The sequence below is a fragment of the Cydia amplana genome, chromosome 20 (genome assembly GCF_948474715.1).
Source record: "Cydia amplana chromosome 20, ilCydAmpl1.1, whole genome shotgun sequence".
In the NCBI taxonomy this organism is placed as follows: Eukaryota; Metazoa; Arthropoda; class Insecta; order Lepidoptera; family Tortricidae; genus Cydia; species Cydia amplana.
Genome location: NC_086088.1, coordinates 5,386,663 through 5,530,841, shown reverse-complemented (window position 1 = coordinate 5,530,841; position 144,179 = coordinate 5,386,663). Strand labels below are relative to the sequence as shown.

At 37.8% G+C, this 144,179-nt stretch overlaps 2 protein-coding genes, 1 long non-coding RNA gene and 1 other non-coding gene across 4 annotated transcripts; 2 read left to right on the top strand and 2 right to left on the bottom strand.

The window, feature by feature from the left end:
* Positions 1 to 9,204: 9,204 nt before the first annotated feature.
* On the bottom strand, positions 9,205 to 9,935 carry LOC134657719 (uncharacterized). The gene is made up of 2 exons (XM_063513282.1): positions 9,444 to 9,935; positions 9,205 to 9,246 (listed from the first exon to the last, which is right to left on the bottom strand). The coding sequence occupies exons 1-2, from the start codon at positions 9,933 to 9,935 to the stop codon at positions 9,205 to 9,207; spliced, it is 534 nt and encodes a 177-aa protein (XP_063369352.1).
* A 22,756-nt stretch (positions 9,936 to 32,691) lies between these two features.
* LOC134657591 (uncharacterized) lies at positions 32,692 to 133,047 on the top strand. The gene is made up of 3 exons (XR_010097622.1): positions 32,692 to 32,814; positions 129,009 to 129,262; positions 132,848 to 133,047. It is a non-coding gene; the product is annotated as an uncharacterized LOC134657591 (long non-coding RNA).
* Positions 75,677 to 81,064, bottom strand: LOC134657633 (uncharacterized protein K02A2.6-like). The gene is made up of 2 exons (XM_063513198.1): positions 80,950 to 81,064; positions 75,677 to 79,743 (listed from the first exon to the last, which is right to left on the bottom strand). The coding sequence occupies exon 2, from the start codon at positions 79,730 to 79,732 to the stop codon at positions 75,884 to 75,886; it is 3,849 nt and encodes a 1,282-aa protein (XP_063369268.1). The 5' UTR covers positions 79,733 to 79,743; positions 80,950 to 81,064; the 3' UTR covers positions 75,677 to 75,883.
* Positions 120,913 to 120,989, top strand: Trnat-ggu (transfer RNA threonine (anticodon GGU)). The gene has a single exon. It is a non-coding gene; the product is annotated as a tRNA-Thr (tRNA).
* Positions 133,048 to 144,179: the final 11,132 nt, after the last annotated feature.

Sequence of the window (144,179 nt, the reverse complement as noted above, 5' to 3'; positions counted from 1 at the left end):
ATAATTTATAAAGACAAGTGATTTACAAATGCCTGAACTAGGATTCCCTGTGTTTCAGGCAGCGAAGGATAATATTAATTATTAATTAATTATTCATTTAATATTAATTTGATATTAAGGTAAACGTACTGCTCGACGCGGTCCCAGTACATGTCATCTTGAAACTTGAGTCATTGTCAATAGAAGTGACAGCAGGGTATCATCTATTGGGCATTAGCATGTCGAGCACTAGTACGTTTACCTTATACTAAGCTAAATTATTCGCCTGTGTGTATTGAGGAGGAGAGCAAGGCAAAGAGGTTGAAGAAACTCTGACAAAATAATAACTTTCAATAAAACCCTTCAAGTACTGACTGTACTGTACAAAACATGATTCTAATTACTTAGGATACCTATACAAACTTTACCTTTGTAACTTTCAGTAGGTACAGTCGGCGTCAAGGAGATTAAATACACATTATTTGGGCACAATTTTACACAGATCAACGTTTCCCCAAACTAAACAAAGCGTGTATTATGGATACTAGGCAACGATATAAGATAGATACATAGGAAACATCCTTAACTCGGGGACAAATATTCGTGATAAACACACAAATAAAATGCTCTTTTCAAGATTCGAACCCAGGACCTCCATCTTCGTAGGCAGAGTCTTTAACGACTAGTCTAGGAGGCCGCCAATATTTAAATTTTTCAACTTATTACAATACAAATAAATAAAACGTGGAAACATATCTTTGACGTTGACTGTACGTGTACATTGTTGAAAAGCTGAACGTTACTAATTATCAACTCATCAAAATGTAATTAATTCCATTTCACGAGCTCCTGAACATGACGTGCCACTGGTTGGAAAATATCATTTTTAAATAAGTGGATATTGGATAACTCGGGCGATGTTACTTGTTCTGAGTAATTTTAAATCCGTACCTAGGTAATTTAATTAAGAGATGTGGCAAATTTCAGTGAGTAACCCATATCATCATCATATCAGCCTTTTATCGCCCACTGCTGAGCATAGGCCAGCTCTCTTCGAGTACGTCACTTATCCCGGTCCTGAGCCAATCCAGAAGTCGTCCACCCAACGAGCGAACGGACGCCAGGCACTCCTTTCGTCTGGAAGCGGCCACCATTCCGTTAACATAGGCCCATCTGCCATCACTCTGCCTGGCAACCCATATAACATATATTATACCTATATATAAACTGTTATGTGTGGTTACTTATATCTAGATAGACGCATAATTTTGCGATGGTCAGTTAAAATAAATCTTTCAACCAGACGGGCGTTTCCTTTAGACAACAATCCCAAATTGGCTCGCTATATTCATATTTGGTTGCATAACAACATCAGCCCACTCTCTTCACTGTTGTAACATTACTGCTGCAGTGCAGCGTTGACGCGGCCGATAATCTCAATTTCCTTGACGGTTACCATCGAATGAAACTTGCAGTAACTATGGGTAACATTACATTTCTGACCGCAGGCACCGCAGCTTCACTACTGGCGGTCTAGCATGAGTTGCGTTCTCGCGCGCGACTCCATACATCTTGCGCGACTTCAAGTATGGAGTCGCGCGCGAGAACGCAACTCATGCTGGACCACCTGGTACTGAACGCGTCGCTGTTACTGTCAATTTCCATAGTAAAATGAACAGTAGTGCAACTGCGGTTGGAAATGGACTGTCACCTTAAATAAGAAGGAATTCAGATGTTAACTGCAGCTGCATGACTGTTACGGCGTCGTTGTTGTCGCCACTGTATCTGTCAAATTTATTGATAAAATGATTGACCTTCGCCGCCGCCGCGATTACTGCCACGATTGACGTTTATTAAGCCGCTTAGCGGTTGAGTTTAATACTTAGTGTCTCTTACAAGATCCTTTCAACAAATTACTGCATACTTTAATATAAAGATAACCAAAATTTAATATTTTAATAACCCCCCGACTATAAGATTATAAGAGCTGATGATCTTCAAATGGCTGAACAGATTTTCATGAAACATGGCTAAGAACACTCGGGATAAAATTATCTATGACACAAAAAAATACTAAACGAAAATCGGTTCATCCGTTTGGGAGCTACGATACCACAGACACATACACAGACAGACACGTTAAACTTATAACACCCATCTCTTTTTGCGTCGGGGGTTAAAAATCACTCTAAAACCCAAAATAGGTATACTGCCATCTCGCCGAAATATTTTTCGCCTAATTTCACTTCCCAACCAACTTATTGCAGTACTTTTAGTTGGCAAACCAATGCTTAGCGTATTATTATTTAGCATAATTTTTATTTGATCACAATTTTATTTAGCTGATGTTCATTTTACCACGATTTATTTAGAAAAATAGTCACTAAGCAAATGTTTTATTATACCTAACTATTTATTGTTAAATAACGTTGGCCCAAATTGAAACTTCGCATACTTTTTATTTGAACACAATTATATTTAGCAGATGTTCATTTTACCAAAATTCATTAAGACAAAAAGTAATTCGGTATTCAGAAATTCGATCTTTTGTAAACTCGGAATAATGAAATTCGTCATTTTCAAAATAAGACTTAAACGCACTTTTTTAAGTCTAACTAACCAAAATCCGAATCGGAGCACCCCACTATCCACGTGGTCTTGTCTGTCCTACCCCTAGAGTATATATAAAAAGCCGGAGGCGCGGAAGGGAAGCAGCCCTCGCCCGCCGTAACAAAGCGCAGAGCACAACGTGAGCCGAAGCTGCTGAGGCTGGTCGCCGAAGGCGACCAGCAAGCCGAAGCTGCGGAGGCGAGCATTTGTGCCTGCGCTTTGTTACGCAAGGGCGAAGGGGCTGCTTTTCCCGTAGCGCCGGAGCAGATGCGGAGCACAGAAGGCTTAATTTCGTTGCGTATCACATTAACACACATCAACTGACTGATTGAAATGGTTATGGAATGTAGTAAACAAAATTACTACCTCCATCATTGAACTGCACATCTCTTACTACCTCCATCATTGAACTGCACATCTCGAAAAACTACCTACATAACGAAATAAAATGCTACTGTAATTTGTAGCATGAGTACTACATTATTAGGATATTTTAGTAGTACCTATGCGTCACAATATTAGGCGAAAAATAATTTATGCCTATCAATACATTCGACATAACAATAAAAGACATTTTGAAACATGACCAAATAAATATTTTGCCACACAATAATATTGTAAATAATCATTTGCGACATGTTATATATGCGAAACATTGGTTTGCCATCTGATAGTTTTGCCAAATGATACTATGGGAAAAATAGTTTGGGAAGTGATAATTTGCCATACAATTTTCGGCCACATATTAGTAAACCCCCAAAATAACTCTTCATGTGTGTACCAATTACTTTTCGATACAGCTTTCAAAGACCTAACCTAATCCTATTCCAGTCCCGGTATTTACTTGGACCTTTTAAGGGATCTCGACATTAGTTCGCATTACTAAATACTTTTACTTTTAGTCCCTTCGGACTTCGGACCCACTAATGCACCTTTGTTTTATTCTGCTGGTTAAAAGAGTGAATTAGTATAGGTACCTAGGTTATATCAGATCTTAACTTGATATTTTAATAGCACGCGGAATCCCAATGGTCTTAATATTGTTTTCATCCTAAACTTCAGAAATGTATTAACATTTATTGACCGAGCGAAAGCAAAGGTCTCCGTTTCAGCTTGGCCAAAAATGCATTCTTAAGTTCGGATGTTCTCCTCTGCAGGATTTTAAACCGGTTCTCGTGAAATTTTGTGAGCAGGTTCCTTGATTAAATAAATAAAATAAAATATCATTTATTTCAGGCTTTTAGTCCATAGAACACTGAGACAAATCACACAATACATACAGTAGTTACTACTACTAGTAGTAGTAGTACTTAAACGACACAATAACAATTAAATAGTTTTATTTTTATTTTCAGTTCATTCGTTTTTTTTTTTTCAAAATTGTGTAGCCATACACTTATTCAGTTTTAAGTTACAGGTCCACAGCTCACAGAGCCACTATTAATTATTTTGTTGCGTAAAATTGATGCCTTCAGTGGCCAGTAGTTTCCTTGTGGATCACAGCGTAAAGTAAGCGACATTTAGCGCCGGTCCCGTGGCTGAACACTTGTCGCCGACCGTACGGCAATATTGAAAAGTAATTAAACCGTTCGCAGCGACGTTCGCTATAATTTCCTGTCTCGAATCGCTTTCAGATAAGTCTCGAAACGATGATGTTCAACACCGGTGGCTCATACAAATGGCAATCTCTCTCTCTCTTCTCCCTCTGAAACACACACACACACACACACTCATGCACGCAAGCACGCACACGCGCACGCACGGTGCATGTAGTTACGCATGCACGCACATACAGAAACTATGGTTTTTGAGAGCCTGTAAGAATTATGAAACGAAAAATTGCAATGAGAGCGTTTTAATAATTTAGGTACCTACTTGTGCGGTAGGGAGTATCAAACTCATCACAAAATAAGTAGGTTACGCTACGTCTTACGTAGGCGAACAACGCGCGAACGCCGCGCGGCCGCCGCCCCGCTTCGCGTCTAAATCGCTCACGTACGAGTAGGACATACCTATACGTATCAACGGTTTGTTTCATCCTCGCCGCGCCGCGCCGCCACCGCGCCGCGCCGCGCCGCGCCGCCGCCGCGCCGCCGCCTCGCCGCGCCGCGCCGCGCCGCGCCGCGTTCGCGCGTTGTCCGCCTACGTAAGCCGTAGCGTAACAGTTATTCATACAGAATGGACACACTCCACTCTGCACCTCGCCCGAACAGAATTACCACCCGCTTGGAATTATGATGACGATGTTCATACCAAATTACGTCTAAATCGGTTCAGTTTTAAGCTTGAAGAGGCAACAGACAGATTCAGATACTTTCTATAGGAATTAACTATCTGGGAGTATATAAATGATAATCCGGAATACTTAATTAGAACGTGTATTTCTCAGTACACAGCCGGGGAACAACTGAGGAGCAAGTCGCGCGGCGGGCATTCCGTATAGCGCGGGGAAATGCTGACCACGTAATCTGTCCCTATAGTCGTCCCTCCCCAAAAAACAAAAAAAAATTACAAATTTTTTAAGAAAACTTAATAATAAACAAATTACATAATATTGTTATGCTTCAGTAAGAACCATTTGTAATTACACATTAAACGGATCTACATATTTTGTATTTTATTGTGTCTGTTACCTTCACTATTTTAAATCAAACAAACTTTAAATCAAATCAAATGTGCTATGAAAACAATATCGCGCAGTTACTAGGTACTTGAAATCAGAGCGATAACAGGACACAATGTAACTTGAGTACAATGCTGAACTTAAGGTTGAAATTATGAATGCACAATAGGTAGTCACTTAAGTAATACATAAACACGTCACGATATCTAAATATAGATATTATCCGACCTACAATAAAAAATGAGTAGCTTATTTTACCACGTTAAACAATTTGCACTGCACTTAGACTTTCAAATAAATCTGTTGTGGCACTTGTGGCTGGCTTGGAGTCGCCTGAACTCCAGAAGACAGCTGTTGGTCCTTCGTCAGGACCTGAACTCTCTTGGTGAACCATTTATTCATCCTTTGTTTACAACGACTGTAGAAGTAGCACAGTAAAAATATCATCAAAACAATAATTATTGCCAATAACACGAAACTGAACGTGTTTATCTGGGTAGCGAGTCCGGAAACGTTAATAGATGCTTCTGCCGTAACGGTATTAAATTTATCCATATTTTCTGAGTCTTTCTTGGTACTGTAATTTCCCATGATTAGGTATTAAATGTTTCACTGTTTCGAGTGGAGTGCCAATTGTTTCTTAAAATTACATATTTATAAAACACATGTAACCTACATAAAGTGTTGTCACAATTAATACTTATTTGCAAAATTAAAATAATAGTTGCTATATATTAAGTTTACTCATCGCAAAATCTGACCGACTTCTTAACTGTCCGACCACTGCGCGTAACATAGGGCGCAACTCTATGCATAGGCGGAGCGATTCCGCTATCAGCTTGTGGCGTACTTGGTACAGTTAAGTTTTGTGATGAGTTCACTTTTTCGTTAAGTAAGTATGCAGGCTTTAGCCTGTCAATTGACATATTTACCTCACGCTCATCTAATTGAATTTTAAAAACCTTATCATTTCTTTTCAAAACTTTGAATGGCCCTTCGTAAGGCGTCTGTAATGAGGATTTTACTATTCTACGTACAAACACATAATCACAGGTTTTAAGATCAGGACTTACAAAGAATTTATCGTCTCTATTATGAGAGAATGGTCTTGGTTTTAATTTACGTATCGATTCCTTAATTTTATCTAACATAGTATATGGTTCTGTTATATTTTTATCAACATTACAATAAAATTCAGCAGGTAAACGAATGGAACAGCCATAAACTAATTGAGCTGCACTCACGCCTGTATCTAATCTAGGTACAGAACGTAAACCTAGTAAAACTGTGCTTAATTCTGTAACCCATGAAGTACTATTTATACGTGCCTTTAACGCAGATTTCAAAGTACGGTGAAATCTCTCAATAGCCGAGTTACTCATAGGATGATATGGCGTAGTTCTAATCCTCTCCGTGCCTGTATATTTCATTAGTTGTCTGAAAAGATTGCTTTCGAATTGCTTACCTTGATCACTGGTTAAAGTAACTGGACATCCGAATCGCACAATCCAGCCATCGTAAATAGTTTGTGCTACTATTTCTGCCGATATGTTTTGCAATGGAAACGCCTCCGGCCATCCTGTAGCTCTATCTATAATGGTAAGGCAATATCTGTAACCTTCCGCTGATGTTGGTAGTGGTCCTACTAGATCAGTATGTATATGCTGGAATCGGTCTACTTCTGGAAACTTACCTGGTGTCGATTTGGTGTGTCTCGTGACCTTGGCTTTTTGACATTGAACGCAGGTTTTGGCCCAAAGACCTACATCTTTGTTCATATTCGTCCAAAAATACCTATTAGAAACCATCTTGCGTGAAGTTCGTACACCGGGATGACTTAAGTTATGAATCTGATTGAAAACATCGCGACGAAACTGTTCCGGTATGTACGGTCTCACATTACCTGTAGTAACGTCACAGTAAATATCATATGTACAGTTAGGCAACATTATTTTCTTAAATTGCCAATTATTATTTTGTAATAATGTTTTCAATTCGCCATCTTTTTGTTGTGCCTTCGCAATCAAAGAAAAGTCTATTGCAATATTTTGAAAATCGACTGTCTCAACTCTAGATAAAGCGTCAGCAACTACATTGTCCTTACCCTGTATATGTCTAATGTCTGTAGTAAATTCACTTATAAAAAGTAATTGTCTTGTCCGTCTTGGTATCTCCTTGTTATTGTCGCTATTTAACTTACTAAATGCGTATGACAAAGGTTTATGATCTGTAAATATAATTAGTTCTCTGCCTTCATGCAGATACCTAAAATATTGTACTGACAAATAAATAGCAAGAAGTTCCTTATCATAAGTACTGTACTTCGTTTGTGCTGTTGTTAGCTTCCGAGAAAAATAAGCTAACGGTTGCCACTTACCTTCAACTTGTTGTTGTAACACAGCACCCGCACACGTGTTGCTAGCGTCTGCAAAAATCGCTATCGGTACTGTGGGAAGTGGGTATGCTAGCGTAGCAGCATTTTGTAAGCTATGCTTACATTGTTCGAATGCTATGTCAGCTTCCTGCGTCCACAGAATAGGTGTTTTGTCGTTTCGTTTTGCCTGATGAATATACCTATGTAATACTTCTTGGTATTGGACAGCATGAGGCATGTGCGGCCTGTAAAAGTTAATCATGCCTAAAAATGTTCGCAACTGATTAACGGTCTTGGGTTTCGGATACTCTTTGATAGCTTGAACCTTCTTTTCCAGCGGTTTAAAACCTTCCGTTGATACCTCATAACCTAGGAACTCTAATTTCTTCTCTTTAAATGTACATTTCTCCAGGTTAATAGTGATACCGAATTCGCTAAGTCTTTTAAACAATTGTTCGAGATGACCGTTGTGTTCTTCCTCTGAGAGAGAAGCAACAAGTATGTCATCTAAATAACAATACACAAAATCGAAGTCTCTTAAAACGGTATTGTTCATGAACCGCTGGAAAGTCTGGCAAGCGTTTCTCAGGCCGAAACTCATCCTAGGGAACTCATACAAACCAAATGGAGTCGTAATAGCTGTCTTCTCCACGTCATCAGGGTGTATCATGATATTATGATATGCTCTACGCATGTCTACACAAGAGAATATGGACTTACCTGCCAATAAATAGGTGAAGTCGTGTATCCTCGCTATGGGATAGCGATCTGGCTTCGTGACTGCATTGAGAGCTCTATAATCCCCACATGGACGGATCTCTCCATCTTTTTTAGGAACTATATGCAAAGGACTAGACCACGGACTCTTAGATGGCCTGCAAATACCCATCTCTTGCATTTGCTGAAACTCCTTCTTAGCCTTTTCATACCTATCAGGAGGCAGCGGTCTAGTTCTTTGGTGAATCGGAGGCCCTGTTGTCTCAATATGATGGTAAGTGTTATGTTTAGGTGCCTCAATAAATGATAATGGCCTTAATATCTCGGGATATTTTTGCAGTAAGTGAAATGCTTTGTTATCCGTACTTAATAAATTAATCGATGACTGAGTATGGTTTATGACCGTTCCAATTACATAAATCCTTGTCAAATCATCAATCAGCCTTTTACCAAACAAATCTACAAGTAATCTATAATTACGCAGAAAATCTGCCCCTATTATAGGCTGTTTGACATCGCACACAATAAAATTCCATTTAAAATTACGTCTTAAATTTAAATTTAATGTTAAACTAACATATCCATACGTTTTAATTTCAGTATTGTTCGCGGCATATAACTTGCAATTATTCACAGGTTGTAACGAGTCTTTAAAAAAATTAAAGTTCTTTGGAATTACACTCACATTTGCACCTGTATCAATTAAAAATTTAAAACCGGAAATTTTATCTGTCACACTAAGGCGATAATTAGTTACCATGGTGCAGGGTTCCGCCGCAAACGCCTGCACTTCCGCTAGTTTCCCTCCGGCGGTTGTGGTCCCTTCCAGCCGCACGGTTGAACGCACTTATACGCCTTCGCCTTGTAGCGGTAGTGATAAAAACACAACCAATCCTGGTTTTTAGAATCCTGGCTTGAAGAGCGGCTGTTGTTGCGTGAGCGACTACGTGCACGCCCTTGTCTGCGGCTATTCCTTCCAGTCCCACCTCGTCCTTGGTTATTGGCAAGTTCAAGTTGATTTATCCGATTGTTGATCTTCGCCAATTCTGCCGTTATAAAATCTGTCGGCGAACTCTGGCGTGATTGACGTGAAATACTCTGTATAGCGGCAACTTCATTCGGTTTGAAGGTCTCCATTACCTTATCAGCTATGCTTGCCAGAGTCTCAATCTTTTTTGAATCTGCGGACGCTACAACGGCCCTCACCGACGGTGGTAGATGACCTTGCCAAAAATATGTCAAGGTCTCATCAGGAATCTTATCTCTTGCGAGGTCCTTCATCTTCCTCATAAGCTGCGATGGGCGCTGGTCACCAAGCTCCATGTCCGACATTAACTGTTGCAATCGTTTTGCCTCTGTCTCCTCGTAGACACTTAATAATCTGGCTTTTAATGTTGCAAATTTATTCTCCTCCGGTGGTTTCTCCAAAATGTCGGCAACTTGCTGAATCGCCTGCTTTCCCAATTTAGCAATAACCATATTATAGTTTGATTGGTCCCCTGCTTTCTGCTGAGCTAATACCGCTTCTACCTGCAGAAACCACAGCCGCGGTTGGTCCTGCCAGAAGTCTGGTATTTTCGCTGCAAGCGATATCGCTGACAACTCGATGGTTGTCGCGGTTCCATTTTCCATTTTGCGACACAATTAAATTTGCTTCCGTTTACCCAGGTGCGCGGGGAGTTGTCCGGCCGTAATACACACACGCGTACCGAAATAATATTACGAAATAACTCAACCAGATTTTCCTTTAAAAGCCGTTTAAACAATGCACCAACACTAATTGTCACTGTTAATAGTTCACGGTTCACTAAATGTCAAATGTCGGGAAGTCACCAGTTATAGGAATTAACTATCTGGGAGTATATAAATGATAATCCGGAATACTTAATTAGAACGTGTATTTCTCAGTACACAGCCGGGGAACAACTGAGGAGCAAGTCGCGCGGCGGGCATTCCGTATAGCGCGGGGAAATGCTGACCACGTAATCTGTCCCTATACTTTCGCATTTATAATTTTAAGTAGTAGGGATTTTATGAGGTTCCACGATATTTATGTTTTTACCATTGACATAATATATCTCAGGACTGGCCTTACGTGCACTTAAAATGGTACTAGTTCAGCGGTGTCACTCACCTATTCGGGCCAATCGTGTAGTCTAACCAATCGCGCGGCCGCACGCACGAGAATTAGAATTCATCAACCAATCGCGTTGCAGCGTTTTCACACCGCTGTACTGGCCGCATTGATGCTCCATTCTTATTGCCCGTAAGGCTAGTCCTGAGATATATATGTCAATGGTTTTTACATTACAATTCGTATGACAGCCGGTATCTGAACGAGATTTGTTGAAACAGACAAGTCAAAGATATGAAGTTTCGTGATGACTCCCCGATACGAAGAGTTATGAATAAATCACAAACAGACAAATACAGGTAAAGTTAGATCACTTTAGGCAGTCTTTATGGCTTGTACACAAGGTTTAATCTAGAATGGCATATCTGAATAATTGTTTTAGCTTTTCTGTTCGTAGATAATGACACTGATAATGACATGACAGGCAGTCATTTGTTTTCTTGCTTAAACTTTAATTAGCTAGATATTACAAAAAGTCATTATAAGTTTTAAACTGTAATGAAATATTAGGTATAGGTTAGTTCTTTATGTTTAAGAAAGTAATTATGGTTTAAAAAGGAACTGAATTAGATATCATATAATAATATTACTTAAATAAAAAGTGATGAAGCCCTCCAGTGGTGAACGCAGAATCATTGTAGGTACTGTTCGTTTAACCGTCGATGGTAGATAATTTAACGGAAATAATAGTATTTTATACAATCGTGATATAATTAATGGAGAGCTTTTCAGTCGAGTACTCAGCAAACTTCGTTGCCTAAGTAAGGTACGAGATTGAAAAGCTTGATTATATCACTATTGTATACAATACTTTTTCTTCGAGTCAACAAAAAAAATACTTAAAACTAGTAGAAGAATCATATATGTAGGTAAAAAAACCAAAAGTATACAGCTAAGATGCGCGAGCAGGCACGATACCTTCATACTCGTACGCGACCCGGCCCCCGCGCCCCGCGCCCCCCGGGCCGGTTGGTCAACGACACCTTCTCGTAACTCATGAGGCCCTGGTACTTGCTCCGCGCTTTCGATTGGTCAATTTCATTATAGTTGACTAAACTGTATCGAAATGAATATTATAGTTGACTAAACTGTATCGAAATGAATATTATAGTTGAGTTGGGGTCCCATAGTGAAAAAAGTACGCGATTTCACTTTGGTATACGAAGTCTTAATTCAAGCATTGCAGTCGACGAGTAGAAAAACTGTTTATTAAGTAAGTATACTAAAGAAAAACTTCATAATACACGAGTCTTTATCGAGACAGAAATAAAACAATAGCTGTATCCTTTACTCCATAGTTTGTAAAGTGAACGCAAACAGCTACCCATTGGGAAATCAATACTCCGTTTTTACTGGAAAAGAGTGGAATCGAATATGACCGTTTATTGGTATGCTGGAAAATATTTGTGACGGTTTAAAAATGTTTCGATGAAAGAATATTTGTCAAGGGATTTTTGATATAGTGTTTATACATAAATATTTATTTGTTTTACATGGTAGCAAAACTGTTGTTTACCGCCTTGTGATAGTAAGTAGTACTATTATTTATTGTTGTAACTAGTAACTATTTATGCGTAGGTATTATGAGTTTTAATTGTGGGATATTTTTCAATGAAATAAATTATATCTTTTCTTATCTTATCTTAATGTTGACGGTAAGAAATCATAAATCGTTTATTGCGAACCATGGTACAGTCACCTGCAATAATATATTACTCTTCGAAGGCCGCAAAATATGTAACACGCTCTTATGGCTCTACAAATAAGATCATGTCAGATATTTTTGCGGCCTTCGTTGTGTAACATAGTTCCTTGGAGCTTGGGACGGATGTTAGTGTGGGATGCTACCTGCGTAGACACACTGGCACCGTCCCACCTCCAACGGACTAATGTAAAAGCGGGCGGGGCGGCGGAAAGCGCCGAAATTTTAAAACGTAACAAATATAAGAGCCTCGGTAGAGAGTACCATTTTGTACCATTTGGAGTTGAAACTCTAGGTCCATGGGGTCCCAGCGCGCATAAGTTGTTCGCAGAAATCGCGAAGCGTCTGGTTGACGTAACTGGTGACCGAAGAGCTGGCGGCTACCTCGCACAACGTATCAGCATTGCGATACAGCGAGGAAATGTCGCCAGCATCCTTGGTACAATGCCTCAAGGGCCTATTTTAGATTTAAGCTAGTTTTTAATTTCTTTTAGTAATACACTGTATACATCTTGTTTGTAAATAAATTATTATTGCAGGTGACGTACATAGTTCTTACAATAAAATCATAGAATCACATAGACACCCTATAAAAGTTATAGCAAGTTTTCTTTTAGCTAGGTAGGACTAATTTGTATAGTGCTTAATGAAATTATAATAATTATAATTATATGTAAGTTCCTTAGCAAACGAAAGATTCCAAAATTCTAAAAGTAGAATTTTGAGCGTTGCTAGGTTTCTTTTCGCCACACCAACATGAGGAAAATACTAACTGTAAAACATGACAAAAATATCACGAATAAAGTTCAAATGAATGCTCTTATATTATATTTATCATTTAAAAGTCACTTCTACAATAGGTAACAACACAAAAAATATATCTTTTACTTTGCCACTCTTGTGGATAAAAATAAACTTTCTCATCAGTTTTTGCCGAAAAAAGAGAGCGTTTACGAGCTGTTTTGAAAAAGTTAATGTACTAATGTGTCTATATGTAATATTTAGTGATATTTCTATGTAAAGCTACTTACGGAAAAATAGCAATAGGTTTCGAGGTAAGTCCCGCGAATCAATTTACAAAAAATACCGTTACATTAACAGAAAACTCTGTTCATTCTATCGAAGAAATTATAATCAAATTTGGTACAACTCGCGGAGGTCTTTTAGATTAAAATATTTTAATATTTAGATATATTTAAGTTATTTTTGTATGTGTTTATTTTTATATACCATTAACCTTTTGTATAATAAATAAATTTTGTCTGTTGAAATTATCAAATTTTATATAGCCAACTCTTACCAATTATTTTCCAACTAAACACACTAAGTTTTCAATTTAAATATTTTTCCCCAAAGAAAAATATTTTCTTTCAGGCTACACAAAGCGTTCAATTTAGAATTTAATTCCCACTATTTCCAATCTACATATTCTAACATCAGATGCAAGTCAGCTTTTACCGAGCAATTTAGAATTAGAGGGAAAATTAGCATTTTGCTAACGGGTAAAATTATTTTGCATTGCATATTTAGTTTACGAACATGCGGTCATTTGAATTTAGTTTCTAGAATGACCTATTTTATGGAAGGTTTGTTTTGTTTAATTTAACCATTTACCAAACATTCTCTCGGTTGTTAGAATTGGTAAAAAGTACGGAAAATATGAAATTTCCTACTGTTCAAGTTGATTTTTTTTTTGCTGCAGAACTTAGCTACTCTTAAACAATGTGTTTGTCAGCTTACTTAGGGGAGAGTTAAGGATGACTCGCGTTATAACGGGCCGTGTCCGGGCTGGAGCTTCGTTTTCTATGGAAAGCATAACGTGATCACCTGTCATCTGTCATAGAAAAGTAAGCGCCGGAAGCTCCGGCCCAGACACGGCCCGGTCTAACGTGAGTCATCCTTTATACCGACAACACATTTTAATGACTAGATTCATAAAACAGAGCATTTAAAAATTAAGCCGCTTTATACAATTAACGGCATCGGCATGAGTGGTCGATACTAAAGAAATCACTTTCTAAATTTAACACCACAAATGGCTCTTTAGTACCTACGTGACTGGCACGTTTTCCTCCGCCCCATCGCCTATCAAAAAAGTTCGCTTTTGGCACTTAAATTGCCTGTTTCGGTTTCGTGTTGGAATAGCTATGAGTTTGTGGCAACACGGCGTAGCAGCTTTTTAAATTATATCACAGAATAAGTATAGTACGGCTCTTCTGAGGTGAACTTTTCGCTTCGAACCTTAATCTTTCAAACAAAGGCCATTGTCTCTATTATCGCAAAACCACTTGCTCCCGACTTAGCACGTGCCAGTACAACATTCATATTGAAAAACAACCGGTATCGTCATAGTATTAAGGTTCAAATTTAATGTCACTGATATTCTAGATATTACGTTTTGGTAGTGTAGGACGATAAACCGCCCCGAAGCGATACGGCGCTCATATTATTTTGATACTTAGTGTGGTGTTAAAAATGAAACGCGGTTATTTAAATTATTATTATTATATTATTATTATTCCTTTATTTATTTATCTTCTCTAAGCTAGGGTTTTTTACAATATGAATATAAAAGTAAAATATAAAAACACTTACAAAACAATAAAAAATACATATAAACACATTATAAAAAAACCTAACCTAGGGTGCCGCCGGCAGCGGGGCAGGGCCCAAGCTACCGGTGGTCAGGGCCGCAGAGAGAGGAACCGGCGGACTATCCGCGCCGTGTCCAAGATCACCGCCTTCTGCATCTGGCCCTTGATCCAACCACCTAGCGAGAGTCTCTCAAGATGTTGGTCGAGACTCTTCGCTATTAGACCGTTCGCTGAAACAACTATCGGGACAATGATCGTCGAATCAACATCCCACATGGCGGTTATCTCGTGAGCCAAGTCTAGGTACTTACTGGACTTGTCCTTCTCGGCTTTCACGAGATTCTCATCATGAGGGATGGTGATGTCAACGAGCACGGCCCGGCGTTGCGCTCGATCTATTATCACAATGTCAGGCTTATTGGCTACAATAGTCCTGTCAGTGATGACAGATCGATCCCAATAGAGCGTGGCACGACCATTCTCGAGAACTTGCGCAGGTGAATACTTGTAGTACGGTACTTCGCGGTCCACAAGGCCGTATAGAAGAGCAAGCTGCTGGTGAATAATCCTGGCTACGAGATTATGTCTGTGCAAGTACTCGCCGTTAGCAAGATGAGAACAACCGGAAATGATATGCCTGAGTGACTCTCCGGGACGGCGGCATGCCCGACAAATGTCGACCGTACCGTCCTTCAGGATATATTTCCGATAGTTGTTCGTCATCATTACTTCGTCCGCAATTGCACAGGCAAAACCCTCGGTTTCTCCGAAGAGGTCCCCGAATCGTAACCAGTTCACCGACGCGAGCAGGTCCACATCGGGTCCCGTGAGGGCCTTGTAGAACCGCCCGTGTAGCACCTTACTCTCCCATGCCGCCTTGCGATCCGCAGTACTTAGTACCACAGGTTTGCGCCAGTTCTCGTTTGCCAAGGAGAGCGGCGTGAGGTTCCTGTCTACTGCCACCACATCACGATGCATCCCACACTCGTTGTTAAGGAAATAATTCCTGAGATTGTACACCTCGCGGTTGTGGAGATCCTTGGCGTTTAGGAAGCCTCGACCTCCACATTTCCGTGGGATGTACAATCTCATAACTGACGAGCGTGGATGTAGCATGCGATGTGCGGTGAGCAGTGATCGGACCCTCCGATCCAGGGCGTCCATTATTATTATTATTATTGGTTATTGTTTTATTTAAATTATTAGCTTGCGGTGGTAAATGTAATAATTTACAAAGGTGCAGCTGCAAGCATTGTTATTTTTTCTTATCTTTAAAATAACGATACTGTGAAATTAGCACCTCTGATAATGTGATGCCGACGCATAGTAACAATAAAAACACTGATAAGGCAAACGTGGAGCTTTGAAGCGTACAGCTTTTCTAACAAAACGTCACGTGTCAACGGTCAGAAGAAAGGTCGGTTATAATATAAGAAAGAAATTGATTATATCTGATTTTTTATGACACGATTTTATCTAGTAGTACGTATAACTGTTTATATACCTACACGGAAAATTTTTGATTATACCTATGTTAAACTTATTAATCTTAAATTTACATTGTTACCTTAGATTTTGTTATATAACAAATATACAACGCTTTATCATAAATAACCGTGTTTCATTTTTAACCCCACACTAAGTATCAAAATAATATGAGTGCCGTATCGCTTCGGGGCGGTCTATCGTAAAGTCCTACACTAGCAAAACGTAATATATAGAATATCAGTGACATTAAATTTGAACCTTAATACTATGACGATACCGGCTGTTTTTCAATATGAATGTTGTACTGGCACGTGCCAAGTCGGGAGCAAGCGGTTTTGCGATAATAGAGACAATGGCCTTTGTTTGAAAGATTACGGTTTGAAGCGAAAAGTTCACCTCAGAAGAGCCGTACTATAACAGTATTATCATACAGAACGGACACGCACCGCCCCGCCCCGACTCGGATTACCTCGCCCCGCGACTGGCCGCGACATGAATGTGTGCGTAAGTCCGTCAGATACACAATGACGCGTGTACAGACGTGCCGCGCACCTATATAAACTCAAATCATTTTTGATGTATGGCGTGTCCGCCCTGTGATTATATGCAGCATGTTAATTGGATAGTAACATATTTGATTAGATAAATAATAGATACATTCGTCGGTGCCACTTTTTTGAAAACAGCCAAAAACTACATGAAAATTGCTTCTAAAAATGCGTAATTCTTAAATCTATCTTAAGTCATAGTAATGAAAAAAAACCGGCCAAGTGAGAGTCGGACTCGCGTTCCAAGGGTTCCTTACATTAACTCCGACTAACGCTTGACTGGACATTTATGTGTGTATTTTTTTTTTTTCAAAATTTTATACCCAGTAGTTTCGGAGATAAAGGGGGGGGGGGGTTCGGATAGATAGACGCACGAGGGATCCTAAGGGTTCCGTTTTTTCCTTTTGAGGTACGAACCCTAAAAATACCAGCATTCTAATCGATACACTCCAGCAGATGGCAAATCGAGACAGCCAATTAAACTCCGCGTTAAAAATCAAGACGGAATTAATAAGCAATATCGATGCTGGGGGTACAGATTAAACGTCGAGTGGAAAAGTTAGTTTGGAGAGGCAGTGACATAGGGACAGAGGTTTCATTGGGGAAAATGGGAAATTATCATCATCCTTTCCTGGCCGGTTTCGGCCACGGCGACTGGGGTTGTACTAGTTATTGAGAGCGACGATCGTGGGCTCTTAGTTGGCTGACGTAGCCTATCTTTGCAGTGAATGTACGACCGCACTCACCGCAGGTCAGCACCCCTCCGACATAATTGTAGTTGATGACCGCAGGTGGTCGGGCCTTTAACTCGTCACGCTTTGCGTCGAGTTCCACTCGCCTCTGCTCTTCGAAGGCTTGCACTTTTGTGCTCACTGTATGCCTCCACTTCGGCCGATCTTGTGCCGAAGTCTCCCAGTGCGATGGTTCAATGTCACATACCGCATGTGGCGCTTCAGAACAACTTTGTATCGCAAAAGTTGGTCGCCCTGTTTCCGCTTTCCACTTTGCAATTTTGAGTAAAAGATGCGCTTAGCAACTCTGTTATTAGACATACGGGAGACATGACCACACCATCGCAGCTGGCGTCGCATTAGATAGGCTTCAATGCCGCTGACATTAGCACGGCGTAGCACTTCTGTGTTCCTGACACGATCCGACCATGAGATGTTCAAAATGTCACGCAGGCAACAGAAGTTCCAGTGACACCTCTTAGCTTTACGCCCCTAAAAAGATAGGCGTCGCAGAAATTATTATGTTTTTATTCTATCTTCGGATGTGTGCGTGGATATTGTGAGTGTTGCGTGTCGGACTATTGACAATAATTAGCATTATGTGTAGTGGGTGGTTTAAAAATATGATGTCTACCCCAAACTTTTTCATATACTTTTCGTCCGGTAGTTGCACAAATCTCTGCTTTGGCATTTTGCTGGGACATCAGTTAACCGCGACCACGACCAGTGTAGAAACGTAGGTAAATAAAGCTTAATAAAATAAATTCGCGATAGACGTGAGTTAATATTATTATGCGTTTTAAGTTTTAAATATTATATAGCAATGTAAAAAAAATGCTCAAGTGCATCAGGACTGGCTAGGGGTCACAAAACCGTGCGTATTTTAGAAAACCGGGTTTTCGGTTTTTGTGCAACAGAAAAACCGGGTTTCCGGTTTTTTTGGTGATTTCGATTTTACATATAATTTGTAAAATAAGCAAGTATTTTTAGGATCAACGCTTTATTATACTATCTTCCGCGACATTTCTATTTACTCTATCTTTACCAAGACCATCAAATTCCATCAATAAAGTTTTTAACCTCATGGTCAGCCATTCTGAGACGGAATGCCTGAGCAAAATATTACGTGACAACGAGGTTGACATAGTCCTCCTTCAGGAAACACACACCGCTGATAATATAAATACCCAACTCGCTAAACGAGGTAAGTTACAAGGGATTTGATTTGGTTGCGGCCACTACATCAGCTGAGGATATAAGAAATCTGATGGGGAAGGCGATCATGGACTGGACAGATAGGAACAACACTTTCTTAGCCATTTCTAACAAAAGCAAAGGAACCTAAAGGAACAAAGAAGAAGAAAACTGTACCGTAAAATGTACCGTAATATTTTGCATAGGTTGTGTAGAACAGGGTAGGTTAGGTTAGGTTTCTTTTATAATTTTTCAGAAATATTATTAGTTTCAGCACAATAACAATTATGCGAAACGAGTTTTATGCGTAACATTACATTAGGACAATCAATTATTATGCGACCCAATATGGACCCTTTTGGAAGATTGTTGGATCGATTTTTTTTATTATGAGTATTACTCCATTTTAAATTGGAATACATTATTTTTGTAGCAGTAGCCTTAAAATCCCATCTCACCCCCCTTTCATTCCTTCTCTCCCCATTCATAACCCAACTCTGCCCGCGACCCTACTCACCCCATTTTACGGTAGATAGTAAATATCGCGAGATTGACTTTTGTTATAAATACTACAATCAACATTTTTAAATAGAGAACAACGAGCGTTCCTACTAAAATGTTATTTAAACTACGTAGTACAGGAAATTAAGGGATATTTAGTGAAAATAGTAAGCAGTTTTTTATACACATAATATGTTTACGAACTTCGTATACTTAATGTATTGTGTTGTTCTAAGTTCTAAATATAATAACAAACTCTGAAGTAATTGTTGCTCATAAACTTAATTAAACTACGTTTATAAAACTGTAAAATCGAAAACCTCGAAAAAGCCGGTTTTAGCAAAGTCAAAACCCGGTTTTGGCAATTGGCTGAAAACCCGGTTTTTCCGGTTTTTTTCGATTTTGGTAAAACCGGGTTTGTGACCCCTAGGACTGGCCTATGTGCACTAAAAATGGTACTAGTTCAGCGGTGTCACTCACGAATTCCAGCCAATCGTGCAGTCAAGCGCAACTAGTTGCAACCAATCGCGCAGCCGTGCACGCGTGATGTGAACTCATCATTCATCAACTAATCGCGTTGTAGCGGTGTCACACCGCTGTACTTGTCACATTCATGACCCATTCTTATTGCCCGTAAGGCCACCTGAGATATATACGTCAATGCTCAAGTGGGGATTTAAAGCAGCAAATTCTGCTTAGATCTGCGCTTCATCATCATCATTGGCCTTTGCGTCTATTCCAGACGATTTATGGTGTAACGCCGGAGAAACACCTTTTTTGGTAGCTGAATAGACCGATGCGAGACCGACATGGTCTACCACAGGACTGACAAGAGAGATTTCCGGACAACGGCACTGAGACGCCTTGTCGTCGTTTTTGCCTCCTGTCAGCGAGCCAGGTCTCATCACAAAACTTGCGACCCTCCTCAACACGTTTGCGCCAATCCGTGCTGTTCTGCAAGCCTCTCCCAGTCTCGGTGGTCGATATGGAAGGCAATCATGTGCGCTTAAATCTCTTCCAATTCGCAGTGGAGACACTGTCAACGCATACGCTGCGTCGCGCGGCTGCCGGCGACAGTCTAATGACAACCGAGTTTAGAGTTTGGTTGTTCGCACTAGGGCCTCTCGACGTCAGCTGCAACTGTCGTTATATAACAACACCAAATATAAGGTATACTCAATTTTTAAACACTAATGGCGTTATTCATAAACGTCTGCTAAGTTAATCAGCTGATGATCGTCGTTTGCCCCTCTCTATGGCATAACGACACATAGGGACAAACGACGATCATCAACTGATTAAGTTAGCAGCCGTTTATGAATAACGCCATAAATATTTACATCTATCATCGGTTAAAAAGCGACCGTATTGATTTAACTCTTCGTTTTTAACTTTTGAGCTTTTGAGTAGCAAATTTGGGGGCAGCGATAGTTTTCATACACTTGTGGAAAATTAACAGACCAAAAATTATTATAAAATCCGAGCGAGTATTGGATAGGACTTACGAGTTGGATATTTTTTTTTTTGTACTCGTACACTCGTACTCGTACACTCGTACTCGTACGTTTTTTTTTACTTTGTACATTATAACAATTTTATGCTATTTCCTCGTTGTGCCCGCAACGTCACTCGCCACGCAAGCAAGCCCTGATAGTTTTTCTCACAAGTGAGGGAAAGTGCCACTTTATAAGCTTATGTGGATCCGTATAAAGACCACATAAAGCATTTTCTGATCAATATTTAATTGTATTTTACATAAACTGTTTAAACGACAACGGTTTCACTTACTTGAATTTATTGTCGCTATTGGCGACATGTTTCGGGCCCGTCGGGGGTCCTTCCTCAGGCTCGAGTGCTCGCGGCAGCTGCACTTCGTGCACTGAGTAAGTATATGGTGTGTATGGTGTATTTTATATGATGATAATTATCTTCATGTGACATGTACACGCGGTCGCTCGCGTCTTATGGAGTGGTTGGAATATAATAAGCTTTGTATCTTTTTTAAGACACATTAAAAATGTATTATTTTTAAAATTTGCCCCGCACTAAGCCTAGGTGTTCCCTCGCTGTCTAGTCTACTTTAATTACCAACTCGCTATAGATTAAACTGAACTTCCTCGTGACCTGAAGTCATAACTGCTTTTAAACTTACAATTTATTACAAGGGGTTTAATGCACTTGCGAGCTGAAAGTTTGCTGTCTACGAAAAGAAATTGCAAGTTTAGTTAATATTATTTCTATTGTTTGAAACCCCGAATATAAATAAAACGATATTTACTGTATAGAAAATACAAGGAGAAAATTACCAATAATTTATATATATATATATATAAATAAATAAACAAGAATTGCTCGTTTAAAGGTATTAGATAGATAGATTAGATATGTAATTACAATTAGTATACTTGTGGAAATAGTAATTAGCGTCAAACCATCAATTCGCAAGATTATTCTCCGTAGTATTTAATAACTAATATTATTATAATTAACTGGCTTTCATCTGACAAGGCGGGTGGTTACCCTACATAATTAGATGGTGAATAATTCGCAATATAGTTAGCTTGGGCTGTGAAAACAAGATGGCGATATAAGCAAGGAGTTGGTCCCGAAAAAATACTATTTTTTTTGTAAATGTATTAGAGGTGAACTTACTTTATAAAGCATAATACTCTAGATTTGTCTCCTATTTTTGATAAAGATATTTTGTCATGTCATGAACTAATCAATAAAAGGAATTCAATTTGTGTCTTTACTTACGTTGATCACCTTATTTAGTAGGTACTTAAATTTAGTTACCTATTAAATTCAAACAATTGATCTTTTGTTTAGTATGATTCGGATTCAATTAATGTTTTAGTATGTCATAACTCAGGTGTTTATAGTCGTAATAAACCGTATCTCACAATTAGATATTAATCAATTATCACTTTACGCGCAAACTTGAGTGATATTTAGTGCACGTTCAGCTCTAATCGGTGATCTATCTCGCTCTATTGCATTATGGCGTCTCAATGTAAAGAACGTTTCAGTATGTTTTCTTATAGATCATTTTGCATTAATTAATAAAGATATAATTACAACTAAGTCGTCTTACTAAAACATACATAACATAAAGTGTTTACTGTAGTTGTCGTGTTTTTTTTTTTCAACAATAAAATTTATAATTTGAATTCGATATCGTAGGTATATAGAAAAATAATTTTTAACCGATAAGCCTGGAAACTAGCCTTCGGTTTTAGAGCCTGATGCCCTATCTTATGAACTAGTTTTGGTTAAGACTCGAGTCTTTTTACACGACTGCCCAAAAAAAAAGAGTGTATTGTTTTCAGCGTTCATGTTTGTATGTATGTGAGTTTCTTTATTCCACGATAACTTCAGAATGCCTTAACCGATTTAGATATATGATATATCATTAGAATCCTCACGTCATCCCGGGTGACATAGGCTATGTGACGTCATTACAAAATCAATATGGCGGACTTAATACGCCATACTACGCAACCTTAAGAAAAAAATATCTTGCAAACCTATCGTGTAGGGTATCAAAATGTAAAGCTTTGAAAGCCGAGTAATAATATATATGCAACATGTTGGTTTAAGTCTAATTTTGAGAAAGTAAGAATTTTCAAAATATGTTAAGAAAAGCAAATCCCATGAAACCATTTATTATTATTGAATCGGAAAATAAAAGGAAGGTTTTGACCGCCATTATACTACTTAAAGTTTTTAACACATGTTTTAAAAGCAACCAAATGGGGTCGTATCTCGTCGCATAATAATTGATTGTCAAATTCTTCCCATTATTTTTCTCAAGCTGAAACAGAAAGTATTTTCGAAAATATTTTGCATAGGTTGTGTAGAAAAGAGTAGGTTAGGTTAGGTTTCTTTTATAAATTGTCAGAAATGTTAACAGTTTCAGCACAATAACAATTATGCGAAATGAGTTTTATGCGTAACATTACATTAGGACAATCAATTATTATGGCGGTAAATACTGGTGATGACTGTAAAACGTTGCAGGCGGATATCGACAGAGTCGTACAGTGGAGCAAGAAAAATCTTCTACAGTTCAATACCAAAAAATGTATGACTATCTCTTTCTCTCGGGCGCGTACTCCCATTCAAAATAGTTATAAGGTAGATGGAGATTTGATGGTTAGAGTCTCAGAAGTAAGGGATCTAGGAGTCACTTTTAACACTGAGTTAACGTTTCGAAATCACATTGTGAATATTTGTAAAAAAGCATTCAGGAATCTAGGTTTTGTACTAAGGACGGCTAATGGATTCACAAATATGAAGGCTATAACATCTTTGTATAATGCGTTGGTTAGAAGCCAGCTAGAATACAATGCTGAAATATGGGCTCCACACGAAGCAAAGTATATTTTTATGTTAGAGCGGATACAGAATAAGTTTATTAGGTATATGTATATGAGACAATACGGCGTCTATCCGTTTTATCCGCTGATGTATCCGACATTGTTTATTTTAGGCATGGTCGGATACAATCAGCTGAAAGTCAGAAGGGAGCTAGCACTCGTTACATACATCTTTAAGCTGCTTAGGGGAAAAATATACAATGCGGATATATTGGGGTCGGTGGGTATTTGTGTTCCGCGGGCTTGCGTGGCGCGCCGTCAGCCCGGGCTACTGGCCGTGCCGCGCGCGCGCACCAAGCTGCTGCGCGAGGCGCCGATGACGCGCGCCGTGCGCACCCTGAACCTAATAGCCTCGCATATAGACCTACTAGCTGTTGCCCGCGACTTCGTACGCGTGGATTTGTATATTTGTGGTTATAAATTCTACATTAGCTTAGAACATTATGCAGCAAAAGATAGCAGTAGGGACGGTTATTCATTTGTTAATTATTAAGTATACAACGCATGAGATTTGTCTTTCACAACCTGGCTACGAAGTTTCAAGCCCCTAACTGAATAAAATTGTTCTCGATAATCTCGATATAATCTCTCTCAACCCCCAGAAGATTTTCAAGTTCACTATTTAATAAAACCTACTACCTAACTACCTATTTACGAAGTTTGAAGTTCCTAGCTTTAAATAAAATTTGAACGCTCTACCAACTCTCAACCCCTGTTTAAACTTTTAGGGGATGAATTTTTAAAAACGCTGAAATTACTTTTCTTGTATTGTAATAATATGCCTTTATACAACGATTAAAGTCCCGCACTCCGATAAATATTTGGGTTCCATACAAATTTTCGACCCCCTTCACCACCTTGGGGGATGAATTATCAAAAACTCTAAAATTAGTTTTCTTTTCTCTTAATAAATTACCTTTTTACGAAGCTTCAAGTTCCTAGCTTTAAATAAAATTATAACCTATACAATCTTTCAACCCCTTTTTAACCCTGTTATGGGATGAATTTTTAAAAACGCCGAAATAAGTTTTCTTGTCTTCTAATACTATGGCTTTATACAAAGATTTAAGTCTCGCACTCTCAAAAATATTTGATCTCCATACAAACTTTCAACCCCTTTTTCACCTCCTCGGGGGATGAATTTTTAAAAACGCTGAATAGGTTATTTTGTTTTTTAATAAAATACCTTTCTACGAAGTTTCAAGTTCCTAGCGTAAAATAAAATTTGAACCCTATACAAAATTTCAACCCCTTTTGGACCCTTATAGGGTATGAATTTTTAAAAACGCTGAAATTACTTTTCTCGTATTCTAATAATATGTCATTATACAAAGATTCAAGTCCCGTACTTACAAAAAATATTGACCTCCATACAAATTTTCAACCCCTTTTTCACCACCTTAAATGTTGAATTTTGAAAAACGCTAACAATAGTTTTCTTCTCTTTTAATGAAATAACTTTTTACGAAGTTACAAATTCGTAGGTTAAAATAAAATATAAACCCTATACAATCTTTCAACCCCTTTTTTAACCCTTTTAAGGGCTGAATTTTTGAAAACGCTGAAATTACTTTTCTTGAGAATTAATAATATGGCTTTATACAAAGATTCAAGTCCCGCAATCTAAAAAATATTTGATCTCCGTACAAACTTTCAACCCCTTTTTCACCAACTCGGGGGATGAATTTTTAAAAACACTGAAATTTGTTTTGTTGTTTTTTAATTTAATACCTTTTTGCGAAGTTTCAAGGTCTTAGCTTAAAATAAAATTTGCACCCCAAGACAAAGTTTCATCCCCTTTTTTACCCCCTTAGGAGTTGAATTTCCTAAAACGTCGCAATCTCTTTTTTTTGCAATCGGATATTATGCCTTTCTAAAAAGTTTCAAAGCATTTGTAATGGATTCAAACTTTCAACCCCTTTTTAACCCTGTTAGGGGATAAATTTTTAAAAACGCTGAAATTACTTTTCCTGTCTTATAATAATATACCCATATACAAAGTTTAAAGTCACACACTCACAAAAATATTTGATCTCCATACAAAGTTTCAACCCCTTTTTCACCACCTTGGGGGATGAATTTTCGAAAACGCTGAAATTAGTTTTCTTATTTTTTAATATAATACATTTTTACAGAGTTTCAAATTCCTAGCTTAAATAAATCTTGAACCCCATACAACCTTTCATCCCCTTTTTAACCCTTTTAAGGGATGAATTTTTAAAAACGCTGAAATTACTTTTCTTGAGTTTTAATAAATATGGCTTTATACAAAGACTCAAGTCCCGCACTCTCAATAATATTTGATCTCCGTACAAACTTTCAACCCCTTTTTCACCACCTCGGGGGATGAATTTTTTAAAACGCTGAAATTAGTTTTCTTTTTTTTTAATTAAATACCTTTTAGCAAAAGTTTCAAGGTCCTAGCTTAAAATAAAATTTGCACCCCAAGACAAAGTTTCATACCCTTTTTAACCCCTAAGGGTTGAATTTTCTAAAACGTCGCAATTACTTTTTTTTTGTATTCGGCTATTATGCGTTTCTAAGAAGTTTCAAAGCATTTGTAATGGATTCAAACTTTCAACCCCTTTTTAACCCTGTTAAGGGATGAATTTTCAAAAACGCTGAAATTACTTTTCCTGTCCTATAATAATATACCCATATACAAAGTTTAAAGTCACACACTCACAAAAATATTTGATCTCAATACAAACTTTCAACCCCTTTTTCACCACCTTGGGGGATGAATTTTCAAAAACGCTGAAATTAGTTTTCTTATTTTTTAATATAATATATTTTTACGGAGTTTCAAATTCCTAGCTTAAAATAAATCTTGAACCCCATACAACCCTTCACCCCCTTTTTAACCCTTTTAAGGGATGAATTTTTAAAAAAGCTGAAATTACTTTTCTTGAGTTTTAATGATATGGCTTTATACAAAGACTCAAGTCCCGCACTCTCAATAATATTTGATCTCCGTACAAACTTTCAACCCCCTTTTCACCACCTCGGGGGATGAATTTTTAAAAACGCTGAAATTAGTTTTCTTGTTTTTTAATTTAATACCTTTTTGCAAAGTTTCAAGGTCCTAGCTTAAAATAAAATTTGCACCCCAAGACAAAGTTTCATCCCCTTTTTTACCCCTTTAGGGGTTGAATTTCCTAAAACGTCGCAATTACTTTTTTTTGTAATCGGCTATTATGCGTTTCTAAGAAGTTTCAAAGCATTTGTAATGGATTCAAACTTTCAACCCCTTTTTAACCCTGTTAAAGGATGAATTTTCAAAAACGCTGAAATTACTTTTCCTGTCTTATAATAATATACCCATATACAAAGTTTAAAGTCACACACTCACAAAAATATTTGATCTCCATACAAACTTTCAATCCCTTTTTCACCACCTTGGGGGATGAATTTTTGAAAACGCTGAAATTAGTTTTCTTATTTTTTAATATAATACATTTTTACAAAGTTTCAAATTCCTAGCTTAAAATAAATCTTGAACCCCATACAACCTTTCATCCCCTTTTTAACCCTTTTAAGGGATGAATTTTTAAAAACGCTGAAATTACTTTTCTTGAGTTTTAATAATATGGCTTTATACAAAGACTCAAGTCCCGCACTCTCAATAATATTTGATCTTCGTACAAACTTTCAACCCCTTTTTCACTACCTCGGGGGATGAATTTTTAAAAACGCTGAAATTAGTTTTCTTGTTTTTTAATTTAATACCTTTTTGCAAAGTTTCAAGGTCCTAGCTTAAAATAAAATTTGCACCCCAAGACAAAGTTTCATCCCCTTTTTTACCCCCTTAGGGGTTGAATTTCCTAAAACGTCGCAATTACTTTTTTTTGTAATCGGCTATTATGCCTTTCTAAGAAGTTTCAAAGCATTTGTAATGGATTCAAACTTTCAACCCCTTTTTAACCCTGTTAGGGGATGAATTTTCAAAAACGCTGAAATTACTTTTCCTGTCTTATAATAATATACCCATATACAAAGTTTAAAGTCACACACTCACAAAAATATTTGATCTCCATACAAACTTTCAACCCCTTTTTCACCACCTTGGGGGATGAATTTTCGAAAACGCTGAAATTAGTTTTCTTGTTTTTTAATATAATACATTTTCACAAAGTTTCAAATTTCTAGCTTAAACTAAAACTTGAACCCCATACAATCTTTCATCCCCTTTTTAACCCCCTTAGGGGTTGAATTTTTCAAAATCGCTTCTTATCTCTTGTACACTTTACAAATGCAACCTAGTGTGCAAATTTCAACTTTCTAGCTTTTGTAGTTTCGGCTCTGCGTTGATGAATCAGTCAGTCAGTCAGTCAGTCAGTCAGTCAGTCAGGACACTTGCATTTATATATATAGATTTTCATGTACTACGAGTGAATTCACTAAAGTAGCTTTAATAACTCTTTGTTATATTGAATAGGTAAAAATATGATTTGTTAGATATAGGTACTTGTGTATTTGTATGTAATATTTTGCTACATTATCGCATTGGGTGCAACCTGTAATGATAATTGTATGTGTGTAAATAAAAAAAAAAAAAAAAAAAATTATGCGACCCAATATGGACCCCAACCTATGTTCCAAATTGCGCTAATGGAATCGAAATGTGTACGTATAACTTATATTTATTAATCGATACGATTGTAGAGTCCGTCTAAGCTAACTCTGCACCGACTTTAACAGAAAAAAGTGTGAAAGTATCATTAATAACCTGTTTTTTTTTGTAAAAATCTACATTTCTTCATAGGCCAAAGGCCGAGCTGCATACCCTACACGAAGGCCCGGGGCGTAAGACAGACCCGGTGCGCGCTTTATACAACATCCCCGAGTATTCTAATTGCAAAGGCCGAAAGCCGAGCTCCTCGCAGTGCCGATTCAGTGCTCGGCGGCACTGCCGAAGGACTGGAGCGTAAGGCAGGTGCGTGCTTTTTTTATCTTCCAAAAGTTTCTTAATTGCGAAGGCCAAAGGCAGAGTTCCGCGTAGGGCCGAAGGCCCTTAGCCAGGCTCAGTGCGCGCTTCCAACTTCCCCAAGCATCTCAATTCCGAAGGCCGAGCTCCGCGTAGGGCCGTAAGGCCCGGAGCGTAAGCTAGGTGCGTGCTTTTTGTAAGATCCCCAAGTTTCTTAATTGCGAAGGCCGAAGGCCGAGCTCCGCGTAGGGCCGTAAGGCCCACAGCGTAAGCCAGGTGCATGCTTTTTGTATCTTCCCCAAGTTTCTGAATTGCGAAGGCCGAAGGCCCGGAGCCAGGCTCGGTGCGCGCTTATAATTTCCCCAAGCATCTTAATTCCGAAGGTCGAGCTCCGCGTAGGGCCATAAGGCCCGGAGCTTAAGTCAGGTGCGTGCTTTTTGTATCTTCCCCAAGTTTCTTAATTGCGAAGGCCGAAGGCCGAGCTTCGCGTAGGGCCAAAGGCCCTCAGCCGGGCTCGGTGCGTGCTTCCAACTTTCCCAAGCATCTTAATTACGAAGGCCGAGTACCGCGTAGAGCCGAAGGCCCGGAGCGTAAAGCAGGTGCGTGCTTTTTGGAACTTCCCCAAGTTTCTTAATAGCGAAGGCGAAGGCCAAAGCTCCAATTAGGGGCCAACGGCTCGAAGCGACCGAGAGAGGATCGTTTCCACGCAAGCTCGCGTCCATGCTTACTAGTTCTTCAAACACAGAAAAATATTACAAGTATATAAATGATAAAGGCCGAAGACGGAGCTCCACAAAGGGTCAAAGGAACTTTTACAGCTCGCTATAAGCCCACATATTTTATGCTGGTACTATTAACCTAAATCGCAGTAATATCTATCAGATGCCACAACTTTCGCTCAAATCCGTTGATTAACTGATGAGGAGGTAATCACGTAAATAAACCTCCACGAGTGTTACTTTAGATCCGAATAAATCAGCGTCATCTGTGTCAGAATTAGGTACATGTAATTCTGAGTAATGGCTTCCATGTATATTATCTAAATATCGGTATTGGGTCATTCTCTCATTTCGTGCAAATCGGTGAGATTCTCTCGATTTGTAATTTTTTTTTTAAATGGTAAACTTTTGAGTTTCGTCAATTTGTGGATTCATTTATTAACATTTTTCTGCTAAAGGCACCTTTGTAACGTTATTACTTTTCATTTAATAAGGCTACTGGTAATGAACTACGCGCTGGTAATGAATTCGGCCGAGATGGTAATTTTATCAGTGGACGGTAATGAAACAAACTTATGAAAACGAACATAAAAAAACTGTATTTCAAGAAAATTAACACCAATTAAAATCAACAATATTAAAAACATGTGTCTTAAGCACTGCGGAGATGATCAAACCGACTTGACATACACTTGGGGTTGACAATCTCAACTTATAATGTTCAAGCTAGATGGTACATTTACCATTTACTTATCATCATTATAAGTCGAGATTGTCAACCCCAAGTGTTTGTTAAGTCGGTTTGATCATCTGCGCACCATATCACATAAAACATAGTTTTCAAATTTTTAAAAATTAGCATAGACAAAATATATTTAAATCATTCGCGTTTTGTACCTATGTAAAATTTTTTTTATCGTTTTAACCCTATAGTGTGGGGTGTCGTTGGATAGGTCTTTAAAAATAAATAGGAGTTTGCAAACAACATTTTTTGATAAAGTGAACCATTTCGGAAATAATAATTTAGAAAGAACAAAAAACGGTTATTCCTTCTAACTTTTGAAAAATCGATCCAAAAAATATGAAAAAAATCATAAAAATAGTGCTTAATAAACTAATTCAAACAAAATTAAAGCAAACTTGATAAGTTAAGCCGTTTATGAGTTATCGCTAAAAGTCTTCCCTTTTTATTTTATTTAAAAGCCTGGCAACCCTTATTTGTGACCGGATTTTCGCAAGCAACCCTATAACCACATAATAGTGACCGGAAAAAGGTAGGCAACCTAGTTGATTTATATTGTACAAGTTGTATACTTTCCATTGGAACTTATTTCGTTTGTCAGACAAATCGGTAAAATTTGAAGAAAAAAATGTTTTTTTTTCAAAAAATAATTAAAAATAGTCTTGACAATATTTCTTTAAGCAACCCTATTTATTTATGTTCAGGAACATATTTTCTTTCATAATATGTAAGTTTCATCCGTCAGACATATCGGTGAAGGTCGACCATCTTAGACTACAAAGGCTCCCCGGTTGGGCTCCCCTATTATCATATACAGTTTTAAATGTTTATAACAACGTAATATTTATAATAACTAAGCCTCTTTCCATTAAATGCACTGCCTCGAATATATTATCATTACCTTCTTAAGTCATTCATTACCTTCCCCAGTAAAATTGGAAGGAAAAGAAGTGAATGAAACCGATATGAATGAAGTTTTGGAAGTTTTTGTCGCCTACATCAGTTGGCATCAGACCTTAATTTTGCAGAATAAACCATCTGAAAGGCGACACTAAAACACTTCATTACGTATAATTATAATAATGTACACTTGCTACTTACTGTATAAATCACGCGATGGCGATGAAGACTAACGAGAACCACACTCCTTCCCGACCCGAGAGATCGTATATATTTTCGCTAACAGCGGCACACGGGCGTCCGCTACGAGATCACGCGGCCAACTGACTGACGAACAATGTGTTGCATCGGCGGTAGGCGCTATATACCCTCGCTATATAGCAAAATATAGCTAATCTATTTCTCGCGTCGGTAATGAAGAAATTACTTGAACCATACACTTATAAGGCTGTATAATTTTTATTATTTATTTCTAGCTTCTAATATTATACGATTTAAAACATAACTAAATAAGTCATTCATTAAACAAACAACGAATTTTCTATTTGTAGTATCTTAAGGTTAAAATGTAGGTCAAAGTTATATCTTCACGCGTTACATGTAGAGATGAATGAAAAAATTGGGTGTTAATTGTACATATAAAGAAAATACATACCTTTTTAGAATTGTTCATTGGAGAGACATATACTTTAGGCCCTATGTTACAACCTTGCATTAACAGATATTTGAAAACGCCACCACATTTTTGGTAAATTTCCGAAAACACCGATTTGCACGAAATGCGAGAACGACCCTATTATAATTTTTCAATACGTCTGGTTTTTGGGTCCGACCTATTTAGGTTTTCAAGCACGTTTCATGGTAACATATCAAAAATCAGCATGATGATACTTCCTTGAAGGAACTACATTGCCTTAAATCATAAAAAATATAGTTAGTTTGTATGATCACTAAAATGTATGAAATAAAAATAATTAATTAAAAATTAAAAAACACGGCTGCAGTATAAAGCGAACTGAAAGGTTAAAAATAATTTTAGTTATGTTAATTACTCAACTTAATGAATGTAGATTAGAATATAAGTGTTCAGTCAGGGTCATAAACAGCAAATGCAAAAGTTTAGGCTCATTTAGGATCGTGACTGTACCTGTATATTTTATTTTGATTGCAGTCGGGGACCTTTTAAATGGGAAAATTTTAATACATCAAGGTCCCCGACTGCAATTGAAATAAAATATGCAGGTACAGTCACGATCCTAAATGAGCCTAAACTTTTGCATTTGCTGTTTATGACCCTGACTGAACACTTATATTCTAATTTACATTCATTAAGTTGAGTAATTAACATAACTAAAATTATTTTTAACCTTTCAGTTCGCTTTATACTGCAGTCGTGTTTTTTAATTTTTAATTAATTATTTTTATTTCATACATTTTATGTAGAGACCTTTTCAGGTAACTTAAAATTGTACTTGTCTTCATGTAAATTCGACGAGTAGCTAAAATACACAAATTAAACAATAAAGCCTGTTTTCTTTACTGTTATTAGAATAAAACATGTAAAATAGTCGACGGAGTCTATATTCGGAGGCTCGAGATTTTTTGAGCTGCACTTAAAAAAGCGGCTAATTGCGAGTCGGACTCGCCCATGAAGGGTTCCGTATTTAGGGGATTTATGACGTATTAAGAAAAACTACTTACTAGATCTCGTTCAAACCAATTTTCGGTGGAAGTTTGCATGGTAATGTACATCATATATTTTTTTAGTTTTATTATTCTCTTATTTTAGAAGTAACAGGGGGGGGGGGGGGGGGGACAACCACTTTGGAAGTCTCTCGCGCAAACTATTCAGTTTAGAAAAAAATGATATTAGAAACCTCAATAAATATCATTTTTGAAGACCTATCCATAGATACCCCACACGTATGGGTTTGATGAAAAATTTTTTTTGAGTTGCAGTTCTAAGTATGGGGAACCCCCAAGATTTATTGTTTTTTTTTCTTATTTTTGTGTAAAAATCTTAATGCGGTTCACAGAATACATCTACTTACCAAGTTTCAACAGTATAGTTCTTATAGTTTCGGAAAAAATTGGCGGTGACATACGGACGGACAGACGGACAGACAGACAAACAGACAGACAGACATGACGAATCCATAAGGGTTCCGTCTTTTGCCATTTGGCTACGGAACCCTAAAAATACTCAATAATGGATTCGGTTCGGTACTTAAAAGCTCACAAATCCCGCAACCATCCCCTGAATTTCTTTCTTTTTTAAAAGAGAATCACTTGAGGATATGACTATGCGATATTAGCTATTTATTTTCTTGGCAAAAATAGACCACCATAATTCTGATCTCCTATCAAACTCAGCTGCCATATATCTTAGGACCAAGTTATGATAGCAACAACTTTAAAATCAAATGAAAATATGATTGTGAATCGCAGTCTCAATTTCATTAAGTGGGTGTTCTCAACGGAGATTCGACTCTTGGAGATTTAAAATTTAAGTGCGTATTTACGGATCTCGGTAAACAAACATAAGACAGTCGGGAACTCATCCAGAGGTCCTCAACAATTATTTTCCCAGCGAAATTACTTCACAAATGAGAATTTTATTCGACCGTGTCTTAAAAAAAGAAAATTTGAATAATAGGCGATTAGTTGTCTCTTTTTGTCATATTTTATATTGTCTTTTTATCTCGTACTGTAATTTGAAATATTGGCATTTATCAAACAAAGCGTATTACTCCATTGACGAATATAAAAGAGACAATAATATAATTTAATTTAATGCAATAATTATTTAATGTTTAGAATAAGGTAAGATTTATACATGCAGTTCATTGTTAAACTTACCAACGCAATTAAATTTGTATACCTAATGCTGGTAAGACATAGTGATAGGTACTAAGTAATTAATTGTAACACCTATGTACCTATGTTTAACAAATAAAAAATATTGATTGATTGAGGCTTGATTTACTTTGACGAGTTTCGAATTACTTACATTGAAAGTGGTCATTACATGGCATGTAAATTCTGTGTTTGGATTGGATAGTTCGAGGTACCACCTACAGTATTGCCAATTGCTAACCAAAACTTACTGGAGACCATACTTAAGTTTTCATACTAAGTGCTAAAAGCAGTATCAAGTTTTTAGGAAGGTGTATGAATTATTACTGCTTAAGTTTGTGCAAAGTAAACTTGGTCAGGGTCTAACACAACAAATATGTCACTGCATACGAAATAATTGTTTAATTTTATGTATTAGTATCTAGTTATAGTCCATGATTATTTCCGTTAATATGATCCGTTCCGTTTTCCTTACTATCTCCTGCCACTGGCTGCTCAGGTATTTACCTGAGAGGACCACAATATTCAATAAATTTGGTTTTTCATGTGGGTATTGGTTGCCTTTTTAGGATGTTACCGTTACCTAATTACCTATACCCAAGCTAGGACACGTAGAACACATTAATGGAGCCCAAATTGTATGTAAATGTGTTTAAATAATAATACAATAAGGTTAATTGGAAGACATCCCTTAAAGGGATAAGTCCGCCTTTGTACTAATGACGAATGTTGTTTTTCCTGTTTTGTTCTGATTTTTTTACAATAAAGTGTTTTACTACTACTACTACCCTACATTGTAGTAGCCAAAGTAGCGTTTATTTTTAAAGTATTATTTATAGTTTTAACCTTAGTTTTGTTCCAATGTTTAGACTAGGTACCTACAACACAATCATAGTATGTGGCGCCCAACGTGGGGCCCCTTAGTTCCGAAATTATAAAATAAGTCATTTTACACTATAGTAGAACAATTAGCATTTTTTAACCTATAGTTTTAACTTGGTCACATGCGTTTAATTGATATTTTTGTATTGATATTTAATATTTACACTACAACACATAATAAATGGCGCCCAACGTGGAGCATCTAATTTAGTTCCGGTAACGTAAGACTAGTAAAGTATGAATTACCCTATACTAGATTGTAGTAGGAAAAGAAGCATCTTTTATTATTGTTATAATTTTGTTACCAACGTTATTCACACAAAAAATGGCGCCCAACATGGGTCTTATGTAGTCTACCTCTACATTTACTTAATCAATTGTTTCTTAATTTTTTAACAAGCAGATACGTCTGCGAGCGATATTCCAAATTTTATATTAAAGGAAAAATGGAAACGTAACTTTTTCCATTTTCTCCTTTAATATAAAATTTGCAATTGTTTCTTTTCTTTTCTATCTTTTGACTGGTGAGCCAATAATGAGTATTCTATCTATCTATCTATGTAGTAGTAGGCAGTAATATAATACAAAGATAACTTCCTCTATAGTCAAGCTAAGGTTTTATTGCCTTTCCATAGTTCCCACATTGAACCTTCAATGCATCACATCTTTCCTACCGTATAATTTCACGCTCGTTAATTTACATGTTGAATAATTCCGGCCTCATAACGCTCGGATCGGGCAAAAGTGGCTCAAACGGTAGCAATTACTTAAGTAACACCTCGTAAAATTGACGCGGCATGATAAAATCACAGGTACGACCGTCATAAATATGTATACACACACGTTTTGATCTTATTCCAATGGCATAGGGTGTAGAAGTGTTTGCGTGTAAATGTAAACCACACTGTAAGGTCAGATAGGTACACGTAATATATTTAAGTGTCTAGTCCTACCAACTCATGTGACAAAATCAAGCATTGTAATTTGCAACTTTATTGTAGGCACAGTCAAAGTATTAAATATCGATAGTGAAAAAGTGCCAATAAAATTTATTTATTTATTATTTCAAATTGCACCTTACAGCTAATGCCAAAGCGGCACAAAGTGTTTTTTCAATTTCCTTTCATTCCTTTTGCTTTGTTGTGTTTCCATTTACTTATTCAGTTCCACGACAAAGAATAGTGTATTTCCATTTCATTGGAAGTGCATCGTTTTTTTTACAATAAGATGTAAAAATGCATTGCATAAAGCTTACTACATTATTACAATTCCCTACTAATAAATTAACTCTGTCTCTGCCTATCTGTCTGCCTATCTGCCTGTTACCTCTGACGATAAAACCACTGTACCAATTGAGATGAAATTTAGTATTTTGAGTCCCAGGGCTCTCTCTTTATATTCTCTGTCTATCGTCTAAAGAGTTTATCGACATAATCATTCTAAGAGTCTGAAACACAGATTGACATTACTAAGTTGTGAACTGAAACCCAAACTGTATAAGTTCTGAACTTGCCACATAAACTAACTCTCTAGTTTTTTTTTATAATATTATAAATGGGCTTACTCATAGCCACACACTAGCCGAGGCGAAGACGTGGCCTACGATGGAGCGAGCCTGCCCAGAAGGTGCCTGTTCACCCTTGATTATAGTTTATATACTTAAAGGCAGTTAACAAAGTGACAAACAGTCAAAAAGTTGGTTCACAAACTAACGTTAAAACCAGGCTCATAACGCCACTGCAAGCCGAGCAGGTTTCAATAAACTACGGACTCTAGAACTCTGCTTACAAAACAGCTGCGGTTGGTTTCAGCCTAAGCTCAGGGCTCGATTCGACATTACAAAATAATATAAGACGTTAACTTGAACTTTAGATAAAATAAGAATGAAATATAGGTTTAAATTAATAAATAAAATTTATTGTCTTTAACACAGAACATAATACGTGCTGCCTTGCAGCGCCATGACACAAGAAGGGGGAGAGCGAGAAGCTAATATACCTATCTCACACAGTACATATCCAACCTTATTACATTGTTTACAACACCCCCTTTCAATGTAATAATGTTTAACTAACATAATACTATTATAACCCTTTGACTAACATAAAATACTTGTAGCTTCAAACACTCTCAAAATTAAGAACACAACATAAACTTAATTAACCAGGCCACACATTTTCACAAACTTTAACAACATGGTATTTTTCAGGGACTTTGTGAACATGTCTGCCACCTGGTCTTCAGTCTTGACATATTTAACAATTACCTTTTTATTTTCAATTATTTCCCTAATAAAATGGTGTTTAATATCTATGTGTTTTAATCTTTTCACACTATTTGTATGAGCCACTTTAATAGCGGACTGGTTGTCACAAAAAATCACAACTGGGGACACATTTCTGAAATTTAAATCATGACAAATATTAATCAGCCAGCAAGCCTCAGTACCTGCCATAGTCAGGGAAACATACTCACTCTCCGTAGAAGAAATACTGACTGTGCTTTGCTTTTTAGAACACCAGGAAATCAAACAATTAGCAAAACTAAAACAATACCCAGTAGTAGATTTTCTGTCCCTCAGGTCTCCACCCCAATCAGCATCACAAAACCCTATAAGCATCTCGTCATTACATTTAAACACCAATTTATAATCCAATGTGTGTTTGATGTACCGCAGTACCCTTTTTAAAGCTGCTAACAACATGTCACTAGCCGAATCTTGATATCTACTTAATATGGACATAGCAGCGCAAATGTCAGGTCTTGTACCTAAAGCCGCATACATCAAGCACCCAATGATCTGCCTACAAATATTTTCTGTGCTACCTTTACATTTATCACCTTCAAGCACTTCAGTGTTGAAATTGTAGTCCATGGGGGAATTAACAGGTTTGCAGTCATCCATATTGAACCTTTTTAAAACTTTTTCAAGATATTTCTTTTGACATAACTCAGTAACATGACTTTCTAAATTTTGTTTGACATTTATGCCTAAGAAATCTGAAATTAAGCCTAAATCTTTCATTTCAAATTCCTTTTTTAACACTGCTTTTAACCCCATGACCTGCTTTTCATCAGTACCAAAAATCAACATATCATCAACATATAAAAGGAGATACATTTGTTCCTTACCTTCACATTTTGAATACAGACAGCAATCAGACTGAGACCTCTTAAAACCTTCCTTTATCATTACTGAGTTAAACTTGTCATTCCAATATTTAGGGGACTTTTTCAAACCATACAATGCCTTGTTTAACTTTACAATATTCTTACCATCTTCAAAAGCTCCCTCTGGCAATCTAATATAAACATCCTCTACTATTTCCCCATACAAAAAAGCCCCTGTCACATCCATTTGATGAACCGGCAGACCTAGTCTTGTCGCTGCTGCCACGAACAGTCGGAAAGTTGCAAGCTTGGCAACTGGTGCATAAATTTCATTCAGATCTAATTCACCGTTCTGTTCAAAGCCGCGAGCTACAAGTCTAGCTTTATATTGATTCGATCCATTATTTGATTTAATTTTGAAAACCCATTTACTACTAATTACCTTATCACTGACTTTTTTATCACAAATTGTCCAAGTGTTATTGTCTTTTAGGGTTTGCAGTTCCCTCTGCATTGCACTTTTCCATTCCAACACATTTGGACTATTAACCGCCTCACTATAAGTTTTAGGTTCCGTTTCATCGCTCAACACATTGTTACAATTACAGAAAACAGATGGTTTCTTAATCCGCTTACCTCGACCTAGAGGTTCTTCAGGTTCTCTTACCTCAACATTGTCATCACTGTTGTCAACCTGCAGTATACTGTCCTCAGCTTCCTGATAAACAGGGTCTTGATCGGAATCTGAGAGGATCTCTGTACTTACTTGAGTAGCATCATCGGTGGGTTGTACCTGGTCTACCTGGTGGCTCGAGTCACTCACTGCACTTTCTGCACTTTCATTCTGCTCTTGAGCGTCTTCTTCATCTTGATTTGGTACTTCACATGGTGTCAGTGACCCATTTGACCCTTTCGAGTTAGGCGAAGTGATCTTATCTTCAGTCACAAACACAATGTCTCTCTTCGTTTCAACTTCATTTTTGTTAGGAAAATAAATTCTGTAACCTTTTGTAGTTTCACCATATCCCACTAACAGGCCTCTTTCTCCTTTAGCATCCCACTTGTGCCTTTTCACCTTCGGAATATGGGCATATACTGTAGTCCCAAATACTTTTAGATTATTAATATCATAACTTTTGCCTGTCCATAACTCATATGGTGACTTTGACTCAATCCGACTTTTCCCAGTTCTATTCAATACGTAGGCGGCTGTGTTTACAGCCTCTGCCTACAGACGGATTGGTAATTCTTTAGATAATAACATGGTTCTGCCAGCTTCCACCAGTATACGGTTTTCAATCTCTATTTTGCCATTTTGTTCCGCTGTGTACGGAATTGACGTCTGGTGTGTTATACCTTTCGCTAAAAGGAACTCTTTGACCTCTCTGTTTAAGAATTCCGTGCCGCAGTCTGTTCTAAATATCTTCACACTGTTACCCGTCTCTTTCTCTGCTTGGTTAATGAAGTTCTTAACGCACGCCTTAATCTCATCTTTCGTTTTGACAAAATATACCCGCCTGTACTTGGAGTAGTCATCATTGAATACTACGTAATATCTAGAGCCTCCAATTGACGGTTCCTCCATGGGTCCACAAGTGTCTGCATGAATAATCTCGCATGTTCTCGTGCTAACATTTTCACTCGCTGGATAGGGCAAGCGGTGAATTTTGCCCTTTAAACAGTCCTCACAAGTTTGGGTTTCGGACTTGTTTACTTCGATGTTATATTTCTTGAGCACATCCTTCACATACGTCATGTTTTGGTGAGCCAATTTTTCATGCCACTCGTGTAAGTCCGCGCACTTCGTACCAGCCACATTAGCTGCGCATGTATTTATGAACCGAAAATCAAAATAATACATCCTTCCGCATCTCTCAGCAATAGCCATCAATTTATTTTCCTTATAAAACTTGCTTTTATTTTCGTCGGTAACAACAACATAACCTTTTGACGTTGCGCAAAAGATAGAAAATAAGTTAGTTTTCAAATCCGGAACGTGAAGTACGTTCTCTATGGACGTGTCAATCCAATCAGTACCATTCCATACTTGCACTGCCATCTGTCCGACACCGATTACACTAATTTTCGCGTTGTTTCCTACGACCACGAATTTATTATTTACTCGTGTATACGACGAAAATAGTTCAATATCACGGCACATATGCTCGCTCGCACCTTGATCGATAAGAAATCTCGCACTTTGGAAATGTTCACCATCGTCCACACTATCGACCACAAAAGCATTCTTCCCTTTGTCCTTTTTAAAACGACACTGGCTCTTTAAATGTCCCGGTTTGTTACAAAAATAACACCTTAAAACTTGACGACTGTCCTTGTTGTGATGCGTATTCTCCGTTTTATTATATCTGCACTCACTTTGATAATGTCCGAGCCTGTTACAAGAATAACATTTCACAGTCTTCTTGTCCACCTTCTTTGCCACAAAAGCCGACGTTGATGGCAAATTCTTATCCTTCTCTTTTATTCTCTCTTCCTCTATCAGCAGTCTAGCAGTTAAGTTATCATATGTCTGCTTGTCGTCCGGAGCAGACTCCCACGCTGAGACGAAATGTTTGTAGTCTTCAGGTAAAGACATCAGTACCTTCGTTATTACAAACTTGTCTGAGATAGTTTCGCCCAACTGTTTCAAATGATTTTTCATTTCCTGTATTTTTGACAGGAACACGGACATTTCCGTACCTTCCTCATACTTAAACTGGAAGAAACGCTGCTGAACTATATGAATACTAGTTTCAGATTTCTGCTCGTACACACTCTGTAACTTGGTCCACATCTCTGCTGACGTCTCGCACGACATGATGTGCAACATGACTTCTTCTTTCATCCTAGTCACTATCAGCGCCTGTGCTTTTGCATCTTGTGACTCCCAACGAACACGTTGTTTTTCATCTTCGGGCTTTACTGTCGTCCCATCCACTATCTTGAAAAGACCTTGCCCTTTCAACGATACCGACGTCTGGAACTTCCATACGTTCCAATTCTTGGAACCTTCCAATTTAATTGCAGCCCCGACTGCCCCGATCTGTGTAGGATCCATTTTCTCTTCCATCCTGTAGGCCCTCCTTCCTTGAACGAATATTTCGACCAAGTAATTTCCTTCCCGGTGCGATAATTCAAAATGGTCGCCGCCCCGCAAACCGGTATTTTCAAAAATGTTTTTGCACTACAGTTTTTCGACCCTTTAAACCTATATTTATTAATTCATTCTAGTTAGTGGCCTGGGCCCATAACCAGATAAAATAAGAATGAAATATAGGTTTAAATTAATAAATAAAATTTATTGTCTTTAACACAGAACATAATACGTGCTGCCTTGCAGCGCCATGACACAAGAAGGGGGAGAGCGAGAAGCTAATATACCTATCTCACACAGTACATATCCAACCTTATTACATTGTTTACAACAACTTTAAATTAATCTTTTTTATTTATTTCTATGTAAAGTCAGCATCAATAGCAGCGAATGAAACAACGCGCCAAAATTATCTGCCATTTTTGAATACTTTTCCAAATATGTAGATAATTTTTACAGTTCGCGTTCATAATGGTAAATGGGCATCTTCTAAAATAAATATTGAAAACCCCAGGGGCGTATTTACCCTAGGGCCAAGGGGGCCATGGCCCGGGGCGGCAGACCACGGGGGGGCGGCGAAGCCGCCCCCTCGCGGCTTTTTCTGGGCGCCTTTTATAATCAAACTTAGCTATATATTTTATCATATTTTAATTGACATTTAAATTAATAAACAAACGAACACTTCAAACTCCACCAATTGCTTAAAATATCTACCAACAAGTACCTAAATTAAGCAACATTTTCGTTCAAGAAGTATTAGTACGGCGTAACTAAAATAAAATGTTACGCGGCAGTCTAGTCCACGTCTAGTCTAGTCAAAAATTTTTGGACTTCAATTTCATTTCAATGAATTTAACCGCAAGTTGTTACAAGTCCATATTTTGTTGGTTTCCACGTTTTGATATTTTTACACAGTACGCAAACACGTAGTAAACGCCAGTACCAAATGTATGGGATAGCATTTTCTTAAATTTTGTATGGACATCAAAAACGCAGTAATCCACCTGAATATGACAAAAGATATGCGTAACAAAGTTTCAAACGTTGCGGTTTAGAAAATTTGGGTGAACAAAATGCTGTAACAGTATTTGTTTTCTTCTTGTAAGCAATTTAGAATGCATTAAATGTATTGCCAAAAATTTTACCACACCCTTAAAAATGACTTTAATGGCATCTTGTAAATTCTTGTAAAAAAAAAAGTTAATTGCACGACATTTCAAATGTATACTATAAAATGTGAAGATATTTCCGGGATTCATAAACGAAAATAAAACATCTATTATGATGATTTGAATTATTAAAATCAATATGAGCATTCTTAAGACCAAACAAAACACATAATCTTTGTTTAATATTCAAGAACATAATTAAATCTTATAATGTTATTGTAAAACCAACTAAAAAATAAGAAGTACATTTTGGAAAAGACATAACGTAATGGGAGATCAAAAGTTAACCAAAGTATATCAAAGTAGTTTGGTTAAAAAAGTGGTTTCTACATTTTCTTATAAAATAAAAGTCCACTTTAGACAAAACAAACTTTCACCAGATACCATAATAAGACCAAATTTTATTTAAGTACCATAAAATCGATACACACACCGTAAAATATTGCAATTTCACATGCTTACAATTGAAAATAAAATACTTTTCTTAAATAAGAACAATCACTTTAACCAAAATCCCCGTAATATTTTACTTAATTATAAACATGTCGACTCACTTTTCACCCCCCGAACCGCACTGAGCGACGGCGCAAACGTTGGAGTAATATCCGCCATAGCCGCGTTAAAACGAAATAAGGCGCAGGAGTTTAAACCTTACGCCCTACAACAGTGAAGTAATTATTAAGTGGTAGTTTTACTTGATCCTTGTAAACGTAGTTAAAATCATGTCTCTCAAATTTTAATAGTATGTGAATTTGTGTTAAACCACTACTCGACTAAACATTATTTCCCGCCAAATAGCGTAACTGCAAGACATTTACATTTATGAGCGGCAAACACGTAGTTAGTAACCTACATTTGCGTCAGAACAACGGAGGTTGTAAATGACAAAACTAGAAATTGTATGGAATTCAAAGTGCTGTAAATACAATGATTTAAATTATTGAGTTTTTTTGCTATTTACTGCGTGTTTGCAGAGTAAATTTAAGAAAAACGAGAAAATTTGTGTTCCTATTTTCCCCATTTTTCATCATATTGGCACGTGGTTTTGACCTATCGACGCAGAAAAAATTGGAGATTCCAAAAATGCAATAAACATTTTTTGACCTTGTGTGGGTTACTACGTGTTTGCTTTTCGGCGTCGATATGTAGAAATTGCATTGCGCATTTTTCTTTGCACCGCAGTGACTAATTGCAGTGCAGAACGATCATTTTCTGTACTCAAAAGAATAAAAAATTATCTACGTTCCACTATCAGCGAAGAGCGCCTGAATAGTTTAACTCTTCTTAATATAGAAGCTGAGCTGACAAACGTTTTATTTAAATTACGACAGCGTCAATGATGATTTTGTCAACCAATTTGTACATAGGAAAACAATGTAAATGCCTATGTGAGTAAATGGTAAAAGTTTAGTTTTTTTTTTCACACCCCATAGGTACTTGTTGCAGGTTTATCTTCTTAAATAAAATACTTTATCGTCACTGATGAAGGGGGGCGGCAAATCAAAATGGCCCGGGGCGCCAAATTTGTAAATACGCCTCTGGAAAACCCGATTCTCACGGATCCTGGTGTTTTTGGGTTCTTTCAACTCAGAATCACTAGCATATTCAATCCTGATGATAAAAAAATGTCTCAAAAATTTGTATGAAAATTGTACATTCCACTACGTCACAAGTGAAAAATTCTCTCATAATAAAACGTGACGTAATGGAATGGACATTTTGGGACATCTTTTTTTAATGTAAGGGTGGAGAGTGCTGTCGATTCTGACTATTCTGAGTAGAATGAGCCCAAGAATGTCCAGATTTGAAATAATCTTTCGATATTTATTTTAGAAAAAGCCCAAATATTACTAAAATGGTAAAGGGAACTCACCGAATACCGTCCATCTAAACACTGAACAGAGCCAGCTGGCGAGTGACCGCCTATTGCCGTAATTGGCTTTCGGCCAAACTAGATTAGCCGGGAATTATCACTGCGCGAGCGTGGTTTATTGTAGCGATGAAAGGGTGTGGTCGTTGAATAATTATCGTAGGTGCTTACACTAAGTTCTTCTTGAAATTATCACGGAAAACTATATAACACGTAGAAAACGTAAAAAACATACATTATGTACAACAGAAACAAATAAAGTAAGATACACCAAATAGGATGCCACCCAGCATGAGCAGTGTCTGGTTTTCGGGGCAACCCAAAATTAAAAACTAAAACTTAAAACTAATACATAAACACAACAGACAGAATCAGAACAAGACAGATTAGACATAACATGTGTAAGAAAGAAAGAGAGAGAGACAGCGAGATAGAGTCGACAAATATTTCTTATTGTTCACAATTTTTTTGAATATGTCCGCTAAGTTATAAATCTTGTTGGGTTGTGAGTAAATACTTTTCTAGGTTGTACTTAAAAGAGGTAACGGATTTGATTAACGGACACAGGATATTATCCAATCATCTCTCAATCCCTAAATAATCTTTGTAGTTGAGATTCTCTGTAAACAACAAGTTTTAGCCCAGCAATATTGTTCTTAGATGTTTGTTTTAAGACGAGGCTTTAATGTTTTAATTTAAATATAGTATTTACAGTAATCAAGAAAACTGCAGAACAAAACCACCAACCACTAAACTTGCTATAAGTTGCGAAATAACTTGCTGCGAGTAATTAATTAATCAAGAATCCAATATGCTAAGTAACTTACTCACCCTGCTGTCAAGAGAATATATGATAAGAGACGGGGAAGTACAATGGAGATGGGCGTTTTTTTTTTAAAGTTGTCCCCTACACTTTTTTTTCAAATTTGGGATTTTTTATGTTATTATTTCTACTCAGAATCACGAGCTCTTTCTATCCTAATAGGAGACAAAAAGTGTCCCAAAATTTCCATACATTTTTCGATCTTCCCATTCCGCGACCGCCATACAAAGTCTATGAAAAATGGTGACATCAAAACCTTAGGACACTTTCTTTCTCCTATTAGGATAGAAAGAGCTCGTGATTCTGAGTAGAAATACCATAAAAAATCCCAAATTTAAAAAAAAAGTGTAGGGGACAACAAAAAAAAACGCCCAGATACGAAAAATTATAGGAGAATGATGGGAATATTTCTCACAAAGAGGGATTTTTGCTTTCTAAAAGAGGGTGTGACAGCAGGAAATCAGAAGGTAACAAGAGATATGGGGCCCGATTCAGATTTTGAACTACGAGCTATTAGACATCACCAAGATATGTCAGTGTCAAACAAGTGTCAAAAGTGACGTTTTTTGTTTGAAGAAACGTCACTTTTGACACTTGTTTGACACTGACATATTTTGGTGATGTCTAATAGATATCTAATATTTGACATATCTTAAATTTCGAATATGGCTGATGCGCACGCTGCGCGAAACTTGTGACGGAAGATATGGCCGTTACGGGGGTTTTTTAGGGTTCCGTAGCCAAATGGCAAAAAACGGAACCCTTATAGATTCGTCATGTCTGTCTGTCTGTCTGTCTGTCTGTCTGTCTGTCTGTCCGTCTGTCCGTCCGTATGTCACAGTCACTTTTCTCCGAAACTATACTGTTGAAACTTGGTAAGTAGATGTATTCTGTGAACCGCATTAAGATTTTCATACAAAAATAGAAAAAAAAACAATAAATTTTTGGGGTTTCCCATACTTAGAACTGAAACTCAAATTTTTTTTTTTCGTCAAACCCATACGTGTGGGGTATCTATGGATAGGTCTTCAAAAATGATATTGAGGTTTCTAATATCATTTTTTTCTAAACTGAATAGTTTGCGCGAGAGACACTTCCAAAGTGGTAAAATGTGTGTCCCCGTCCCCCCCCTGTAACTTCTAAAATAACAGAATGATAAAACTAAAAAAAAAATATGATGTACATTACCATGTAAACTTCCACCGAAAATTGGTTTGAACGAGATCTAGTAAGTAGTTTTTTTTAATACGTCATAAATCGCCTAAATACGGAACCCTTCATGGGCGAGTCCGACTCGCACTTGGCCGCTTTTTATGTTTTATCTCAATTACTCTGAAAAATACATACTTTTGTTTAAAAAAAATCTAGTTAAGTTATTATAGGTACTGCTGTAATGCAGGGTAGCGATATAAAAATAAATAAAAATTAGACATGATTTTTTTTCTATCGCGTCAACTTTTAACCTTCTAAAGTTTTGGTTGGAGTCTTTCCAAATAACTATTTTGGTTATGATAATGCTTTTACATAAAAATTTGTCGAAGGTCTGCTATAAATGGGTCGAAAAGATTTAACCTAATGTTATCTCTTATACGCGAATACCATAAAATGAAAATGCACCAAAAAGCCCAACCCATCTAGCATACTCGTATAGTCACAATCCGGTCATCCTAAGGGTCCCTTCATAACATTTACCGTATTATTTCTCATACTTGTAAGACTCGGAAGTAACCCGTAATATTGAGGACAGTGCTATCAACATCGCTTAGCGAGCATGTAATTTACAACTCGATTTAAAATATTCCATTCGTTCAGCCTAATACGTCTTTGTAATAATTGAAAACTTGATTAAATTCTAATTTTACGCTAAAGACTTTTTACTTTTTTTAAATTACCTGCCTACTATTTTTAATTTGAGTGTAAGCTGTAGATTGTGTGTTAGTTATAGTTAGTATAAACTCATCAGGCCAGCACTTGCGAATGCCCTACTTTACCTATATTGACTGTTGTTTAATCAGGTTTCGAATCGTTGAAGTATACTAGAGAAAGTCCTTGTTATTCATTTTATTGGCGATCGTAATCGTATGTTAGTTCCGTGACTAGGTTTTTTTAACTAAAACAACCATAGCAAAAATATAACTAATAGTCATTAAGAGCCCTAATTTTTTAATAAAAATCTCATTTTCCAAAAAAAGTAGCTAGCCCTTATCTTGGCAAGGCTCAAAATATCTTAAATATAAATAATTTTTTAGTTTTTGGTCACCTATTGAGCATTCTAGACTATAAAAAAATAAGGAAAAAAATCCAAGGTTTTCCAGTTTCGGAAAATCATATGTATCATATTTGATACAATGCCAATCCCTCGACAAACCAGTTACCTACTTTTTAGAAGAAAAATTTGGATTATAATAAAAATAAAACATGTAGTGCAACAGAAATCATCATTTATTGCTTATTAAATGCAATCTAAAGCATCAGATGACTATTATACCTGTAAAAATCAATTATATCCACGAATACCTGATCAAATGGAAGAAAAATTTGATCCCGTAAAGTTTAAAAAAACTCGTCAACAAAAAGCAGTCTAAAATAGGAAAAGTAAACAAATAAATAAAAGTTAAAAAAAATATATTTTTTTTACTTAGGGGGCATTTTTGGGCATACACAAAATTTTCCGCGCTACGAGCTACGGCGTAGCAATAATGCTACAGCGTACGAATATACAGTTAAAAAAACATCTATTACTTTAAAAAAATCAAAGTTCAACTACAAAGTAACTAAATAATACGACAACTAATATGACGTATTTGAAACATGTTTTTTAACCCCACAAATATAAAAAATGTTTAAAAACATGTAAACCTATTTTGATGACAACTTGGCAATGTATTAAATGTAATACAATCCTTTTGAAATGTACATTTCTGAGTTCTTGGCAATGTATCAAATATAATACATAACAGTTTCATGTAAGATTCTGTGTATTAAATGTTTAAAAATCGACCGCAATGGAAATATTTATACACTAACAGATAGTTAATGCATCACAATGTAGATTATGGGAAAATACATATTAATATAAGAAATAAGTGCAAAACTTCCAATACGAAACGAAATTTGATGTTTCCGCGGCGCCATGTTGATTATTACTAATTAATTTACAATGACACTTGTCTCAATTATTTTTTTCTATGATAAAGGAGGGTAGCTCGACATATTTATGGCAGAATTATTTTCTTAGGTAATAAAGTTAACCTGCTAGATTTTTTAAAGTTCCGTGTATCACGGGTGTTACAATGCCAAGATAAGGGCTAGACATGTTCTTTCCGTGTGCCCTTCATTTGATAGCCATGGGAATCACAGCCCTGCCCTGACGAGAAGGCCGGCCACAATATTAGAGACTGTCACAGTTTAGTGGGTCGTAGCGGTAGTTGGACATTTATGAATATGAAAAGGGTTTGTAAATAGTGGACACAGTCATTTCACGAACGGAAAAATAAAAACAATAGTTTAGGGCAAAGCACACTGCGAAATAATGGATAAATATAATTAAATATTCAGGGTAAAAAGGATGGCCATTGAGAAATCATGGCAAAATAAATATACACATCAATACATATCAATACATAGTATAAAACAAAGTCGCTTCCCGCTGTCTGTCTGTCTGTATGTATGCTTAAAAGATCTTTAAAACTACGCAATGGATTTTGATGCGGTTTTTTTTTCAAGAGGAAGGTTCATGTATAATTTGTGAACCCGTGCAAAGCCGGGACGGGTCGCTAGTAACGGATAAATTTGATTTGCTTATGTGCTAAGTCTGATAACAGAGATAAGCCTGACATGGCCGTACGAAGTAGCGTATCTATTATAATTTTAGAATACCCTTTTAGGTTTGTAATGTAACCCATTTGAATTAGGTACTCATCCAGTATCATTAGTGAAACACAATTTTGCTGCTACCATAATGGAGGAATTTTCCTACCCATTACACGCCATTAAACGCATTCGGATGAAACATTACTTATGCTCCGTCGGAAAACAAAAGCCTTAGCCGATCGGAAAACAAAACATCTTTGTTTTCATTTAGTAGTTCATTCAAGTATGAAAATGTGTAATGTCAATATGATACCAATTTATACAACAAGCGAGCTAGTATGCTTGAGTAGTTAAAGTTTTTTGGTGGAATTGATTTTAAGAAATTATTAAGCAATAGATAAATATGAATATGAATTTGAAGAAAATCAAGGATGTTGGCATAGTTGAGAGCAGGTACATTGAAAATGAAAATGAAAACGAAAATCAGTTAGATACTGTGTAAAAATAAATTAATAAATTAAAAGGTTAAAGGGTGGGCCTTCCTAATTAATATGCAATACCTGTAACAGGAAGATCCGCTCCTCCACAAACAAGCTGTTAGATTAAGAAATATTGTTTGTAGAAAAAGGTTTTTGACGATTATACAAATATTTTTCACTAGCTTTTGCCCGCGACTTCGTCTGCGAGGAATAAGTAATTTAGGTACCTTACTTTTCAAACAAATCTGTTTTTTATTCATCCTTCTTTTCATCCCCAAATTGGTCCACTCTATAAATTTACACCCCATATTTTACACCCTTATGGGATGATTTCGGGAATAAAAACTATCCTGATACCAAGTTTCATCTAAATCGGTTCAGCGGTTATTGATTTCCCATACAAATTTCCACAACCCTTTTCACCCCCTTGAGGGGTGAGTTTTGGGATAAAAAGTATCCTATGTCCTTTCACGGAATTCAAAGTGTCTGTATACCAAATTTCAACTAAATCGGTTCAGCGGTTTAAGCGTGAAGAGGTAACAGACAGACAGACAGACACACTTTCGCATTTATAATGTTAGTATGGATTTTTTTTATACATGGCATGGGGCATCCCCGGGGCAGCACTCAACAAGACCGATGACCTGGTTGGCTAATATTGCATATATTGTGCAAATTTATTTTGATTTCATCATTCATCTTACTTATTATTCATCTTAATAAATAGTTCCGGCTTCTCAATAATCGGATCATTAACTGTATTGACTTCCGTACAAACAGACTGAGCGCTAGATATTAAACAACAGGTAATATTTGGTTGACTGGTAGAGAATGCATTATAGCATTAAGTCCTCCTTTTGTACGTTTGTATTTTCGTTTGTGCAATAAAGATTAAATAAATAAATAATATTAGATTGGTGTTGAATGTTCATTTCCGAATTATCCCCCGGAAAAACACAAGAATGACTGTCAAAAGTAGTGTGAGAAAGAAAAAGCGGCCCTAAGTCAGGGTGACTGGACATTCCCAGTAATTGTACTCGGACAAAGTGCCTAATTGTGCGACGCAAGATGATAAATGTGCCGGTGAATGCACGTGGGCCGAAAATTGGACTATTTATGGAAATTCCCATTTGTGGAAGGCGTACGTATTAGGTATTTGAAATTTTGGAGCATTCCATTAGAATGAGGGCGTCTTTATTATACAGTGGTATGACAGCTTGCATTTTATTATAGCATTAACTTTATCTATCTATCTAATCTAATACCTTTAAACGAGCAATTCTTGTTTATTTATATATATATATATATCGGGGATCTCGGAAACGGCTCTAACGATTTCGATGAAATTTGCTATATGGGGGTTTTCGGGGGCGAAAAATCGATCTAGCTAGGTCTTATCTCTGGGAAAACGCGCATTTTCGAGTTTTTATATGTTTTCCGAGCGAAGCTCGGTCACCCAGATATTCAGGAGTGAAATAAGCAAAATCAAGTAAGGAACGATCTAAAGCAATAATAAACGTATTTATACAAAATCGAGTTGCCATTGTTCAAACAAAAATAATTCAAAACGTACGTCACATAATTTTTACAATATTTTGAACTAAGTAATTAAACGAATAGAGCCCTGAACGAGCAAAGGATTCAATTCCAATTTGATTTTAGTCTTAAGTGCAATTAGCCAGTTTTCTAGTGTAGGTAAGGGCTGAAGTAACGGCTCGTCCACGACCTTGCGCGACTGGCGGCGGCGACGGCGGCAACCATAGGTTGGAGCGAGACAGCGATCGGACCTTTCGTTTCCACATTTAATTGTCGCCTCCAAAGTCTCATGAATTTATACAAATAAGATAGGAATATTTTATTAAACAAATCAATGTAATATGCAGCTCCGATGCAGATGCTCAGATAGCAGAGCGCTGGAGTATCGATTCAGAGGCCGTGATTTCAAGTCTCACCCAAGACAGTAATTTTTCCACTTTTAAATTTATTCAATGTAATATAATACGATAAACAAGCCTGGCTTTAACGGTATTTGAACATCGTATTAATAGCTATTCCATGTATTCTCCAATAAATATTTTCAGTAAACAGGTATTTATGTAGGTATACATAAACCACAAACCACCAAGCCGCAACCAAATAGGTCATATTTGCAAAGCTGTTTTATTAAGGTTGGCCACCCTTTTGTCTTGTCAAAATAGAGGGTAGGCATAAAAAGATAATGGCTCCCGATCCTATGATCGTGCCGAGTATTTCTGAGGCCGAGTAGAGAAAATTTGAGAATGCACAATAGTAGATTGTACAACGGGAGCATAAAACAACCCACTGTATTCGAGGCTCACTCCGAGTCAAATGCGAGCACTAATAAAAGTCGAGAATGCTTGCTGAAGTTATATAGTCTATTTTACATTATATTGCGAGAAAAACTAACACAAATTTTATATTCTTTGGGTTATTTTACCGAAGACAAATTCGTAACGTAAGTTATGCCTTTCCGGCAGCTGTACCTATAGAGAGTAAATGATGATGATGATAATGTGGATGAGTAGGTATGTAGAGTGTATGATGATGATGAGTGAGTCAATGACCTTGTGAATACGTGTTGGAAAAGACCTCAAAAAGTGAGGATGTGTTTTAAAATCATTATAAGCGACATATTTAGTTGGAATTGTTTTTAATATTTTTTCTACTCCCGTACTTTTATTTGTCATTTAAAGGGTCGTGCACACACCTTTAAACCCCTATCTTATAGTTGTCAAGACAAGTCTTTAGTCTATTCCCCAAAGAAGTATTTGTGCATACACACAGTATCTTTTTGGCACTTTTACGATACTTCGTGTAATCACCACTTAAAAATATTGTATGAAATACATTGTTGCCAACCTAATTTTAATTGTCATCTCTGACAGATGAGTGAACCATAGACATGTTTTTTTTATTCATTATTTCCCCGCCCGTACCCACAATTTTTATTACTTCTTGAATGAAAAATATTTGTTAAATTTACAATTTTATTTCAAAGTAAGTGCTTGGTCGTAGAAAAAATATTGTACGCAACGTTGTTTAACTGAGTCAAAAAATACTCGTGACGTCTTTCTTTATTAACAATTTTTGGCTTCGCCTCAAATTGTTACTCACGCCACTCGCCTTTTTTGACCTCTCTTAAACAACGGTTGCATAATAATTTAATAACTTGCAACTATATGTTTAAAATACCTGTTTTCTCTTGGCAAACATCTCTGCAATCGGATAGTTTAACTTGACCGACGTTTTAGTTTCGTTCCGTGATTTGCATTTCGTTTTATGAGGTTCCGTTGCGGCATTCAATCTCTACAGTCAGAAGAAAATACGGCGTTCTACGTTTAATATAAATATAAGTTTTATCCTTAGTTATAATAAGAACCTACATAAGGTGCTTTCGGATAACTCCTGCGGGGTAATTATGAAAATCGCTAATATCTACTTTAGAATAACTTCATACCTCAGCAACATTCACGCAACTGCAACGCTTCCCAAAGCATTTTGCGGTTATAGTAAAGAAGATATTTGCGATTTTCAAAATAATCCAGCTTTCGAAGTTACCCAGTACATAAATAAATAAATAAGTAGGTACCTACGTTTTCAATAATAGCAAATCGTCAGTATATGATAAAACCTGCAGGAGATTCGTAAATAGGTATCACAAAAAAACATTTTATAATACTTGTATGAGACAGTCAAAAGTAATTACTCGAATAATTATTGCCGTATGTGGCGCTTGATTCGATACTTTACAATCACTAATAGAAATCTTTTATGACATTAGGTACTTAAATATATGATGACAAAGGGCAAAAATACAAATTATTATCCATTAGTCAATTCCCAAAACATATTCCTCTCATATTTATTTGTAAGCAGGGTAAAAAGACTAAGTAATGGTGTTATTTGTAAAAGCGCTACAAGCCTCCATTAGCTTTTGATCGTTTATCTTAATCTGTCATTTTGACATATGCATTTGTGAGAAAGAGATACAACATAAATTAACTAATTGAGGTACAAGCCTCAAGCAAAAACTTTTATAAATAAGGGAGAAATTACAAGTACATAGGTACAAGTAAAGAAAAAACAACATTACCGACAAATGTAAGTTTCATTTAAAATATGATTTAAAACTAACTTTGTAAAAAACTTTAAAATAATGAAAATGTTACCATATTGTGTAGAAAGAAGAAAGGTCCAATTAAGAACAAATGATACCTTAATTTTTCACCTCTACTAACTTGTATAAAGAAAGTTAACTAATTAACAAAACTCGAAAGATTATTAGATTAGATTAGATTATTTTATAAATTAACTTTTCTTCTAGAAATCCCTAAGTTTTGGGTTTTTATGCAATATTAGTTTGTAAAACATTTTGTTTAAAGTGTAATACTGTAATCCATAACGGATCGAATGCAAAATGAGTCTCAAAAACATTTGTATAATGGTCAGTCCATACATCCGTTTTGGTACCAAAAAGACTATTATTTTCATAGGCGACATCTAGCATCGAGTAGCGGAATTATCAGTACTGCTACTTGATATATGTAGCACCGACCGGAAAGTCTTATCTTGTTGTTAAGCACTCTTGTCTTACTATTATTTCTCTATGATAAAACTTATAATCCGATAAAGATATATTATCACCAATTTCTTATTGGAAATGGATGGCTAGCTTCCATTTAATAACAACATTTGAAGTTTTAAATGTATAATTTTAGTTATTCAAATAATATAAAACAATTTCTAAGAATCTGCAGTCCAGCTTAGTGTGCAGCGGATTTCAGTAAAATCTGTTAGTTTGCAGTTTCCGCGTGTCTTGCAATATAACAAGCCATAAGTTTCTAGCGATTAAGAGCCAACAGGAGCTGAGATTTAAATATTTTAGGTAAATATACCCGTCTCGCTAACGGAAGCGGCTCCTAAAACTAGTGCGATAAGGAAAAGGCGAAAAATCCTGCGTAAAAATCTCAAAAATCGAGGTTTCGTACTCGACTGTTTCCTCCTCCAAAACTTAACCAATCGTAACCAAATTTGGAAATCTAAATGATTATGACATTATCTGTGTCGGACCGTTTTGCTTTTTTGGCTAATTGATATAAATTTTGAATAGCGCGCCTCCCATTGCGGCATAGTCAATTAGGCCATTTTGGCCATTTTTGAAGGGCTCTAGCGCCTTAAGAAACAAAAATATCAAAAAAAGCAAAACGGTCCGACACAGATAATGTCATAATTATTTAGATTTCCAAATTTGGTTACGATTGGTTAAGTTTTGGAGGAGGAAACAGTCGAGTACGAAACCTCGATTTTTGATATTTTTACGCAGGATTTTTCGCCTTGTCCTTATCGCACTAGTTTTAGGAGCCGCTTCCGTTAGCGAGACGGGTATATTTACCTAAAATATTTTAATCTTAGCTCCTGTTGGCTCTTAATATTATAATGTTTGAAGTGAAAACTTCTTTAGTGGCGCTGTGCACTTTTTATGATGGGGAAAAAATGTTCGCGAGAGGTGTCACGTGACCGTAAGACGTAAGACGGACACGTGATCTGATCGAAAAACTGTTACTTCAATGTCATTGAGTTTTTCTTTATTGATTTAAATGCCATCTAGTGACTTTCGCTCTAACTGGTATTAATATAACTCTATTACTAACAGTGATGTGCTTAGGGGTTTCAAGTAATGCGACTAAATAACGCTAGATGGCGTTAACCTCAATTATACATAGTGCTGCAGACATTTTACAATAGTTATTAAATTATACAACGGGACTTAATCGCGTATCTAAGTTTTTAAGATTTACCTCCGACGTTTCGAGGACGGCGTTGTCCCCGTGGTCTCGGAGAAGACTGGCTTAAGTTGACATCAGCATCGTCTAACCGCGCGAGTTTTTCGAACTACCCGCACTTGGTCTTGTTTATCCGCTTGAACGTTTTGCGCACTAGGGATGTCACTCTGTCGACACACAACACTAACGATATTCGATTTATCGACTGTCGATATTCGTTTACGCTTACATTTACTAATGACTGGATTCCATGTGGATGAGATCTTGAAACCCTCGTCCCGATTGAAATTACTATGTTTTTTGATTTCAATGGCTTCCCGTACTTTCCTGCTGTAGAAATGACGATCCGTGGACAGGATTTTAGGGTTATGCAGCTCAATCCAGTGGTTTGGTCCTGACTCCAGTAAATGCTCAGCCACGGCAGACTTGTTCACCTGACGATTTTTGACAGCTGCAATATGTTCCTTAACTCTTTCTGCTATTGTGCGCTTTGTTTCTCCGATATAGGAACTACCACAACTGCAATCAATTTTGTAAACGCCAGGTGACTGATACGGAATAACGTCCTTCGGTGACCTTAGGCTCCCTGCTACTTTGAATAAAGGAGTGTACACCGTCTTTATAGAGTACTTTCCAAGTACCGTGCCAACTTTATCGGTTACCCCTTTTACATACGGCAAAAATGCCGGTTGTCTGGAGATATCCGGACGTTTTCCTCTTGACTTCCGTCTGGGTTGCCACTTTTACAATAGTGATTGAGTTTTCACTTCTGCCGGCACTCCCTGAGTGCAACCCGTTGTTTTTTTATTTGTTAGTCCATTTTGTCCCACTGGTGAGTAAAGGTCTATCTTATTCTTCCACGTGTCTCTATCCCTGGAAGTCTCTGTCAACACCTATTTTATTTTATTAAAAACTAAAAGTTATGGTCACTAGTCTCATCTGAAGAAATTAGAGTGTATTAAGATAAGGTTTGTCTTTGATATAAATGAAGTAGACATAGACACTAGACACGTAGAATTGAATTTAATTTAATAAGATAAGATAAAAGATAGTTTATTAAAGTAGGCATAATTACAATGCGCTTATGAACGTCAAATAAAGCTACACCGGCTCCAACCCTACACCTCTGCCCCGAGAAGATTTAAATCCCCTCTCAATTGGAGGAGGGTATCCCGATATGGGACCGGCAACAGACTCGACGGGACACATCTTTTATATAACGTTCGTTCGATATAACTATCCTGGTTCGACTCTCCTTAAAGATGGAACAAATGTCTGGACTCGGTTAGACTATCTTTTAAATTCAGAGGGTTTTCTTGTGTCTGCGATAACTCTGCGTATAAGTACACATTACGCTCGAACCGTCTGCTGTTTTGAATTTAATGTTCAACTTTGTTCAGTCTCGGAACCGTAGACTTCATAAATCTTAATTTCCTTTGTTTACGCAAGTTAAAAAAAATACTTTTAATACTTTATTAACTTCTTTGTGTCTAATAATGAACACTTTACAGACATTTATTAGGAAACTAACCATTATGCTGTATTGAAGGCTCACATTATTAAGATTCTCGAAATAAATTGAAACATAAAATTTTGGGAGAAAATCAAAATAGAATAACTATTTTATTAAATTTCTTAAATTATAGGGGAAACTGGGGAGGGTTGATCACCCCTTTTGTTTTTAGCATACATTTTCTTAACTATTTGTAGTATTGAAAAACTTTATAGACCATACGATTCAGAATTTATCTCTTCATTAATAGTTTGAATTAGAACAGATTTGTGCAATAAATTAGACCATTATTAAATGAAAACCCATACTGTTGACTTTTACCATGTGTCCCCTATGTAAGGGAGACTTGTTTACCCCTGGTCGGGAGTCTTGATCCTAGGGGGATCAAGTGACCCTGGTTCTTGGGACACATGGTAAACAGGTTTTTACCATGTCTCCCCATACCAGATTCTCATTGATTATATAACTCGGATCGCTATTAGCAATGCATCTATAATTTGTAAAATACACAGCAAACATATATATATATTGCATCTTCCATGCTTTGAAGTTGTATTTCCGGTAATCAGATGTCTAAGCCGAAGGGATCAAGTCTTCCAGATTTGGGGACACTTGGTAAAAAGATTTTAAGCGGCAATGTCATATTTCGAGGGTAGTATCTACATTAATTTATTCACTTTATCTACAGAAAATTAATATATGAAGATATCAAACACATATTAATCCATAATCTTATACTTTTAAAAAACAATGTAATCGTATTATCCATAAAACAACATAAAATAGAGAATCAATTTTTGAACAAAAAAAAAAGTTAAAAAAAAAACAAAAATCTAAGTTATTAACATAAAATTTCTTGTAACAAGCAAAATTTTGTAAAGTTATTATGAAGGTATTTTTAGCGTCAGATACCTATAGCAATTTTAAATTTTTTACCCATCTCTGGTCGTTATTGTTTACTATAATAAATAAGTTTAGAAATTTACTGCTCACGTTTCGAGGACGGTGTTTGAGCTGCATAATCCTAAAATCCTTTCTATGGACCGTCGGTTCTATAGTACATAAGGTCGGAAAGCCATTGAAATAGCATTTCATCCATAAAAACAAATATCGCCGGTTGAAAACCAAATATCGTTATAGGTGTTGTTTGTCGACCGAGTAACATCCCCTGTGTGTAAATCGTTTAACTTAATAAACAAGACCAAGTGCGGGTAGTTCGTAAAATGTTGATGTCAACTTTAGTTAGTCTTTTCAAAGGCCACGGGGATAATTCCGTTTTCGGAGTTCGGAGTCGGTTGTATAATTAAAAACTGAATTATACGCCATTAAATCCCGTTTTAATAAACAATAATGAGTCAAAAACCTTAAAAGTTTAAATCAGTGTTTCTCTGGTCGTACTTTTGCGGCATGATTTACTAAAGAAAAGAAAATATTTATGATAGCTCTATGAATCATTTTGTAAGTAAATTTATTACAATATATACTTGATCGCTTTGGGGGTGACATGATCCCGGAATCATATCTCCCCTGAAGAAAAAGACAAAGTCTCCCCATACATAGTAAGATTATAAAACGTGCCGTACTCGAAACGTGTGTTCGCGTATATCAATGTAATCCAAGTTAATCATCACTTCAATAAACAACAAATAAAATAAGCACACTCACTAACATCATTTCCATCTCATATTATAAAATAAATCCAGTTATAGCTTACCGAAAATTGAATATAGTACGCAGAAAATCTTTCACCGTCCGCCATTTTTGAACCACTGACTTTTCCGATACAGTGCCATGACAGAACGTGAAGTTAGGAACGAATGAATGAGTGTTACCAGTGCAAAAATATGTATCTCGTTTGGTTTGATTAAAAATGAAGTTTACCAAGTGTCCCCTAGGGATCGACCCTCCCCACCCTCACCTAAACTACGGCTTACGTCACTAGAGAGTGTTGTCACTTTTTCTTTGGTATTTATGACGTCTATTTCAGTTAATAGGTTGAAACATATCAAGTATTCTACTATACATCATGACATTAATACATTACGTAATTTAGGTGTAGTGTGTCAAAGGACTGTTCCATTTCAAACATACAGACTGTTCCATTTCAAATAGACAGAGAGATTCATACTATCTTTGTCTTACACTAGTACTAGCACCCAAAAGAAAAGGATGATTATAGTTTTGTTGGTTCCTATTTACCTACTGATAAGATTTGGTTGACCGTCTATATATCCTTATTTTAAGGTAACCCAAACGGGTTACGGGATACGTACCTACCCACTTAAACAAAATAAATATTATGTGCCTAAAGCCTACCTACGGTGGTGTTTTTAGGGTTCCGTACCCAAAGGGTAAAAACGGGACCCTATTACTAAGACTCCGCTGTCCGTCCGTCCGTCCGTCCGTCCGTCTGTCACCAGGCTGTATCTCACGAACCGTGATAGCTAGACAGTTGAAATTTTCACAGATGATGTATTTCTGTTGCCGCTATAACAACAAATACTAAAAACAGAATAAAATAAAGATTTAAGTAGGGCTCCCATACAACAAACATGATTTTTGACCGAAGTTAAGCAACGTCGGGCGGGGTCAGTACTTGGATGGGTGACCGTTTTTTTGCTTGTTTTGCTCTATTTTTTGTTGATGGTGCGGAACCCTCCATGCGCGAGTCCGACTCGCACTTGGCCGGTTTTTTTGACATCTACGGTGCTACCCCTAATTTTACGTAGAGTTAAAAAAAACAATTCCATGCGTCCTGAATTGTGGTTTTGTGGTCCGAGGTAAATGTATGTCCCTAAGTGATAAGCCCTGTGATCTGCGACCCTCAAACATTGTGTAATCCCACAGGCACTACGATTCATCCAAATGGGAACAAACCACAAAACTATTCGACCTACATCCCTAAATAGGGGGACTTTGATTGATCGCTGATTCAGTGACAGAATAGTGTGTTCTAACTCAATGCCTTATGGTTTGTTTTCCTATGAAACAAAGCTGTAGCAAAAATTTGTACGGACACTGTCCGGGGAATGCAATTAATGGTATGGCTATTCATTATGTTGTTAAAGCATTGAGTTCATAATTGTGTTATAATTAACCTCTGTAAGTTTCTTTATGAGGAAACAGTAATTTGAATGATGAGCATGCACTAATAATTATACCTGCTTGCTTTGAACTTTTTTTTTCTATTTGACGTGTAAATAATAGTAGTAGAGAGTGCAGTGGGCCATTGGGGTCTTTTACATGTTTCGTTTTCTTTTTCACTACTTTTTACTGGTCTGGTCATATGTTATTCGAATATTGAGCACATTGTGCACCTATTTTTGGCAATTTCCTTCTACCCGTGGGCACATTTGGCTATACCTCAAGCTATTAGACACGAAAATCCAAAATACAAGCACAAATCGTAATAGCACTCCCAACACTTATTACAATTGTAAAGAAAGCCGCGACAATTTTTTTTCTAACAAAGCAAAACAAAGCATGCCATAAGCAACGAAACAATTTTCCTTCATAAACATACGTCACATATGCTAGATGCTACACTATATATGAGAACCGCTGCCCTCACCAAACTGCACCACCGCGAGACTTAAAACTAATGAAATTGCCAAGCACCAAATGTAGCAGGATTTACTGAGACGAGTTCTGTTACAAACCAGTGTTGAGTGATCTCGAGTTTCGTAACAGCATTAAAGAAAAGATATACTGGTTCATGTAATAGATAACGTAAGGAATGGCATCCTTGAATGTAGCGAAATTTTGACGCGCGCGAAACGAAGATATTATTCCTTTAGAGATTTAATTTAATTACAGAGACGAGATGCAGGAACTGTGAATAATTTGGTTTAGTGAAATAAATATGCAAATGAGGAGAGAAATAGTCTCAGACCTGTTGCATAAAGGATGAATGCGACACTGCGCCGAACCCGAGCCGTGCCACAGCTGCTACCACAAAATGTACTTATTTGCAAAATTAAAATTATTGTTAGCTACTGATCGATCCATGGGGTAATAGACTTTTAGAAATCATTTGTACTGAAATGAGTTGTGTAGTGTCTTATTTGATCCGAGATATAATGGAACTCGAAAATCAGAATGATATATATAAAAATTTAAAATTATCAATAATAAAATCCTGGTCATGGCACCAATTGTAAACCTTCCTACATAATAATATATGTCTGCCAAATACAAAAAAAAAATGGTTCCTACTAGCATCCCTTATTTTGGAAAGATTTGATCTTGAGTTTTGGTGACGCCTTGCCATTTCTGTGATAATTAGAACTCGAAATTTATTCACACTTAATTAAGTAAATGTCTATTTTTGCGAGCTACAATTTATTTAGTGTATTTTTAATGGGGCACTGCGTTGCACGATTCAACGTGAATCCTGTTGAGTTCCCTCGGTTAAAATGTTTATTTTACAAAGTAAACACAACTCATCACAACTAACGATTTCATTAAAATTCACAAACATTAATGAATCGTGAATATTCGAAACTTAAAATGAATACAGCAGGGACACTTTTTACATTTTGTGTGCTACCTATAATGTAAATACCTGTTTAATTTAATTATGACTTGATTTTTACAAATTGGAAGGATTTTTTTATATATTTTGACTAGACCATAATTTAACTTTAAACGTCCTCGTTTATTGCACTAAACACTATACCTACACATAACTTTATGGATGAAAAATCATATCGACATGTCTATGGGTTCATGTATAATTATGTTGTGCCTACCTATTCTATTTACACGTGGCTGATATAAGTCTATCTCTCTTCCGCAAAACTCCACTACCAGTATTATCTCGAAGCACTAACTTACCCTGGTGCCTAGATTAGGATTAAATTATTACTTACTAAGTTTCCTTTGGGACGGGACCGATATTTATTAGCGGTCGACGCTTTATTTATGGTTTAATCGAAATTATTTAGGTACTTACGAAGAGAATCGGGAGCTTTTGTTCGGCAATAATGTAATTATTCAGGCATACAACGCAACTTCGCTCGTAGAAACAACTTAAGGATGACTCATGCTAGACCGGGTCAGGGCCGGGCCGGAGTTTCCAGCGCTTCGTTTCCTATGGCAAGTACCACGTGATCACCGATCAGTCGAAATAGAAAATGACATGTCGGACGCCTAGGCCCGGGCACGGGTCGGTCTAGCATGAGTCAACCTTTATAGGTAGATACAGTCAGCTATCAAATTGAAATGTTTATTGCAGACCATGGTCCACATTTTTGTAGTCATCATTTAAGTAAAATATTTTTATATAATGTGATAGGTAGGTTCATATACTTATTTTTTTTATTTTATTATTTAGAAAACCAAACAGTCACATAAACATATCAAAAATACAATACAAAAGATGTACTGCAACAAAAGGTACAATAAAAAAGACCTGGAGGTTCATAAGTTATAAATTATGTTAACTGTGTAAGTACAATTATAACTACTGCATATAGAAATATCAGATAGAAAAAACTATAACGTCCAAGTATATCCTACGGTTAAAAAGGGAAGGTACACGAAAATGTTTTGCAGCCAAGGCAGAATTTACAAAATAAGTGCCTGTTCTATAACTTAACGATTTTAAGAAAATGTTTTGAATTCTCTCCAAACGGTCAATATGGACTTGATACTGAGGTGTCCAAATTACACTCCCGAATTGGAGGATACTCCTAACAAAAGAATAAAATAATAATTTATAGGTATTTGGCCGCTTGAAGGGCTGTCCGACACGAAGGATCATTCCTAACCTTTTATATGCACGTTTACATAAGTTATCAATATGCTCATTAAAGTTTAGTTGCGAGTCCATAGTGACACCTAAGTCCTTAATGGAAGAGACTCGTGCTATGTTATTACCAGATAAATTATAATTATAGACTATCGGATTAAGTTTTCGATTAAAACTTATAACAAAATATTTTTCTGTATTTAAAAACAAATACTTATATTATGGATTATTAATTTAAAAATGATAACAATGAAATTAAACAACATAAAATTAAAATACCACCTAGGCTGGATAGGCGCTCTAAAGGGGCCCACTGAATATTGAAATATGAATCGGTCCGCCGGACGATATCGGCCTGTCAGTTGTTCGGAGCTGTCAACTTTTTGTTGTAACTGACAGGCTGATGTCGTCCGGCGGACTGATAACCAGTGGGCCCCTTAACATCAAGCTTATCCAGTGTTTTTGAAAAAGGTAGTCTAGCCTACGGAAGCCTTCACACTCACTTCACTCGCTTACGGATCCATTGGCCTTTGCGTCTATTGCAGACGATTTATGGTGCAAATCGGAGAGACAATGACCTCTCCAGACTTAACACCGCCTGGGACCGAATTAAGGAAACGCAGGAATGCCCAGCACCTACATTACCCTCTCGGCTTCACTGTCTTAACCCACAGGAAAGGCGAGCCAATACGTGTGGAGGCAGGTCGGCTGCAGGAATCTGCCGCTTATTTCAGGTTCGACCCTACTCGCGCCTTACGGTAACTCCATACCGGGATTTAATTTTGGAGTATCCAAGCCTTCTCCTAGATGGATTGCAAGCCAATGCTAAGAGGTCCATCTCCCCTGTGACGAAACAGCTTTTTGCTTCGTTTGTGGACTTAGTCGCCTCGTACGACACCCTTATCCCATGTGAGGGTTGGCGCTATTCTAAAGCCGGCCACCACACGGCATACGGATAATAGCATGAAAACCATGTATACGCGCTTCTGCAAACAACAAAAGCGCCTTGGTACCTACTTTTCTAAATACCCACAAAAAATATAATATTTTACCATATTTTAAGTACGCTTCATGTGTATGAATTTCAATTACCCAAGACAAATCGATCTCTACATTCAAATTTACGCATTCTGCGCCCTCGGCCCTTTAACAAAATGGTGTTAGTCACTCTCCATTCTGTATAATACACGCCCTTTTTATATAGCTTAATATTATTCAAAGGGCACAATGTTTGAACGGGGTTTTGAACTGAAATAAGCAATTTTGAGGCTGATTCTATTTTAATAATTTGATATGGTTTTTATCTTAATTTGATATGACCTTAAGTCAGCGTGTCATTTTTATCCCCTGTCACTATGCCCGTCACTTTTGCACTTACATACTTGTTAGAAAGTGACAAGCGATAAAAATGTGATCGTGCTACGCCGCAGGAGTCTGAACTGCAGGGATCGGATACCGGTATTTTTTGTATGGGAACGGAAACGGTATTTTTTCGTTCCTTGCTAATTACTTCATTTCTAATTGGGAAATCTAATAATACGAAGTCGTAACCTAAAAACACAACTGAGTCCTACATTTCGAGTATAAAATAATTCGAAAAATATGGTTTCTCTAAGTTTTTGCAAAAAACCGGTTCCGAACCCTGGTCTGAAGGCATCTCACACGCACTATTGGTACGTCAGATGCCTGTGACACGACCCAAGGTCGTATCAAAATGAGATCAAAACCTTACCAAGTTCTTAAAACAGAGTCAACCTCTTTATGCCTCAATGAACACTCTGTAATAAGACGAGCGTGAGCTTATTCGATAATTCATGCTTTGCCGTTCAAACGTTGTATAGAAAATCCAATTTTTCCATACCTGATATATTGAAATTAAATCTATAATCATTTTTACGATTGAATTGTTTCATTTTAATAACGCTATAAGGCGTACACTGTTTTCAAGGGGCCCACTGATTAACAGTCCGCCGGACGATATCGGCCTGTCAGATAGAAGAAAAAGTTGACAGTTCCGAACAACTGACAGGCCGATACCGCCCGGCGGACTGTTAATCAGTGGGCCCCTTAACAGTTTCGTCTTTATGGGTTAGAATCACGGTACCCTTACCTCACTTAATCAATTACTCTCTGGTTCTTACTAATTTTGTACTAAATAGACAAATCGGTTGCAGAAATTGGAGCAATCGTACTTCGTACAGAATTGCCACGCACCACTCCGCCTCGACTTCACCCCCGGCGGCAGATTGACAGCATATCAGTTCGATTAAACGTATTCTTTCAATTTCAGTGCTGGAAATTTTGCACATTTAGCTATTAAAGATCTGTATTGAAATTCCACATTTTCAATAATTAAGTCCACTGAAATATCCAGAGCTGCGTGAAAATTAATTCTGGGTAAACCCTAGAAGTTTCGTCCGTTACTCTTGTTGTAATGAATTTTCGTGGGTGTCTAAGGTTATTATAGATAGGTGTAGATGCGTCACTCTTATTCTCGTACGAACACTAACATTTTCATTATTGTTAAGGGGGCATCCATTGATTACCTCACACGAATTTCTAGGTTTTTTGACCCCTCCCCCCCTCCTTGTCACACTTGGTCACATTTGGCAAACCCCTCCCCCCTAGTGTGACGTCACATTTTTTCTACGAAATCGCCAAATCGAATTAAGTACCTAAGTATTATTAATATTTTATCAAAATATTTTTGACGATATAAATATTAGTAATTTTATAACCCAAAACTGCTTAGGAAAGAAAATTAAACGAATAAAAAAGATTATCGTTTTAAAAACTTGTTATTTACCTACTTAAATGTACAGCGAATAAAATAATTTAAATAAATTTTCGGTTACTGATGAAGTTAAAGTGACGTCACAAAGTTGGTATCTCCCCCCTCCCAGGGGGGAGGGGGGTCAAGAAAATGTCACAATATGTCACATTTTCTTGACCCCCCTCCCTCCCCCTAAACGTGTGATGTAATTAATGGACGACCCCTAATTTACAATTCGGATTGAGACCTCATCAGCGTTACTGCTGCATTCCAATACAGCATTATTGCGACAAAATAAATCCAGGCAACAACATTGATTTTGACAACAATGAAGCCGACAGCAATGCTGCATGAAATGTCAAAATTGATGACAATGCTTATTATATAATACGGAGACATACATGACAATCTACGTATGTATGTAGTAAATAATCTTTTCCCATCGTATTTTCAAGTTAACGGTGCGAACGTGTCATGCTATTTGAGCCAGTCTCAGTACAAAAAGCAGTACTTCCATTACGAATGATTCCGAGAAAACACGATGGAAAAGGCTAATTTAGTACATCTGTAATCCGTTTAACAACTGTATCTGAGAAATTATTTCATTTACCATCCTCGCTGTTCCAAATAGCTCTCTAAATTTTCATTACTATCATATTCATATTATTAACTTCAGTTCATCCAGTAGTTCATCACAGAAAAGCAAAATGAATCCTGAAGTACCATGTTGAACATAATTCTATTGACTGCGAGCGAACACGAAAATATTTCTGCCACACCAGTTAACAGACGTAACACAGCCATTTGAAAACTTACTCAAATCTCTGGACTATAAATTCCAAATTAAAACTATTTCGTTACCTGTCAGACCTGTTATGCCTGATGCAGTAGATTTGGTGAAATGATGACCACTCGGTAATAGTTTAGAGATATGTACCTAATTGTGACAGTGGCGCGTCTATTCTAGGTAGTATTTTTATAATCTGTGGAAAGAGGATAATGAAATTTCCGAAGCGTCCAGAACCGCTGTAACATCACGATTATGATAATCTCGCTAATCTGCTTTCACTGTTTATTTTCACTTAGCACACAATTGTAGAAATCGTTACAAACTTTAACAAGGGTTTTATGAAAAGTTTAGTTTTATTTAATCGAATTAAATCGTTTAATACTACAATTTATTTTTCTTTGTAAGTTCCAAGTTATGAAACAAGTTTAGCACTGAAAGACTTTTTTTCATTGTGTTAATTACAGAAAGTGACGTTTTTGACACTAAATTTAATACCTCTAATACTACCTATGTATAATATTGAAATGGTAATAATACCTAGTGGTCGGCCTTGCGACCACTGCTTTAATTTATAGGTACCTGTATGATTCATCGTCTACTTTTAAATAAAAGTTTTTTTTTTATTAATAGGTATGCCTACCTATATAGTTCGGTTTTTTTTAGCATTAGAAAAAAAGTAAACAATCTTGATGTGATTTTTTTATTAAAAAAAAAAATAAAGCGTGTTTCAATATTCATTTAAAAAATTGTTTATGTTAGGTACCTACTTATGAAAGCAAAAGAATGTTGAAGATCGTATATGATTTATAAATATAACAAATATTTGCTATGACTTATTTTTCAATGGTGATTTTTAATAAAAAGACATGTCAAGATCGCTCATTTCCTTTCTAATGCTAAAAAAAAACGAACTATAACATTATTGCATTTCACTTCTGTTACATTTTTTATATTTTTAAAAAGGTGGTTTTTATGAAAGAAAATAAATAACAACTCAGTCTATTAAAATCTAATCTCACTTTCACAGATAAAATAATATGTTATATTAACTTTATGAACATTATTTACACACATCACTTTTATTATTCTACATTTACTGCTAAATCGTTGTATCAGACACGTCTTTTCTAAAAGAATACTCTATTTTGTTCACTTACGACAATGTCTTTTAAGCAGCTTTACCAACAGGTCAATTACGACATATAGGGGTGGTAGTCACCGCTTCGTAGCATTAACTATCCCTGGAGGTTTTTCTTTTGCAGCCGTTACATTGTGGCAGCGTGGGGATCCTTTCAAAGCGAGTATCGGGCAAATAAAAATGTTATATTTATTCTTTACGAGGCTGCAGGTCATACCGATAAACTAGTAAGAGAATAAGCCCCAAAATTAAACCCTGTGGTATTCCAAGCTTTACGGAAGTAGTACTTACGACTTGTCTGAGTTCCATTTACAGTAGTGTGATAATGGTCTAGGTTCTTTGATTTAAATAAAACCTAACAAAATGTAGAACTTGACAGCCCTTCAGTAGTAATGTATCAATGTTTTCGCAATCAAATGCTTTGGGGTGATCACAAAACTTTGGGAATGTTCCCAGGTGACAGATGTTTTTATTATTATTCTTTTATTTATTTCTCTTCTTAGGTTGGTTTTTTACAATATGGATATAAAAATAAAATACAAAAACACTTACAAAAACAATACAAAATACTTATAAACATATTATAAAAAACCTAACCTAGGGTGCCGCCAGCAGCGGGGCAAGACCCAAGCTGCCGGTGGTCAGGGCTGCAGAGAGAGGAACCGGCGGACTATCCGCGCCGTGTCCAAGATCACCGCCTTCTGCATCTGACCCTTGATCCAACCACCTAGCGAGAGTCTCTCAAGATGTTGGTCGAGACTCTTCGCTATTAGACCGTTCGCTGAAACAACTATCGGGACAATGATCGTCGAATCAACATCCCACATGGCGGTTATCTCGTGAGCCAAGTCTAGGTACTTACTAGACTTGTCCTTCTCGGCTTTCACGAGATTCTCATCATGGGGGATGGTGATGTTATTATTATTATTATTATTTAAAACCAAGTTGCTAGTTTTAATGTTCATATGTTGATTGTTTTAAATTGGAATGTCTGATGTAATCAAATATTTCACTTATACTTTACTGTTTCCCCCTTATCTTTGGTTTTCCTTTATTTCTAACATAACCCAACTATTATCTGCTAAAAGTCACACCACACCATAAACACACACCGCACTCACATTGTCTCATGCTCCTGCACTAAAGCACTACGTGTAAGCAGGACAGCCGCTAAGTGATGGCCTGTAATTTTTCAGTTGCTTGATAATGGGAATAGCTAGTATAAGTTAGTCGCAGTCAGGTTAACTCGCAATGCATTCTGAAACGAGGTTAGGAAAAGAGAAATGGTTTTCGAGGAAGTGTAGTTGCAGTGAGTTTTCAGTGCACTGGAAAATATAAAGAGAAAGCAGCCTAAACGGATTTTTATGAAACTAAGTACAAATCCAAGGAGTGTTTTTCGAATGCATTTAAATACAAGAAATATTTCGTTACGTGGATTTTTAAGTTATAGAGTAGGTATCACACCAGTACTAGTAGGCACCTATTCATAATTTATGCATTTTTAAAAACATTTTATGATTTCAATGAAAATACGGCGAAGAATCGATGAATTTATTGTCAAACATCTTCCTTCCCGTACTTAACTCAAATCACTACCATTATCTTTAAAAATGTATAAACATAAAACTAAATATTTTTTATTCTCCTTTAAAAAATCATGATGTTTTTAACTCAAAACATATTTATTAGACTAAGCAATTTATTATTTTCTTTAAGCAACCGTGCGCAAGAGAGTTTTGCGTTTTTAATTAAGATAATAATATCTTTTTTATCTGTGTATAGACAAAACTCTAGGTACATCTTTGACTTTGGAAAACGGTCCGTACGACTTGGTACGACTTACACTAAATTTATCTGGCACATATCACTGACAGTATTATTATCCACTTGACCGTCCGGCCCGCGAGACTGTTTTCCTCTCAACCGTCCGGGTTATTTTAGCGTCGCACGCCCCGCGCTGCGCATCCACAACTTTCTATACCCAAAATACACAATTGCCCACTATTAAAAAAATTAGCTGAATAAAAGTTTTGATTGGCTAAAATAAAATGTATTCACATAGATGCTTCCTATATCAAATTCAAAATCATAATATATATTATTTAAGAGTAAGACTCTTGTCGGTGGAGCAATTTCCATGGTTGGAGGTCTTCTGTTGGTCTTCTGCCTTCTCTTTGACAGCCTGATACGACACGACGTTAAAGCCGAATCCAGACGAGCTGAGCAAATCGACCGATTTGATCAGGAAAATAATTGGCACCAATCTCATCTAGCGTCCATACGTACACAATTTAATCACCAATTTGCATTCCATAGATACTAACTTCGAAAATTGGCATTTTTGTGTCCGCACCTGCTGATTTGATCGGGGAATCAAATTGGCGTTTGCGTCCGCACGGCCTGATTCGATCGGACAATTTCATCAGATTGGCAAAAAATTGTCTCGTCTGGACTCCACTTATGTTTATCCTTTATTTGATTAATGTACGCTCTCCTTGGTCTTCCCTTCTTCCTCTTTGCTTCAACTTTCCCTTCTATGATGTTTTTGAGAAATTCGTCATATCAAATTCATTCATATACGCAGTAGCGAAGTTCAGCGGGAGTAAGCCTGGAGTTCGCTGGGAACGGTTGAGCAAGTTTAATTCATGAAACGTCACACGCGAGTGCAAAGCGCTATAAAAAGTTATCAACTTTGTGGTCTAAGTTGCAAGCGGTGTGCTATTGGAAATTTGGGATTGACTTCCGTCCTCACGCCTTTTTTAAGGCCCAGCAGTGGGACACAAAATAGGCTATGTAAGAAAGTACTCTAGGACCATGATGAATGTCTGAGATTGAGTCCAATGGGGGACCGTTTACAAAATAAATGATAATAGTTTTTTTTTACGAGTAAAAAATCTACAATGGTGCAGGAAGTATAATCATGTTTTCCGTTCATATATTTATGCTGGTTTATCATGAAAAATATGGCACAGGATAGCATTATGAACGTTATGGTGCTTTCACATATATGTACCTATTGGTATTATTTATTGAGGAAAAAATTTCACGCTCAGTTATGCTGACAGCGGCATAGTAAGTGGCTATGTAATAGGTGGTACTAATAAGCTTCGCAACATACAGTTGATACAGTATATGAAATCAGTAGGACACTCGTTGCCAAAAACGAATGCATACGTGGATTTAAGTGAACCAAAGGATACTTTAGTAGGCAACCGGGACTACCGGGAGCCCTAAGATGATGATTTAAGACTAATTGCTTAATGACTTAGGTACACTAGAACGGTCCAGTTCGGGGCTGAGGCTTCCGTAACTTTCGGCGCGATTCGGGAAATGAATTAGTGATGATTCGCTAGATATGAAATAGTAAAGATATGTGACGTTCCACGGCAAAAGGTACCTTATGACGGCTGGGGCTTACGCTATTATTAACGCCGCTCCAATATTCATCCGGGGTACCTTTTTCCGTGTAACGTCACATATCTTTACTATTTCATATCTAGTGAATCTCTTATTCATTTTCCGAATCGCGCCGTTTGTTTTCTATAGCGTGATGCATTATAGAAAACTGAAGCGACGGACGCCTCGGCCCGGACCCGGTCCGTTCTAGTGTGAGTCATCCTTTATACTATTTATGTTTCAATTAATGCTTTTATCGCAACCTCTTTATACATAGACCAACCAAAAATACACGGCACCGAAGCTATACACAATAAAGTGCAGGTGCGATCAGCGACACAAACTTATACACATTTTTGAACTCTATTCCTTGACAATAAGGTTTAAATGTGTATACGTACAATGTGTATGTATTCGCTGCTTAATGCATGCATGTGTAAGGTGTGAAGACTGAGCTCTGGTTACTCGGGAAATGGCGACCAACTTTACTACGTATAAATCGCAGTTTGTTCATTTACTTTCAGCTTAGCTGAAAATTGGGCCGTTTCTGCAGGCTTTCAACACATGACTAAATTTTCAGCGGTGAATAAATAATTTAGTTAGATCATTTCTGATTCGAATATTTGTTATGCGAGGTAGGGTAAACATTAAAAATTGTGTTAAAACAGTTGTTCATAAAACAATAAGGCTGTTTTTCCACTGAGGCGGATATGAGCAAAGATTAGAGGAAACGTGCGGGAATCAACCAATAATATTGATTATAATAATATTATTTATTATTGGTTGGTACGGTACGGATGTCTACCGTCTTCAATTCTCCCTCAATTGCTCAAAGGTTAACTGGAAGAGATCCCTTACAGGGATAAGTTCGCCTTTGAACTAATGACGAATGTTATTTTTCCTGTTTTGTTCTGATTTTTGTACAATAAAGTGTTTTACTACTACTAGTACCTACTACTAATAATACAGCGTAGCGAAGAAGAGAACCAATTGGTTGACTTCCGCGCGTCTCCTCTCGTCTCCGCTCATCTCCACCTCAGTGGACAGACAGCCTAAACTAAGAGTGGTGGAAATGCAGATTGATAAAGGTTTTAAAACTAAGTAAGTTCCAATATTATGTAATCGTGAGTTTTCATATTCGCATTGACTTTTATATAGTTGGTTTCCACCTTTTGTTCCTCTCTCATTTTCTCAAAGGTTAGCTGGAAGAGATTTCTATTTCTATTTGTAGTACATAGGTACTTACATCTTTAGTAGTAGTAGTAGTAGTAAACTCTTTATTGTACAAAAAGACACATTAAAAATAACAAAAAAATTGTAAGAAGTACAAGGGCAAACTTATCCCTTTGAGGGATCTCCTCCAGTTAACCTTTGAGTAATTGAGGGAGAATTGAAGACGGTAGACATCCGTACTGTACCAACCTCTTTCTTTCTTCTTCTCTCTTCACTCTCTTACTCTGTTATCTGTTTTGTGTAAACTTAATGTTTATGTGCAATAAAGTGACATACGTACATACATACTTTTTTACTATACCAATAGTAAATTTAGGCGTGTCACGTATTAGCCTAACCTTAACCTTAAAGAACTACATCAAAATGATTTCCAATCCAATTTTCATTCCCCTGTTTTTCTGATTTTCAGTAAATTTGTAGATATACCCGGGAACTTTAGTAGCGGAATGAAAACGTGCTTGTTTTCATCTGTTTCGTGCAGAACTTTCACGGTCCGTGCAGCATAATGATTAAAGAAAGTTTTAGACACGGAATATTGAATATTGTCGTAAAATTGTTTGTCTGCATGAAATTTATAATTTAAAAACTTTTCCATTCAAACAAAAGTGTTTGTTGACAACAACAACACAAGTGTGGTATTAAGTAATGAAATTAGATCCTAACGATTCTGGAGACCTCTGATGCCAGTCCTGCGGTATACAAAATTGTTTAGGGTAAAGGGCATTAAACATGCACATACATACATAATGGTGCACACTTATAATGTCTCTTTCTGCCACTGTTGTCATGTCCGTACATATTTTGTGATCGTCACGAATAGTTAAATGTATTTAAAGGTTATCTTTCATTACACTTTTCATTTTTCTTTAATATATGACATCTATTTCAGTTTATAATTTATATACTTACAGTGTGGAAAGATAAGTCGGGCCCTGGAGGGAAACTACCTTAAATCCTTAAGCTGGCTCATTTTACTTAAAGGAGACATTCTTTATTTTTAAAAAGAAACAAAACTGCATTCAAAGATTTTCTAAAACTCGCTTGCCTCGCCCGAGACTCGAACCGACTAAAAATTCCAAAAATAAAAACTCGTAATTTTATTCTACTAGTCGGAACAGTTAATGTTAATGATAACATTTCTCCAAGCAACATTAGGTCTTACACTCGTCTGTCGTACAAAATATCCATAAAATGTAATATTTACGAGTAGTACTCAAGATTTTTTTAGACAAGCCAAATTGAAGAAAAAAAGAAAAATACTTTGAATGCAGTTTTGTTTCTTTGCCACTGGGAGCTGACAGATTAAAAATAAAGGAATGTCTCCATTAAGTAAAATGAGCCAGCTTAAGGATTTAAGGTAGTTTCCCTCCAGGGCCCGACTTATCTTTCCACACTGTATAGTAGTGTGACTACTTAAAAAACACAAATCAAAATATTTAATAAAATAAATTGATTTGTTTCCAAAGTTGTGTAAAATATTATTGGTTCTTTAATTTTTTTATCTCTTTAACTATAAAATATAGTAGAAGTAGTAATCACTTTATTGTACACAACACAGGTTTACAAAAATAAATTACACAAACTATAGGTACCTATTCAATGTTTTGTTTCAAAACTGAAATAGACCCAACTCGTGCGTCGCCCTTCCGGGCCTTGTTTGTGTTGTAATTAAATCGGCACCGTTTGATGTGTTCTGATTTCACTTAATTACATTTTCCCGCAAATCTGCACGTGCCTTTATATTAAGGTGTGTTTGCTGTTCTATTTCGGAATTATCTTGTAACTGAGAGCAAAGGTTTATTTAGGGATATTGTCTCAATCGAATAAGGTAATTATTTGCTTTGTATCTTTTACCATCCACATGGAATAATTCGGTTATTCTTCTTCTACATCTTGCTTTTTACCATATAAGAATAAGAATAAGAATAAGAAATGTTTATTAGCACAAATAATAATTAATAACACAAGATAAAATATAACAAAACTAAGATTCAATTACATAGGGGAAACTGGGGAGGGTTGATCACCCCTTTTGTTTTTAGCATACATTTGGGGTCGGCTCTCCTCGGCATTCTTCGCCAGGAGACCTAATTCTACGTCATAACTTGGTATTTGAGCGTTTTTTTTTTGTTGTCTACTACACTTTTTTTTTCAAATTTGGGATTTTTTATGTTATTTCTACTCAGAATCACGAGCTCTTTCTATCCTAATAGGAGAAAAAAAGTGTCCCCCATAAATTTTTCGATCTTTCCATTCCGCGACCGCCATACAAAGTCTATGACAAATGGTGAGGTAGTGGAAATAAAAACCTTAGGACTAGGGATGTACCTAGTCGGGAAAGCCGACTATCCGGCCACATTTATAGTCGGCGATTAGTCGGCGACTAGTCGGCAAAAAAGGCCGATTAGTCGGCCTATTATTAATTACAGAAAGCAGGACATAAATAAAATAAAAAGCCCATACCTATTGGTCCAATGTTACATGTCCATTTTACTTACTTCTTATTTTACTTCCTTTTTTTTTATTTTCTTTTATTTAGGATACAAAATATGCTTGTATTCATATTAAATTCATGTAATGGTAATTATGTAGGTGTATCGTCGCAGTAGCACGGAACATATTTCAGTTGGTATTGAAAGCGCGACGACGCAAGGAGAAAAACAATTGTTTTTCTAAAGCATCCGAACTTGAATCAAGCTACTACAGTTGCCATATGAATGTAATCTTTATCGGGAAATAACGATTATGAACTTGGCCGACTAGCCGACTAGTCGGCCGACTAATCGGCCATCAGAGCGCCGATTAGTCGGCTAGTCGACTAGTCGGCGAAAACCATAGTCGGTACATCACTACTTGGGACACTTTTTAGGGTTCCGTAGCCAAAAGGCAAAAAACGGAACCCTTATAGATTCGTCATGTCTGTCTGTCTGTCTGTTTGTCCGTCTGTCCGTCTGTCCGTCTGTCCGTCTGTCTGTCCGTCCGTATGTCACAGCCACTTTTCTCCGAAACTATAAGAACTATACTGTTAAAACTTGGTAAGTAGATGTATTCTGTAAACCGCATTAAGATTTTCACACAAAAATAGAAAAAAAAAACAATAAATTTTTGGGGTTCCCCATTCGAACTGAAACTCAAAAATTTTTTTTTTCATCAAACCCATACGTGTGGGGTATCTATGGATAGGTCTTCAAAAATGATATTGAGGTTTCTAATATCATTTTTTTCTAAACTGAATAGTTTGCGCGAGAGACACTTCCAAAGTGGTAAAATGTGTGTCCCCCCCCACCCCCGTAACTTCTAAAATAACAGAATGATAAAACTAAAAAAAATATATGATGTACATTACCATGTAAACTTCCACCGAAAATTGGTTTGAACGAGATCTAGTAAGTAGTTTTTTTTATACGTCATAAATTGCCTAAATACAGAACCCTTCATGGGCGAGTCCGACTCGCACTTGGCCGCTTTTTTCTCCTATTAGGATAGAAAGAGCTCGTGATTCTGAGTAGAAATAACATAAAGAATCCCAAATTTGAAAAAAAGTGTAGGGGACAACAAGAAAAAAACGCCCATTTAGCCCTAAGGCATTTATTTCACGTACCACAAATACTAAACGCAATTTGGACTCAAACTGTTACTATCCTTGGTGGTAAATTGAATACAAACGGTAGCGGAGGGTTCTCAAAAATATTTGCTCAGTCGGAATACAGTCACGTTCTGGTGTTTGTTGGGTAAACGATATGGTTTCGGCGTGTAGTCTTGTTATTGATTGTTATGTTATGGGGTATTTTTACCCGACTCCGGCAAAGCTACATACCCACATACAATATATTATGTACATACAAAATCAATGTACATATATTGCACCTATGTGGGTATGTAGGTAGATAGATAGAATACTCTTTATTGGCACACCTCAGTAAAAAGATAGAAAAGAACAATTGATTAAACGTAGAGGCAGACAACAGGCGGTCTTATCGCTAAAGAGCGATCTCTTCCAGACAACCTTTGAGTAGGTGTGTACGTATGTTACTCTGTTCCATCATAACTTCTAAATTCAAAAAATGGTACGTCATTAACTACAAACAAACAAAAACTTGGAAAACAAAAATGTCATTTATGTTTTGGCTCTCCTAAAAAGATGGCTTTATCACATCTGATCATAAATAAAACTCGAGGCGAGAAGTAATAATGTATGTTGTATATGAATTTAAAGGGATTGTTAAATGTATGAAAGCGCCTTTTGCAAATGCTTGTATACTATCAACACGTATAAGATAAAAAAAAGCTAATAAAATTGTAAAATACACAATAACACCACAGAGCCACTCTCGGCACGACCGCTCGGCGCCACGGTTAACAGTCAACTACCCCCACTCCTGCAGGTGCAGTATACTACATCCCTTCCTTATTAACGAAAATAAAAGAGTACTGATTCGTTCTGGCTTGTAATCATTTAATTATTTGGAAATCGATACATGTTGTATTTGAGCTAATTATACATAGATTCAACACAATAATCATATTAATCTTCATTTTGGTCTTGGTCCGGGTGGGGTGCATTTTCACTATTTTTATTTATAACAGCCCATTCACCAGTTTCGGCTTTCTTAAGGTGAACAACATTTCTGCGATATTCTTTCCCAGTCACATCATTCCTTACTCTAACATCCCCACCGTTTACATCTGTAACAGTGTGCGACTCAGGATTAAAGTTGGGAGTAAGTTTGTTATCTTTTATTAAGTTTTTGACATATACCTTTTCACCGATTTCTAGATTACTGTCCGCTGCTTTCCTCTTCCTATCCGTATATTCCCGTCCCTTTTCTTTCTTTTCTTTATCCCTATCTCTTACATCTGAATCAAGTATTTTGCACTCCATATCAGCCGCTGTGGGTATTTTGTCTCGGAACTGTCTTCGAAAGAAGAGTTCCGAAGGTGTTTTACCTGTAGTGGAGTGCGGAGTGCTGTTGTACATTATTAGGTATTCTAGGAGATCATCTTTCCAATTCTTTCTTTCTACCTGGCTGATTCTCAGCCGTTTAAGCACATCTCTGTTTTGGCGTTCGACTTCGCCGTTCATCTGCGGCCAATAAGGAATCGTATTGTATATTACAATATTGCATTCATTGCAGAAAGTCTTGAAGGTTTCGCTGGTAAACTGATTACCATTATCGCATGTTAGAGTCGCAGGATATCCCAAACGGGAGAATATTTCTTTCAGGACCCTGACCGTGTCTACAGCCGTGATACTTCGCATAATCTTGATTTCTTTGTAGCGACTATAGTAGTCGATGAGAACCAGTAAGTAATCGTTTGATGGCAGAGGTCCTAAAAAGTCAACCGCGACATCGATCCATGGTTCGACTGGAAGCTCTCGTCTCTTAATAGGGTGTGGGGCGTTCGGTGCTGAAACGACTGTGCATCCTTTACAGGCCTTAACTCTGTTTTCAGCGTCTCGATCTATCTTTGGCCACCACACTTTGGTTCTGAGACGAGTCTTCATGGCTACAATGCCTGGATGACCTTGATGTGCAGCTTCCAGTACTCTGCCTCGAAGTTCTTTGGGGATAATCAATTTGTTCCCTCTCAGAGGAATATTTCCTTGGAAACAGATCTCAGCTTGGAAAACTTTATAAGCGCTGACCGATTCATGCCATTTGTTTTCATAGATTCCACTTTTAAGCGCCATTATTTCTTCATCTGTGGCACAGACGGCTTCAATTTCTTTAAGTGGTACTGCTGTCGGCCTGCTGTATTTTACGATAGCATTAATATAATTTTCATTGTCAAACGGTTTGGGACTGATTGATTGGCAAAGCCGAGAAATGGGGTCGGCAATATTGTCCTTGCCTGGCCGGTAAATCACCTTGTACTTGTACGCCTGCAACCGGAGAACCCAGCGCTCTATACGTGCGCATGGTTTAGATCTGGGACCAAATATGGTTTCCAAGGGCTTGTGGTCGCTTATAATCTCAAACTCCTTGCCGAACAAATATGTTTTAAAATGTTCGACTGCCCAGACGAGGGCCAAGGCCTCTTTCTCGGTCTGGCAATACCTTTTCTCACAGTCGGTTAGGCTCTTGTTACCGAACGCTATGACACGGGGACCATCTTGGCCTATTTGTATCAGTACGGCCCCAAGGCCCACGGGAGATGCATCAGCTACTATTTGCGTTCTGTCAGCTGGATTATAGTAGCCCAGCGTTTGTATATTTGACAACCTCGCTTTTAATGTATCAAACGCTTGTTCTTGGGAGCTAGTCCAATATTTACGAAGGTCCGTCGTTTTGCTCAATTTAAGTCGTACAAGCTGACGAAGGGGCTCCGTTAATGATGCCAAATTAGGGATCCACTTTCCCACATAATTAACCAATCCGAGAAAACTTTGAATCTCCTCGACATTGGTTGGTCTCTTCGCCGACTGGATGGCTTGGATATATTTATCCAGGGGTTTTACCCCTTTAGCAGTGAGTTCATGGCCAAGGAACTCAATTTTATCTGTCTTGTAAATGCATTTGGTTTCGTTCAGCAGGACGTCGTTGTCCTTCAACACTTGTAGGACTTTCTTAAGCCGTGTGTCATGTTCTTTTTCATCAGATCCGTATATAATGATGTCATCGATGAAGTTTGCAGTGCCTTCACATCCTAACAACATCTTCTCTAGCACCTTTTGGAACATTTCCGGCGCGCATGACACCCCAAACATCAACCTTTTGTACCTAAATAATCCTTTACTGGTGCTGAAGGTTGTAATGTGCCTGCTGTCTTCGTCAATCTCCAGTTGATGAAAAGCGTTTTTTATGTCAAGCCGAGAAAATAATTTCGCTTGTCTGAAATGAGGCAGCAATTCATCCATCGTAGGAAGAGGGTGGTTCTCCCTTATAATAGCTTCATTAGCCCTCCTCATGTCGATACAAATTCGAAGGTCACCATTTTCCTTGAGCACAGGTACCATAGGCGATACCCATTGCGAAGGACCGTTGACCTCTTCTATAATATCAGCTTCTTGGAGTTCGGTCAGTTTTAAGTTTACTTTTTCTTCCAAAGGTATCGGTATTCTTCTATATGGTTGGATAACCGGTTTTACCTTATCATCGATTGGGATTTGAATTTTAACACCTTTGAATTTGGGAAATGTACTGATGTTGTTAACCGGTATGCCAGTCTGAAGAACACCGAGTTGTTTTGCCGTTATCCTTCCCAAGAGGTTACGCGACCCGTTTCGAATGACATATATGGTAGCCGTTGTTTCAAGTCCATCACGAATGTATATCTGTGTTTCGAATCTCCCCATGACATCCAGTGGCGTTTTACTGCCATAGGCCACTAATGTCTTGTCAGGATTTGCGATTTGATTTGAGGTGTTCACGTTATGGCTCTTTAAATATTCCCACGTTTCATCAGTAATGATATTGCACCTACATCCAGAGTCTATCAACATCTCAATAGTGACACCACCGACCTGACAGTTGATAACTTCATCATTATCCAGATGGAATACATAGTCCACTTCTTCAGTTTCCTTTTGTGAGTGGTCAAACTTTTGCCTTTTTGCTTTATCAAATTTTTCATCTTTTTTGTGTTCAAATTTCCGCTTTAGTTTTCTAGTTTTGCAGTAATCTTTAAAATGTCCGACAATACCACATTTTAAACATTTTTTGTCCCTAGCAGGGCATTCCGGTGCAAAAGACAAATGTTTATTGTTACCGCATCGGTAACAAGTCTTCGAGGTACCTCTAGCTGGTAATTTCTTAGTGTCAATTTTATTGATGTCCGATTTATCCATGTCAGCCTTAAATGATCCGGTTTTCCCAAAACTGTCTAGTTGCCTATTGACAGTCTCCAGTGTGGTAGCTATGGTGATCACTTGGTGTAAAGTCACACTATCGCCGGCCGATAAAATCTTTTTCCGTAATTCAGAGCTATTTCCTTTCTCAATGATTTGGTCGATTAAATGTTCGTCCTTTGCCATAAATTTACATTTGTCAGCCTGTTGACGAAGTCTCACAAGAAAAGCTTCAAACCTTTCGCCTTCATCTTGTTTCATAAGTCTAAACATGTAGCGTTCATAATATCTACTCTGCTTAGGAGAAAAATAAGCATCTAATTTTTCCATAGCCACATTGTAGACATCCACGTCATCAACTTCTTCGGCATGAGCACCCGGCAAATTGTAATAGACTTCTTGCAGAGCAAGGCCACCAAGATGTAATAAAGTGGCCCGCTTGACCACGTCATCATCAATATTAGCGGCCAGAAAGTATATCTCAAGCGCCCGTTTCCATTTCTCCCATCTTACACCGACGGAAACCGGGTCGCCGCCACAGTCGAAATGGTCTAAACTTGGAATTGTTGATGTTACTTGTGCCATTTTGGTGCGATCTGCAACAACAAGTGATTCTGTATAGTTTAATTTGCAACTACACAGGATCCATTGAGCACCTAGTCAACATTCACCACATGTCCACATCACACATGACCACCATATCTCGTAAACATCCACAACCAGGGTCTGTCATATTGACCTTTCGTATAACAGTCTTCCAAATCACTTCTATATACGGCCTGTCAAATTGGCCTCTAATAACCCAGCAACCATAGTCTATCATATTGACCTTCCATATAAAAGTCATCCAAATCACTTTTATTATTACGTGGTCTATCAAATTGACCTCTCATATATAAATATAACTTTAACTCGGGCAATGGCCTATCTAATTGACCTTTCATATAAAAGTCTTCCATAACACTTTTAATATCTACATGGTCTGTCAAATTGACCTTTCATACCCGTACAACAAAACAATAACAACAGTGAAACTATGGTCTATCGTATTGACCTTACGTGTAACTGTAATACCCGCCATAGGTAGGTACCGGCATGGCCCATCGTATCGACCTCTTAAACCAAACGATTAATATTACCGTACCTACCCTAAGATCTTATTTACCTACTTAAATACAGTCATTTATGTGTACATCAACATACCGGTAATGACTTTTTATAACATTCGCAAGCATTTCTTGCTTATGAAAGCGAATACCATTCTATTATTTAGCCGTTTGGTAGCACGCGTCATCACAACAAATAGCGGTGTAGTTGTACCTAATAATTATGCACCACAAATTAATTATAACACCGTTAATTTAATCCGTATTTTAATGTAGTAAACATGTTGCAATACAAGTAAGTGCTAGAAGTGACTTAATTAAATCTGATCTGATCATTCATTAACGGTACTTTCCGATCATACTAAAGTCAGCTGATTTCCATCTAAATAGGTAGGTACTTATGGTGGCAATGCAAGTAAACAACACAATAATGCATGAATGCTCCGCGCTGCCCGTCCAGCTGGTGCAAATTTCGTAAGCAAGACAATTACCACCTTTCCTATCACTCAAACCGTAACGAATAAGTAACAGACGTTGTTTACTATTCATATTAGGTATATTAATTTCATAGCTAATAAACAACACCTCGATATAAAGTTCGCTTCCATTCGTACCTACATCTTTTTAGCTAGGTAGGTACTTACTTAATGTTCCTTCCCTTTCCTTTAATTAAACAATTTTCCTGAATGTACTTACATTTTCCTCGTTCGCCACTTGTAAAATACACAATAACACCACAGAGCCACTCTCGGCACGACCGCTCGGCGCCACGGTTAACAGTCAACTACCCCCACTCCTGCAGGTGCAGTATACTACAAAAATCATTTTATTTGCTCTCAAAGTTGTGTATCAACACGTGTCGAACCTTTCACCTTCACAAAGTTCGCTCCTAAATATTTGTTAAAATGCTTTCAACCTAAGAACATTGGTTAGGTAGTCCCTAAACAAAGGAGTTATAGTATAGCCTGAACAAACCGACAACATCAACAAATGAAGATTAATTAAACGTTGATAACGTTTTTGCAATTTATTTATTTATCTGGGGGCACGGGAGTGCCCCCGCCAAGTCGAGCGCGAAGCAAACACTGCCGTACCATCCTTTACTGGAACCATTTCGCCGCATTTTCAGGCCCCTATTTGAGAACCTCTGGATAAGACCAGAATGCAGAAATTTTCGTCATCCAGTAAGCTATAATCACATACTTAAAATCCAAAATTTCAAGTCTGTAGGTCATTTAGTTCCGAAGTTAAGCGAAAGCAAAGTTTCGCATTTATGACACTCATTCATTCGCTCATGATCATCAGAATAGAATAAGTACTTCCCATAAACTCAGAGAGCTGAAATTTGGTACAGAGTTAGGGTTTAATGGCCACATAAAGGGTAAACCTAAACATATTGCAATATCAGTCACGTTTTAAAGATCTAAGAACTGCATAAGTAAGTTTGTAATCCCATATAAATATATGATATTACAAAGTTACTGTTGCAGTTCCTACAAATAGTAGGTAAAGTAAAGGTACACTACGATGTACGATGTGAGTATGAATGAAGATATGTTTAGTTATGATATGTGTATACATAGTATGGGTATGAGTACCCGAAAAGAAGGACTGCCTACAAAAAGAGATGAGATCCCATCAAAAACATTACATGTAAAAAGGTGCAAGTCTCGCAACGCATTTACTACAAAAAAATTATGAGATGTAATGTGAAACCAAGTCGGTTATTTTAATCAGTGCCAGGGGGTGTTAAAACCGTATCAATAAGATATCTTTAATTTGTAATACATATAATGACTTGGCAATCGCACATAATGCTTTACTCGTACCGTACTCGTAAATGAAATAAGCGGCAGATTCCTGCAGCTGACCTGTCTCCACACGTATTGGCCCGCCTTTCCTGTGGGATAAGACAGTGAAGCCGAGAGGGTAATGCAGATGCTGGGCATCCCTGCGTTTCCTTAATTTCGTCCCAGGCGGTGTAATAGGATATTCTGCATTAGACGCTAAGGCCAATGACTCGTAAATATGTGTAATGCTCAAACTGCAATTAGCGCTAGCGTTATGTTCAATTAGAATTATTTTTAATAGGTGACGATGATCCTTTTGTCATTATGCAGCCGTGCGATGGCCAAGTCATTATACGTATTACAAATTAAAGATATCTTATTGATACGGTTTTAACACCCCCTGGCACTGATTAAAATAACCGACTTGGTTTCACATTACATCTCATATTTTTTTTGTAGTAAAAGCGTTGCGAGACTTGCACCTTTTTACATGTAATGTTTTTGATAGGATTTTATTTATTTATTAACACATGAAAGTAATTGTACATAAAAAAAATAACTTATCTATAAAATAAAACTAAATTAAAACTAAAAACTAATACTAAATTACATTAAAGTACATTAGAATTTAAAAAAAATTAGTACCTACCTATAAATAAAACCTATAAAGGACCCAATCATAAAAGAAATTCCCCGTCCAACAGTTCGGCCTGCGGCATGGACCCCATTACGCTGGCGGCGTTACCTCTCTTTATTTATTTAGAAATTTAATTCAGGCAACAAGGCCCATATTACAAATACCTTACAGACTGACATACATATGTATTTTATAAACTTAAAACACTAGTTATTTAGTCGATAAAATGGCATGGCTCCGTTGCATCGGCTGCTCCTGTGTCGGATTCGGCAGTTTGCCCCCGAACCTCCGAAACACAAACTCACACAACAACACAACACACAACACACAATGCCAGAGTATGTGCATTTGATAGGAAGTAGGGTGACTTCATCAAATTTACTCATACTCATACTCATATTTTATTGATAATATAAATTACAGGTCAGGCTTACTAGAAACACCGACATCTATATATTAATATTTTTCCAATTTTGAATTTTAATCTATACCACAAAGTGCTTTGGTGTTATACTGTTAGCTTATGTAAAGTTTAAAAAATAAAATAAAAATAAAAAGTCTGATCAAATATTATGAATTTCGATTGTATGGCAGCGGCAACATTATACGCATTATATTGTATCACAGTCATTATACGAGGCAACAAAGCCATAGTTAAATAATTATCGCGCAAAAGTTTTATTTCCACCTGGCCGGATATTTCCGGCGCTCGTTTAATCGAGATATGTCTGTACACGGACGTTATAAATAGGAGAGGTGTGCCGAAACTGCAAGGTTTTATTAGGTTTCTTGTCACTTAAGTACATTTTTGTGTAGTTGAAAATTTTCTTTTTAAAATTTATACGACCGTTTTGTTGTCGAACCTGTAAAAATAGTGTTGGTTCTATTTATCATAGAGTCTGTTCGGAAAGAGAAGAGTCGTGGATTGTATTGGGCCCCATACATTTCACGACTCTTCTCTTTCCGCACAGACTCTACACGCATTACGTAAAACAAAAATGGCAAGAACATACATAGTTAAACTATCATTTATACAAAGAACCTATCTTCTGCTCGACCTACTACATAAACAGTTCCTATTAAATTCCAATATCATTTGGAAAAGGAATAACCAAGCAGAGAAGATACCCTTGCATACGAATATGTGCAGTAGATTTAATTTCCTGTCGTACGAGCGAGTTACGACTAGGACACAGAATATATATTTACTAAAGCAGTAATATGACAACTTAAAATTTTAGGCAACGTGAGATATAGAGTCTAGCCTCCTTAACTATTTCGCAAGTTGTTCGTACATATTGTACTATTGCGAGCGAAGCACGGCTGAATGATAACAAAATTCCATCATTTTGATATCGCCTCTTGCACACTCTTCTTTGATTATAACTAATAGTGGCCTTCAGAGTCAGATTATATCAGCACCAGAAGTTGCTAAGCGGGCGAGGTGTTCAAAATTACCTTGACATGCTCTTATTCTCTTATCAATAAGGTCACGTGACGTCAAGATCATTTTGAACACCTGGCCCCGTAGACAACATGCCAATCGCTAACGCTACGTAGCGAACGCAACGCAACTGTCACTGTCATACTAATAATGGGAGAATGATAGAGAGCCACAAAGCGATTCGATAGTGAATCGCAAGCGATCGTCACCTTGGCTAAGCACATATATACACACACACACACACACTTTGATTATAAATAATAATAGGTAGCAGTCAGGTTACTGCTTTAACACATTTCTCGGTCTAGGAACTCCGGACCCATTAGGGATCGGCCATTATTGCCAGTCTCCGTTCAATCTGCAATCTTTGAGTCAGGGTTACGAGCGTATTCAATGCATTTAATAGTCTAAGATCCGTTCCTGTAAATATCTCGCTTCGTCTGATTTTGATCAACTTTATTTGCCAAGATTTTATTATTGTAGACTAGCGATCCGCCCCGGCTTCACACGGGTTAACAAATTATACATAAATCTTCCTCTTGAATCACTCTATCTATAAAAAAACGGGTTGCACTCCAGGAGTGCCGACAGAAGTGAAAACTCAATGACTAGTCCAAAATGTCTGCAGCACTATGTATAATTGACCCATCCTCCTTTCTATTGAAAAACTTTTAGCTTGTTTAAAATTCGAAATTCAAATTTGTAGCGTTAATTGTTTAAAATTCGAATAGAAATTGTAAAGTTACCTTGCAGACCTCGCATCTCATTATATTTTGAGTTTTATTCACCAGTACTAGAGTTCACTTTTATTAGCGATTTCATCAAGATGTAGCTTTATTGAATTACTTATTGATTTAAATGCCATCTAAACGAGTGGCCATCTAAACCTTACGGTCACGTGATCGCCTTACGCTGTCTCGAGTTTATCATTTTTTTCCCACCTCAAAAAGTGCCCAGCGCCGCTAAAGAAGTTTTCACTTCAAAAAACCGCATCAAAATCCGTTGCGTAGTTTTAAAGATCTAAGCATACATAGGGACAGACAGACAGCGGGAAGTGACTTTGTTTTATACTATATACTTACCTAGTGATACATGCTACATGAGCTATGTAAATTTAGTGCTACTGTTGTCGATATATCGACGTTTCCGCCGTAAGAACCTTTGTCCTGTACTGTTGACAAAAACGTTTGTTTTGCGAGTATATACAGGGTGCTTCCTGTAACAGGAGCAATAAATTAAACTGTAGGCTGTACTCCTCAAACTGACCAACATTTGTTCAGCAACTTTTAAAAATTATGAATCCTTTAGACTTCCTCTTTTTCATACAGAATAAATATTGCCCTCAATGTACGCTGACATCAGTGTGTTTGACGTTGCTTGTCACTTTAAACAAAACAAAATTTGCAATACATCCGTCCTAGAATAAACTTTAAAGTGTAATAAAATTCAAAACCTGAGTTATTTTCAAAAGTTGCTGAACAAATGTTGGTCAGTTTGAGGAGTACAGCCTACAGTTTAATTTATTGCTCCTGTTACAGGAAGCACTCTGTATTTGTTACTCTGTAAATAATTAGTTACTTTAGTTTATTCAAAAGAATAGATAAATTGTTCATGTATACACATAATAATTCATAACTACCAGTATAATTATTATACTAGTAGATCGCTATCGCGTCACGTCGGTTTGCGTTGAAATCGTGCCGCGTCGCATTGCTTCGTTTAGCGACCTATAAAAAAACAACCCTTTTAAAAAAAAATCCTGTCCATATGCCACAGCCATTTTACTCGAAATCTATATTATTATGATTTTGGCTAACAATTCCCTTAACTCTAGCTGATTTTCAAACACCATAACTTTGAAATTTGCATAATAAGCGTTGATGTAGTTTCAGATTTATTTGCTGTCTCTACTGCAAAGACACTGCTGGATCCATCCCGCGAGAATTAAGGTCGGCAGACAGACGGTCCGACCCAACTTGGCATCGAAGCGCAGATTGAATAACGACAGAGACGCCATATTTAAATCTTTATCGGGGAGCGCTCACTAGTGGCCTATCGTTAAGAATGAGTACGACGCCTGGTAGAGAAAGACCACCTTACAATGCCAGCTGTACACACTCGTCGAGACGTCCCGAGACAGGCCGAGAATGAGTGTCTAGGTACATACTGCTCCCTCCTCGTCTCGCTCTTACTTATCTCGTTTCGCCGTTCTCCAGTCGGGTCAGAGGGTCTACCGCGAACCACGTTCGACGTGTTGCCTCTCTGTTGCATTTGTAAATTCGTACGTAAGTGTGACAGGGAGGCAACACGTCGAACGTGGTTCGCGGTAGGCTCTCAGAGCGGTGACGTTGCGAGAGGCTCTCGACGAGTGTGTAAAGCCCGCATAAGGTTGCATTAAATTTCCACTGGTGGAGATGAGGGGAGATGCGAAGAGACGAGATTCAGCTGAGCAGAGAAAAGACAATTGTACAAAGTTCTTTGCTTGGAAAACATGCAAACAAATATACGAGTAGGTAAAAACGAATTAACTAGGTATTGCCACTAATCTAAGTAATCTGTGTCCCCGGCCACTCTGCTGTCGATTTAACAGTAAGTAATTGTTGTTCCGACTTCCAGTTCCAGGAAAAATCAATCTGTTCCAAGTCAACCCAAACAATTGAAACGTTCTCTTTAATCTCTTATTGGCTGAAGGAATTCAGCTAACAAGACGGTGTGCGGGTTTTTATATAGGCTTTTAATTACACTGATGGAATGTTTTGTACGTTTCGGCATTTTTTGGTTATTAAAATTACATAAACGGATAAGTACATACATACCTGTCTAAGAAAATCTTTAGCGACAAATAAAAATGATACTAAATTATTATTTTTAATTGTGCGATTAGACCGCCTGTTGTTTAACCTCTTCTTTTCTGTATTATTTGTATTGTTTTCTGTAATGAGGTATGCCATAAAGAGTATTCGTATTGTATTGTCAATATTATACTGTCTTGAAGTTACATACGATGAATTATTTTTCGAAGTCACCTGATTTCGTGGTGTAATAATCCCAGCGGGATTTTTTTTTCATATACTAAGGTAGGAATTATCCGCCACTATTCGTCATTCGGAAATACCCGAATACACCTTATGTACCTACTTAATAATTATTAATCAAATCTTATACGACAAAATACGTACCTAATGCGTAAAATAATCTATCTAATAATTTCTACAACTGAAGCTACACATTCGTTTATCAGAATGAATGAGTGAATGGTTGTCACCGGTCATTCTGTCAGACTGATATTGGATTACGGCCTTCATTGAATGAAATAGTTGTTGTTTTTTTTTTTAGAAAAATGAATGCTCTATTCAATCTTTTTTACACACAGAAAGAAATATAATTTTTCATGTCTTAGAAAATCGAATATCAAAACTATACTTACTACCTAAGTACCTACTAACTGGTACCTGATGGGCGTTTTTTTAGGGTTCCGTACCCAAAGGGTAAAAACGGGACCCTATTACTAAGACTCCGCTGTCCGTCCGTCCGTCCGTCCGTCCGTCTGTCACCAGGCTGTATCTCACGAACCGTGATAGCTAGACAGTTGAAATTTTCACAGATGATGTATTTCTGTTGCCGCTATAACAACAAATGCTAAAAACAGAATAAAATAAAGATTTAAGTGGGGCTCCCATACAACAAACGTGATTTTTGACCGAAGTTAAGCAACGTCGGGCGGGGTCAGTACTTGGATGGGTGACCGTTTTTTTGCTTGTTTTGGTCTATTTTTTGTTGATGGTGCGGAACCCTCCGTGCGCGAGTCCGACTCGCACTTGGCCGGTTTTTTTTTAAGTTGTCCCCTACACTTTTTTTTTTCAAATTTGGGATTTTTTATGTTATTTCTACTCAGAATCACGAGCTCTTTCTATCCTAATAGGAGAGAAAAAGTGCCCTAAGGTTTTTATTTTCATTCCGTCACCATTTTTCATAGACTTTGTATGGCGGTCGCGGAATGGAAAGACCGAAAAATTTAGGTATGGAAATTTTGAAACACTTTTTTTCTCACATTAGGACAGAAAGAGCTCGTGATTCTGAGTAGAAATAACATAAAAAATCCCAAATTTGAAAAAAAAAGTGTAGGGGACAACTTAAAAAAAAAACGCCCACCTACATACAAGACTTACAAGCTTTCTGATTTTAATAACTGGTTATGAATTAGATCGGGAGTAGATATGGATTTGATCTGTCAGTGTCAAAAGTGAGGTTTTGGTTGAATGTATGTCAAATCAAAATACGCCTGTTAATTTGTTAACATAGGTACATAACTAACTAGGTTTTTTTTACCGCGAGGTAAGAGAATTGCTCCACTGAGCTAGAGACCAGTTAGGATTTCAATTTTAGATAAATGCTCGGGTTTAAATGTTAGGGAAGTAATAGTTCTGCCCTATTGCTGTTAGGCGCCGCTCGGAAATTGTTCAACGTGTTGTTTTGGACATGGATTCCGATTCTCTTTGTACAACTTGATAAGGTTTCATCTTGTTTTGATACGATCTTGTGGCGTGTCATTTCACAATAACAAATGTTTAAATCAGAATCGGATGATATGTTGAAGGTTGAACATTAGATACATTTTAAGCAGCATTTATTTATTTATTTATTTAAGAAACAAACAGTCGTTTACAAACAAGAATACTATAATATTTCTTTCAATAAGACCTGGAGTTTCCTTATTATATAAATTGCAGTCTACAAAATAGCATTGGAGTACAATCCAGCATTGTCAACTGAGGTTATTTTAATGGCTACCTACCAGGGTTCGAAACGATAATTATCAATGATAGTTATCTTTATATTTATCGCGATTATCGTCAGGATAGTTATCGCGATAATTATCAAAAAGACTATAATTATCTGGATAATTTCGAACCCTGCTACCTACTAGTATTTAGTATGGCATGTCTCAGCAATACAGTCATCAGCATAACTGCACTGCTCTGCAATGTTTTCACAATAGGATTGTAATCTTTAAACTGTGTGTCGCTGGCATTGGTACAAAGGAATAGGGATGATGACACATGTTGAATTTTATAAAAAAATCTAGTAAAATAGATAGTAAATGAGCAATTTATCACAATAATGTGGATATTCAAATAAAATAGGGAAATGTTACAAAAATACAGGACCTGAAAGGTTCAAAATTTAAGTTTTTTTTTTACTTCCAAAAACGATAAAAGTAAGGGTACCATTCGATTCCTTACATTTTATCCAAAAAAATATTGTACAGCAACTATATACATAAACGCAATATTTCACGGACAAAAACGCAATTTTCTTCTTTTTGTCCACACAGTCCATACTACAAGATGGAATCTCAGGGACCTTGACGTCACGTTCACTCGTCCTTTTGTTCAGGGCGTTTCGCGAGTGAAGTGCGACTGTCAGAATTTGACTATAATTTCTGACTTTTGTATTGCTCTAATGGGTCCCATATATAATAGACATTTGATCCTAAAAACAAACCCGTAAATGAAAATTAGTCATGTAGAATTGAGCCGACGCGGAGGGCAGTTAAATAAATAGAATAGGATTCAAATCTAAGACTTACTAGTTTTTTAGAGTCACAACCAAGACATCTAAAGAGTCCTTTAAAAACTGACCATGTGTGAGTCGGACTCGCGCACGGAGGGTTCCGCACCATCAACAAAAAATAGAGCAAAAAATCGTGTTTGTTGTATGGGAGCCCCCTTAAATATTTATTTTATTTTATTTTTAGTATTTTTTGTTATAGCGGCAACAGAGATAGGTACATCATTTGTGAAAATTTCAACTGTGTAGCTATCGCGGTTCATGAGTTACAGCCTGGTGACAGACGGACGGACGGACGGACGGACAGCGAAGCCTTAGTAATAGGGTCACGTTTTTAGGGTTCCGTAGCCAAATGGCAAAAAACGGAACCCTTATAGATTCGTCATGTCTGTCTGTATGTCTGTCCGTCTCTCCGTCTGTCCGTCTGTCTGTCCGTCCGTATGACACAGCCACTTTTCTCCGAAACTATAAGAACTATACTGTTGAAACTTGGTAAGTAGATGTATTCTGTGAACCGTATTAAGATTTTCACACAGAAATAGAAAAAAAAACAATAAATTTTTGGGGTTCCCCATACTTTGAACTGAAACTCAAAAATTTTTTTTTTCATCAAACCCATACGTGTGGGGTATCTATGGATAGGTCTTCAAAAATGATATTGAGGTTTCTAATATCATTTTTTTCTAAACTGAATAGTTTGCGCGAGAGACACTTCCAAACTGGTAAAATGTGTGTCCCCCCCCCCCCTGTAACTTCTAAAATAAGAGAATGATAAAACTAAAAAAAATATATGATGTACATTACCATGTAAACTTCCACCGAAAATTGGTTTGAACGAGATCTAGTAAGGAGTTTTTTTTTAATACGTCATAAATCGCCTAAATACGGAACCCTTCATGGGCGAGTCCGACTCGCACTTGGCCGCTTTTTTTACCCTTTGGGTGCGGAACCCTAAAAATTACCTGCGAAGCTTACACGTGGTCCTGTTCCCAAAACCCCGAAGGTACGAAATGATCAAACGAGATATTTCATCAAAATATCATTTGGGCGACAGCGAAAAGAGAGCAATTATCGTCTGTCAGTTTAACGTCGCAAGGGTTGTTCTGATTGCTTACCGAGTACTTTCTGTCACATAACAACCGTAAGTCTAAGTCCTGAGTGGACGCTCGAAGCGGAGCGTTCGGCGGGGCGTGCAGCGTGGCGTCGAGTTCCCAAGAGATTTGAGCAGCGTGCACTAAGGCCGCTACTATATACGTTTGCATTTGTATAACATGCACGCCGCACGCCCCGCTCCGCTGCACGCTCAACTCGAGCGTCCACTCAGGCCTTACACTAAGATGGGGCCCAAAGCCAGGTTAGGAAATAAAAGATACTTGCGAACGAAGATATGTGGCCGTCGCGTGGGTTTTTACCTTTTTTCTCAATTAATCTGCACTTTTGTTTAATATTTCATGTATTTTATTAAAATAAACTATACTGCTTTAGTATGCAGGGTAATGATAATAGACAACTGAAAATAGATGAAAATTAGACATGTTTTCGTGCTTTTTATGTTGATTTACTACTTTTAACACTATTTCATGTCTGACACCTGTCAAATAATTATAATGTGTCCTATGGGACACTAGCTATGCGACCAAGCACCACAGGGGGTCTAGCCAAGATGACAATCTTTGATAGAAAATGCCTACATATTTACTTTTTGTTTGGTGTTTGTCATAATCATCTTTGCTACGCCCCAGGTACATCATACATTTTCTTGTAGGTACGTAGGTTTTTTAGGCTTCCGTACCCAAAGGGTAAAAACGGGACCCTATTACTAAGACTCCGCTGTCCGTCCGTCCGTCCGTCCGTCTGTCACCAGGCTGTATCTCACGAACCGTGATAGCTAGACAGTTGAAATTTTCACAGATGATGTTGATGTATTTCTGTTGCCGCTATAACAACAAATACTAAAAACAGAATAAAATAAAGATTAAAGTGGGGCTCCCATACAACAATAGTTATTTGTACAACAAGAGATCAAAGTTTGATATTTCTTCGAGTGTTTATTTTGAGTCCCGTGCAAGCGAAAGATTCTATACTAGAATCTAATTTAGAATCTTGAGCGTAGTAAGGGACTCAAAAGCGCACGAGATGTAAATAACTTTGATCTCGTGTAGTTCACAAAACTTTTCACCTCAGCAGTGAGAACATATTAGAGAACCCGAAAAATTTAGTCCTTCTTCATCACTTACCTCTATTCACTCATGTTTTCTTAAGATATACCAACAATTAAGTTTTCACCTCAGCAGCTCGAACAAGGGTACTTTGCTACTTAAAAACAGTGAGCAAAATCGCATTTTGCTCACTGAGTGAGCAATATCACATTTTGCTCATTTTGTCTCACTCAGTGAGCAAAATGTGATTTTGCTCACTGTTTTTAAGTAGCAAAGTACCCTTGTTCGAGCTGCTGAGGTGAAAACGTGATTTTTGACCGAAGTTAAGCAACGTCGGGCGGGGTCAGTACTTGGATGGGTGACCGTTTTTTGCTTGTTTTGCTCTATTTTTTGTTGATGGTGCGGAACCCTCCGTGCGCGAGTCCGACTCGTACTTGGCCGGTTTTTTTATTTTTTGTGATAGAAAGCATTTTTTTTATTTTACATTTTCAAACGGGTATTATGATCGCGCACACTGGTTCGTCCAAGGCGAGTAGGGTGCTCGTTAAGCAGTAAAAATAAATCTCTAATCACCTAAAAATATCGGGTTGGAAACTGGACTGATTAGATATATAAATAATCGATTTGCAAGACCGAAGTAAACCCATAAGACAAGATAAAAGATAGTTTATTCAAGTAGGCATATTACAATGCGCTTATGAACGTCAAATAAAGTTATACCGGCTCCAACCGTACACCTCTGCCTCAAGAAGACTTAAATCTCCCCTCAATTGGAGGAGGGTATCCCAATATGGGACCGGCAACAAACTCGCCGGGACACATTTTTTCAAAACATGATTACATCTTATAATAATTAACATGCATTAGGAGTAAATAAGAAAAAATACAATTAAAACTTCATACAATACAAATTCGTGCAATTATACACAGTAGGTACTTTTTAGGGTTCCGTACCCAAAGGGTAAGAACCGTCCGTCCGTCCGTCCGTCCGTCCGTCCGTCTGTCACCAGGCTGTATCTCACGAACCGTGATAGCTAGACAGTTGAAATTTTCACTGATGATGTATTTCTGTTGCCGCTATAACAACAAATACTAAAAACAGAATAAAATAAAGATTTCAGTGGGGCTCCCATACAACAAACGTGATTTTTGACCGAAGTTAAGCAACGTCGGGCGGGGTCAGTACTTGGATGGGTGACCGTTTTATTGCTTGTTTTGCTCTATTTTTTCGTCCGACTTCCGGACTTCCGAGTCCGACTCGCACTTGGCCGGTTTCTTTCATGAAAATTTCTATACAGAGTAAGTTCGACCCGACTGTATCAAAGGATTGATAAACACATCACACGTCAGGTTAAAAATAAGTGAAATGCACTACCTATTGGTCATTCCATTGTGACGGATGGAACATTTTTTTTAATCCTTCTTTACTTGCACTTTAATTAATTTCTTCCTAAAAACTACAATATTGTACCTATTAAGGTATGTATGTTTAAACATTATTAAAATGCAAAATCAATTAAAATTCCAATCAAACTTATTGATTCCTAAAAATATTCATGAACTTTACTCTAGATATTGATTTCAATTTAAAGCAGATTATGAATTTTTCACCTATGGTGACGTTTTCGCTGGAATGACCCTATTAGGCTATTATGATCTGCCAATGGCACGCTGCAATATGACGACGCAGACACATGGGACACAAATAGCCTGATTGGACATGTAAACGGAACCCTACTAAGGGTTTCTCTATTCGGTCAATGCTATTGGGTTTCGCATTCTGTAAACACACAAATAAATGCTCTTCCTAGATTCGAATCCAGTTAATCTCTGAAGTTGGAAGTTTCCTTTTTAGGGTTCCGTACCTTTCCGTTCCGTAAAAGAAAAAAACGGAACCCTTATAGGATCACTCGTACGTCTGTCTGGCTGTCCGTCCACCCCCCCCCCCCCATTTATCTCCGAAACTACTGTGTCTAAAATAGATTTTTTTTACCTATACCTGACAAGAAAACCTATTATAAATGTGCAGTTAAGCGTAAGTCGGACTTAATGTACAGAACCCTTGGAACGCGAGTCCGACTCACACTTGGCCGGTTTTTTTTTTAAGTTCACCTCTATTAATAAGAGTACCACTCACTAGGTGGCCCACGCCGGCGGAAACGCAGACTGTGCTTGTTTTTTTAATACTACGGTGTAGCCCAACAAGCATACAGTCAGCCTGATGAAAAGTACATAACATAGTCTTCTCGGAAAACCTTGGCAGGAAATAATCATTCCACAGCAGGAGCGTTCGTTGGAAGAAATTCCCCCGAATGACAATCGCTACAACGAGCCAGGAACCGCCGGGCCAAGGCTTCCGACACCTCTTTTTCTATGACTGATATATCTAAAGAAAATTGAAGTGTCGGACCCTCTAGCGTGAATCATATTTAATTCGGTTCCAAGGCGTAAAATCGAACGCCCTGCCAACGGCGAGCGGTGCGGTGGTAGAAACCAACCGTAGGCACTGTTGGCGACTGGCTGGTGCGCGACCTCCTTCGAACATATACCTATTATTTGTAAAACCTTTTGATTTATAATTGTCAAGGCAGTCTGCCTGTCACCGTGATAATATCAACATCTTTGTGCTTTATTTATTAATTAAAACAATTTATTATATAACGTGTTTCCATCATCTCACCATATCATAATACAGTCCACCCAGTAGCTATCATTTTGGTCCATTCTCGCCGTAGTTTTACCATTTCCATTGAAATTCAGTTGTCAAATTTTTTCACGTAAGTCATTGTAAATTTTCATTTCATTGTAAAACATTGTTTACATTATTTACATACATTTTTCACCATGGTGGAAACACGTAGTAAGACAAAGGCAGACCCGACGGCTACGGAATCAGACCGGGTGCAGCGCGAACGGCGTGATCGTTCACCGCGCGGCGCCCGGCCGGGTTTAGCCACGAATAACCAAGGTGCTTCGGCATTGCCTGGTAGTTCGAACATACAAACAACAGGCGACATTCCAACCAGCGTGGCACAACCTAAGCCCGCTGCCGAACGCCCAAATGCTCGAACTAGCTCACTTACGCTCGCACAAGGCGATGTCAAGGCACCAACTGAAAGCGCTTCTAGTGTTCACAGTAAGCAATCGCATACCGTGCGCACACAGTCAACGCGCTCTTCAGCGACCGTCCGCGCGCAGAAGCTAGCTCTTGAAGCGGACCTCATGCAGCGTCAAGTGGAGCGCGAGCGCGAACTTGCTCGTCAACAAGAAGAGCGCGAGCGCGAACTTGCTCGTCAACAAGAAGATCGCGAGCGCAAGCTCGCAAATCTCGAGTTCGAGGCGGAACAGATAGAGCTGCAAGCAAGAATCTCCGCTCTGGAAGCTTCAGATAAGTCAGCCAAATCTCGTAGTTCGTATTCTTCTGATCGAGATGCCGAAAGGCGCACTGCAACTTGGGTATCTGAACAGAATGCTAACATGACTACAGCAACACATGGAAATATGCCTGGTGAGGCACCGGTTGTCACCTCGAGCGACGCTCCAGGACTTCATTTTCAGCCGGCCGCCACCGCCAACTCGGTATACTTCAACGTGCCAAATGTCAAACAAGCAACTCTTTTGAAACCTACCCAAGCCGCCTTAACTTATAACTACGACACAGTGGCACCACGACTACCAGTTTCATCTGAACATTCCTCCTCGGACCCCATTACAAAACTTTCCCAAGCGATAAACGCACTTTCACACAGGCCAAAGAAGCCCGAGCTAATTACGTTCTCGGGCGAGATTTCACAATGGATGGCTTTTAAAAGTAGTTATGAAAGAACAAAATCCAATTTTTCAGCTGCAGAGAACTTAGACCGTTTGAACCACGCAGTCCGCGGTCAAGCGTACCAGTCCGTCGCGTCGCTCATGTGGACCTGCGGTTCGCCCGACGACATCGTGAAGGCCCTGGAGCAGACGTACGCCCGTCCGGAGCTTCTGAGGGCCTACCGCGAACCACGTTCGACGTGTTGCCTCCCTGTCACACTTACGTACGAATTTACAAGTGCGACAGAGAGGCAACACGTCGAACGTGGTTCGCGGTAGGCCCTCTGGTCGCCCGCGAGATCGCCGACCTCCGCAACACTCCAAAGCTAAGTTCTCCTCAAGATTTAAATGGTTTAGCAAATAAATTGCGTAATTTTATTACAACGCTCATATTACACAAACAAAATGAGTACTTGTCGTCTCCAGAGCTCCTTCGGTGCATTATGGTATAAATTAATTCAAAATTAAAAAACACGACTGCAGTTTAAAAGTGAACTGAAAAGCTAGAAATAATTTTTGTTATGTTAGGTACTCAACTTAATGAATGTAAAATAGAATATAAGTGTTCAGTCAGGGTCATAAAGAGCAATCGGAAAAGTTTAGGCTCATTTAGGATCGTGACTGTACCTGCATATTTTATTTCGATTGCAGTCGGGGACCTTGATATATTGAAATTTTCCCATTCACAGGTCACACACATTATTGCAGTCGGGGACCTGTGAATGGGAAAATTTCAATATATCAAGGTCCCCGACTGCAATCGAAATAAAATATGCAGGTACAGTCACGATCCTAAATGAGCCTAAACTTTTCCGATTGCTCTTTATGACCCTGACTGAACACTTATATTCTATTTTACATTCATTAAGTTGAGTACCTAACATAACAAAAATTATTTCTAGCTTTTCAGTTCGCTTTTAAACTGCAGTCGTGTTTTTTAATTTTTAATTAATTTATTTTATTTTATATATTTTAGTGACAATAGTGACCATACAAACCAACCACATTTTTTTATGATTTAAGACAATTTAGTTTCTTCAAGGAGATTTCATCACGTTGATCTTTGATATGTTAGCATAAAACGTGCTTAAAAACCTAACTAGGTCTGACCCAAAAACCAGACGTATTGAAAAGTGATATATATATGGCTTAATATCTCTGCAATTACATAATTATTTCCTATTAGTTGGCTTTCGGCCTTCGCAATTAAGATACTAGGTGAAGCTGCAGAAAGCGTGCACCTTTCTTACGCTCCGGGCCTTCGGCCCTACGCGAAGTTCGGCCTTCGGCCTTCGCAATTAAGATACTTGGGGAAGCTGCAAAAAGCGTGCATCTTTCTTACGCTCCAGGCCTTCAGCCCTACGCGAAGCTCGGCCTTCGGCCTTCGCAATTAAGGGACTTGGGGAAGCTGCAGAAAGCGTCCACCTTTCTGCGCGAAGTTCGGCATTCGGCCTTCGCAATTAAAATACTTGGGGAAGCTGCAGAAAGCGTGCATCTTTCTTACGCTCCAGGCCTTCGGCCCTACGCGAAGCTCGGCCTTCGGCCTTCGCAATTAAGAAATTTGGGGAAGCTGCAGAAAGCGTGCACCTTTCTTACGCTCCGGGCCTTTGGCTCTACGCGAAGCTCGGCCTTCGACCTTCGCAATTAAGATACTTTGGGGAAGCTGCAGAAAGCGTGCAACTTTCTTACGCTCCGGGCCTTCGGCCCTACGCGAAGCTCGGCCTTCGGCTTTCGTAATTAAGAAACTTGAGGAAGCTGCAGAGAGCGTGCACCTTTCTTACGGTCCGGGCCTTCGCAATTAAGATATGTACTTGGGGAACCTGCAGAAAGCGTGCACCTTTCTTACGCTCCGGGCCTTCGGCCCTACGCGAAGCTCGGCCTTCGACCTTCGCAAGTAAAAAACTTGGGGAAGCTGCAGAATGCGTGCACCATTCTTACGCTTCGGGCCTTCCGCCCTACGCAAAGCTCGGCCTTCGGCCTTCGCAATTAAGATACTTGGGGAAGCTAAAGAAAGCATGCACCTTTCTTACGCTCCAGGCCTTCGGCCCTACGCGAAGCTCGGCCTTCGGCCTTCGCAATTAAGATACTTGGAGAAGCTGTAGAAAGCGTGCACCTTTATTACGCTCCGGGCCTTCGGCTTTCGTAATTAAGAAACTTGAGGATGCTTCAGAGAGCGTGCACCTTTCTTACGGTCCGGGCCTTCGGCCCTACGCGAAGCTTGGCCTTCGGCCTTCGCAATTAAGCTACTCGGGGAAGCTTCAGAAAGCATGCACCTCTCTTACGCTCCGGGCCTTCGGCCCTACGCGAAGCTCGGCCTTCGAGCTTCGCAATTAGGATACTTGGGGAAGTTACAGGAAGCACGCACCTGCCTTACGCTTCGGACCGTCGGCCCCATGCGGAGTTCGACCTTCGGAATACTCGGGGAAGTTGCAGGAAGAGCCCATCTGTCTTAAGTTTAACTTACGTACTACGTACGGACACAGCTATACTACAGAATGAGAGATGAATATCATTATCTCATTCTAACAAATAGCTTTGTCCCTACTTACGTAAGTGAAACTTACAAGTGTATCTCGGGCTTTATATAAAAAAGACGTATAAAAATATACGGTTATAATGACACTTTCACACTTTGTTCCGTCAAAGTCGTTGCAGAGTTGTATCTGAAGACGGACTCTACAATCTCAGACTCTCTACAAAGAACTTATTTACACTTTTCTATTCCCTTAGCGCAATTTAGAACATACTGGCTTGGTTTCAAAACAAGTAAAATATGATTAATATAATACCTATGTATAATAATTTTTTTTATGATCAGCGGTCAAACCACTTCCTTTTAATATTCCAACAATAGGATAATATTTGGTTTTATGAGATTAGCTTTTCTTAATATATTTTGTAAATTCTTACTTTCTTAACATTGGACTTAAACCCTCATATTGTATATATATTATTGATCGTCTTTCAAAGCGCTTCACTTTGATACCCTACTCGATAGGTTTGCAAGATATTTTTTTTTAAGGTTGCGTAATATGGCGTATTAAGTCCGCCACATTGATTTTGTAATGACGTCACATAGCCTATGTCACCCGGGATGACGTAAGGATTCTAATGATATATCATACATCTAAATCGGTTAAGGCATTCTGAAGTTATCGTGGAATAAAGAAACTCACATACATATATACATACAAACATGAACGCTGAAAACAATACACTCTTTTTTTTGGGCAGTCGTGTAAAAAATGAGTGAGCACACTAGATCTCGCTTTACAGACTACGCATCGGCTCACGCGCCAGAGCAACAAAATCTAACAAAACTTGAATTGTTGTCACAATTTCTCTTAGCCGAGGCTGACAAACAATTAAAATATAATTTTGTTGCTGACAGTACGATTAAGACGCCGACGCCACCAATGCATTCAAATGTGCCACGTAATACTCCGAAGTTCCCGTTAAAAAAGGAAACAATACATGCTACGGTATCTAGCGGTATCTAGCATTGCGCATATTGTAAACAAGGATCTCACAAGATAAAAACATGTAAGAGTTTTTTAAAGCTCACATTTGACGACAGATGGCGCTGGGTCCGAGAAACTAAAGTGTGTTACCGTTGTCTCAAATCGAACCCACACACGTGGAACAATTGCCGCGCGAAACGTTGCGGTGTCGACGGATGCCCTAGACGTCATAACGCGCTCCTCCACGGCACAGGGACATCCGACGCCAATCTTGGCACAGCTTCAAGCGGTCAGAGCATCTGTCTTCAAACTTCCTCTGTCAACCCTACATGTCCTGTAAACATAAATACTACCAATAATGAATTCGAACCTTCCGACAAAATTGCGAATACTACTGATTTTTCAATTAATGTAACAGGATCCTCCCCATCGACTTCACGCCCACGTCCCCGCGGCTTACTGAAAGTGGTTCCAGTCATAGTCGAGGGTCCTGACGGCGCGTTCGAGACAACAGCGATGCTAGATGACGGCAGCGTGTCATCTCTCATTGACGCCGAAGTGGCAAAACGCATCGGCGCGAAGCCAACCTGCTCGGAGCGTCTTCACATTGAAGGTGTTTGTAATATGAAAGCGGAACTTGACGTAAGTTATGTTGATTTTTATATACGCGGTCGCAACCGACCCGATCGCTACCTAATCGAACACGCGCGAGCCGTGGAACCCCTAGGGCTTCGCGCACGATATCCAGACACGATTAATATCACGGATTACTATCATCTGTCAGGTGTAGCAAACGAACTTTCACATGACGGTACTTATCCCACCGTCCTAATCGGCGCGCCTGATTGGTATATATCCATAAGTCGCGAAGTGCGGTGCGGAAAAAAGAACGACCCTGTTGCCTCCAAAACCTTATTAGGCTGGGTACTCCATGGCGCACACTCTTTGTCGTCGAAGCCTTTTGAATTTATCCATCACGTCACGGAAGATTTGGATACACTTATAAAATGCCAATACGACATCGACGCCTTGGGCATCACAAAAAAGGCCCCACGTCAGAACAGCGAGGATCAACGGGCCGTAGACATCATGGAATCATCCGCTCATCAACTTGACGATGGCCATTTTGAAGTTGGCCTGCCTTGGAAGGAGGAGCTACCGAAAATCATACCAGATAACCACCCACAGGCACTCTCACGCTTCAAGGCCCTCGAACGACAGATGTCAAAGGACCCAGCGTTTGCAGCAGCTTTTCAACAATTTATAAACGACATAATCAGCAAGGGCTATGCCGAAGAGTGTGATTCGAAGACTTACCACCATCGACCCGCACCAAATGCCTCTTGCGTCAACCCAGATGGCTCCATTCGCTGGTACCTGCCTATCTTTGGCGTATATCATCCTCAGAAGAAGAAGCTGAGAGCAGTCCATGACGCGGCTGCCACAACAAAAGGCGTAAGCCTCAATAGTCTGCTTCTGCAAGGTCCTGACCTATTGTCTCCCCTACTCGACATCCTGTTCCGTTTTAGAGAAGGTGCGGTAGCCTTGAATGGCGATATCAGGGAGATGTTCCCCCAGATTAAGATTACCGCAAGGGATAGGGATGCTCAACGTTTTCTCTGGCGTGACAAGAACGGCGACCTCAAGGAATACCGCATGTCTTCAATGATTTTTGGCGCAGTTTCGAGTCCTTTCATCGCCCTCTATATCAAAAATAAAAACGCGAAGAGGCACGAAGTCGACTATGCCGCCGCCTGCAAAGCAATTATTGACGACCACTATATGGACGACTACCTTGGGAGCCACACAAACGTTGCTGACGCAGCTCAACTAGCCGTCGACGTTGTCACTGTGCACAAGAATTGTGGTTTCGAGATGCGAGCGTGGACGTCTAACCATCCAGAGGCACTCTCTCTTGTCCCGAAAGAACTTCGTAGTGACGCAACTTCTGATGTTTACCTGCCTCCCAGTAGTGACGTCGGCGTCTTGGGTGTTAAATGGAACCCACGACAAGACTTCCTAGGGTTTCGCGCCGATACCCCACATACCAACCAGCACTTTGACAAAACGCATTCTTTTATCGAACGTCATGAAAGTTTATGACCCTCTTGGTTTATTAATGCCGGTCGTCATCTGGGGTCGCATTTTGATCCAAAGATTATGGCGGGCAGGCGTTGGCTGGGACACGGACTTACCTGAAATGTACGTAAGCGAATCTAAGGACTGGTTCGCACAGTTGCAGGTTGCGGCCAATATAAAAATCCCTCGCTGGTACATGGTCAGGTCAGACGTGTCGGACGTCCAGCTGCACGTAATCGCCGACGGTGGCGAACAAGCCTACGCCTGCGTCGCCTATTGGCGTTTCACTTACAGCGATGACTCTGTATCGGCAGCCCTCATCGGTAGTAAGGCCCGAGTCTGTCCTTTGAAACCGGTTTCCATCCCAAGATTAGAACTACAAGCCGCACTCATCGCGTCGCGTTTTGCGCAAACGATTTTGCAAGCTCACCGTTTTGAGCCCTCCGCAACTATTTTTTGGACGGACTCAACTACTGTCCTAAAGTGGATCCGGAGTGACGCTCGCGCGTTTAAACCTTTCGTAGCACACAGGTTGGGAGAGATATTGGAAACCACCAATCCATCCGATTGGAGGTGGATCCCTACCTCTCTCAACGTCGCTGACGATGCGACAAAACCAAAAAGAATTGACTTTACCGCAACTCATCGGTGGTTCACCGGTCCACAGTTCCTTGTTGAACAGTCTTGCACTTGGCCGACCGAGCGCGTCACTGACGAGGGAGAGATCTCATCAGACCCTGAGTTAAAATCGAATCTGATGGTTCTGCTCCTCGACACCCCACTCTCGAACTTGTTACCTGACCCAACGCGTTTTAGCTCCTGGCTACGTTTGCTACGTTCCACAGCCCGTTTTCTCCAGGGCGCACGCCTTTTCCGGCTTAAACTGTCTCGGCCAATAGATCCAAATTCCAAACTCTACATTGACAACACCACGTCTCCCCACCAGCTTCACGCGTCAGACATGATAGAAGCGGAGAAGATGTTGGTCCGTCAATCTCAATCAGAGAGTTTCCCTGAAGAATTATCGAACTTACGATCTTCGAAGCCAGTGCCCAACAACAGTCGAATCAAGAAATTGGCGCCTACACTTGATGGAGAAGGCCTAATGCGACAAAACACGCGCATAAGTTCCGCACCGGGAGTGAACGACGAGATGAAATCACCCATGATTCTCGACGGCCGCCACTACATTTCACGACTCTTGATCCTCCACGAACATATCAAAGCCGCACATCAGTTTAATGAGCTCGTCCTAAATGAACTTCGGCAAAGATATTCGATCTTAAGAGCCAGAGGAACCATCCGTAGCGTAGCAAGCGCTTGCTTGAAGTGCAAGAGATGGAACACGAAACCTATCCAACCTCAGATCGGCAACTTACCACCAGAACGTCTTGATCACCACAAGACCTTTCACTCACGTAGGCCTTGATCACTTTGGCCCCATCCTGGTAACGTTATATCGACGGAGCGAGAAACGATACATCGCCTTATATACGTGCCTCACAACCAGAGCGCTTCACCTCGAAGTCGTGAATTCACTCACTGCAGACAGCGCTATAATGAGCCTCAGACGTTTCATTGCTCGCCGAGGATCGCCCACCACCATATTTTCCGACAACGGGACTAACTTCGTTGGCTCTTCTCGCGAACTGCGCTCCCTACATGACAACTCGGTCGTAGAGTACGCCACCAATCATAAAATCGACTGGCGCTTCATCCCACCGGCATCCCCGTTCATGGGCGGCGCATGGGAGCGACTTGTACGGACAGTGAAAGCAGCCCTCAGATCTTGCCTAACAAATCAACCACTGAAGGAAGAGGTCTTGTCAACACTCCTACTCGAGGCTGAATCGATAGTGAATTCCAGGCCACTTACATACGTCCCGTCTTCCCCAGATGCACCAGAGGCGCTAACGCCATTCCATTTTATCCTCGGCTCCTCATCAGTCGTTCCATGGACCACGTCGCTGACAGACGCAGACCTATCCCGACGATGTGACTGGCGGAGAACCCTGCGCTTAGCAGATCAGTTTTGGGCACGATGGCTTCGGGAGTACCTACCGATGCTACGTACAAGGGGACCCAACAACAACTCGCTGAACCTTAGTGAGGGTGACGTGGTGCTAATCGCCGATCCTACCTTTCCTCGTGGTTTGTGGCCACTAGGAAGGGTAGCAAAGGTCTACCTAGGACCCGACGGAGCGGTCCGCGTGGCAGACGTCCACACCAGAGGGGGCATGCTGCGCAGACCGGCCCGGAAACTTATCCTGATGGAGACCGCGCCTCAGCCAGTAGCCACCAGTGGTTAGTGTTCCACTGGGGGTCCGGTATGTTGGCGACTGGCTGGTGCGCGACCTCCTTCGAACATATATTATTTGTAAAACCTTTTGATTTATAATTGTCAAGGCAGTCTGCCTGTCACCGTGATAATATCAACATCTTTGTGCTTTATTTATTAATTAAAACAATTTATTATATAACGTGTTTCCATCATCTCACCATATCATAATACAGTCCACCCAGTAGCTCTCAGGCACCATATCCAACATTTTTTCAGAGCACACATCGTTAAAATATTATTAACAATCCAATTTAAATATTTAACAAGCAGAAACGTCTCCGAACTGAGTGCGAACGATGTTATTAAGCTTAAAAATCGTAACTGGTGAATTTCCAATATGAAGTGTAACGCTCTTACATTATAGATGTCGCTCGGGTCCCCTTGACCCATATGATGGAGCGCTGGAGTATCGATCCAGAGGCCGTGAGTTCAAGTCTCAACCAAGACAGTAATTTTCCACTTTTAAATTTATTCTAAGCTTATTAACAATCCATGTAACAGGCTACTTGGTAGGGGACAGAAGCTCGTTAAACTTTCTCGTAATTGATTTACATCCGCGTCTCATCACAAATCGCTGCCAATCTATAGCCGGCCCGGATTTTATTTAATCACTTTTTAAACTGACTTCCACTTGGCAGTTCGTGAAACTATTTTCTGAATAAGTTAATATTATCTAATTTACATGCCAAAAGCTTTGCAGCATTGAGTTAGCAAGGTAGCATTTGCATTTAAGTGAAACGCTAATTATACAGTAATAGTATTTTATGCAACCGTTGTTTAAGAGAGGTAAAAAGGCGAGTGGCGTGAGTAACAATTCGAGATACTGCGTGTATGCACAAACTCTTTTTTGGGGAATAGACTAAAGACTTGTCTTGACAACTATAAGGTAGGGTTTTAGTGGCACGACCCTTTAAATAACAAATTAAAGTACGGGAGTAGAAAAATGTTCATAATTGGCTGACGTATTCTCTAGATCATCTTTAAATACTCTTATTTTCTTAAAAATGATGTCGTACCAAGATCAAGAACCTTGCCTATTTAGGTATCTAATTTGCTACGGACTCGAAGTAAAAATAATTCAAAGTTACGAAATAAGTACTGGATGAATGCGTACCTAATTAAAATGTAGGGCTACCTTATTGCACCTCAAAATATAACAAAATCTGAACCAGATTTTGCGATCTCCTTCCATGCAAGAATAAAGATTCGAGATTTAGTTACATTATTCTAACAAATATAGTAGGTACCTATAATATATGACATCCTGCGAATATTAAATATGACATGAAAATAACGTTGCAGGTAATGTCTGTGGAGATAATTTGAGTCCCGGGAAGGTCATACGAAAGTTTTATCACGGAAATATTTACGCAGATAAAGATGCGGGAACAAGCTGAGTTTATGAATAAGACAAGTTTACATAATATAACCTACAAAGTACAAATGCCTGCGCACCGTATGAAACCTATTTTATCATTCATTCATTCATTCATCCCACTTGCGCCAATACCCCAAGCCGAATGGCTACAAATATAATGACCACCAAAAAATACTTCGGTACCCTAAATAAAAAAATCATGCTTACCAAAAAAAATTACTGAACAGCAAAAAAATAAGGCCTAAAATTACAAAAGTACCACCGTTTTAATTACGACTGCACTTCAAATTGTATTCAAATACCAAATATATTGAATGATTACCAAAAATCATTAATGATCACCAAATATTGAAGACCAAATTAATGCGATATTTTCACCTAAATAAACCACTATGATTACCAAAAAATTTATACATATTACCAAATAAAGTAAAATAATGCTAAAATTACTAGGTTTGAACTGCGACCCCTACAGAAAAGAAATGCTACAAGAAATGTGGGTTAGGTTAGGTTTGAACTGCGACCCTTACAGAAAAGAAATGCTACTAGAAAAGTAGGTTAGGTTAGGTTTGAACTGCGAGCCTAGCAGAAAAGAAATGCTACTAGAAAAGTGGATTAGGTTAGGTTTGAACTGCGACCCATACAAGAAATAAATGCTACTAGAAAAGTGGATTAGGTTAGGTTTGAACTGCGACCCTTACAGTAAAGAAATGCTACTAGAAAAGCGGGTTAGGTTAGGTTTGAACTGCGACCCATACAGAAACGAAATGATACTAGAAAAGTGGGTTAGGTTAGGTTTGAACTGCGACCCTTGCAGAAAAAGTGGGTTAGGTTAGGTTTGAACTGCGACCCTTACAGAAACGAAATGCTACTAGAAAAGTGGGTTAGGTTAGGTTTGAACTGCGACCCATACAGAAAAGAAAGGCTACTAGAAAAGTGGGTTAGGTTCGGTTCGAACTGCGACTGTTACAAAAATAAAATGCTACTAGAAAAAGGTGACGAAGTGGATTAATTAAATTAATAGGATAACGATATATTTTATTAAATATTTGCCCCTTTTTAATTAAAATGTGGTTACAAATTTGGTGGTCATTTACTATTTTTGGGTTTACAATGTTTATTTTGGCGTCATTTGCTTTAATAAGATAGCAAGATTTAAAAATTTGGTTATAATTTTACATTAAAATGGAGTTGTAATTTAGGTGGTCATTTACTATTTTTGGGTTTACAATGATTATTTTGGTGTCATTTTCTTTAAAAGTGTAGCAAGATGAAAAAATTTGGTTATCATTTCACATTAAAACGGGGTTTGAAATTTAGTAATCATTTACTATTTTTGGGTTAATAATGATTAGTTTGGTGTCATTTCCTTTAATAGGATAGTAAAATGTACGAGGGTTGTTTGAGAAGTAACTTGGTTTCATATAAAAAAATAATAATATTGCAAATGTATTTATTTTATTTCTCTACGTAATCCCCCCCAAGTTCTACGCACTTGTCCCAACGAGTCTGCAACATCTCTATGCCTTCACGGAAGTGCGTCTCTTCAAGGGCCTCGAAATACGCATAGACCTCCCGTATAACCTCCTCATCGGACTTAAAATTTCGCCCTAAGAGAAATGTTTTCAGTTTCGGGAAGAGGTGATAGTCCGACGAAGCCAAATCTTGTGAATAAGCAGGGTGTGGAAGAAGTTCCAATCGTAACTACGACAATTTTTGTGCAGCGACACGACTTGAATGCACCGGAGCGTTGTCATGGTGAAAAATCACATTATTTTTTGCCAAACCTGGACGTTTTTCAGCTATTGCCGCCTGTAACTGATCTAAAAGTGATGCGTAGTATGCTACAGTTATAGATTTTCCCTTGGCCAGGTAGTCAATTAAAAGTATCCCTTTGCGTCCCAAAACACAGACGCCATCACCTTTCCAGCAGACGGAATGCATATGGCTTTCTTTGGAGTTGGCTCACCATGACCAATGACCAACCCATTGTTTCGACTGATGTTTCGTCTCCGGGATGTAGTGATGGATCCAGGTTTCATCCATAGTGACAAAACGGCGAATAAAATCTGTTGGATTTTTTTTAAACACCTGCAAATCTTCATCAGATGTTCATATGCGAATACGCATTTGTTCTGGAGTCAGTAATCGCGGCACTTACCTTACACAAAGCTTTTTCTTGTGCAAATCGTCGTGTAAAATAAAATGCACCCGCTCAGAAGAGATGTTTGTGGCTTCAGCTAATTCGCGTATTTTGAATCTTCGGTCGGCTAAAACTAAATCATGGATTTTATCGATGATTTCGGGTAAAAGTGCTGTTTTCGGGGCTCCAGGGCGAGGTGCATCTTTAATGCGTGTCCTGCCTCGCTTAAACTCATTTACCCAAAGTCAAACCGTTCCCTAGGAAGGACACGAACTACCCAACGTAGGTAAAATCCTTTCATGGATTTGTTTCACAGTTTTGCCTTCCAAAAAAAGACCTGAAGAACTCCACGAATTCCAATTTTCTCCATTTTCCCGCGTAATTTAGACCAGTTTTGTTTGAACTACTGTCAAATGACAAATTCCTGCCAAAAATGACATGACGCCACATATTAAATATGTTTAATTACTAAACTAAATCAATACATACAGAGTTGACGCCAACGCCATCTATACATAGGCGAAACAAGTTACTTCTCAAATTACCCTCGTAATAAAATTGGTAATCATTTCACATTAAAATGGAGTTATAATTTTGGTGATCATTCATTATTTTAGGGTGGTAAAATATATTTTTTTGGTATAAAATTTTACTAAATCTGGTGATCAGTTAAATAGCAGCCAAACTGAATTGCTGCAATAACAACCATGCGTGCCTAATCGGAGATCAAAATTATCTACATAGTTAGAGTCTAACGGTATTTGGAACGGTCTAAACCATAGACATATCTAAAGACGGCCCTTACGGGCACTAAGAATGGTGCTAGTTCAGCGGTGTCACTCACGAAGTCCAGCCAATCGTGCAGTCTAACGCAACTACGTAGTTGCGACCAATCGCGCGCGTGATGACTCATCAACCAATCATGTTGTGGCGTTAGGGCTCATTTAGGGCTGACTTAGACGGGGCGAGAACTCGCAAGCGAGTTTCATTACATTGCATCATTTGATCGGTCGGCTGAATTGATGTAACCTCAATGGTCCGCAATGTAACTAAAATCGTATACGAGTTCGCGCGCAGTCTAAGGGCTCATTTAGACGGCAATGACGCAATGTAATGAAACTCGCATGCGAGTTCTCGCACCGTCTAAATGAGCCCTTAGACTGCACGATTGGCTCGAATTCGTGTGCGTGATACTGACACCGCTCTACTGGCCCGTAAGGCCCTTCTTTAGATGTCAATGGTCTAAAGTCTAAAGTGTTTGGAAAGTGATCGGCATAAAGCTCTACCATTAGCGACGTGCCCTAATCAACTGAATGTGATAAGAGAGTTGAAGCAGGTGGTCTTGCAAGTAGCGGATTTCGATCTGATATTATTATTTCACTATGTCGTCAAGTCAAAAAATCTTCAGTCGTCCTATACAATACACCCTACTTTAAACTATTGAATTACACGCGTTTTGAGCAAGGTAGGCAATTCATAAAGACACATTAAATTTATTATTCTATCTGTAAGTGTTCAGATTTCAACATAATGTAGTGTTTGTCATATTATCATTAGTCATAAAACTGAAACCGTTCCTTTGTTCCACCCAGTTAACCAAGTTTGATAACTGGTTATCTATGTAGACCATTTCTTCCGCAGAGAAAACCAGTTGTATGAGTGGAATTGTTATTCCATATTCTTAACCGAGTTTGACGATTAGTTATCCAGAGGGAATGAGTCTTCCGCATAGAAAACTAGTTATCTAGAGACAGTACACACTCGATACGCTCTTCCTGGACAACTAATTACCAAATTCGGTTACGAACATGGAAGGACAATTCCACTCGGATAACCAGTTTTCTATGCGGAAGACTCATTCCCTCTGGATAACTAATCGTCAAACTCGGTTAAGAATATGGAATAACAATTCCATTCATACAACTGGTTTTAGACATAGACATAGAAAAGTTTTATTCAACATCACATGAAGTTGCAGAGTTAACAGATAGTGTAACACATTTTTACATATAAACCTTAAATTTAGACTTAAAAACTAAGAAATTGAGTTGTACATCTAAGGGAGAAATATTCATGAGTGTTAAATAGGAGCTTGCCTCAGCATAATGTTGCAGTATATTTAATTATTTACTACAACGCTGGTTTTCAGGCAGACCCTTGATACATTATCCCTTACTCGCTGTAGTCGAAAACTAAACGCCTTACAGTTATGTTAACAAAGTGTGAGTGTGAACTGTATATGCTAGAATTTGGAAAGCGGAAGAAATGGTCTACATAGATAACCAGTTATCAAACTTGGTTAACTGGGTGGAACAAAGGAAACCGTTAACTTTTCAGAATTTTAGTAAGGCTATCCTATGGATTGGTTCGGTTAGGTTATGTTTGTTTTATGGCAACCCTGAAAAGTGACGCGTTTCTGAACCAAATGAATTATGACTAACGAAAATGCGGGCAAACAATACATTATGTCTTGATACTTTTTGGGAAACAATAGAGACCCATCAATAGGTACCTATTTCCGCCCTTCGCCTCTCAACATGCCACCATCCCTTCTAATTCAGTTATCTTGTTGAACAAGTTAATACGTGATATGACGTCACGCAAATTGACAAAGTTCAGACAGGAGCGCTTTAGATCAGATTGGCAAACCTTTGGGCCAAGGTTTGGTAGTTTACTTGAAATTAATACGGTATCTAGTAGCTGTACCACGAGTTGACACTTGACGTTTGACGATAGCGACTGTTTAAACTCGATCGCAGCCCATTTTGCTCACACTCATGTATTGTATGTGATAGAGAGAAATCGAGTTCATGCAGGCGCCAATATAAATGTCAAATTCGCGACAGCCGTCTAGATGTCGGCGGCCGATCGTAAGATCAGGCAGATCGTAATGTTCCTGTGTAATGTTTTGACGATAGTGACATTAAACCAATATACAGGGTGGCGCATTCAGATCGGTCAGTATGGGAAAATCTGAAACTATAAGACTTACGACGATCTCTTCTTAGGAACCATGTCATCGATTTTAGTAACAAGAAAAACTGCATTCATACATTTAATTTTTTTTTATGTAAAATGTATTGAGTCTCATTTCGTATGGGAATTTGAGTTTCTAAAACATCCCGCTTGGCGCGCTGTTCGTGATCCCATACAAAATTAGACTGAACGCAAACGCGTAACGTCACGTCACGTTAGCGAATGAAATTTACGCTAGGGGTTCTGTTATATATTTGTTTGTATATTGTGTGTATATTTGTTTAGTTCAAAGTTAAATGTCAATGTGGTAGTTGACGATCTTAACACATTTTTAACATTCTGGTCCTTGACCCTAAAATCACCCAGTATTTACGTAATACGTGAATTAGGTACTAAGAGAATATTCTAAGGGCATATTGCCTTCTACTATAATCGAACTTGAAATACAATTCCAAGGAAACTTCAATTAGCTGAAACGTTATTAGAGGTGAGAGAAATTACACCTGTGTTAGCACACAGTGTGCGCAGAGAACAGTACGTACCTACCCACAATTATCATTTATACATGATCATATATTGTAGGGTTTTTGGTATTTAGCATACCTATTTAATTCGTTTTTAAAGTTACGGGTAGTTTGAAATAAGACCTAGCATACCTACTTAATAAGTTTTTAAAGTTAAGGGTAGTTTGAAATTGAAGACTTATTGGTTGGGTATAAAAAGAAAGACACTTGGCGGACAGCTCTTTTTTTTGGTTGTTGAGTCCTGCTAGCGAACGGTTGTCATAAGACGAGATTATTGTGAATTGGAATAAGACAAGAAAATAAATGATAAATATCTTCAAGGTGTTATTATTTTTACACTTCAGAAGTGTGCAGAACGTAAGTACACGCCTACTGCTATTACTTATTGATTTAGTGAGATAACTGATAACATGACCCTTATTCTGAGCTTGGAGATAATTAACTATACGAAATTCTAATGGATTACGTAAGAAATATGGTACTGGTAACATTTTTATTTAATTTAAATGAGTACCTGCATCATTTATTAATAATATTATGATGATTATGATTATAGGCTATCTAATTGCATATCAGTTAAACTTAGGTTAGTTTGACCCATAAATGTAATTAAATGGACATAATATCAATGTGTAATCATAAGAATATATGCGTCAGTTTGTCGAGAATTCAAAGTATTTAACCACCATGCCACCGACAGCTAGGCATAATAATGTTCAGTTAACAAAATCAAGTACACGTGTTCTTCTTAATAAGTAGATACGTGACTGTAGTTATTAACTTCTTTGCTACTTACTTACCCACACACATGTGGGAATTAGGCAGAATATATCAACACGTGGGTCTTGATATGTGTTGGTTGGAGTATTCAAGGGTGCCTTAATTTTCATTATTTCTTCACTACGGCGCATAGTTTCAGAGATAAATTGATATTTATGATTTATAACCAGGTCTCGCAATTTAATTGAAGATTTTGAGTTTTGATTTTGATCCTTAATGTTAAAATTTGTGGAATATAAGTAGATGGCTTACTATGCAAACGGGGCATTGAATTTTCAGTCATTTTTTTTGCTACGACGCATAGATTAAACATTATTTTGTCATATAATTCCTTTATAGTTTATAAGGTATTATGATATAGTATATAGGTATATGTAACACCGGATACTTTTACGTTTCATGCCGAGTTGTTGGAGAATATGGCTGACGATGACTCATGATGATCAACGGCGCTTGCGAACACCAGAAGCCTCGGTCTTCGCGAAAGGGAATGTAGCTGGAATAACAGCGGCAGTGAAAAAGGAATCCAGACCGAAGCAGAGTCCTGTTGTGAAAGTCAGGAGTAACCCCGCTTCGACAGCCTTAGCGAGAGGCACGCGCCACTGGACATCAGGTCATGTACACCTACTTTTACTATTATATTATGAATGAATTGATATGGTAATGTGTGTTAGATACCGTGAATTGCTTGACTTCATCTCGTTCATCGACATCTAGCACATATAACATAAGTATAAGATGAATATATTGCCAGAGGATAAGTTGAGAAAAATAAATTTGATGAACCGATAGAAACTATTACTGGTGTACCAATTATGAGAAATTTTTGCCTAAATATGTCAATGCGATATAATAACGCGTATATATCTTATCTTACGAAATAATAGATACGATCTATGAGTGGTTCTCAGCCGGTCAGGCCTTTGACCAACTTTTGTGATTTCTATTTGAACTGCAAGGAAGCTCCACATTTATAATGCCATCTGTTTATAAACAAAATTGGACAATAATTAGCTCATTAACGGCACATTTTCTGTGAATTGATTGATTTGTTGCTTTGTTTATTTATTGGTCGAGTATCGAGTAGGTATCGAGTATCGAGTATCGAGTATCGAGTATCGAGTATCGAGTATCGAGTATCGAGTATCGAGTATCGAGTATCGAGTATCGAGTATCGAGTATCGAGTATCGAGTATCGAGTATCGAGTATCGAGTATCGAGTATCGAGTATCGAGTATCGAGTATCGAGTATCGAGTATCGAGTATCGAGTATCGAGTATCGAGTATCGAGTATCGAGTATCGAGTATCGAGTATCGAGTATCGAGTATCGAGTATCGAGTATCGAGTATCGAGTATCGAGTATCGAGTATCGAGTATCGAGTATCGAGTATCGAGTATCGAGTATCGAGTATCGAGTATCGAGTATCGAGTATCGAGTATCGAGTATCGAGTATCGAGTATCGAGTATCGAGTATCGAGTATCTAGTATCTAGTATCGAGTATCGAGTATCTAGTATCTAGTATCGAGTATCTAGTATCGAGTATCTAGTATCGAGTATCTAGTATCGAGTATCTAGTATCGAGTATCTAGTATCGAGTATCTAGTATCGAGTATCTAGTATCGAGTATCTAGTATCGAGTATCTAGTATCGAGTATCTAGTATCGAGTATCTAGTATCGAGTATCTAGTATCGAGTATCTAGTATCGAGTATCTAGTATTGATAGTCATTTGGTTTCTTGAATTATAGTCATTTGGTTTATTGAATTATAGTCATTTGGTTTATTGAATTATAGTCATTTGGTTTATTGAATTATAGTCATTTGGTTGATTGAATTATAGAGTCATTTGGTTTATTGAATTATAGAGTCATTTGGTTTATTGAATTATAGAGTCATTTGGTTTATAGAATTATAGAGTCATTTGGTTTATTGAATTATAGAGTCATTTGGTTTATTGAATTATAGAGTCATTTGGTTTATTGAATTATAGAGTCATTTGGTTTATTGAATTATAGAGTCATTTGGTTTATTGAATTATAGAGTCATTTGGTTTATTGAATTATAGAGTCATTTGGTTTATAGAATTATAGAGTCATTTGGTTTATTGAATTATAGAGTCATTTGGTTTATTGAATTATAGAGTCATTTGGTTTATTGAATTATAGAGACATTTGGTTTATTGAATTATAGAGTCATTTGGTTTATTGAATTATAGAGTCATTTGGTTTATTGAATTATAGAGTCATTTGGTTTATTGAATTATAGAGTCATTTGGTTTATTGAATTATATAGTCATTTGGTTTATTGAATTATAGAGTCATTTGGTTTATTGAATTATAGTCATTGGGCTTGAATTATAGTTATTGGGCTTGAATTATAGTCATTGGTTGATTGAATTATAGAGTCATTGGTTGATTGAATTGTAGAGTCATTGGTTGATTGAATTGTAGAATCATTGGTTGATTGAATTATAGAGTCATTTGGTTTATTGAATTATAGAGTCATTTGGTTTATTGAATTATAGAGTCATTTGGTTTATTGAATTATAGAGTCATTTGGTTTATAGAATTATAGAGTCATTTGGTTTATTGAATTATAGAGTCATTTGGTTTATTGAATTATAGAGTCATTTGGTTTATTGAATTATAGAGTCATTTGGTTTATTGAATTATAGAGTCATTTGGTTTATTGAATTATAGAGTCATTTGGTTTATTGAATTATAGAGTCATTTGGTTTATTGAATTATAGAGTCATTTGGTTTATTGAATTATATAGTCATTTGGTTTATTGAATTATAGAGTCATTGGGCTTGAATTATAGTCATTGGGCTTGAATTATAGTTATTGGGCTTGAATTATAGTCATTGGTTGATTGAATTATAGAGTCATTGGTTGATTGAATTGTAGAGTCATTGGTTGATTGAATTGTAGAATCATTGGTTGATTGAATTGTAGAATCGTTGGTTGATTGAATTGTAGAATCGTTGGTTGATTGAATTGTAGAATCATTGGTTGATTGAATTGTAGAATCGTTGGTCGATTGAATTGTAGAATCGTTGGTCGATTGAATTGTAGAATCGTTGGTTGATTGAATTGTAGAATCGTTGGTTGATTGAATTGTAGAAGAATCGTTGGTTGATTGAATTGTAGAATCGTTGGTTGATTGAATTGTAGAATCGTTGGTTGATTGAATTGTAGAATCGTTGGTTGATTGAATTGTAGAATCGTTGGTTGATTGAATTGTAGAATCATTGAATTATTGAATTGTAGAATCGTTGAATTATTGAATTGTAGAATCGTTGAATTATTGAATTGTAGAATCGTTGAATTATTGAATTGTAGAATCGTTGAATTATTGAATTGTAGAATCGTTGAATTATTGAATTGTAGAATCGTTGAATTAATGAATTGTAGAATCGTTGAATTAATGAATTGTAGAATCGTTGAATTATTGAATTGTAGAATCGTTGAATTATTGAATTATTGAATTATTGAATCATATTTTTAATTCATAGGTTACTGCAGTTAATGTTGCAGCATTACATTGAAATTATTTTAATATGATGATTTTAATATAAGCGATAATGAAGAGTGCATGGTTGAACCTGTAGAACTCACCACAATTAAACCGAGATCGAGGAGGATTGATGGCCTCTTATTGGTTATATTATTATGTTTAAATTAAGACTTGATAAAAATAGATGTACAATAATAAACATTATCTCATTACTAGATAAGCTGATATATTAAATAATGCATGAACTATAAAAAACTCGTCAAATAATAGTAGATTACCATTGAGGCAGTTTTTAAAAGAGATAATTTAATAATAAGAGATATTAATTTCAACTGGGAGGTTATTAAAGACACGTATTGCGGTAAAGAATTCACTTTTATACTTTAACTTATTGCCGAACTTGAAATTTGATAATTATATTTATACTAGTGCGCAAATCGTAATTAAAAGATTTATTCTTAATATTTTATGTTTACAAAAAGGCGAAGCTCCAGTATGTAGATCTCAATTAACGCAAGTATTTCCTTGAAGAAATCTCTGAGTGGATATTGGTGATACATATTGCGTGGGCAGTTTTCTTACAACCTAAACATAATTACAACGTCGTCGTAATCACCCCAGTAGTTAAATGATACCATATTTCAGTTACAAAATATGCGATTCCATGGTATACATTTTTGATTGTATTCTAGAACAAGTCTGAAGGTACGGATAGGTAAAACATCAGGTTTTTGCAGTTCTATCGTTTATGTCTGCCATGTAACATTTGAAACGTATAATTTATTTAATTCAACGTGTAGAGAAAATATTACTGGTCCTTTTTCTGCGGAAACACGCCTATTTAGGTGCTATGTTTATTCCCGAACTGCGGGATTTGGTATGCTATAAAGACGTTTAGTGAATTAATATACTGTTCAAGTCTTTCATAAAACAATATGCATATTAATCCCAACGCGTCTTGCAATTGATGGACTAAGTACTTTGTCAGCTTGGATAAATCCTAACAAGCTAGAATATACGACCTTCTCTGAAAACATTGGGAGGGGAGCTATTAGGTATAGGTTTTTAGTACCAGATGATTAATGCATTGATAATGGGAACATAATAGGTCAAGTTGTACACAATAATTATAGTCAGGGTTAAAGTTACTGAAAGGTTCTCGGGAAATATTCCTGTTTCAAGAGTGAGGTTTATAATTGAAGATTTCTTGACATGATAATGGAAAATGATGTTGAAGCCACGAGAATTTGATTTGATTCGTGTGCTGACACAGCTAAGTACTACCATTTTAGAAAAGATTTGAACTGGTTCATATTATATATGGCAGGAAGATTGATAGTGCTTCAGTCACGAGAATTGAATTGGTTCGTGTACTCTGTTGTTTCAGTCACGAGAATTGAATTGGTTCGTGTACTATCTACCTGCAGATAGAGATGATCATTACTCATGAAAATCGAATAATAAATGGCACTTAATGATCTGTTACCCTGAATTACTAGTCAAGGTGTACACTGTTGTGATTATTAACCCAATGTTGGATATTTTTAGCAAGTTGAGCGCCGCACCTCTACCGGCGTCCCCCGCCTCGCGCCGCCTGAGTCCGATGCGAGCCGTCTCCAGCAGGATGTCTCCGGCAGAAGAGTAACAATTTTAACCCTTCGTATGCTTTAGTCAAAATTTACCGCTGAATTAATAACCTTGAAACTGTAAATTCTAGTCCAAATTGTGTGGCAGGCATACGAAATGTTATTTAGATGATGTTTTTGAGATTTTGACTTGCTGATGCCTGATTGAAACTGTTTCGTATCCTATGCGATTAGTGTATCCACTGTTACGTAGTATACGTAGTCTGTCGGCCAAGTGTAGGGTTTCCACCTGGCACGTGTATGAGGACATACACGGAGTCAGGATGGACGAGTGTAGGGTTTTTGGTATTTAGCATACCTATTTAATTCGTTTTTAAAGTTACGGGTAGTTTGAAATAAGACCTAGCATACCTACTTAATAAGTTTTTAAAGTTAAGGGTAGTTTGAAATTGAAGACTTATTGGTTGGGTATAAAAAGAAAGACACTTGGCGGACAGCTCTTTTTTTTGGTTGTTGAGTCCTGCTAGCGAACGGTTGTCATAAGACGAGATTATTGTGAATTGGAATAAGACAAGAAAATAAATGATAAATATCTTCAAGGTGTTATTATTTTTACAATATATAGGTACCTAATCTAGATTTTTTTATTAGGTGTGTGATTTTTAGAAAACAAAAACATATATTCTTAAATTGATGAATGGACAATTCATAATAGTTACCTACCTACCTATGTTATTTAACAGGCTTTCCAAGAGAGACTGCATATTAAAATGATAGGTACCGACCCTGAATTACAGATTCGAGCAGTTTGAATGTACGCATTGGGTAACTCATTTTATATCCTTGATAAAATGAGTGACGGAACGAACGTCATAATCGTGGCAGTAATGCTGCGGTGAACGTCCCTCATTTTATCAAGGATATTGACGGATACAGCGGCGGCAACAACAACGCCACAGCAGTATTTACATCCAAACGTACGATTTTATTTGCATGTACCTATGAGACACTGATTGTGACCACACCGCGAGGCGAAGCGCGCCAAGAAAATACTTACACACACACATTTTTTATTTTATTTACAAATTTAAATCAGACAACAAGGCCCATATTACAAATACCTTACAGACTAACATACATATGCATTTTATACACTTAAAAAACTAAACACTATTTAGGCGACAAAACGGCGTGCCTCCGTTGAATCGTCTGGACTTTTTTTTATCTACTTATTTAAAAGAAGCCTTTATCAAAAAGACATGTCGGCTCCGTTGGGCCTCTATAACAAATAATTTCAACAAGTGTTACTAAACAAAAACATCAAAAAAACTGTACACAAATATCGCACTTTTTGACAGTGGTTCCGCCAATATAGATTGGAAAACCCCAATATCTGTTACTGTATAATCCCTACCTTGAAATAGTTGCGCCCTCTTCTCTCGAGTCCGGACACATTCCATTAGGAAGTGATGTACATCCTCGACAGAGTCGCATATATCGCAGTTGGGCGACTCTGCTTTCCTCATCAGATGAGCAAACATATTTAATGGAATGTAACCGGATCGAAGCCTGTGAACACGTAGAATTTTCGCCCGGTCTAAGTCAGCCACTTCCCACCAGGGTATCCGAGGAGGCTCACATTGAATAGTCTTATACCAGATTCCTTTCTCTTGCGATCTTTCATCAAAGAACTCCTTCCAGCGACCATACATTTTTCCTTTCTGGATTTGACAATGAATGACTACTGCGAAATACTTTTACTATGGCATCTTAACTGAGATCAATTTGTGAATTAGAAGGAGTCTGACTGAAGTGTGGTCGCGGATGTAATGGCTCGTATTATCTCGAACAGAACACCCGCTAAATTCAACTTTAGTACGCAATCGAGTTAACTTTGTAAAAGGCTTTGCGGAGGTAATTTTAGATACATGAGAAACGTGAGAGGTTTTGTGTAAGTTCAACTGGCTGTGAAATAATTTATGATTCGGGGCTTGGTTAAATGCGACTCCAGTAGGTGGAATTAATACATTAAATAATACCTACATTCGGTAGAGACACACTGGAAGAAAACGTACTAATTAAAAATTAAAAAACACGACTGCAGTTTAAAAGCGAACTGAAAAGCTAGAAATAATTTTTAGTTATGTTAGGTACTCAACTTAATGAATGTAAAATAGAATATAAGTGTTCAGTCAGGGTAATAAACAGCAATCGGAAAAGTTTAGGCTCATTTAGGATCGTGACTGTACCTGCATATTTTATTTCGATTGCAGTCGGGGACCTGTGAATGAGAAAATTTCAATATATCAAGGTCCCCGACTGCAATCGAAATAAAATATGCAGGTACAGTCACGATCCTAAATGAGCCTAAACTTTTCCGATTGCTGTTTATTACCCTGACTGAACACTTATATTCTATTTTACATTCATTAAGTTGAGTACCTAACATAACTAAAAATTATTTCTAGCTTTTCAGTTCGCTTTTAAACTGCAGTCGTGTTTTTTAATTTTTAATTAATTTATTTTATTTTATACATTTTAGTGACCATACAAACCAGCCAAATTTTTTATGATTTAAGACAATTTAATTTCTTCAAGGAGATTTCATCACGTTGATCTTTGATATGTTAGCATAAAACGTGCTTAAAAACCTAACTAGGTCTGACACAAAAACCAGACGTATTGTAAAGTGCTATATGGCTTAATATCTCTGCAACTACATAATTATTTCCTATTAGTTGGCTTTCGGCCTTCGCAATTAAGATACTTGGGGAAGCTGCAGAAAGCGTGCACCTTTCTTACGCTCCGGGCCTTCGGCCCTACGCGAAGTTCGGCCTTCGGCCTTCGCAATTAAGAGACTTGGGGAAGCTGCAGAATACGTGCACCTTTCTTACGCTCCGGGCCTTCGGCCCTACGCGAAGCTCGGCCTTCGGCCTTCGCAATTAAGAAATTTGGGGAAGCTGCAGAAAGCGTGCACCCTTCTTACGCTCCGGGCCTTCGGCCCTACGCGAAGCTCGGCCTTCGACCTTCGCAATTAAGATACATTGGGGAAGCTGCAGAAAGCGTGCAGCTTTCCTACGCTCCGGGCCTTCGGCCCTACGCGAAGTTCGGCCTTCGGCTTTCGTAATTAAGAAACTTGAGGAAGCTGCAGAGAGCGTGCACCTTTCTTACGCTCCGAGCCTTCGGCCCTACGCGAAGCTCGGCCTTCGACCTTCGCAAATAAAAGACTTGGGGAAGCTGCAGAATGCGTGGTGCTTTCTTACGCTTCGGGCCTTCCGCCCTACGCGAAGCTCGGCCTTCGGCCTTCGCAATTAAGATACTTGGGGAAGCTAAAGAAAGCATGCACCTTTCTTACGCTCCAGGCCTTCGGCCCTACGCGAAGCTCGGCCTTCGGCCTTCGCAATTAAGATACTTGGGGAAGCTGCAGAAAGCGTGCACCTTTCTTACGCTCCGGGCCTTCGGCCCTACGCAAAGCTCGGCCTTCGGCCTTCGCAATTAGGATACCTGGGGAAGTTACAGGAAGCACGCACCTGCCTTACGCTTCGGACCGTCGGCCCTATGCGGAGTTCGGCCTTCGGCCTTCGTAATTAAAATACTCAGGGAAGTTGCAGGAAGAGCCCATCTGTCTTAAGTTTTACTTACGTACGTACTATGTACGGACACAGACTACAGAATGAGAGATGAATATCATTATCTCATTCTAACAAATAGCTTTGTCCCTACTTACGTAAGTAAAACTTACAAGTGTATCTCGGGGCTTTATATAAAAAATACGTATAAAAATATACGGTTATAATGACACTTTCACACTTTGTTCCGTCAAAGTCGGTGCAGAGTTGTATCTGAAGACGGACTCTACAATCTCAGACTCTCTACAAAGAACTTATTTATACTTTTCTATTCCCTTAGCGCAATTTAGAACATATTGGCTTGGTTTCAAAACAAGTAAAATATGATTAATATAATACCTATGTATATTTTTTTTTTATGATCAGCGGTCAAACCACTTCCTTTTAATATCCCAACAATAGGATAATATTTGGTTTTATGAGATTAGCTTTTCTTAATAAATTTTGTAAATTCTTACTTTCTTAAAATTGGACTTAAACCCTCATTTTGTATATATATTATTGATCGTCTTTCAAAGCGCTTCATTTTGATGCCCTACTCGATGGGTTTGCATGATATTTTTTTCTTAAGGTTGCGTAATATGGCGTATTAAGTCCGCCATATTGATTTTGTAATGACGTCACATAGCCTATGTCACCCGGAATGACGTAAAGATTCTAATGATATATCATACATCTAAATCGGTTAAGGCATTCTGAAGTTATCGTGGAATAAAGAAACTCACATACATATATACATACAAACATGAACGCTGAAAACAATACACTCTTTTTTTTGGGCAGTCGTGTAAAAAGGAAGTATCAAATGGAAAGATTCGCACGCTTCTGGTAAGTTTCGGTAGCTCAGTTGGTTAAGAGCGGTTGGACCGGTGTTCCAAAAGATCGCAAGTTCGAATCTTGCCCGAAGCGTTGGTAAGGGTATTTAGGTAAATTAATTTAAAGAAAAATATGGACTCTCAATTAACTGAAATAAATTAATTTTATTTTTATTTATTTATTTTAGGTAGTAGTGTTCATAAAAAAATTTGTTCCTGAGTGAAATATCAAAAATTCCTACTCCAAATTTTCCCTGATCCAAATAGTGACCCTGTCTACGAAGCTGGAGGTCGGCTAGGGCAATCCGATGGGTAGGGTGACGTGTTATCTTCATATAATTTTGCGAGATTTGGCGTTTTTGGTTTAAAAACTATATGGAGGTGGCATCTGTCACCCTACTCATCGAGATTGAAAAGTACTATAAAACCTCAGTTGAATGACAAGCCCCAATCATTTGGCAGTATCCACAGAAAAGACGCTCGTTAGTTTCTTCGAACGTTTTAGACCCAACAGTGGAACGTGACTACTTTCAGCCTTTTCTTTAAGGATTAAAATCCACTTTATGAGACTGTGTCGCACAAAGTAAACATTATCTACGTAAAGTGTGAAAGTACTTCATGAACAAAGGATATCGCTTTATCACTTTTATCAGTGTGCTTTACTCTAAACCAGCCTCGTGTTGTCGCGTATTAACAAATCCTCCTTTGGTTCAAAGTAAATGAAAACAAGTAGCCTGGCGTATAAGATTTTTTATTACTTGTAGGGCGTATTATTGTATGTAGGTATAGGATTCTTAGGTACCTACCTATTTACACGTTTGCACTAATCATGATACAGTAGGACGATCACATGATACAGAAGGACATTAAACAGGGTGGTAGCTTAGGCTTAGGTATTTATACTTTAGGTAATTACACAACAGACAGCCTCATTTAAACAGGTATTATTCTGCGGGGCATCATCATTCATCAAGCAGTGGGGCCATTTTTTGTTCAACGATATGCAGTTACTATATTTCAGTAGGTACTCTGGTTATAATGAAGGCGCATTTTTAAACCAGTTTATATCTATAGAAATCATGATAAAAAGATAAAATCCATGAACGCATATAAAACGATAGCGTGACGAGCGTTCGCGTTTGCGTTATGTCTATTTTTGTATGGGATTTGGAACAGCGTTCCAAGCGGGACGTTTTGGAAACTCAAAATACAAAATGACACTTAACACAAACGCGTACGTTACGTCACGCTATAGAATGAGATTTACACTAGGGGTACAGAGGGAGTAACAGCCGTATTCGAACAATAATATACGTCAAATATTAGATATTGAAACGATACGGATCGGATATGTCAGTGTTAAACAAATGTCAAAAGTCACTTCAAACAATAAAGTCACTTTTGACACATGTTTGACACTTACATATCCGATCTTTTTCATGTAAATTAGCTACGACATGCGTCCCTGAATTTCATTTAAAACACAAACACACACACACCGACACACACGCGCGCGCGTTTTATCTAAATTTTGTAATTTAATTGTTTTGAGTGCAATAATCTTTCAATTAAATAATTAATTAAATTAATTATTAAATAATTATTTAATTAAATTTTAATTATAATATAAATGGTATGTTAAAACTTTACTTTAGCTTAAGTTCATACTTAAGGTGACGGTAGAGGTGGGTAAATTTTCAGATTCTGTCAATTTACCCCATTTCACACACAAGCGCACTTCACGCACACTACCTCACTTTACTGGGATAGGTCACTGACCCATCAAGTTTTTTTTAAGATAGCGTTTTGAGTTTAGTGGCCTCCTTTTAGGAAAAGCGTTCCATTGAAAGAAGAAAGAGAAACAATACATTTAATCTTGCTTTCCTTGTCTGTTCATGTCACACGTGACGTATTTAAATTCTAATAATTCATTTGGTTGTTGACAATTTTCTACATTATGGCTTTGTCGAGATACGCGTTTTCTAAAGTTAAACCGAATAAAACCAGATGTCATTAAGTCAGATGTAAAATTTTATTTACTACTCTATACGACTTTTCATAAGGCTCAAAATCAATTAAATGAGAATTTAAATAAATAAAGTTCCGGCAGGGTGCAAAATTTAATTAAGGCGGACAAAATAAAATTTGAAAATATATGGAAACAGTGTTGGCTAATGTACCCCTAATATCTTTACCGATTTACTTTTATGTGGTATATTCGCCTTTTGTTTCACTATTAAATTAATACAATTAAAATAAAAAATATTATACCGGTATTCCACCGGTATTATTTCAGTGCTGAAGCGGTTATCTTCGATCGTAGCCTTGATAATGTAGGTGTTGATAGTTACTTACGGCGGTAGGAGCGGCAATGAACCCCGTGCAGAGTAGAACGTGAGGTGCGTTGGGATAAGTGCATATATCTACTTATAATTCTTTGGCTGGTTGGTAACCCTCTATATTTTATTTTTTGTTTTACTGTTATTAGGTTAAGGGAGTTTTAGGGAGTGAAAAAAAAATGATTTTCGTTTTATGCGCTCGCGTGATTGCCGATGGATTATAATTAGACAAAAGAACTTGTTTTCCACGCATCGAATGTAGATCCCTATGACACTTCCTCCAAGTCTTCTCCAATAATGTTTATACCGTATTTTAATTACCTACCTTAAATGTTACATTTCTAAATATTTTTTTGTGCTATACATACTTCAAAAAAATCGCTGGAGGCCTAGCGGTAAGAGCGTGCGAATTGCAATTCCGGCTCGTACCAATGAGTTTTTCGGAACTTATGTACGAAATATCATTTGATATTTACCAGTCGCTTTTCGGTGAAGGAAAACATCGTGAAAAAACCGGACTAATCCCAATAAGAGCCTAGTTTACCCCCTATGGGTTGGAAGGTCAGATGGCAGTCGCTTTCATAAAAATTAGTGCCCACGCCAATTTATGGGATTAATTGCCAAGCGGACCCCAGGCTCCCTTGAGCCGTGTCAAAATGCCGGGACAACGCGAGGAAGATGATGATGATGTGACACATACTTCCAAAAAAATCTACAAATATTTTACGTGACAACTGCTTATAAGTAAATATTATGTAGGTACACTTATAAAGTATAAAGTAGAAAATATCTTATAGGTACATAATATAAAAACCGATCATGTACGAGTAGGATTCACTATGGGTTCCACAGTTACACATTTTTATTGCATATTTTTTGTTTAAGACCAACTCACCTATTATAGGACATAGGTCTTCCATTAATCTTTTGGCGTTGAACTATTTTTTGTATATGTATTTATGTAATACAATTCTGAGTTAGGTTATGGTACATTTTTGCTCACCTACTTATAATTATGTATTATAGTCTGTCAAGCCGGATATGTCAGTAGCAATGTAAAGCAAACTAAAGTATGGTATCCCTAGGAAACTAACAAAAAGCAGCAATGTACATCGGACATCGATGAAATGTAAACAAAACAGTTCCACAGATAAGATATAAATGACACGCGATTTTCGAATAATTCAAACGTAGTGTTGCTAACCCGCGATTTTTCAAATCTGCCGCCTTTTTCTACTGACAAGATTTGCTTGAACGAGTATATATCTGATATGTCACATGATACCAAAAATCGCCGCAAAGTTAAAAGTTCATTTATTTACGTTACTCATCTTCGGATCACCGACTTACTACTTCCTTACTTGACATATGTGTACTAAATTTCAATTGAACTAGTCCAGTAGTTACGGTGAAAATTGGCTTTAACAAAATGGCAGACACACGAGTGATCTTATAAGGGAGATTATTTTCCTTGAGTGAATGGTATGCATTTACCCCAATGCACCTCACGTTCCACGCGGCGCGGCGTAATCTGGCCCCTATTTCACCACGGTGACAGGTACGACAAAAACATCACTGTTATTGACGCCATAGGCATCCATGGACTACAGTTACCGCTAACACTGATTTAAACTTTCACGATTTTTACACATTATTAAATTGTACAACGGAACCGCAAAACGTTCAAGCGGATAAACAAGACCAAGTGCGGGTAGTTCGAAAAACTCGCGCGGTTAGAAGATGCTGATGTCAACTTAAGCCAGTCTTCTCCGAGACCACGGGGACAACGCCGTCCTCGAAACGTCGGAGGTAAATCTTAAAACTTAGATACGCGATTAAGTCCCGTTGTACAATTTAATAATACAGTTACCGCTTACCATCGGGCGGGCCGTATTCGTGTTTGCCACCGTCATTGTACCTATTATTAAAAAAAAACTTTATTATATCGGATAAAACAGACATTTCTCTCGCGAAAAAATCTTGTGACAATTGTCACAAGATTTTTCAAAGAATTTTCGGTAAGTCTTGACAGGAAATGAGTTCTGTGTCGCAATTTCGATACAGTTGCCGTGTTTCTTGTGACAATTGTCATTAGCTTCGCAAAATAAGAATTTTTTAGTGGCAATATAATGGAGTTTATTTATTTATTAAAATGTTGGTGGCAAACAAGCACATCGCCCGTCCGATGGTAAGCGGTTACCGTAGCCTATGGAGGCCTGTGACGTCAGCAACAGTGATGTCGACAACTGTCGCACCTGTCACCGTGGTCGTGGTGAAATAGGGGCCAGTAAGTACCTAATAATCGCAGTGGTCTTAAGTGTCACAGACCCTACTGGCGCTTAAGTCCTTTATGACAATTTCTGCCTATTTTATATTGTTCAAAAAAAAAAAGAAACCGAATAATTATATCGGACTACCAAATTTTCACGAGAATCAGTTGAGAAATGTGATATGCAAAGGAGAAGAATTCGGACATACGAAAGCATTTTTGCCCAAGTTGAAACGGAGACCTTCGCCAACGCTCGGTCAATGATGGTTTAGGTACAGCTAGCTGCAGAGAAAAGGTACCACCCCTGCATACAATTATCTATCTGGTCGTACCTTTTCTCTGCAGCTGACTGTACACCTATAAAAATGGTTGTCCCTGCTGTAATTTTATACCGGTACCGTACTTTGTATTTCAACCGGTATAGTTTTACCTTCAAAACGAACCGGTATTGATAAATAATAACGGTACCATACCGCTTATACCGTAAAGAAAGCATGATGCAGTCTCTGCTTTGCACAATTATTGTGTGGACAAAATTCTTATAATCATCGAAACATACATACCTACGCACATAATGTCATTGAAATAAAACATTGTTATTTTATAGTAAATTTATATAATACTCGATATATACACATAACAATAACCAGACCGCAGCGGTATTAGCCTGTAAGCTTCATCTCTTGTCTCCAAATCCGCAAAAACTAGTTAGTACTAAATGCTGGTCTTGCTGTTATTTTATTCTTGAAGATTATGGCTTGTTTCTTGATTATTGAGAACAGCACGTAATCGCACACATATAGACGGAACGAACGGCAACAAAGTAGGTGTAGACACTAAGACTTTCAGGTATTAAACGAATTACGCTTCGTATTAATAGGTAAGTAATATTTAAATGAATATATAATATTCTCTAACGTAAATACAAGATTACAATTGACATCAAATGTCATTGACGTACAGAAGTCATATACTTTTTTTTAATGACGCAAAATTGATACCAGCATAATGAAAATCAATCCCAATCAGTAAAACGAGTCTTTAAACTTTTTTCATTTTAAGCGGGTTTTGAAGGAACAAGTTACTTAAATTCAATTGTAATCGTATTGTTTTAGGATAGTTTACTGCTGTTTTCGATCGTTACGACCTGTAAATAACAACAAATCAAATTTTAAATAAATTTATTTACCCTATTTTTTGAAATACAATTTATCTACTGGTATACATTTTCGTATGCGTATATGATGAAATGTCTAAATAATGTCAAAAACGAGCTACGACGAAGTACACGTCTGCTTCGATCCAAGGCCAGCGGCCATCTGACTCGAAGAAGAATTTTGAGTGATGTCGTCAATGTATGGAAATTGTACGAAAGTTTACATTTGGGATTGAATTTCTGTGTTGTATTTGTGAGTAAAAATATAAGTAGATAATAATTTGCTAGTTTAGTTATCTAGCTTTCAAAATCACACAACAACTCAATTACTGTTAAAGGCAAAACTGTAATGCGTGTTGCTCAAACGGAACTCCATATTTTGATTTTTGGATACTTTTAGTGTCGATTTGTAGAGAATTACAGCAAATAAAAAATATTATGCCGTGAAGAGCCGGTACACGGCTTCTTCGTGAACAAATTTACGTATAATTTAATGCAGTTATTAAACATTTCTTGAACAAATTGATTGCACAAAGTGAGCTCTAAATCGAAAACGTCATATACCGTCCCCTTAATATCTTCACCTAAATATTTTCTTATGATATGTTCGGTTAATACTATATTTTTTATAAAACCTTAATAGCTAGTAGCGGAGTCTTCTGTCACAAGTATTTACAATACTTTACTAGGAGATTCCATGCATAACTAATTGTGAATTGTGAAATGTTGTAATCCAAAATAAACAATTTTCATTTTCATTTTCATGATAGGTGCTATACTCTTTTCACTCTGCCCACCCAACGTCTTGTCGCATATTAATAAATCCTCGTTCCTGCAGAGATGAATGCTCCCAACCCCGCAATTTGTTGCTCCTGGCTCGATCAATCAGGATCCACGTTGTCACGGAAATATGAAAACACACCTGCTCGTTTTTCACGGCGTTAGACTTGTCAGCGGTGTTGAGGCGGGTGTGACGAAAGACTAGTCGAGTCGCCATGAGATATATCGGTGCGGCCAAGGTGCTCAAAATATCTGAACATGGCGTGGCGTTAGGCGTGTCGGCGGTGTCGACGCTTGAGCGGGTGTGACGAAAGACGCCCAGTCGCTATCGGATATATCGGAGCGGCCTAGGTGCTCAAAAGTATCTGAAAATGGCGTTAGGCGTATCAGCGGCGTCGAGGTGGGTGTGACGAAATACGCCCAGTCGCTATCGGATATATCAGGGCGACCTAGGTGCTCAAAAATATCTGAACATGCGTTTTAGTATCTTAATGATACAGGATTTGCACAGTTCGTAAATATGAAAACATACCTGCTCGTTTTTCACGGCGTTAGGCGAATAAGAGTACAGTCAGCAGCAGAAGTTGCTAAGCGGGCGAGGTATTCAAAATTACCTTGACACGCTCTTATTTCTACAATAAAGTCACGTCAAGATCATTTTGAATACGTCGCCCGCTTAGCAACTATTGCTGCTGACAGTGCTGACTGTACCTATCTACGTTTGTATGAAAAGGCGATTTCGGGCGGGTCTTCCACTTTTATCATGGAAATAAAGACATCGTTTAGATACCTACATCAACATTGCTACATCAAGTTGACGAAGTCATTAGTAATGGTTGGTAATTACTAGAAAAACAAATCCCCACTTAAGCCAAACTTATAACTTCGGAACTATATGTAATTTCCGTCCCTCGGCCAAGAGGTGCTATTCTGATCGCAAGCGAGTCACATGCTCACTTGCTCAGCAGCTCATAAGCAATTATAGTGCTGTCACCGAATAGTGCTAAGTCATGGTTATGTTTTATTTTATCTTTATTTTATTTTCTTTATTGGGGAAAAGAACAGACTGTATCTGTTTTTTTCTCCAATAATATTTACAGGCAAAATTACAAAATGGTAAATATAGCCTACATCCTAAGACAATTCCTACTAGGAGGTGTGACAATAGTTTTAGGATAGCATTGTGATCGGAACTAAATACACAGACTTATACTATACTTACACTAAAATTTCACAATGCGACTTTTGACACTTCCAAAGCGACATTGAGCACATGCATAGGTTTATCGTAAATATAAATTACAGCTAGTAGACACTATAAGAGATACAATAGAAACAAGTTAACCCGCTTAACCGATTGAAAAAACACAATGTTATTCATGCCTCATTATTTATCATTACCACTTCATAGTCGTATAATAACCACATTAAATAGTTTAGTTTTATTGTTTAATTTGTATTTTTATGTCACAATAAATAATTAATGACGAATAGTAAATAAGTATTTTATTAGAAATAAAAAGCGGCCAAGTGCGAGTCGGACTCGCCCATGAAGGGTTCCGTATTTAGGCGATTTATGACGTATTAAAAAAAACCTACTTGCTAGATCTCGTTCAAACCAATTTTCGGTGGAAGTTTACATGGTAATGTACATCATATATTTTTTTTAGTTTTATCATTCTCTTATTTTAGAAGTTAGGGGGGGGGGGGACACACATTTTACCACTTTGGAAGTGTCTCTCGCGCAAACTATTCATTTTAGAAAAAAATGATATTAGAAACCTCAATATCATTTTTGAAGACCTATCCATAGATACCCACACGTATGGGTTTGATGAAAAAAAAAATTTTGAGTTTCAGTTCGAAGTATGGGGAACCCCAAAAATTTATTGTTTTTTTTTTTCTATTTTTGTGTGAAAATCTTAATGCGGTTCACAGAATACATCTACTTACCAAGTTTCAACAGTATAGTTCTTATAGTTTCGGAGAAAAGTGGCTGTGACATACGGACGGACAGACAGACGGACAGACAGACGGACAGACAGACGGACAGACAGACGGACAGACAGACGGACAGACAGACAGACATGACGAATCTATAAGGGTTCCGTTTTTTGCCATTTGGCTACGGAACCCTAAAAAACCGGCCAAGTGCGAGTCGGACTCGCGCACGGAGGGTTCCGCACCATCAACAAAAAATAGAGCAAAACAAGCAAAAAAAAAACAATCAAAAAAACGGTCACCCATCCAAGTACTGACCCCGCCCGACGTTGCTTAACTTCGGTCAAAAATCACGTTTGTTGTATGGGAGCCCCACTTAAATCTTTATTTTATTCTGTTTTTAGTACTTATTTGTTGTTATAGCGGCAACAGAAATACATCATATGTGAAAATTTCAACTGTCTAGCTATCACGGTTCGTGAGATACAGCCTGGTAACAGACGGACGGACGGACGGACGGACGGACAGCGGAGTCTTAGTAATAGGGTCCCGTTTTTACCCTTTGGGTACGGAACCCTAAAAACAGGCCTATAAGCCTATAACCAACATCAACAATTATGAGTGTGAACACTGTGAACCTATAAAATGTAAATCTTCTCAATTAAATCTTTGGATACGTGCGAGTCCGCCTGTTTCGAATATCGACATTAAGGGCACTCGTATTATTTTTATCCTTCCATTCCCTTGAGTGCGTTAAGCAATACGAACACACACAGGTTTTAATGGCTCTGAAAACGACGTTATAACTTTACTAGTTAGTTCCACATAATTGCTTCATAAAATACGCGGTAATTCGATGGAAACTGGTCAATTGGGATAATTGCGGTTATGGGAAACATGCGAGTTTAGAATCGAAATGAAACTTTATATAATGTTTAACAGTCAGGTAAGGTACGAGTGGTGCTCGACGCGGTCCCAGTACATGTCATCTTGAAACTTAAGTCATTGTCAATAGAGGTGACAGCAGCGTGTCATCTATTGGGCATTAGCATGTCGAGCACTAGTACGTTTACCTTATAACTTACAAGTACCTATGACAAAATATCCATGTGGACAAAATTGTTTTTATTTTATTTTTATTTGTGTACTGTTGAAGAAGCGTTATCGCAATGTTTAACCAAAGAAACTATGACATTATAAGTCTTCTGCTCTTTTTAGGGTTCCGTATCTCAAAAGGAAAAAACGGAACCCTTATAGGATCACTCGTGCGTCTATCTGTCTGTCTGTCCGACCATTCCCCCCTCCCCCTTTATCTCCGAAACTACTGGGTCTAAAAGATCACATAATATGTAGTTGTTTACCTATAGATGACAGGAAAACCTATTAGAAATGTGCAGTCAAGCGTGAGTCGGACTTAACGCGATTCCGACTCGCACTTGGCCGGTTTTTTTAAAGATCTCCTGGCAACTATAAAAAATAAAGTAGAATACCCTTTCCAACAAACTCCGTGGAACCCTGAAAAGTTGCTCGAAGAAGGAAAGTCAGACATGGATAAAAAGTTAAATTGAAAAATTGATGCAATCCCCGAGTTACGACAAACTAAGTTACTCGGCTCATTATTTTAATATAACAGTTTGGCAAGCCGGGGCTAATTTGGCTTCTATTGTGTTTGGGTCTTGTAGATTCAAATGCTCAATTGTCTCAACAGACAAGCATGAGTCCGATTCAGAAAAAAATGCGGAGTTTTTTTGGGTTTCTGGGCCCTTGTTTTATAAAGTATGAAGATATAAAAGGTATCACTTATCAAAAGGGTTCTTGTTATTGGTCAAGCATTATACACGGTTCATGAGTTACAGCCTGGTAACAGACAGACGGACAGACGGAAAGACTGGCAGACAGACGGACGGACAGACGGACGGACAGACGGGCAGACAGACAGTGAAGTCTTAGTAATAGGTTCCCAGATTCGGGTAAGGAACCCTACAAATGCAAAGAACACAGATAGAAGAAATGAGAATAATAAATCTAGGTCCACAAATAGAGTGCATTAAGTATTCACGAATAAAGGTCTGTGTTAAGATTGCGTGTTAAAGGGCACTCGGTTCTGTTCAAGTGAAAGGTTTACCCATTAGTTGTGAGCCCATTCGTTAACAAAACAAAATGAGAGTGAAAAATGGCGTTTGAGACTTCCAGAGGAGTCGGTATTGAGAAAGATTTAGCTAAGAACCATATTGTAACAAATAAGTAAATAATAAAAAAAAAACATTAAAGGATGACTCAAAGCGCTGGTGGCCTAGCGGTAAGAGCGTGCGACTTACAATCCGGAGGTCGCGCGTTCGAACCCCGGCTCGTACCAATTAGTTTTTCGGTACTTATGTACGAAATATCATTTGATATTTTTTACCAGTCGTTTTCGGTGAAGGAAAACATCGTCAGGAAACCGGACTAATCCCAATACGGACCTAGTTTACCCTCTGGATTGGAAGGTCAGATGGCAGTCGCTTTCGTAAAAACTAGTGCCCACGCCAATTACTGGGATTAGTTGCCAAGCGGACCCCAGGCTCCCAAAATGCCGGGACAACGCGAGGTAGATGATGATATTAAAGGATGACTCGCCCTAGACCGGGCCGTGCCTGGGCTGAGGCATCCGACATGACGTTTTCTATGACGGCTGATCGGTGATCACGTGGTGCTTTCCATAGAAAACGAAGCGCCGAAAGTTCTGGCCCGGCCGCGGCCCGGTCTAGCGTGAGTCATCCTTTACTTTTAAACTTAGTAGATAATTTAAACCGGATTTTTTTAGTGGCTAAACAACAACTTACTTAACTAAAATAAATAACTGTTGTAGTTCCGTAAATAGCTCTACTTTGTATAGTCCCCCGGGCCTAGCGGTAGTGACCCTTCCTATTAATCAGGAGGTCCCGGGTTTGAATCCTGATAAGGGCATTTATTTGTATGTTTATTCTAAATATTTGTTCTTGAGTTACGGATGTTAAAAAAATGCCATAATCATAACGCTAAAATTGAATAATGAGGCACGAGGAATTCTATAGAGATTAACAGTCGTATACAATCAATGGTCGTATATTTACTTAACTCTGGCTAGGGATACATTTTCGGTTGATCCAATTTAGAGATTACCTTGATAAAAAAGATAGTAAAAGGATAAAAAGCGGCCAAGTGCGAGTCGGACTCGCCCATGAAGGGTTCCGTATTTAGGGGATTTATGACGTATTAAAAAAAACTACTTACTAGATCTCGTTCAAACCAATTTGCGGTGGAAGTTTGCATGGTAATGTACGTCATATATTATTTTAATTTTATCATTCTCTTATTTTAGAAGTTACAGGGGGGGGGGACACATTTTACCACTTTGGAAGTGTCTCTCGCGCAAACTATTCAGTTTAGAAAAAAATATATTAGAAACCTCAACATAATTTTTGAAGACCTATCCATAGATACCACAGACGTATGGGTTTGACGAAAAAAATTTTTTTGAGTTTCAGTTCTAAGTATGGGGAACCCCCAAAATTTATTGTTTTTTTTTTCTATTTTTGTGTGAAAATCTTAATGCGGTTCACAGAATACATCTACTTACCAAGTTTCAACAGTATAGTTCTTATAGTTTCGGAAAAAAGTGGCTGTGACATACGGACGGACAGACAGACAGACAGACAGACGGACAGACAGACAGACAGACATGACGAATCCATAAGGGTTCCGTTTTTTGCCATTTGGCTACGGAACCTTAAAAACAGAACTAGTGTTAGTGTGGGTAATTACATAAATGGCGTCGTTCGCCTCGGAGAGCCGTGTTAGGTTTTTGTCAACCTAACCTTGTTAGCTGATTAGGAGCCGTTTCTTTTACTATACAGACGGAGATCTAGCTCCGAAAAAGTTTTAGGTTTTAGGTACAATTTAGACTAGAGTGAACTTTGTATGAAAAAAAAGTAGGTATAATAAATTTTATCTTCAGGGGGCCTTTATCCATCCGTCCAAAGACCTTCCAACTTCCAAAACTTTTAGGCAAAATCGTAAGTAAACACACTTAAATATTTCCTCTAAACCATTTACATTATGTTACCTACAGACCTTAAATAATTGATGGGCCAGCTAGCTAATTTGGTTACAAACTGTACTTAAATTGTGTATATAAGTATTTATTTATCTATATAGTATACAGCTTTGCTTAGCTTGGGACCAGAGGTTGATCGTCCCCAAATATAATTATAATATAAATAAATAATATTGAAAAGAATCACTCACGTTTTTTTTTAGTCTAAGATGTTACGTTTCAAATATACTAATTACTTACCTATGTCTGTGCCTCACGGAAGTTTTGTTAAAATTATCTCTCAACAGAAAACATTTAAAGGACCTTGCCCTTAGTATTTCTATATATTTCATCTCACTTTGAAACTATGTCCAGAATAAAACTCGTAACAACGGAGGCCGATTCCATTTTAACAACTTGAAAAGGTTTTGATCTTATGTTGATACAACCTTGAGCCGTATCATCAGACATCGCACGCACACCATTAGGTGTGAGCAAGATGCCTTATGAGATGACTCCTGATTGCATTTTGTGAGGAGGAATTAGCGTTATCAGCTCGTGCTGATTGGTGCAGCAGTCCATACTGACTCCAGGCATTTTCGTCGCGTCGCTACAAGTACCTACAAGAACATGCGGCCCACACCAATTTTGGTATCTAGCCATAGTAGTTGCCGCGCACCGCTGCGGAACGGACGCCTGTGCTCACGCTTGCGCCACCTAGCGGTCATATCTGTCGTAATAGACGCGTTTTATTGGATAGTGAATCTTCTGTACCTAGTACTATTATTTATTCTGTGCTTCAGGTCGTATCATAATAAAATGAACCACGAGACCAATTCAAACTTACATTTGAGACATCAAAATGATGTCAGTCGGGCGTGCAATGCGCTTATACTTGGCCGTACCTATAGTTGAAATTTTCTGAGAAGATGATTTCGGCTCAAACCCTAATCTGTTAATCAAATAAGCATAAAGCATAAAGGCAATTTTGATCGTTCTAAATATATAAGTATTATAATTATGGTTCAAATTTATGTTTTGTTTTCGCCGAATATTTTTATCTAAACGTGAATTTGGGCGGCCGATTGTCCTACATTACCCAAACGTGTTATCTCCTCTCTCTCTGTTATTCAAGTATAGGCGCGAGCGAGATGCACGGGCGACTGACATCATTTAAATATCATGTTGGTATCAAATTATCAAAACAGAATCGGCATCCTGAACTCCGCGAGCATATTCAGATGTTTTCAAAACTGAAATCCCTGTGGTTATTGTTTGAAAACATTTAATGACGTTACATTTCAAGTTGCGGTTGCCGTTGCAAATTGATAATGCATAAAGTTTGTGGTTAGACGGTGGGATGTAATGCATTATGCATCTAGTTAGTTAAAATAAAGCTACGTTTTCGAGTATTTGTTTAGTAGCCAGTGTTTGTTTATTTGTAACAATTAAGTACTAAATCTTTCTAGTGGAAAGGTTTTTTACTTCTAAGTATAGGTTACAAAATGTAGGTAAATGTAGGCAGGTACTAAACATATTATAAGTACATGTTGAATTTACTTTTGAACAAGCTTTTATTAGGTCGACCTGTATGTAACTAACTATGTAATGGAATCTAAGGTAACTAATTTAACCATCTTCCAAGGATCGTAGCGTCATGAAAATTGGCAGCTGTATGTAGTTCTGATGACAATACAATAATATGGTACTGTCGAACTGATCTGATGATGGAGACAGGAGGTGGCCATAGGAACTCTGTGATGAAACAACGCAACCTAATTGTGTTAGGGGTTTTTAGAATTGTCTCGATGAGTATTAGTTGTCTGTCGTAAGAAAAGTACAGTACGCGATAAAAGCTTCTACCAAAAATTATTTTTTTGCCAAAAACTTATTAGTAAATAAAGAGGTGGTTTTACAGTTTATCACGGTTAATCCTACGATGACTTTCGGCCTGATTCATATTGATGTTTAAATCAGGCCGATTGTATTTATTCTTCTCGAGTTGCATTCAGCGTGTATTTTTCCTTATCTTAGTTATTTTAGTTTACTGGGCATTTCCCGCAAATCGACAACCATTCTATTTTGCGTGAAAAACGAAGTAGCGCTATTCTAACCTTTTCTTATCTTATTAGTTTCTTTCTTATTCAATCAATGTCAAAAGAATATATTTGTAAATTTTCGAACAAATTTATTATACCGAATTTAAACTTAAATTCGCCTTATGTTCAATATTTACTGTACCTGTATTTTTATGAATATTTTACTTACCTAAAGTGTCATTCTATGGAACTTGCTAACTGTGTAAACAAACCGCCATATTCAAATTGTCGCTGAATGCCAATTTACTAGTGACTTTTGTTTACATAGTTAGCAAGTTCCATTGAATGACACTTTACATTGAATTATGTACCAGTTTGCTTGTAAATATTGTGTTACTTTAATCCCCTGTGTCTCGGATAGTTTCTCAAACAAGATGCAAAGGGCGTAGCGACAAGACATAATACGGTATAGACTGAGGTAAAACGACGGTAATTTTACATTATCAAGTCTGATCGAGAATAGCATTGAGGAACTAGACACCAACGCGGCAAGTTATTGAACATTTTAAAATATAAATAATGTAATGTATAACCTATCAACTTAATAAAGTGCCTAATAAGACACAAGATTAATATACCTTTCACTGAACAGGCGTTGAAAGCACCGTGCCCAGCGTTTTAACAGGCGATGACTATAACATACAACATAGAACTGATATAACTGTTTATTTTAAAATTTTCAGTTACTACCTTCGTTAAATATACTATTGCTGGACCCTTTTGAATCCCTAAGATCAAATTGCAATACGTTAATAAATATCCAAAGAATTATTGATAGTAAGAAACCACTTTTAAAGCAACTACTTTCTTGTCACGCGACGTTGCATTTTAAACTTATCTACAGAAAAATGTGTACTCGTTAAGGTAAAATTACCACCGCCGTCTCCCGGCCTATCACACGTGAGTTGCACCCGGCGACCCGGTTGTGCACTGGACTGATCACCGCCTATATTTAGCTATTTAAACACGCAGTCTGACCCAAGCTTATAAATTTAAGATCAATCGAGGCGCCATTTTGTTGAGGGAATGTTGGGGGAGTTAGGTTCATTCAGATGGTCTGGGCATACATAATATACCTAGGTATAGGGCGGAGGCCCTGACACTACGTGTTATATTAACCTAGGTCTGATAAAAAAAAAAGAATTTTAGTTATTGTAGTTGTAGTTTTTAATTTTAGTTTATAATTTTTTGCTTATATTACTTACTTGTTTACTTATTTAATATAATTTGTCATTTAGTGTTTTGCTGGAACATATTTTTCTTTTTCGTTAATTAGTTTTTCATACACATTGCAATAGACAGCGAGCTGTGTTTGACATTTGATTCATGATAAATAGTGATCGGTAACAATGGTTTAATTAATTGCATGGCAGTGTTGTTGAGTAAAAGGAATCTGTAAAGTAAAATTCAGCTGAGATTATTAATTAAGGTTAATATCGACGGTGGAAAGGAGAAACCCCTTAAGCGACATTTTAGGCAAAATTGAGTTATTATGAAATTACAGTTACAGTTTATTTACAGTTCCAATTGAACATGCTTCTTTAAAAGAAAACCTTTTCAATTCAAAGCCAATATTTATTTAGATTTCTACTCGTACTTCGAATTCACACATTTAGGCATTGAACATGCTTCTTTAAAAGAAAACCTTTTCAATTCAAAGCCAATATTTATTTAGATTTCTACTCGTACTTCGAAATCACACATTTAGGCCTCCTACTAACGAGCGCTTTTTCTACGCGCGTTAAAAAAGCGCTTAAATCCGTCCACACGCTAAATTCGATATAACGACCAACGCTTAAAGTCAAAAATCCAACAACGCTTGATAAAAAGCGCCACCGTCATCGGGTGAATAAATACTCATGTATGCGTTTGTGTCATTTAAATGCTTTTTTAACGCGCGTTGAAAAAGCTCTCGTGCGTATTGGGCCCTAAGCCAATGAGTCTTAAGTGGCAATACAGATTCAAACTCACTTCGGGACATCAAGTTGAGGACCTTTTAGCACAATGTTCTGTTCGTCTTAATTATGTTTTGTTATTATATTTTGTTAATTTTTGTGCTAATAAATATTACTTACCCACTTACTTACTTACTAAATGAATCCTAAAAGTAACCCTGAATGATAGTTTTAAACTTGAGCATGACATAGACACTAATTTGTTGGGATGCCACTTAGGTTTTATGTATTTAGGTGCGAAATTTCGTTGCTAAATTTATTCACTGTAAATTCTGCGATACTATCGCATTTCTAAAGTTAGCAATGCAGAAATTATATCGTAGCGTTGAAAATATGAAGTTTAGTTGATATTCCAAAAGCTACAACACAGGCAAGGCCAATTCTTGGAGGAACCGGTATTGGATAATGGCCTGACCGTAAAACTTACCTGACTATGGAAGATATTAAAAAAAGGGGACAAAGAAGGGAGGGCAATGGAAAACTACCCACGGAAATTTAATGCGTATACATACATTACGTGTCCTATACTACACCTATATATACCTTATCGGTACTGTTTAAAAAGATACCTCTTAAATGTTATTTAATCGGGTACCGTTCCTGTTGGATACATTTTCAATTGATACCTTTATTATAGGTTACCGGTCTTTTGCCGTTTTATTCGGGTACCGTTACTGTTGGATACCTATTCTATGGATACCTTTATTTTAGGTACCGGTATTTTGCCGTTTTATTCGGGTACCGTTACTGTTGGATACTTTTATTTTAGGTTACCGGTCTTTTGCGGTTTTTCTGTCTCTGGGTATCTATAGATATACCTACTCTAACGATGTCCGTAGTATGGCGTGTCCCCCCAGAGCTGATATCAAGGTCAGAGTTTTATACAACATTGGCTAATGGTAGGCACTCGTCTACGCTTCCTACGCAATAAAAACACTCGAACAAACAGAATTGGCGGCAAAATAGGAAAACAGTTTTCAATTCGCACACTTCCACTTCATTTCATTTGTCAAAATACACTCGAGTCACTCGAGTGTGAGCGCTGGATACAAGCTTGCAATCGATTTTGAGTGCGCACTCCAAGCTTTAGGGTTCCGTACCTACCCAAAGGGTAAAAACGGGACCCTGTTACCTAGACTCCACTCTTCGTCTTCACCAGGCTGTATCTCATGAACCGTGATAGCTAGACAGTTGAAATTTTCGCAAATGATGTATTTCTGTGGCCGTTATAACAACAAACACTAAAAAATATACGGAACCCTCGGTGGACGAGTCTGACTCGCACTTGTCCGGTTATTGTAAATAAATATCGGATAGAAACAAATTAAATAAAGTTTGAAAACTCTGCTCGACTAGGCTTTAATAAAACAATTTTATTGTGGTAGCGATTTGCCGTGCTATGCTGCCTAAATGACATTCAGATGATAACTGCAGCTACATTACTGCTGCGGCCTTGCCGCGACCGATGTATCTGTCAATTTCCTTGATAAAATGAGTTTTATCTACGGACGATACTCTTCTTAAAATTGGGAGATGTGTCACAGTGGCGGCGCGTCAAACATATCCATAGGCAAGCCGGGGCTAATTTGGCTTACATATTTCCATTACAACTCTGCTCAAACGTCCATAAATAGGCAAGCCGGTGGGAATCGGCTTTTATGGACGCGCCGCCACTGAGATGTGAAGGATTTTCTAATTTTCAATAGCTGAATATTCAATAACGAACATGACATTACACTCATTGCATTACATTACATTATGAACTTCACTTCACCTCGCGAAAATATACGGGGTCTAAACCATAAGCAAGACTACACAAATACCACTATAATCGTCGTTCTATAAACTTAGGAAGCAAACCTACCTATTGTGCATTTTCTCATGTTGCATATGGATGAGACAGTTAACTTGCCGCCTTGGCCCAGTTTCCAAGCGCTATATCCCGTAAGGAGCGTTCGGGAGTTAGGCCCCTTCTCTCCTAGGGGGTAGGGTGGGCAAATACAGGTGGTACATGAGCTGATTCATTATGCATATTGGCAGGTACCGAATGCTGGTGCAGTGTTGTATACAACTGGCTTGATCTCTGGTTCTACCAAACAATACGGTGTTTCGTATTAATGTAGGTATTTAAATCAATCAATCAAGTTTAACTTTATAAAATCATTTACATAGTTAATTTGATAGAAAACAGTAATATACCGTAAGTGAAAATTAAAGGTACCTATTGAAATGCAAAAATGATAATATATTTAATTATACAAATGTAAATTAAAATAAAATCTATAAATGTATTTCTGACGATCACAATATAGATTCTTATAAATTTACATTAATGTAATTTGTACTGTAATCATATATTGTGAAATAAATAAATCTAATCTAATCTAATCTATAATAACTTTTTATTTACATTTAAATCATGAAAGTTGACGGTTTATTGATAAAGCATCACGTGAGCACTTGTCATCTGTCATAGAAAAGTAAGCGCCGGTATAACGTGAGCCATCCTTAAAAGGGAAAACTAAACAAAAACTAACAACAAGACAGGTCAGACACTAAAGGGGCCCACTGATTAACAGTCCGCCGGGCAGTATCGGCCTGTCAGTTGGAACAAAAATTTGACAGTTCCGAACAACTGACAGGCCGATACCGTCCGGCGGACTGTTAATCAGTGGGCCCCTTTATACAATCGGGGCCGCTTTGTTACGCCATATTTTAAATCAGTAATTTTGACCTACCATGCTATCCCATACTCATGAGTCATGACAGTATGAATTTTCATTGTGGGGAAACAATCCAGATGTCATACAGCTGCTTTAAAATCAGAAAAAAAATTGCTTACAAAATATTGTTAACATAGCCAGTGTAACAGGCAGTCATATTTAAGAAAGCTTTACTATGTTGAAAAGGGCAAACTAAACAAAATCTAACTAACAAGACAGGTCAGACGCTGAGTGCTACATACAATCAGGGGTGCTTTGTGATGTAAGAGCCTAATGAAGCTCCAAGCTCGAACGTTCGTGAGCATGTTTGGATACATCTTGAGTTGCCTTACGTTGCAAGAAAGTTGCATCTTAGAGTCTGTGCGGTAAAAGAAGGGTCGCGGAATGTATGGGGCCCGATACATTCCACGACTCTTCTCTTTCCGAACAGACTCTACTAGTAAAGTAGGAAGTAAAATAAAATGCCAAAATATATATTAACGGTGTTATTCATTAACATATGCTTAGATAATCAGCTGATGATCGTCGTTTGTCCCTCTCTATGGCATAACGACAGATAGGGACAAACGATGATCATCAACTGATTAAGTTAGAAGTATGTGAAATGACACGCATTTTAATATTGTTTATATAAATTTGCCAGAGTTATTCATCCACCTTCGTTTAAAATTGAATTAAAAAACCTGCAACAAAATTATAACAGCGTCATTTCTGAAATTCATGTCATAAACCTTTTATAGAAAACCGCAACTGTTTAAAATCGGTCGGTTATTTTTGACGATGAGCAAACACACAAATACTGTCAAGGAATTTTAATTAAGTATGTACCACTTCGTACTTTGTCATAGTGACAATAATATGAGATCCCTAAGATCCCTAGTAAAAAAATCAATTCAGTAGTTCTCGAGATATTTAGCAATGTGACAGACAGACGGACGGACGGACGAACAGAGTCGAACCATAAGGGTCCCTTTTGTACCCTTTTGGTACGGAATCCTAAAAAGGAGTTTATCGTATATTTTGTGTGCAGGTAAGGACATAGGTACCAATTAATCCAACGGTTTTTGAAATTAGTTTATAACGGTTGTGTTGGCAGTACGTACCTAACGCTGTCAACGTTTTCTGTCTCTAATTAAGTATAAATAATTGAGTCTCTTCAAATAAGGTTTAATTAAGTAGAACCGCTTTATTTCAGTTCGGACAGGCTCCACATCAATTAATTTAGTGAACCAACGCCTAAGAGAAATTAATAGTCGCCCGCACAGGCCAGATAAACCTAGCTTAGGCCTCTATTCTAATACGACTACCTAATTCAATCAATATTTAATCTTGTGCGTGACTGCGGTACGTTTTGAAGCATTTTTAGAATCTTCGATTTTGTAAAATTTAAGTATAGATTCGATAAAAATGTCAACGATCTTGGTATTTTCTTTGAAAAACTGATCATATGACTGACGCTTATCTGACGAATATCGCTGGAAATTGTCCCTTTTCCATAAAATATACCCCGCCCACTGCTTTTTAAATGTATAACCCAATACGATGACATTTTATCATAAAGCAAGAATTTAGAATAATTTAGAATAATAAAATAAGCATAATTATTATGCTTATTAATAAAAAAATACACTTCTATAAACTATTGTTTTATTGTAGGGTTCCATCAAGTATTTTGCTTTCCAAAAGGGTTCCGTCAACAAAAAAGATTGAGAACCGCTGGACTACGGTAACCACTTACCATCGGACGGGCGGTGTGCTTGTTTGCCACCAACATATTAATTAAAAAAAAACTCCATTATATCGCCAATAAATAAGTACCTACTTATTTTGCGAAGCTAATGACAATTGTCACAAAAAACACGACAATTGTCACGAAATTCCGACACAGAACTCATTTCCCGTCCAGAATTACCGAAAGTTCTATTAAATCGTGCGACAAATTGTCATCATCATCATCATAAACTTCGAAAGAGAAATACCTGTTTTTTGCCGATATAATAAAGTTTTTTTAAATAATACAATGATGGTGGCAAACAGGAATACAGCCCTCCCGATGGTAAGCGGTAACCGTAGCCCATGGATGCCTGTGACGTCAGCAACAGTGACATTTGTCGAATTGTCGCACCTGTCGCCGTGGTGAAATAGGGGCCTGTTTTAAGTAGCGGTACCACAGAATAAATAATAGTACTAAGTACAGAAGACTCACTCTCTAACAAAACGCGTCTGTTACGATCAGCACAGATATGGCCGCTAGGTGGCGACAGCGCCACGCGCGGCTTATGGCTTTCCCCAAAATTGGGGTCGAACGGATGTACTTTTAGCTACCTGTAGCAAAGCGACGAAATCGCGGAGTGAGACACGCCTGGCGGTACTGATAATTCCACTACTTGACGTAAGATTTCGACTACGAAATAACTCGCGTTTTGGCACGAAAACTGATGCAAGTGTACGTACTCGTATTGATAGGTCATTACGGAAGCTCCAAACTCCAAGTTTACCAACACCAATATTCTCATTGAATTTCCAATCAGCTCTAACATTCTGAGAATAGAGGTAAGCCCCTAGTTGCAGAGTTGATTGAATGGATGTTGTCTAATAAATTTGGTTTGGTCAATATACCTGGCGGGTATTGCTTGTTCTAGATATATGTAGTGTCCAATTTGGGCGACCTAGAAATGGTTGGATAGCAAACTGTCTCGTATCTACCTTAGTATTGAAGAATATACTGACTGTAAGCACTAACTTTCTATTCAGTTTGTAAAACGTCCGACACAGTGAAGTCTGGAAGGAGTTCCATTCAAACTGTCAGATGTTCAACTTCTTACGGTTGCTTGAAACTTTCAATGCCCGATGCATGCATGCATGTATGTGGGCTATGTGGCATACATATTAAAAGTCCTACATACATTTAGATAAGTATCACAGGTCTAGAATGTACAGTCAGCAGCAGGTTGCTAAGCGGGCGAGGTGTTCAAAAATATCTTGACATGGTCTTATTCTCTTAACAATAAAGTCGAGTGAAGATAATTCTGAACACCTGGCCCGCTTAGCAACTTCTGCTGCTGACTGTATAAGATTGTCTGTCAAATATCAAAAGTGCGACCTTGGTACAATGCCTCAAGGGCCTATTTTAGATTTAAGCTAGTTTTTAATTTCTTTTAGTAATACACTGTATATATCTTGTTTGTAAATAAATGATTATATTTAAAGTGCGACCAAAAATCGGAATGATGTCAAGTGGCATTGGAAGTATTTATAAATTGAATTCAAAAATACTTACTATGCGATAACGTATAAATTATTTGCTTTTGTAACAATATATTTCAACATAATTATAATCACATTACCTACTCACCCACCGTATCTCCTGACCTCCTCCAGTAGTACATAATATGTATGATTATGTATGTATTGTGCCTAATTATTAGGCATTAAAACAGTCATGTGGTGTTACTATAAAATTCGTTTCAGATCTTTTCATAAATTCACACTCGTATTTTAATGCCATTAATTATGTAACAGTCACATCAACTACTATTCAACACCATTTTCACTTTCTTAGGAGTTGAATATCTAAGAATATTTGAGCTCTATCTATAATGTTTAAAGACTTAGTGTAAGGCCTGAGTGGACGCTCGAAGCGGAGCGTTCGGCGGGGCGTGCAGCGTGGCGTCGAGTTCCCAAGGGATTTGAACAGCAGCGTGCACTAAGGCCGCTCCTATAGGTACGCTTGCATTTGTTTAACATGCACGCCGCACGCCCCGCCTCGCTGCATGCCCAACTCGAGCGTCCACTCAGGCCTTACACTTATGTTTCGAATTCCAGAGACCCAAAATAGAATTAAATGAGAAAATTAATAATTATTATACAAAACGGCTCTTGTATTTGTATTTTGTTATAAATCTGCCCACGTGCCAAGGATTTGTCTTATGTTGTCGCGAAACTGGCAAGTTTAAACGCTATTGTAA

What these genes read in the sequence shown, in the direction of transcription:
- LOC134657719 (XM_063513282.1), bottom strand. Translation starts at nt 9,935, where the DNA reads ATGGAAAATGGAACCGCGACAACCATCGAGTTGTCAGCGATATCGCTT. An exon ending in TGGCAAGCATAGCTGATAAG is followed by an intron (nt 9,247 to 9,443) that starts GTAATGGAGACC and finishes GCGTGCACGTAG; the next exon opens with TCGCTCACGCAACAACAGCC.
- LOC134657633 (XM_063513198.1), bottom strand. Translation starts at nt 79,732, where the DNA reads ATGGCACAAGTAACATCAACAATTCCAAGTTTAGACCATTTCGACTGT.